A 144179-nucleotide genomic window follows, 5' to 3' on the forward strand; every position below is an offset into this window, starting at 1 on the left:
GGAGCGAGATCCTCGCAGAGGGCCGGGCGGACGCCGAAGGGAGCGTTGGTGTGACTCACGCGCGTCCCCCCTCCCGACCAACCTGCACAGGGACGGAGCGGGGCCGTTCTCTCAAGTTCGCCCTCCAGTGGCCTCCCTGCCTGTTTGCCTGTGAGGGTTAGCGCAGAAAGAAGCCAGAGGAATGTTTGGATCTGTCTGCTCCATCTCCTACCACTGGTGTTTTTATAAAAGGTTTTGCTTTGTGGCTTCATCTGGCCTGGTGGGGCTCGGGCGCAGGCATCGTACAAGGCGCGAGGAGCCCCTTTATAACCACAAAGGGGCAGCGGCGCCCGCGGCCGCTGATGCCCGGCCTCTGTCATAAAGGCCAGAGCCTCAAATGCGCATCCCCGCAGATCCGGTGACATGGCATAATAGCTAAGAGCATGCCTGGACTTTGACTCTGGCTCTGCCACGTTCTAGCTGTGTGACCGGACCAGGGCATCACAGTACCTTACTGTAGGGCTGCAGTCAGCAAATGAAAATGTGGGACCTCCAGTTAAGTTTGAATTTCAGTTAAAAGACGGACAATTTTTTTTTTTTTTTTTAGCGCATGTCCCAAATACTGTATTTCTGAAATTCGAATTTAACTGGGAATCAAATTCAAGTATAATTGTATTTTATCTGGCAACCCTGATTTAAGGTATTGTTGGAGCAGTGCATAAACAGTTCCTAAAATAGTACCTGGCATATGTAAACATGCAGTGAAGTTTATATAAAATGGCAAAGCTCCTCTAACTACATCACATCCCAACACATTAGTGTCTGTAGTCATCTGGCTGTGCTATCTGAAATGGTCACCCTTCAGAAAGCCACTCTGTGGAGCAAGTCCAGTGTACATGCCCTCTCCACTCTACTGCCATATTTTCAAAGGGCCAGATTCTCCCTGCTCCCAGTGCTCCTCAAACTCATGTGGGGATTTTGAGGTTCTTAACAGTGCTGGTGTTGTGCCCGCTGGACATAGTGTGTGTGGGGGGTGGGGGTTGAGAGATCTGAACCATTATGATGTTGGAGCTAGTGACACTCTTTCTATAGGAAGCTGTGACACAGTCTCTTCTAGAATTAGGGGCATGTTATCTTCTGTGGAGGATAAAGGTGTATGAGCTAGGAGCGAATAAGGAGGGGATGGGAAACCTGTGATGGATGATGTTAGTAAAAATTTACCAACTTGGAGAATGTATATTGAGGGGCATTGAGGTATCTGAGCCACTTAATGAGCCACTGAGCTCATTAAGGTATCTGATATATGTGAGAGAAGACTTTGTTCAGTCTGAGAAACCTAAAGGGATAAAAGAAGAAACTGAAGTGGCAGAACCTAGGATTATACATGTAAGTCTATTTTATTCTAAGTGTCATTATTCATCTCTCCTATTCTCCCTCAATCACAACATGCCCCTTCACTTCTCTCACAATAATAGCCTCCTGAATTTTACTGTATTTTTTTTTTTTTTACAAAATCTCTTGAATTTCAGTATCTCACTTTATTTTTTAAAGGTTTTCATAGGGAGAAAGAGAGGGCATTCCTCCTTGAGGCCAAGAGGGGTTAAAGTGAAATGCCTCTCACTGCAAACTTGGTGAAATGGAGTGTTAACTTAGGATTTTTTTTTTTTTTCCCTGAGAGGCTTACAGAATCTTAGCTCCCCCACCAGAGATTGAACCCTGGGCCCATGCAGTGAAAGCATCGAGTTCTAACCACTGGACCACCAGGGAATTCCCTAGCCCAGAATTTGGACAGAAGTGTCAGACATGTTCCGTTTTTTCCAGCCAGAGCTCCAAGTCTTGAATTACTAGAGAAAACTTAGGGAGTCTCTGAGATTGTGGAAACCAACCCTCATTTCTCTTCATATCAGCTTGATGTAGCAGCCCATTCTCTCTTCTCTGTATTTGCACTCTCCCTCCTTTATGGCATCCCCTTCCTGACATTTGTTGATGTTCAGTCACTAAGTCGTGTCTGACTCTTTGTGACCCCATGGACTGCAGCACACTAGATGTCCCTGTCCTTCACCAACTCCCGGAGTCTGCTCAAACTCATGTCCATTGAGTCGATGATGCCATCCAGCCATCTTATCCTCTGTTGCCCCCTTCTTCTGCCCTCAATCTTTCCCAGAATTTGGGTCTTTTCCAATGAGTCGGCTCTTCTCATAAGCTGGCCATAGTATCAGAGCTTCAGCTTCAGCATCAGTCCTTCCAATGAATATTTAGGGTTGATTGGTTTGATCTCCTTGCTGTCCAAGGGACTATCAAGATTCTTCTCCAACACCATTTAACCATGTTTAATTATTTCATTTAAAACAATCCTTTTTAAAAAACAGGGTATAGTTCTCTACAATGTTGTGTTAGTTTCTTCTGTACAAAGACGTGAATCAGCTCTATATACATATACCCCTCCCGTTGAACTTCCCTCATCCCCCACCCCCTGCCCCATCCCATCCATCCACACCTCCACAGAGCAGCGAGCTGAGCTCCCTGTGCAATACAGCAAGTTCCCACTAACTGTCTGTTTTATACATGGCAGTGTACATACACCAATCCCAATTTTCCAATTCATCCCCGGACTGCCTCATGTCCACAAAGCCATTCCCTACATCTAGGTCTCTATTCCTGCCCTGCAAATTGGTTCATCTGGACCATTTAGGGACCAATCATTTGGTCTTTGGGCTTCCCAAGTGGCCCAGTGGTAAAAGAATCCACCTGCTAACAAAGGAAATGGCAAAGTAATGTCTCTGCTTTTTAATATGCTGTCTAGGTTGATCATAACTTTCCTTCCAAGGAGCAAGCGTCTTTTAATTTCATGGCTGCAATCACCATCCACAGTGATTCTGGAGCCCAGAAAAATAAAGTCAGCCACTCTTTCCACTGTTTCCCCATCTATTTACCATGAAGTGATGGGACCGGATGCTGTGATCTTAGTTTTTTGAATGTTGAGCTTTAAGCCAACTTTTTCACTCTCCTCTTTCACTTTCATCAAGAGGCTCTTTAGTTCTTCTTCACTTTCTTTCATAAGGCTGTGTCATCTGCACATCTGAGGTTATTGATATTTCTCCCAGCAATCTTGATTCCAGCTTGTGTTTCCTCCAGCCCAGCATTTCTCATGATGTACTCTTTACTTTTCATTTACTCCTCAGCTCCTTCCAATCTGACTTCAAGAATCACTCTTCTGTGATACTGTTCTCATTAAAGATGCCAGTAGCATTTGCCAAATCCACTCTTTGGTTCATCTCATTTGATCTCTCTGTTACAGTTGATCTACCTTCATGAAACTCTCCTCCTCTGGTTTCTGGGAGAACATCCTATCTTCCTATAGTTGTTCCTTCTCAGTGTGCTTCCCCACAGTTATCTGCTTATTAAGTCCCCTCTCATGCTGCATATTCCCTTGTGGGCACACTCCTCCAGGTGTCTGGCTTCAGCTTTCCCTATGGGTTGATCATTTTCAGATTTGTTTTCAATCCAGACCTTTTTCTGATCTCCAGACCCACATATCCAGTTGTCTTCATTTAGATACTCCATAACCATCTCAACAAATCCAAAATCAAACTGATTTTCCCCATACCTGCTCTTCTTTAGTCCATCTGAATGCACCAAATTTCATTCACAGCCAACTCACAAACCCAGGAACCATTATAGATTTCTCCTTTCCTGACTCTCCCCACCAACTAATTTTCAAGATCCATAGATTCTGTGTGCATGCATGCTAAGTTCCTTCAGTTATATCTGACTCTTCGCGACCCTATAGACTAGCCTGCCGGGCTCCTCTGTCCGTGGGATTCTCCTGGCAAGAATACTGGAGTGGGTTGCCTCCAGGAGAAGCAATGCTCTCCTCCAGGGGATCTTCCTGAGCCAGGGATAGAACCTTTGTCTCTTACATCTCCTGCATTGGCAGGCAGGTTCTTTACCACTAGTGCCATCTGGGAAGCCCACAGTTTCTAACCCCTAAATATCTTATATTGCTCTCATAATTTGATTTTCCTTTCCCACTGCTCTAAATCAGATAATATATTAATAAAATTGTTTTGAAGTGTTTTTCTAACAACTACTCAAGATAAAAATGGAACTCCTGGGACTTCAGTGGTCCAGTGGTTAAGAACCCACCTGCCAATGTAGGGGACACAGATTTGATCCCTGCTCCAGGAAGATCCCACATGCAGTGGAGCAACAAAGCCTGCATGCTGCTCTGCAGCCCGTGCTCTGCAACAAGAGAAGCCACTGCAGTGAGAAGCCCGCCCACCTCAGTGAAGAGTAGCCTTCACTCACCACAACTAGAGAAAGCTTGGGTGTAGTAAGAAAGACCCAGCAGTCAAAAATGAATAAATTAAAAACTGAACTCCTTAGTTTGGCACTTACTATTGACTCCCACCTACCTAGCCACTTTTTTTTTTTTTCCCTATTGCCCTCTTGAACTTTGTGCTGTAAGAATATTTAACTTCTGGGACTTCCTTGGTGGTCCAGTGATTAAGAACCTGCCTGCCAGTGCAGGCAACATGGGTTTGATCCCTGGTCTGGGAACTAAGATCCATATGCCATGGGGCAACTAAGTCTGTGGGCCACAACTACTGAGTCCACTCGCTCTAGAGCCTGTGCTCTGCAACAAGAGAAGCCACTGCAATGAGAAGCCCACACACCACAGCTAGAGAGTAGCCCCTGCTCGCCACAACCAGAAAAAGCCTTCATGCGGCAATGAATACCCAGTGCAGCCACCCCCCCCAAATATACAATAAAATAAATTTTAAAAATTAAAAAAAAGAGTAATTCCTGTGTAGTTTTGGGCACAAATCATACTTTCAGTGTCTGTGCCATTCTCTCCTCCTGGAATGCATTATCTGCATGAGCAGCCCCCCTCATGCTCCTCTTGCGCTGAGTACCTATGTTTTCCCCCTAGAATCTTCTGTGGCATCGCATGCAGCTTCACGTGCTCCATTACAGCAATTACTGAATTTTAATCACGTAAGTTCCTTAAGGACAGTGACTGCTTTTGATCTTAGGAAAACGAGTGGATAGCAAAGTACATGTTATAAAGTAGAATGTCAACAAATAGTTGTTGACTATTTTGGAACTAGCTTTTTTTTTTTTTTTTGGCTGAGCAGTGCATGGCTTTCAGGATCTTAGTTCCTTGACCAAGGACTGAATCCAGACCATGGCAATGAAAGCGCCAAGTCCTAACCACGGGACTGCCAGGGAATTCTTTGTTTATAATTTAGATAAGCTGCAGGAAAGTATAAATACTAGAGCCAATACTCATGACCCCACAGCTCAGAATTTCACATTTGAAATTCATTAAAACTAGTTTTTTGTGTCATTATCCAGTGTCCAGATGCTTTCATCCAGATATATAATATTTTAGCATAATACAGTATTTTCAAGGTTCATCCATTTTGTAGCATGTACCAGTACTCTCCTTTTTGTGGATGAAAAAAAGAATTTAATTCACTCACCAGTGATGGACATTTAGATTGTTTATATTTTGGGGCTATTATGAATAATGCTACTGTGAACACTTCTATACAAGTTTTTAAGTGAAGATTTTTTAAAATCTCTTTTTAATTGGAGGAAAATTGCTTAACAGTTGTATTGGTTTCTGTCATATGAAAAGCAAATCAGTTGTGAAGGTATTTTAAAAAATATTTTTAGAGCACTTTCAGTTTTATAACAAAATTGAGAGGAAAGTACGGAGATTTTCCATATATTCCCTGCCTGCACATATGCATTACCTCTTCCTCAGTATCATCACTCACCAGCATGGTACATTTTTCATCAAGGATGAACCTACATTGATATAGTATAATCATCCAAGTCCATGCCTTATCACTCTTGGTGTGCATCTTACAGGTTTGGGCAAAAGTATATATATAAATATATTTGGCATCACCGACTTGATGGACATGAGTTTGAGCAAGCTTTGGGAGTTGGTAATGGACAGGGAAGCCTGGCGTGCTGCAGTCCATGGGGTCGCAAAGAGTCAGACACGACTGAGTGACTGAACTGATAATGATATATATCCATCACTTTAATATCATAGAGTATTTTTAAAAAATATTTATTTATTGGGGCTTCTCTGATAGCTCAGTTGGTAAAGAATCTGCCTGCAATGCAGGTGACCCCAGTTTGATTCCTGGGTCAAGAAGATCCACTGGAGAAAGGATAGGCTACCCACTCTAGTATTCTTGGGCTTCCCTTGTGGCTCAGCTGGTAAAGAATCCACCTGCAATGCAGGCAGACCTGGGCTCGATCCCTGGGTGGAGAAAAGGATACCCATTCCAGTATTCTAGCCTGGAGAATTCGCACAGAGTCAGATATGACTGAGCAAATTTCACTTTTCACTTTCTTTCATTTATTTACTTGGCTGCTCTGGGGCTTAGTTGTGGGATCTTTAGTTGTGGCATGTGGGATGCAGTTCCCCAATCAGGGATCGAACCTGGGCCCCCTGAATTGGGAGCTCAGAGTCTTAGCCACTGGACTACCAGGGATGTCCCATCATAGAGTGTTTTTAATGCCATAAAAATCGTCTCTGAGAGACTTCCCTGGTGGTTCAGTGCTTAAGACTCCACCTTCCAGTGTAGCAGGTATGGGTTCAATCCCTGGTCAGGGAGCTAAGATCCCACATGACTCGTGGCCAAAATGAAACAAAAAACCAGAAGAAAAATTCTCTCTGCTCTGCCTACTCATCTCCGAATTCATCCCACCCAACCCTGACAACGAACCTTTTTATTGTCTCCATTGTTTTACCTTTCCAAGAATGTCATATAGTTGGGATTATACAGTATGTCACCTTTTCAGATTGGCTTTCTGCACTTAATAATAAGCATTTAATGTTCCTCCATGTCCTCTCATGTCTTAATAGCTCACTCCTTTTTAGAACTGAATAATATTCCATTGTCTAGAGGTACTGCAATTTATTTATTCACTTATCTATCAAGGATGGCCTTCCAAGTTTTGACAATTTTGATTCCAATTTCTCCACATCCTTGCTAACACCTGTTATTTTCCATTTTTAAAAAGTATAGCCATTGTAGTGGATATTTGGTGGTATCCTGTTGTTTTGATTTGCGTTTCTTTAAAGACTCATGATGTTAAGCATCTTTTCTTGTGGATATTAGCCATTTGCATTTCTTGTTTGGGGAAATGTCATTTCAAATCCTTAGCCTATTTTTAATTTGGGTTATTTGTCTTTTTATTCAATTCTAACTGTTCTTTATATATTCTAGATATTATACCCTCACTATATAGATGACTTGCAAATATTTCCTCCCATTCTGTGGGCTGTCTTTTTATTTTTTTGATAGTGTCCTGTCCATTGAGTTGGTGATGCCATCCAACCATCTCATCCTCTGTCATCCCCTTCTCCTTCTGCCCTCAATGTTTCCCAGCATCAGGGTCTTTTCCAGTGAGTCAGCTCTTTGCATCAGATAGCCAAAATACTGGAGCTTCACCTCTAGCATCAGTCCTTCCAGTGAATATTCAGGGTCGCTTTTCTTTAGGATTGACTGGTTTGATCTCCTTGCTGTCCAAGGGAGTTTCGTGAGTCTTCTCCAACACCACAGTTCAAAAGCATCAATTCTTCAGCACTCAGCCTACTTTACGGTCCAACTCTCACATCCATACATGACTACTGGAAAAACCATAGTTTTGACTATATGGACCTTTGTCAGCAAAGTGATGTCTCTTTTTAATATGCTGTCTAGGTTGGTCATAGCTTTTCTTCCAAGGAGCAAGCCTCCCTTCCATTAGGAAGCTTGCACAAGCTCTTATCCTCATCTATCAGAGACCAAACAGAAGAAGCAAGTACTACAATCCCACAGCCTCCAGAATGAAAACCACAACCACAGAAAGCTAACCAAAATGATCACATGGATCACAATGAAGCTATAAGCTATGCAGTGCAGGGCCACCCAAGACGGACAGGTCATGGTGGAGAAGTCTGACAAAACGTGGTCCACTGGAAAAGGGAATGGCAAACCACTCCAGTATTCTTGCCTCAAGAACCCATGAACAGTTCATCTTGTAGCTTTGGATTAATATTATACTCAGTCTTTTCTTCTTGCACATCATTGTCTGAGTTGAGTTTTCTCAGACTAGTTCTTTGCAAGAGGTTCCTGGGTATGTTGAAGGAGTCAGAGCAGAGTTCCAAGTCAGCTGGTTTTCATAACATTAAAGCTTACTTCTTGGGAGTTGCCTGGTGGCCTAGTGGTTAAGATTTCAGGCTTCAATCCCTGGTCGCACATGCATGCATGCTTGTTAAGTTGCTTGTCATTTCTGGCTCTTTGAGAACCCATGGACTGTAACCCACCGGGCTCCTCTGTCTGTGGGATTCTCCAGGCAAGAATACTTGAGTGGGTTGCAGTGCCCTCCTCCAGGAGATCTTTCCAACCCTGGGATCAAACCCGAGTCTCTTATGTCTCCTGCATTGCAGGTGGATTCTTTACCACTGAACCACCAGGAAAACCCCCACAGCACAGCCAAAACAAACAAAAACAAAACCGAAACTAAGCTCCCTTCTTGTCTCCCATCATAAACATGACTTTTATAAAGGATTGAGCAGCCCTCCTTGCTCTGTTTCCCAGTTTCTTGCAGCCATAGTTACAAGTAGGAGGACGCTAATGGTGAGACCCTCACCTTTGGGAAATGCAATTTTCCTCATATTTTTTACATCTGCCTCGCTTGTCCCTCTTTATGCTCAAATGTTCCTCCATAGTTTCTATTATTATTTTTTGAATTAATCGATTATTTCTTTTTGGCTGCCCTGGATCTTCGTTTTTTCCCTCAGGCTTTTTCTAGTTGCGGTAAGAGGGGGCCACTCTTTAGTTGCAGTGGGTGGGCTTCTCATCGCAGTAGCTTCCCTTTTGCAGGGCACAGGCTGTAGGGCATGTGGGCTCAGCAGCTGTGGTGCACGGGCTTAGCTGCTCTATGGCATGTGAGATCTTCCAGGATCAGGGGTCGAACCCCTATCCCCTGTGTAGGCAGGTGGATTCTTAACCACTAGGGAAGTCCTCTTTTTTTTTCTTCATAGTTTCTTGTTTCCAGTTCCTATTTCATAATTGCCCCCAATTTCAGCTGCTTTTCTCAGTCCTTACATGTAACTTATTCTCTTCCAATTAGACTCATCTCCTAGTTTTGCTGAATGTGGAGTTTGCAAAGATCTTTTCATTCTTTTTCTTGTTCTTAGATTATTTTCAGAATAGAAGACCATGGTAATAATGATACTTTAAAGCTTCCATGCTTTTAAATATTAGATTTGTTTCTTACTAACAGCATACTGTATTCATTTTTTAAAAAATCTAATCTGAAAGTTTGTCTTTTAAAAAATTTATTTATTTTTAATTGGAGGATAGTTGCCTTACCATGTTATGTTGATTTCTGCCATATATCAAAATGAATCAATCATAGGTATACATATGTCCCCTCCCTCTTGAACTTCCCTCCCACCTTCCACTCCACCCCACCCTTCTAGATTGTCACAGAGCATGGGGTTGAGTTCCCTGTGTCCTACAGCAAAAAAAAAAAAAAAAGAAATCTGTTTTACATATGATAATGTAAAGGTTTCAATGCTACTCTCTCCATTCTTCCCACCCTCTCCTTCCCCCACTGTGTCCACAAGTCTATTCTCCTTGTCTGTGTCTCTACTGCTCCCTTACAAATAGGCTCATCAGTACCATTTCCCTAGATTCCATATATATGCATTAATATACAATATTTGTTTGAAAATTTCTCTTTTACCTAAAGAGTTTAGTCTGTACTTATTATGATAATAACATATTTAGATTTGTTTCTATCACCTTATTTCTATTTACATGACCTCTTTTTCCCTTCTTATGTTTTGTCTTGTATTTCCCCTATTGGATTGATTTATATTTCTTTTATTTCCTATCCCCTTCCCCTGGTTAAATCATACAGTCTATTTGCTTCTTTGTTTTTGGTGGTTTCCTTAGATTTTTTAATATATACCTATAACATAATATTAAATATGGCTTTCAATGTTCTGGGAATTTCATTTGAGAACAGCAGATGTCAGATAACCTATGCAGAGCATGCTAAGACCTTGTAAAGGAGATTTTTGTTACCTTTGTAGCTCATTACCCTCTCAGATGCAGATTTTAAATAATTTCTTTAGAGAGAATTATTCATATGCTCTGTGGTATTTCTCCTTCCTTCTCTTCTTTGGGAGATATGTGTCAGAGAATTATTTGGAGACTTGATGATACCCATTCAGTTATCTCCTGAATTTGGAGGTGTGTACATTCTCAACTCATGCATGGAAAAAAGATTTAAAGGTGTGTAAGCTTTCATGAAGCTGGTCATAAGCCAGCTCTGTCTGTGGAAGTATTACTCTCCAAGGTAATGGAGGAGTCTCAGTTCTGGGTCCCTAGCTCTCTTTTCTATTTATTTATCTATTTAGTTTGTCTGTGCTGGGTCTTTGTTGCTGCACACTGGCTTTCTCTAATCATGGCGAACGGGCGCTAATCTTCATTGAGGCGTACAGGCTTCTCATTGCGGTGACTTCTCTTATTGCAGAGCATGGGCTCTAGGCACACAGGCTTCAGTAGTTGCATCTTGTGGGCTTAGTTGTGGGATCGAACCTGTGTCCCCTACATTGGGCAGACTGATTCTTAACCACTGGACCACCAGCAAAGCCCCGGGTTCTTCTCTCTCATGGCCCAAGTCCTTTCTCCTCTCTTAGCCAAGGCAGTACTACCCAAATTCCCAGCCATTAGGGTCAATTTTTTTTTAATTTTTCATAATATCACAAGTTTATTAATTTTATATATTATTAAAGGAAGAACAATGTGAAAATAAAACCTAAATCAACACAAAACTCATTTTTACAATATAATCTCTATGCAATTTATCATTCATCTAACACATGATATCTCCTACACTGTCTATTTCTCAACACATGCAAAGTCAGAAATATATAACAAATCATCTAAGCACTTCCCGGTCTTATAGTAATTCATAGAGAATATAACTATGTAGTTACACTCACAAAATCTGACTTTTTGTAAGCCACGAAGAGATGTTTTTGGCCTGACCATCAGTTGTTAGGAAGCTATTATAGTGTTCCTAGCAAATAACATTTTGGTCTTACAGTAATGCATGACATGGATATTGAAAAGAGAGCTCAGGCTAAAAGCATTTCTGTGGTTAAGAAAAAAGTTAGAGATCAATTGAATACAATAGTAGTCAACTATTTTTTTCCCAACAACTAATTTTCATTTAATACTTGCTAGCCACCATTCTAAGCACTTTACATATGTTGACTTATCATTATACAGAGCGAAGTAAGCCAGAAAGATAAAGACCAATACAGTATACTAATGCATATATATGGAATTTAAAAAGATGGTAACGATAACCCTATATGCAAAACAGAAAAAGAGACACAGATGTACAGAACAGACTTTGGAACTCTGTGGGAGAAGGCGAGGGTGGGATGTTCTGTGAGAATAGCATTGAAACAAGTATACTATCAAGGGTGAAACAGATCACCAGCCCAGGTTGGATGCATGAGACAAGCGCTCAGGGCTGGTGCACTGGGAAGACCCAGAGGGATGGGATGGAGAGGGAGGTGGGAGTGGGGATTGGGATGGGGAACACATGTAAATCCATGGCTGATTCATGTCAATGTATGGCAAAAACCACTACAATATTGTAAAGTAATTAGCTTTCAACTAATAAAAATAAATGAAAAAATAAAAAATAAATAAAATAAAACAAAAAAATAAATAAATTTAAAAAAAGAAAAAGAAAAAACCTCATGTTTGCCAATATATGTTCTCCAATTAAAGACTACTGTCCCATATTTTAGACCATTATGACTTAATTAATTGTTTTATTCATTTGTTAACTTAAAGACATTTTTAAAGTGCTACATGATTTAATTCCAGGTGCTGTGAACACATCATTATAGGCAAAAGTCTGTCTTTATTGACCTTACATTCACGTGACAATAAAAAGATATATACTTCTTGCCCACCTCTCTTTAGGTTTACCAATGTGGATTCATAAAAGGATTACGTTTTTCATTTATGATAAAGTTATTATTATAAATATGTATGATGCTGCTACATGGAACACAGCAGAGTATATCAAAAGGCTAGGCGTGACCATTAGGGTCAGTTTGAGGCTCTGAAAACTACCCCTCTTCAGGACCATCACAGAAGCAGTTTGCACTTATTGCGGTGTCGTTCTCCCTAACCCTTTCTTCATTTCTGGCTCCTGGAATTGAGCTACTTGTTATTCTACCCAGAATGTCTAAGGAGTTTGTAGTGGGGGACTTTCAGCTTGTTTTACTCTGGCACCTTGTTCAGTGTCTGCCTTCTGTGTTAGACGGTAAACTCCGTGCAGGCAGGTAAACATTCTCGTTCGCTGCTTTGTCTCTAGCTCTCAGCACGGAGCCTAGCATATAACGAACACTCAGTGTATCTACGCTGAACGGATGAGTGCCTTTCACATACATGAAGCCTTCAGTTGTGATGAGGTTAGACACAGTTGTGTCTACAGAATTATGTCTTGAGAAATGAGCATGCCAATGAAGAGAGTTACAGGAGGGCTGGAAAGCTGGGCTCCTCTGTTGTTTTACCTATGCTACAACTGACTCACCTAAGCTCACCTAACAGCTTGCTTTTGCTACGTTTTTTCCTAATTGTAGATGTCATAAAAACCCCTACTTCATTCCTATCTCTTTTTAGAAATCATATTGAGGTATAATTTGCATGCACTAAAGTATACCCATTGAAGTGTATGTTTTGGTGAGTTTTGACAAAATTATATACCCCTGTGACAACTACCAAAGTCATGATATAGAACATTTCCATCACTGCAAGATGTTCCCTTTTACGCCTGCCTAGGAAAGCCCCCAAATTCTTAGCCCCAAGTAGCCACTCACCTGCTCTCTGTCCCTATAGGTTCAATGATTCCTTTCTAGAATTTCATATAATAGATGGAATCAAATAGTATATGTTCTATAATGTTTTGGGGATTCATCCATGTTGCAAGTATCAGTAGTTCACTCTGACCCTTATTTTATTTTATTTTATTTTGCTTCACTGGGTCTTCGCTGCTGCACTCAGGCTTTCTCTAGTTGAAGCAAGCAGGGGCTATTCTTCCTTGCTGTGTGCGGGCTTTTCATTGCAGCAGCTTCTCATTGCGGAGTGTGGGCTCAATAGTTACGGCGCATGGGCTTGTTGCTCCTTGGCATGTGAAATCTTCTTGGAGTATGGATGGAATCCATGTCCCGTGCATTGGCAGGCAGATTCTTATCCACTGTACCACCAGGGAAGTCCTGGCCTCTATCTTTCGAAATAAGAGCTTCTCCTGTTTCTAAAGGACTAATTTTGCTTCTCCTCTTCTCTAAGTTTCCCTGTTGCTCTTCCCTCTCTCAGTTTCCGTATTTTCCAGTCTCACATCAGACGTTGTAATTCAGTCACTTTTGCTTCCGCAGATTCAATAATCCAAGATGTCTTTTAAGTGCTGGGATATCACGAGAACGTCAACATCACCCAGACTTATTCCTAAGTGGAAGGACTTGAAACCCCTCTTAAAGGATATCCTGAAGGATAAACAGGTGAAGTGTATGAGAGATATGCGCATGGTGGGCTTGGACTAATTATCTATCCCTGCCAGGGCGGCCTGTGGCATGAGCAACATGTGAGTCACTTTGGAAGGGCCCTCTCATAGCCCTAAACAACTCCCAAGTCTAGATTAATATGATAACGTTAGTTATAATTAGAACATGCTCTGCAAAAACAAAATGAAAACCAGAAAATGGCCTTAAATGGATTAAACAAGCAGGAGGCATCTTTGTCTTACATGGTGTCAAAGAACCATGTTCCTTTTTACTCTTTTTTTTTTTAACCTCTTTAGTATTCAGCTTTCTATCATAAGGGTACAAGATAGTTGCCACACTTACAGCTCTAAATTAAAAGTAGGTGGAAGAGAGAAGGTCAGAGGGCACAGGGTTGTGCCAGCCTTGAAGCACCATGGTGCCACTCTGTTGTCATTGTTGTTCAGTTGCTAAGTCATGTCTGACTCTTTGTGACCCCATGGACTGCGTAGTACACCAGGCTTCCCTGTCCTTCACTATCTCCTGGAGTTTGCTCAAACTCGTGTCCATTGAGTCAGTGATGCTATCTTACCATCTCATCCTCTGTCGCCCCCTTCTCCTTTTGCCTTCAATCTTTCCCAGCATCAGGGTCTTTTCCAATGAGTCAGCTCTTCACATCAGGTGGCGGAAGTATTGGAGCTTCAGCATCAGTACCAATCTCCAGAATTTCTGAGTCCATGATCACCTTAATCAAGTTCCAAGTTTTATTGGGATGGAAGGAGGACGAAGAGCAAGGAATGGGGATTGACACAGAGTAGGTAACAGTAGTGCCCGGTACAGATACACTGCTTGGGCTTGAGATATCCTTTTCTTTTAGAGTTCCTCTGTAGATGAGCATTGATAGTGCTGAATGAGTGAGTGAATTATTTGTACATGAAGTCTGGAAAGGAGGAGAGGAATGGTAATTAACTAAGGAATAAAGGGTGTGTAAATGAGGTTTCCGGTTCAATGAAGAGGGAAGATCATGATTAGACACTATGATCCTCTCAACTCTGTCCCTGAATCATGCTTGAAGTTCTCCAGCTATCTGTATTCTCTCAGAACATACAAAGATCTGACAATGAGAATTTTACGGAGAACAGAGATTCTGAGTTGTGGATAATGGCTTCAGCACAGTTTGAAAGCCTCTGTGGATGTAGGCAGCAGACATGATGGGCATTTTGAATAAAGAAGTATTAATACTTGGAGTACAAAATGAAGCAGGGGAAAGGCTAACAGAGTTTTCCCAAGAGAACACACTGGTCATAGCAAACACCCTCTTCCAACAACACAAGAGTTGAATCTACCCATGGACTTCACCAGACGGTCAATACCGAAATCAGATTGATTATATTATTTGCAGCCAAAGATGGAGAAGTTGTATACAGCCAGCAAAAACAAGACCAGGAGCAGACTGTGGCTCAAATCATGAACTCCTCATTGCAAAATTCAGACTTAAATTGAAGAAAGTAGGGAAAACCACTAGATCATTCAGGTATGACCTAAATCAAATCCCTTACAATTATACAGTGGAAGTGACGAATAGATTCAAGGGATTAGATCTGATAGACAGAGTGCCTGAAGAACTAGGGACAGAGGTTCGTGACACTGTACCATCCCCAAGAAAAAGAAATGCAAAAAGGCAAAATGGTTGTCTGAGGAGGCCTTAAAAATAGCTGAGAAAAGAAGAGAAGCTAAAGGCAAAGAGAAAAGGAAAGATATACCCATCTTAATGCAGAGTTCCAAAGAATAAGGAGAGGTAAGAAAGCCTTCTTAGTGATCAATGCAAAGAAACAGAGGAAAACAATTGAATGGGAAAGGCTAGAGATCTCTTCAAGAAAATTAGAGATACCAAGGGAACATTTCATGCAAAGATGGGTTCAATAAAGGACAGAAATGGTAGGGACCTAACAGAAGCAGCAGATATTAAGAAGAGGTGGCAAGGATACACAGAAGAACTATACAAAAAAAAGATATTCACGACCCAGATAACTATGATGGTGTGATCACTCACCTAGAGCCAGACATCCTGGAATGTGAAGTCAAGCGGGCCTTAGGAAGCATCACTGTGAACAAAGTTAGTGGAGATGATGGAATTCCGGCTGAGCTATTTCAAATCCTAAAAGATGATGCTGTTAAAGTGCTGAACTCAGTATGCCAGCAAATTTGGAAAACTCAGCAGTGGCCACAGGACTGTAAAAGGTCAGTTTTCATTCCAACCCCAAAGAAAGGCAATGCCAAAGAATGTACTCATTGCACTCATTTCACACGCTAGCAAAGTAATGCTCAAAATTCTCCAAGCCAGGCTTCAACAGTACATGAACTGAAAACTTCCAGATGTTCAAGCTGGATTTAGAAAAGGCAGAGGAACCAGAGATAAATTGCCAACATCAGCTGGATTATAGAAAAAGCAAGAGAGTTCCAGAAAAATATCTACTTCTGCTTTATTGACTATGCCAAAGCCTTTGACTGTGTGGATCACAACAGACTGTGGAAAATTCTTTAAGAAATGGGAATACCAGACCACCTTCCCTACCTCCTGAGAAATCTGTATGCAGTCAAGAAGCAACAGTTAGAACTGGACATGGAACACAGACTGGTTCTAAATTGGGAAAGGAGTATGTCAAGGCTGTATACTGTCACCCTGCTTATTTAACTTATATGCAGAGTACATCATGAGAAATGCTGGGCTGGATGAAGCACAAGCTGGAATCAAGATTGCTGGGAGAAGTATCAATAATCTCAGATATGCAGATGACACCAGCCTTATGGCAGAAAGTGAAGAGGCACTAAAAGAGCCTCTTGATGAAAGTGGAAGAGGAGAGTGAAAAAGCTTGCTTAAAACTCAACACTTAAAAAACTAAGATCATGGCATCTGGTTCCATCACTTCATGGGAAATAGATGGGGAAACAGTGGAAACAGTAAGAGACTTTCTTTTCTTGGGCTCCAAAATCACTGCAGATGGTGACTGCAATCATGAAATTAAAAGATGTTTGCTCCTTGAAAGAAAAGCTGTGACCAACCTAGACAGCATATTAAAAAGCAGAGACATTACTTTGCCAAGAAAAGTCCATCTAGTCAAAGCTATGGTTTTTTCAGTAGTCATGTGTGGATGTGAGAATTGGACCATAAAGAAAGCTGAGTGCTGAAGAATTGATGCTTTTGAACTGTGGTGTTGGAGAAGACTCTTGAGAGTCCCTTGGACTGCAAGGAGATCCAACCAGTCCATCCTAAAGATCAGTCCTGGGTGTTCACTGGAAGGACTGATGTTGAAGCTGAAACTGCAATGCTTTGGCCACCTGATGCGGAGAGCTGACTCATTTGAAAAGACCCTGATACTGGGAAAGATTGAGGGCAGGAGGAGAAGGGGATGACAGAGGATGAGATGGTTGGATGGCATCACCGACTCGATGGACATGAGTTTGAGCAAGCTCCAGGAGTTGGTGATGGACAGGGAAGCCTGGCGTGCTGCAGTCCATGGGGTCGCAGAGTCGGACATGGCTGAGTGACTGAGCTGAACCGAACTGAACTGGAGTATTTTACTTGCCAGCCTAGTTGGTCATAGTGAACATTCTAATGCAGAGAGACTTGGAGAGTTAGATTCATGGAGGATTGTTCAAGAAGCAGGTATAGCATGAGTGTCTGCTGAGAAGAGGGACTTACAAAATAAACTTATTGAGCCTCAGCTTTGGTTAGTCAGAATGAGGAGTTCATATATGCTTGTTATAGGGATATCCTTATATAAATAAGGATATATATCCTAGGAAGATGCTACAGTCACTAGAAGGTAGTGTGTACTGTACTATGTAACATGTTGAAAAGAAACAAACTTCTCTCGAGAGATGCATGTGTGTGAAGTACGTGAGCACATGTGCACACACCCACTCACTCCACTGGGTCAGAATTCAGAATATTAGAGCTGACGCACAGCTAACTCTGTGTTGTCAACAACATGTTTTCCATGGATGCACATGAGAATAGTGAAGGAGATGCATGCCACAGGGTCTAGTTGTCACACACGGTGGTCATTCCACCTGTGTAAAGCATGAGTTTCCCAGAGGCTACATATCATGTCTGTGATTATGACAGGAGTGGTCCTTTGGGTGCAGGCAGGAACTTTAAAGTTTTGGTCCAACTGTGACAGGGAGAGATATTTGCCAAGGTTGAGTTCCTTCGTCATACTCATATGGGATTGTATTTCTTTTGAAGACTTCGTTTTGTATAGTCATTTGTTAGAAGGCTCAGTAGTAAAGAATCTGCCTGCCAATGCAGGAGACGTGGGAGACACAGGTTTGATCCCTGGGTCAGGAAGATCCCCTGGAGGAGGAAATGACACCCCACTTCAGTATTCTTGCCAGGAAAACCCCATGGACAGAGGAGCCAGGCGGGCTACAGTCCATGGGGTCGCAATGAGTAGGACACAACTGAGCGACTGAGCATACATGCATACATACATACATACAGTCAGGTGTGAGTTGTGTGCTTAGCATCTGTTCCACTGGACTCTTATCTTTTAAGAGCTTAGCCCGTGTCTCTTTTGCTCAGCATTATATCCCCAGTGTCTGTCACAAACATACCACCAGCCTTTCTCAAAGGTGGTACCTCATCTGACCCATAGGACACAGACAATGATTTGAGTGACTATTTTCTCAGTTCTCTTAAGGATGGTACATAACTAGTAGCATTCCAGATGCATAGGGAAGAATTAATACCCATTATATAGAATAGATATGTTGGGGTGTTGGGGCTTACTTCTTTTATGGAACTTTGGTGAGAAAGGCTGGCAGATACTTTGATGAATTAGGATGCATTCTGAGGGCTAGGGAAGAGAGGATAGCTCCCCCAATTGTGCTTTCTAGAAGTAGGGTGAATAAATGTTGGTTAGCAAAAGAACAGATTTCCACTAATCCCTCAGTAAATATTCATTAAATGAATGAGTATGTGGGGATTCAACCCTCTTAGCTCAGGTCACTCCTCTCTCTCAGGTTGATGAAAAGACAGCGGGTCATGTGAACATGCTGAGTGACTGGGCTGAGATTCTATGCCAAGAGTCTCACCATCCTGAGAGCAAACCTTTCATCTGCTTCTACTCCATTGATGACAACTATTTTGTCTCCTTAAACCGGGCAAAACTGTATTCAAAACAAATGCAGGTAAAGTTACGTCATCCTTTTTCCCCCTCATTCTTTTTTTTTTTTTTTTAATTGTATTTATTTATTTGGCTGCCCTGGGTCTTTGTTGCTGGGCTTAGCCGTTCTCCAGTTGTGATGAATGGGGGCTACTCTCTAGTTGCAGTGAGCGGCTTTCTCACTGAAGTGGCTTCTTTTGTCACGGAGCATGCACTCTAGGGCACACAGGTTTCAGCAGTCACGCTGCATAGGCCCACTAGTTGTGGCTCGTGGGCTCTATAGCACAGACTCAATATTTGTGGCACACAGGCTTAGCTGCTCCACAGCATGTGAATAGTCCCAGGCCATGGAATGAACCCATGTCCCCTACATTGGCAGGCAAATTCCTAATCTTTGGACCACCAGGGAAGTCCCCTACCTCGTTCTTAATCCACTTTACATGCACATACTTCAACTGCCCTCATCTCAGGATGCTGAGGGTGATTCTAAGCTAGCTCACTGTAATACCCATCTCTATATCCCACTCTGCCCTGGGTGCGGTGATCCTTCTTCCCCTCTAGACATCAGGCTGACAGAATTCATATTCCGCATAAAGTAGGCTAAAGGCCAAGGAAAGAGCCTTAAGCATAGTGCTTCTATCACACACCTGACTCCTAGCATCAGGAAACTCCCAAAGTCAAGCTATTCAGTCTTTTCTTAGACCCACAAGAGGGAAAAGGGATCTAAACATTCAACCTTTTTCTACCCCTCACTTAAAATTTTTATTTATTTAGCTGTGCCAGGTCTTAGTTGCAGCATGTGGGATCTTTGATCTTTGCTGTGGCATGTAGGATCTGGTTCCCTGACCAGGGATCAAATTCAGGCCCCCTGCATTGGGAGCACAGAGCCGTAGCCACTGGCCCACCAGGGAGGTCCATCTACCCCTCACATTGGGGAGCAGACTTCCTCCATGGTGAGGCTTTCATCTCTCATCCTCTTCTAGGCAGTACTCTGGATTCAGAAGAAAGCTGCAGAAAAGGAAGGAGTGATAAAAAAGATAAAGTTCCATGTGATGGCTCAAGTGCCACCCATCCAAGCAATGGTCCACACAGGTCCCTATCACATGTTAATTGCTTACTGTGATGACATGCGCCTGTGGCTCTTTGGGGATCACCATCAAGGGTTCATATCTCTGGGTATGGTCCCCTGTCGTTTCTCCATCAGCTGCCTCAGCTATGACTCAGAAACTGAGATGCTTCTCTCTGGTACCCTGGGGGCTGTGGTCACCTGGTTTATCTTGCCGAACGGCAGGGGCCTGCAAATGGCCCAAACTGTGCCTATGCCTGGTGGTGAGCTTGTTCAAGGCTTTTCCCTGAATGCCCCCCCGGGCTCCCTGCTGGCTCATTGTGAAAATAAGGTGAGAGTCTTCACCCACCAAGGTCAGGGCCAACTGGAAGAGGTGAAGAAGTTCACTCCCATCAACAGTGGCTCCACCATCACCTGCTCCTTTACTTGTTTATCTCAGGGCTACTTCTATGTTGGAAACAAGGATGGAGAAATCCATGCTTGGGGTCTAGACCGAGGTAACTTCCTCCACAGCTTCCAGGCTCATTCCTCATCAGTGATGTGTATCCAAAGCCGGTCAGAGACCTATACCTTACTAACAGCGGGCGGTGAAGGTGTAGTGAAGGAATGGAACCTTGCCTTTGGGAACTTGCTGCGGCAGCTGGATATTGATAAGAACATGCAGAGACTGCAGTTCATTGATAATAGCACCTTTTTCTGCCAGACTAACCACACTGTCTCATTGTATCACCTGCCCTACTTTTATAGCCTCTTCAATATCTGTGGTTCTGCTCCCCAGGAGGTGCGGCGGGTCTGCTGTGGCCATAACTGGACTCGGATCTTATGTGCCACTAAGGATGGTCTGTTGCGCTTCTTGTCTCCAGTAACGGGAGATCTCCTGGTTATCACCTGGCCTCTACTTATCATGGATCAGGCTGTGGCTTGGGCCTATGACTCACACAGAGAGGAGCTCTTTGTGGCAACAGATAGTTCAGAGGTGCTGGTGTTTGATGCAACACGCTCTCCTTGCACAGCCAAGTATCTTTTGTGTCCTTCAGGAAGCCTTGGGGATAGAGTCAAATGCCTGGCCTATGGGCAATACCACTTGGGTAAGGGCCTTGTAGGACTGATGTTCAGTGGGCATGACAGCGGCACTGTGAGAATCCTCTCCCACTACAGCTGTGCCCGAGCAGCAAAGATTCTTCACTCTGGGGCAGTCCTGGCATTGTCTACCCTGGAGGGTCCCCAGGAGTACTCCTTGCTCTGTTCCTATGGCATGGATAATACTGTATATCTGACAGAAGCTGTTCTGCAGGGGGACAGGGTAGTCCTGCAGCCTGTCAGCAAAATTCTCTGTGTTTGCCCCCTAAAACACGTGATACTCTTGCCAGGTTCTGTGGGTGCCATCACTGAGAACCACCACTGGCATCTCTGGAGTTATCAGGACTTTCTGACATCTCCAGGCTCAAAGCAGAGATCTGAGTTTAAAGAGACAAAATGCCTGCACCAGTGTGCCATCACTTCATTTGATGTTTGCCTTTCCCTGAAACTTTTTGTCACAGGAGACACTAACGGCTCAGTCCGGATCTGGGACTTCCATGGGAAACTCATAACCGAGTTGGACTCTGCGCTACATTTTGGCCCACTGTGCTTTGCCAATAACCGGGGTGACCTGCTTTTGACTTTTAACCAGAGTCTTTACCTGGTATCCTGCTTAAAACTGCTCCCTCCAGCCCAGCTGATTCACCTAACTCTCCTGAACAATGCAGATGACATACAAGAAGCCCCTAAACCCTTCCTGCCTAGCTTCTTCTTTTCATTCGAAAAAGTATTTGTACCCAAATTTGTCTACTTTGGTCAAGGGTCGCAGGAATTACAGGGGCTAGAGGCCCTTGTTAACAAACGGATGATTGCCTTTGACCATACTGTGCCCCATGTTGTAGAGGAAGAGAGGCCTGAGTCCTCTGTGATGCAGGAGGGACCCACATTGCATTTTTTGGAAGATAAGTATACTGATTTTCCTACTCTTACTCCCAAGCGTGATCGTCCCCCATTCGTGGTTCCTTCTCAGTTGCGACTGGCCGGCTGGGATGGGTTGAAACCCTACCAGATATTATGTCATTTCTTTGGTCAAGGGCGGCCTTGGCCCTTTCCTCCGGATGGCTACATCCCCAACTCAGTGATCCGTGCCCGTCTTTGGCCTGAGGGTACCCCCGTCTTCTTGCACTGTGATCTCTACCTATCCTACCAAGATAAGGACTGGGACATGACTGGACTCAGCAGAAGTCAGGCACTGTCACCTGTGACTTCAATAAAACAGAAAATCTCAAAGAGGAAACCAGACCAAAAACCCATGCTGGGGAAACAAACTTTCTTTGATATTCTTGTAAACTTGGCCAGTCAAAATTGGATGGGAAGAAAACTGGATGAAGGACTTATCAATACTATAATTGAGACCGTCCTCAACCTCAGAGTTTACTGTTCTATAGAGCAATACAAGACATATATCAGTATCCTGGCACAGATTTTTGCCTCCCATCAAGTGTCTCCAAGGTGGCACTCTGAGACTGCTTGTTGCCTCATGGAAGACACAACTCATTCCAATCCAGAGGTCCGGGAGACAGCCTGGGAGGGATTGGAGAAGCTAGGCTTCATGAGCCGTCTCTTTGCGATTCCCCTGGCTGTGGGATTGATGGACAGCGATAAAAATGTGCGGGCTAAGGCCTTATACCTTATGGCAAGGGTCACGGGCATCCAAACTAAGAGCCTGCTGATAGCTCTGCTGAAGAGACGAGACATTCTCAAGGAAATGCAGTAAGTCAGTAACCTTATTCCCTTCTGTTCCTTCTGGCTCCTGATCTGACTGCTTCTTTTCCTTTTCCCACAGATTTTTCTGTTCTTTTCCTCTGCCTGTGTTCTTTATTTCTATTTGCTTACCCCACACACACACACCAAACTATCCCTTACTGACTTAAAAAAAAAAAAAGCACAATGTGAGAGTCATGAGTTAAGTTTTATTTGGGCAAAATGAGAATCATAGCTCAGGCTATGACAGCATTTCAGATATTTCTGAGAAAATGCTCCAAAGAGATGGGTGGGGGGGCAGGGGGAGGTGTGATTTTGGTGAAGGGGGAGTTCATACAATCAAGCACATATTTTTGCAGGTTTCTGCTAGTCACAAGGAGCAGATATCACCATGAAGGAATCTGGTGCTTTTCTAGATATAAGGAGATGCAAGAATTGGGCTCATACATTAAAAAGAATGAAATAATGCCATCTGCAGCAATATGGATGGACCTAGCAAGTGTCATACTGAGTGAGGTAAATCAGACAGAGAAGGAGAAATATCATATGACATCCCTTATATGTGGAATCTAAAAAGAAATGATACAAATGATCTTACAAAACAGAAAGAGACTCACAGACTTAGAAAATGAACTTATGGTTGCCAGGTGGAAAGGATAGTTAGGGAGTTTGGGATGGTCATGTACACACTGCTGTATTTAAAATGGGTAACTAACAAGGACCTACTGTATTAACACATGGGACTCTGCTCAATGTTATGTGGCAGCCTGAATGGGAGGGGGTTTGGGAAAGAATGGATACATGTATATGTATGGCTGAGTCCCTTTGCTGCTCACCTGAAACTATCACAACATTGTTAATTGGCTATATCCCAATAAAAAATTAAAAGTTCAAAAAAGAAAAAAGAAGGAATTGGGCACATAAAATCAGTTCCTGAAAATATCTAACTATCTAAAGATCTGTTTTGCCAGCTTTTCCAGAGCAGACTGCCTTGTTCCTGATCTCCACCTCCTGAACACAGTTCAGGGTGTGTTGAAGGTCAACAAGCCACAGTTGCACATGACTTAATCCTTGTAGAGGCAGATGGCAAGTGTCCTTGGCAAGTAGCAATTTGTAGCTGACACCCTCTTTTTCTGTCCATTGAGTAGCCTGCTCTTCCATCATTTCCTCACTTCCTTAAGATTCTTCAAGACTCAAGTCCCCAAATCTCCCAACTAAAGAAGCATCTTGAGTCACTCTGACTACTCATTCCTTGCTGTTGTAGATTTTTACCTCTTTATCCATCTTTTACCTTGAACTACTCTGTCCTAGATGGTTACTTTAGCCCTGCTTCTTCCACTATACTTAAGCCACTACCTCCTGTTCCTCTTCTTCCTTCTCCTCCTCCTTTTCCTCTAATTTTGTTTTATTGATGGCTCAGTATAATCCTTGTTTTACCTTGACTTTTGTAGGCAAGACTTTATTGGAGAAATCTCTCTGGACCAGCTGCTGGGAATTCAAGCTACTGGTATCCAGTACCTGCTTACTCAGGTGGAACAGCGGTTAAATGAGAACCTGACCCTGTCACACAGAGAGGAGAAACCTCCTTTGGTTTTAGTTATATCAAGGGATCATGAACTTGAGGCCCCTGATGAACAAACACTCAAAATTTGGTCAGAACCTGCAAAGATCGCCAAACCAAAGCAAAGAATGACACATGTTGTTACAGCAAAGAGCAAAAATCTCAGTATGTATGGGGTGACATATAGGGTATATTTGGGGCCCACTTTAGGGCACCAAAAGGCAGGGTCAATAAGCCCAAGTTATATAAAAAGATACCAGTGGTGACAGACTTAAGTAAGGACTCTTTCACAGAAAGTAACCTTTCTGGGAAAGATCTACCCCATAACAAATGTGTTTTTATTGTTTAGTCACTAAGTTGTGTGTGACTCTTTTGTGACCCCATGGACTGTAGCCTGCCGGGCTCTTCTGTCCGTGGGATTTCCCAGGCAAGAATACTGGAGTGGGTTGCCATTTCCTTCTCCAGGAGATCTTCCCACAACAAACATCAAGGTCTCATTTCTTTGTGCTGTGCTGTCCTAACTCACTTCAGTCCTGTCCAACTCTTCGGGACCCTATGGACTGTAGCTTGCCAGGCTTCTCTGTCTATGGCATTTCCCAGGCAAGAATACTGGAGTGAGATGCCATTTCCTTCTCTGGGGGATCTTCCCACAACAAATACCAAGGTCTTATTTCTTTAGGGATATGGAAACTGGGATAAAACAGCAGGTATTTCTGGGCCATAAAGCTTTTGTTGCCTGTACTTTTTGTTACCCTTTACAGCAGTTCATTGAACTAGATGTGTCAGAGGATCTCACTCAGGACCTCTGTGTTTTTCTCAATTACTTTTCTCCCAATATCTCTGCAGTTAAAAAGGACATGAAAGTTTCCAGGAAGCAGGGAGAGACAGAATTGAGCCCTGTGTTGGTGACTTTAGAGCATGAAGATGAACGGAGAGAAGCCAAGGAATCAGATCAAATCGACATTCAGGATGTTGCCTCAGAGCCAGACCTGTCACTAAGTACTTTCAGCCCAGTCACATCCAAAGAGGATGCTGAATCAAAGGAGGTTGTGTTGGAGGCCACAGAAGTCACAGAACCCACAAAAGCCTTGGAGATCAAAAAAAGAGTGAAGGCCAGAGAGGCAGTGGAGGCCATGGGAGTTATGAAGGCCATAGATCAACAGGGCATGAGAGATTATGGAAAAGGGATCCCTAAGGTGCAGAGACAAGAAAACCTGAAAAGGCTTTGGGAAAGAGCAATGAAAAAAAGCCATGACAAAGTACGTGTGAAGTTGAAAGAGAAGAGAAAATTGAAGGTAATTCCAGAAACAACTGCAGAAGAGCCCAAGAAAGAGGTTACACAGGTTGCTGAGCAAGAAGAAGATGCAACAAAAGTATTTAGAAAGGGTGGTCGTGGGTTGTCTGGGATGCCCGGCCGCACAACCAAGTCAGAAGCCAGATCTTGGCGGGATGACATTTGCAATCTTGTGACCTCAAGGATAGCAAGTTCTGATCCACGAATGTTAAGGGATCTGAGTCAAGAGGTGGTGAACTGGGCTCAGGCAATACTTGCTCCCCAAGAGCCCAGCTGGGATCTCTTCCAGGAGATTTGTCCTCTTTTAAAGGACTCATCAGAACTGGATGACATGGAGATGGAAGAAACACCTGTTGTAACAGAAGTGGTTACAGAGGTTGTCAAGAAAGAAAAGACAGTAGGACCCGGAGAACGAGAAGAACAAAGAGCTAAAAAAATGTTAAAGAAAGGCAAGGTGTCTTCTAAAGTCAAGAAAAAGAAACTTGTTTACTTAGATGAAGACCAAGTATCAGACAAAATGAGATTCCAAAAAGTAAAGACACTAGCTATGCAAAAAGGGAAAATAACTGGGGAAGCAAGAAAATTGAGTAAGCAGGATTTGAAATTAATGCAAGGAAAAGAGAAACTGACCAAGGACAAGAAATCAATCCTTCAAAAAGAAAAAAGAGCTGAGGAGGAAGAAATATCACCCATCTCACAAAAGAAGTTAACCAAGGCAGAGCAGAAGTTAGTCCAAAGAGAAAAGAAGGGAACTGGGAAAGAAGAGGAACTACTAGGTAAAGGAAAGAGGATGAACTGGAAAGGGGGAAAGGTCACCCCGGGACAAAGAACACGGTACAAAGAAGGCAGGCAGGCCCAGGAAGAAGGGTTGCCTGTCTGGGAAGAGAGGAAGTTGCTCCATGAAGAGGAGGAGCTGATGGAGGAAGAGGAGGAGCTGATGGAGGAAGAGGAGGAGCTGATGGAGGAAGAGGAGGAGCTGATGGAGGAAGAGGAGGAGTTGAGTGAGGAAGATGGGGAGCTGAGTGAAGAAGATGAAGAGCTGAGAAAGGAATTGGAGGTGCTGGGTGAGGAAATGGAGAAGCTAATTGAGGCACTGGAGGAGCTCAATGAGGAACTGGGGGAGCTGGGTGAGGAAGAGGAGGAGCTGGCCCAGGAGAAGGAGGAAATAATCCAGCACCTAGAGAAACAAATTGAAAAAATGATGAAAAGCTATCGCAAAATAAAGAAACACATGGGGGAAATGGAGAAACATGATGAGGAAGAGGCCTGGGAAAGAGAAAAATTGGCCCAGGAAGAGGAACATTTGTCTAAAGTAGAGGAAAGACTGTCTGGGAAAAAGGGAAAACGGACATTGAAAAGACACAGCTCGGTAAAGCGAGAGATGAAATTGATCCGAGAAAAGAAGAAATCGTTCATGATAGAGAAGAAAGAGGCCCATAAAAAGAAACAAATCCAAAAAAAGGAAAAGCCAGTTGAGAAACCGGAAAAAGTAGACCAGAAGGAAAGGCAGGCTAAGGAAAAGGAGGAAGATGCCAAGGACAAACAATTAGCCAGGAAAAGACAGAAACTAAGCCAAAAAGAGGAGGAACTGTTTGGAGAAAAGGAGAAACTGTCACAACAAGAAGTTAAACAGACCCAGAAAAGGGCAAGCAAAGCGTGGGAAAAGGAGGGAGGGGCCCAGAAAGTGGAGAAAATAACCAAGAAAAAGAGACGACAGATCTCAGGGAGAAAAGTGGACCTAGGAGAGAAGGGAGAGGCTGGGGAAATGGAGAAACTGTCACTGAAAGGAGAGAAACAGGCCCAGGAAGGAAAGAGATGGGATCAGAAAAAGGAAAAATTGACTCCAAAAGTAGAGAAAGCAGCAGAGGAAAAAACCCAACTAGTCAGAGAAAAAATGAAACTGGTCTCAAAAGAGAAAAGTAGACAGAAAATTGAGAAAGTGTCCCCAAAAGAAGAGAAATGGGTCATGGAAAAAGAGAAGAAAATCAGCAAGGAAAAAAAACAATGGGCCCACAAAAAAAAACTAGCCCTACCAGAGGAGAAACAGACCCAGAAAGACAGATTACAGGGTCAGAAAGAGAGTGAGCAAAGAAAACAATGGGCCTGGAGAAAAGAGAAATTGTCCCGAGAAGAGAAGAAACAAGCTGGTGAAATGGAGAAAAAGTCCCAGCAAAGACAGGCAAGGGCTTTGGAGAAAAGACTGACTCAAAAAGACAGTATTCTGGGCAAGGAAGAGAGGCATATTGCCGAGAAAGAAAGGGCAATAGCCAGGGAAGGAACTGGTGTAACTAAGAGAAAGAAAAAAGCAACTCAAGAAGAGAAAGAAACTATTGAAGAAGAGGGGAAACTGGCCTGTGACGTTAGGGCCAAGGAGATGGGTGTTGCTAAGGAAGAAAAGAAAAGAATCCAAGAGGAGAGTATACAGGAAATGAGGAAACTGGATACAGGGGTGGGGATTAGTTCTGAAGGAAGAGAGACTAGTTCCAGAGAAGAAGATATAAGGAAGAAAGAGAGTCACTTGATGCAGATCCTGGCTAAAATAATTAGAGAAATGAGTAGAGTGCCATTGAAAGAAACAGGAATATCTGAGGAAGATCAATTGTTTTCTATGGAAATGAGTGAAACTGATGGCCAGAGGTGGGAATATTCTAAAGAACTGGAGGAAATAACCAAAGAAGAGAAGCAGCTGGTTCAGAAAGAGAGAAAACTAGAAGACGACAGATTAGCTACTGAACAGAGAATACTGACCGATGAAGAGAGCTTGGAGGAAGACCAAAGGTTATTAGAGAAGGTCCAGGAAAATATACTATTAGATAAAACCCAGGTAGATAGTATATTAAAAGAGGCCCAGCAGCAAAATCTGTTAGGAAAAAAGCAGCTGAAGAAGCTTCTAAAGATAATCAAGGAGAAGAAACCAGAAAAGACCCAGGTAAAGTGGTTATTAGAGAATATCAGAGACATACTATTCGAAGGCTTATCAGAGAGTTTGATTGAGAAGGAAGTGGAAGCTCCAACTAAGAAGAGGATAGACAAGGAGAGGTTCATTGAAGGAGAGGAGGAGGAGGAGGAGGAGGAGGAGATTCTGCCCAAGAAAGAGAAACGGAAATACCTGATGAAGAAGAAGAAAAAGAAAGTAAGCCTGAGTAAAGAGAAATTGGAGGACAGCTTGGCTGGGAAGCATAAGAAAAAGAGTTCAACCCAAATAAGGAAAAAGGAAAAGAAACTGACTCAGGAGAAAGAGAAGCTGAAGGAGAAGGAAAAAGAGGGCCCACATGAGGAAGAGATGGAGCCCCTCAGCAAAGAGGAAGGTGGGGAGCCACACATGGAGGAGGAGGAGGAGGACCTCAGTGAGGAGGAGGAGAGCCAAAGTGAGGAGGAGAGTCTGAGTGAAGAGGAAGAGAGCCTGAGTGAGGAGGAGAGTCTGAGTGAAGAGGAAGAGAGCCTGCGTGAGGAGGAGAGTCTGAGTGCAGAAGAAGAGAGCCTGAGTGAGGAGGAGAGTCTGAGTGAAGAGGAAGAAAGCCTGAGTGAGGAGGAGAGTCTGAGTGAAGAGGAAGAGAGCCTGCGTGAGGAGGAGAGTCTGAGTGCAGAAGAAGAGAGCCTGAGTGAGGAGGAAGAGGGCCTGAGTGAGAAGAAGAGTCCGAGTGAGAAGGAAGAGGAGGGCCTAGGTGAGGAGAAACATCTGAATGAAAAAGAGAAGAGTCTGAGGGAGAAGAAGAAGAGTCTGAGTCAGGAGAAGAAGCTGAGTGAGGAGGAGGGGGAGAGGCTGAGTGAGAAAGAGGAGGAGAGCCTGAGCGAGGAGGAAGAGGGCCTGAGTGAGAAGAGGCTGAGCGAGGAGGAGAAGCATCTGAGTGAGAAGAAGAGTCTGAGTGAAAAAGAGAAGAGTCTGAGTAAGAAAGAGAAGGCTCTGAGTGAGAAGGAGAAGAGTCTGAGTGAGAAAGAGGAGGAAGAAGAAAAAATGGAGAAGACAGAGAAAAAAGAGGAGGAAAAGAAGGCAAGACAGAAGGATGAGAAGAGTATGAGTAAAGAGAAGGAACAGCCGAGAAGACTTACAGAGGCAATGCTCCCAGTAAAGCAGAGAGTGTGGAAAATAGAGCTCCCTGTGAAGCCAGAGACAGCAAGTGAGGTTCTTGCTGAGAAAAGGGAGGACATAGCTAAAGAAGAAATGGCTCCTAAAAAAGACACACTGTTTTATGGACAGGTAAGTCCCACAGTTAGTGATAAGACTATGTGGCCAACAATTATGAAGAGCCCCCTCAAAACACCATTTCCTATAGCCCTGGGAAAAGAAAAGGGAATGCTCCTGAAAGTGTTAGGGCATCATTTCGATTTAGGACAGGAAAGTCAACTTCTTAAAGCACACCCCATGACAACGTCATGGGGAAGACGAGAGGATGTGCTCTTGGAGAAAGGCAAGGGCATGTTTTTACAAGTCATGGGAATGGAGACCCAGACCCCAAAAGGCCTCCACAAGCCAAAGTCTCGCTTAACTGAAATTATCAGAGAATCACAGAAACCTAAACACAGGCCCAAAGACGGCACATGGAAGTGGTTCTTAAAGTCTCAGGATTCTCAAAAGGGCAAGACTGAGGGCCAGGCCCCTGCCCCAACCCCAACCCCAGCTCCAGCCCTGTACCCATCCCTTACCTCTATGCCAGCTAAAAGGCTTGATTCCCCAGATGGGGACTGGATTAGTAATGCCTTAATAAGACTGGAAGCAGGAGAACAACTTTCAAGGGACAGTTTCCATAGACTGAGCCAACTCCTCAAGCACCTCACTTCAAAGGGATATTTGAAACAGACCCATCTGTACAGTCTTAAAGCTGTGGCTAAACGCCTCCAGCAGAACCTACAGGTAGGTCACAGAGATATATCACGACGCTATAAAGATGCTTTGAGCCCAGTATACATAAAAGCGATCCCTCCAATCAGAAGGAAAGAAATGGAGAGCTGGGGAGAGTCATTCCCTATCCATGAGCCAGTGTTACTGTCAGCTACTAACAGGACTCAGACCACACAGGATCTCAGTTGGTATCCCTTAGCTGAGTCCTATAGGAAGGAGCAGGTACAGCAGTTATCCACTGCTGTCAAGAAGTTAAAGCACCTTTATCAAACCAGAAAGGATGTTCCTACAGCCGTCTATCCCTCTGTGGATAAAGAGTCCTTGGACATCCGAGCCTTGGGGAGAAGTGAGCTCCCCACATTTCACAAGGCAAAGGCCCAGCCCATCCCTACACCAGCATTACCATCAATGACCTACAGGGTTCAAGACCCAAAGGCTCTAACTTGGCTTCTTTTAGGAAAGCCTTACAGGAGTGCACGGGCACAGCAATTATCCCATGTTCTCCAAGAGATGGGAATGCAACACTTTCATCCTGCCACAAGAGACATTTTCACAGGTGCCCATGCTTCTGTGGAAAAACAAACTCTGGCACTGATGTTTCAGAATGATCTCAGGGCTCTGAAGGGTGAAGGCAGGGCCCTCAAGCTGCCCCAGCTGGAAAAGAAGGCACAACCTGTCTCTAAAGACAAGGAAGAGCTCCCCCAATGGGAGACGTTTGTGGCCTTATACCATGTTCTGCGGATGTTGCAGAAGCGATATGCAAGAGACAGTGCTGCGTGGATGGAACAGTTCAAACGTCTCATGGACTTGTACCAGCTCAAGTCCCCCCGAATCCAGAGGCTGCTACTGGAGTTGCTGCAGAGAAAGAGACTCCAACCACAACAGACCATCTACGAAGAGGCTGCAAGGATCAAGGAGTTGGTGCCTGGTGAACGGTTACTCTGTGACCTGATGTGTGGTAGTTCTTATGCCCCTGCAGGTCCCCTTGAATTCCAGAATGTTGTACCCTTGCCTGGGCAGAACAGAGTGCATACTATCCAACCCACGGGCATTGCCCAGTATGGATTCTTAGAACTTGCCTGGAAAAGGCTACCAAAAGCCAATTCTTACCGTAGGGAGAGGCTGCCCAACATCCCTACCCCTACTCTCTGATTTGATTGACTATTAAGACTCTGGGGTCCTACTGGAAAATAAGACCCGGCCACAGGTTTTAAGCCTCCTTACCTGGTACCCACTTTAAGGTGAGGCTCGACATGGACTCCTTTTCATTAAGCTCCAGAAACCTATTAATACACACTAAATAAAATGACATTTCTCATTTGTAACAAATTTGTTGTTACTCAGTTGCTAAGTTGTGTCCGACTCTTTGAGACCCCATGGACTGCAGCACTACAGGCTTCCTTGTCCATCACTATCTCCTGGCGTTTGCTTAAACTCATGTCCACTGGGTCAATGATGCTATCTACCCATCTCATCCTCTGCTGCCTTCTCCTTCTCTTGCCTTCAATCTTTCCCAGCATCAGTGTCTTTTCCAATGAGTTGGCTCTTTGCATCAGTTGACCAAATGATTGGCGCTTCAGCTTCAGCATCAGACCTTCCAATAAATATTCAGGGTTCATTTCCTTCAGGATTGACTGGTTTATTCTCCTTGCAGTTCAAGGGACTCTCAAGAGTCTTTTCCAGTACCATAATTTGAAAGCATCAATTCTTCAGCACTCAGCCTTCTTTATGGTCCAACTCTCATATCCATACATGACTACTGGAAAAACCATAGCTTTGACCATATGGAACTTTGTCAGCAAAGTTATGTCTTTGCTTTTTAATATGGTATCTAGGTTTGTCATGGCTTTCCTTCCAAGGAGCATCTTTTAATTTCATGGCTGCAGTCACTGTCCACAATGATTTTGAAGCCCAAGAAAATAAAATCTAACAAATACTTTGGCTTATTTCTCTTCCTCCCCACACCTAGAATCCCCTAAAAGGTAGACAGGAATTAAAAAAATAACCTTTGTCCTAAGAGAAGTGAAAGGCAAAGGAGAAAAGGAGATATACCCATTTGAATGCAGAGTTCCAAAGAATAGCAAGGAGAGACAAGAAAGCCTTCCTCAGTGATCAATGCAAAGAAATAGAGGAAAACAACTGAATGGGAAAGACTAGAGATCTCTTCAAGAAAATGAGCGATACCAAGGGAACTTTTCATGTAAAGATGGGCACAATAAAGGACAGAAATGGTATGGACCTAACAGAAGCAGGAGATATTAAGAAGAGGTGGCAAGAATACACAGAAGAACTATACAAAAAAGATCTTCATGACACAATCAAAATGGTGTGATCACTCACCTAGAGCCAGACACCCTGGAATGTGAAGTCAAGTGGGCCTTAGGAAGCATCATTATGAACAAAGCTATTGGAGGTGATGGAATTTCAGCTGAGCTATTTCAAATCCTAAACAATGATGCTGTTAAAGTGCTGTACTCAATATGCCAGCAAATTTGGAAAACTCAGCAGTGGCCACAGGACTGTAAAAGGTCAGTTTTCACTCCAATCCCAAAGAAAGGCAATGCCAAAGAATACTCAAACTACCACACAATTGCACTCATCTCACATGCTAGCAAAGGAATGCTTAAAATTCTCCAAGCCAGGCTTCAACAGTATGTGAACCATGAACTTCCAGATGTTCAAGCTGGATTTAGAAACGGCAGAAGAACCAGAGGTCAAGTTGCCAACATCCGCTGGATCATCGAAAAAGCAAGTTCCAGAAAAACATCTACTTCTGCTTTATTGACTATGCCAAAGCCTTTGACTGTGTGGATCACAACAAACTGTGGAAAATTCTTTAAGAAATGGGAATACCAGACTACCTTCCCTGCCTCCTGAGAAATCTGTATTCAGGTCAAGAAGCAACAGTTAGAACTGGACATGGAACAGACTGGTTCCAAATCAGGAAAGGAGTATGTCAAGGCTGTATATTGTCACCCTGCTTATTTAACTTATATGCAGAGTACATCATGAGAAATGCTGGGATGGATGAAGCACAAGCTGGAATCAAGATTGCTGGGAGAAGTATCAATAACCTCAGATATGCAGATGACACTACCCTTATGGCAGAAAGTGAAGAACTAAAGAGCCTCTTGATTAAAATGAAAGAGGAGAGTGAAAAGTCAGCTTAAAACTCAACATTCAGAAAACTAAGATCATGGCATCTGGTCCCATCACTTCATGGCAAACAGATGGGGAAACAGTGGGAACAGTGAGAGACTTTCTTTTCTTGGGTTCCAAAATCACCGCAGATGGTGACTGCAATCATGAAATTAAAAGATGTTTGCTCTTTGAAAGAAAAGCTATGACCAACCTAGACAGCATATTAAAAAGCAGAGACAGTACTTTGTCAAGAAGTCTGTCTAGTCAAAGCTATAGTTTTTCCAGTAGTCATGTATAGATGTGAGGATTGGACTATAAAGAAAGCTGGGCACCAAAGAATTGATGCTTTTGAACTGTGGTGTTGGAGAAGACTCTTGAGAATCCCTTGGACTGCAAAATCCAACCAGTCCATCCTGAAGGAAATTAGTCCTGAATATTCATTGGAAGGACTGACGCTGAAACTTGAACTCCAAACTGATGCGAAGAACTAACTCATTTGAAAAGACCCTGATGCTAGGAAAGATTGAAGGCAGGAGAAGGGGACAACAGAGGATGAGATGATTGGATGGCATCACTGACTCAATGGACATGAGTTTGAATAAACTCCAGGAGTTGGTGATGGACAGGGAGGCCTGGTGTGCTGCAGTCCATGGGGTCGCAAAGAGTCGGAACACAACTGAGCAACTGAACTGAAGAGGCACAAGTTCTCCATTCAGTGGGCTACATCCCTTGGAGGTCAGGGGCCAGTGTTTGATCACTTTTCGACAGGAAAGCCTGTCCTTCACTCAAATTCTTTGGTTGTAATTTCCTTTCCTCAAGAGATCTTGGAGGGAGTGTTTGGTACAGGTGGACTTTTGTTTATTTAGTGTTAATATGAGAGGAAGGAAAGAAGACCCACAATTTTGTATAAATGTTGTTTTTAAAAGATTTATTTATGGTTGTGCTGGGTCTTCACTGCTGCATGTGGGTTTTCTCAAGTTGCAGCAAGTGGGGGCTACTCTCTAGTTTTGATATGTGGGCTTCTCTTTCTGTGGAGCACAGATTTTAGGCACGCTGGTTTCAGTATTTGCAGCAGGAGGACTCAGTAGTTGTGGCTTAGTTGCTCCACGGCATGTGGGATCTTCCCAGAACAGGCATGGAACCTGTGTCTCCTGCATTGGCAGGCAGATTCTTTACCACTGAGCCACCAGGGAAGCCTAAACTTTGTTTTTGACTTAAGTTCTTCAACATTTCTGATTCAGTGTTCTCATGTACATCACAGGGATAAAGAGTGAAATAATGGCTGTTTATCAATTTGAATTCAGAAGAATTCTAGCCCTTGCTTTGCCATTTATTAGTTCTTTAATCTTAGTTTTTGGTTTTCTCAAAGTAAAATGGTGACAATAATGTCCACCTAAGTGAAATGCTTGATTCAGTTCCTGGAATTCAGTCCTTTTCCTCTAATGGATAGCTATTTTTAATGAGATATAGTGTGGGGATAAAAATGTAGGTTCTAGATTCAAACCAGGATTTGAATCCCTGCCTTTCAATTTAACATGTAATCTCAAGCCAATGATTTCACTTCTCTAATCCTCAGTTTTATCATGTGCAAAAATGGGGCTCATTATGAGGTTAGAACGAGATCCTGCCTATGCCCATTTTAGCATACTGGGAGCACAGGAGAGGAACTGTAGGCTAGACGAGGGGTCTGGAACCTCAAGAGAGATTGAAGGTACCTTGGGAAAAGGGACAGAGCTCAAGGAGAGGGCGAGCAAGAGCAAAGGAGATGCCAGAGCATGACGATGCTTAGAGGCTCAGTAGAAGCTCTTGGGTGTAAGAATTATCAGAGTCTTCTGGGAGATGACAGATTCTAAGCAAAAGCTTGGAAGCCCAGGCGATCCGAAGCTTGGGAGCTTTGGGAAGAGACCCTGCAGCAGATTGCAGATATCATGGGAGAGGTCTGGGAGTCCAAGATTTCTGGATATTGATTTTGCATCTTTTAACTTTACTGAATTCATTTATCAATTCTAACAGGTTTTTCTGGGGGGTGGTGAACTATATAATGCCTTACCATCTACAAAGAGGCACAGTTTTACTTCTCTTCCAACTTCTCACATTTTTATTACTTTTTCCTGCTTAATTGCTCTGGCTAAGACTCCCAGTACTCTGTTTAATCAAAGTGGTGGGAGTAGGCATCCTTGTCTTGTTCTTGATCTTAACAGGGAAAGCTTTCAGTCTCTCACCACTGAGTACAATGTTAGCTGTAGGTTTCTCATATATATCCTTTATCATGTTGAGCTATGCCTCATCTATACTCACATTGCTTTTATCATAAATAGATATTTGTCAAATGCTTTTCTTTTGCATCTACTGAGATGATCACATTTTTATTTTTCATGATGCTAATGTGGTGTATCACATCAATTGATTTGTGGATGTTGAACCATCCTATTGTTCCTGGAATAAATCTCACTTGATCATGGTGTATACTTTGAATATATTATATTCAGTTTGCTAACACTGTGTTGAGGATTTTTACATATATGACCATCAAGGATACTGACCTGTAATTTTCTTTTCTTGTAGTGTCTTTGTCTGGTTTTGGTATCAAGGCAACATTGGCTTCATAAAATGAGTGTGGAAGTGTTCTCTCTTTTTCTATTTTTGAAGAATTTGGGAAGGATTGGTGTTACTTCCTCTTTAAATGTTTGGTAGAGGAACTAAAGAGCCTATTGATAAAGGTAAAAGAGGAGAGTGAAAAAGCTGGTTTAAACTCAGCACTCAAAAAACTAAGATCATGGCATCTGGTTCCATCACTTCATGGCAATGGGGAAACAATGAAAATAGTGACAGACTTTATTTTCTCAGGCTCCAAAATCACTGCAGACAGTGACTGCAGCCATGGAATTAAAAGACACTTGCTTCTTGGAAGAAAAGTTATAACCAACCTAGACAGCATATTACAAAGCAGAGACATTTTGCTGACAAAGGTCTGTCTAGCCAAAGACATGGTTTTTCTAGTAGTCAAGTATGTATGTGAGCTGCTGCTGCTGCTAAGTCATTTCAGTTGTGTCAGACTCTGTGTGACCCCATAGATGGCAGCCCACCAGGCTCCTCTGTCCCTGGATTCTCCAGGTAAGAATACTCGAGTGGGTTGCCGTTTCCTTTTCCAATGCATGCATGCATGCTAAGTCTCTTCAGTCGTGTCTGATTCTGTGCAACCCTGTGGACAGCAGCCCACCAGGCTCCTCTGTCCATGGGATTCTCTAGGCAAGAATACTGGAGTGGGCTGCCATTTCCTTCTCCAACGTATGTGACAGCTGGACCATAAAGAAGGCTGAGTGCTGAAGAATTGATGCTTTCGAATTGTGGTACTGTAGAAGATCCTTGAGAGTGCCTTGGACTGCAGGATCAAACCAGTCAATCCTAAAGGAAATCAATCCTGAATATTCATTGGAAGGACTGATGCTGAAGCTGAAGCTCCAATCGTTTGGCCACCTGATGCGAAGGGCTGATTCACTGGAAAAGACCCTGATGCTGGGAAAGACTGAGGGCAGGAGGAGAAAGGGGTGACAGAGGATGACAGTTGGATGGCATCATCGACTCGATGAACATGAGTTTGAGCAAAATCCAAGACAGGAAAGCCTGGCATGCTACAGTTCATGGGGTCGCAGAGTTGGACTCGACTGAATGACTTAACAGCAATACATGTATTATATACTATGTATATAGTAACTTGGAGAAGTACCATGCTGACCTATTGCAGGCTTATTTTATTACAGAACTCAAATTATTCTGTCCTGTATTATATTTAATTCTAAAACCTAAGCATGGAGATGGTGAAGAACAGGGAAGTCTGGCGTGCTGCAGTCCATGAGGTCGCAAAGAGTCAAACTATGGAGTGACTAAACAACAACAAAGCATGTATGCGACAATGATGTTAACCATCAGATGGTGAATAGGATAGTGGATTCCCCAACTGCAACAAGTGGTTAGAGAAGTACAGGTTATAAGGGACAATCACACTGACATCACAGATGGTGGGCTGACAATGCATAATTTGTAATTTCCATGAATCATTCTTATCTGACAAATAACAATTCTTCTATGTGACTGAATACCAACTATGCAAAAATACACAATATTTTATCAAAACCAATATGATTTGCTGCTGGCACTTCTTTGACACTGCCAGAAAAAAAAAGTGGAAGGTATTTCAAATGACTAATTTCTGACATTTATCTGGTTGGAAGTGTTTGAAAGTAGGTATCCTGATTTTAAAAATGGTCAGGTAGGTGTGTTGAGGGGGTGGGAGAGAGGTTCCTTTTAGTATTAATATTAGAAAAACAAATGAATTGAGATCACAGATCAGGAAACTTGTTCTTAAAGGTCAAGAGTAAATATTTTAGGCTTACGGGGCATACATTTTCTGTTACAGCTTTAGATAATATGTAAGTGAATGAATATGGCTGTGTTACAATAAAACCTTAGAAAACAGGTGGCTGGCTCACAGGGCAATCATTTGCTAACCTCTAACATTAGCAAGTACCAGACTGGAGACATAAACACCCTACCATGTGTAAAACAGATAGCTTAGTGGAAATCTGCAGTACAGCACAGGGAAACTCAGCTCAGTAATCCGTGATGACCTAGACAGGTGTGACGGTGGGGGGTGAAAGAGAGGTCCAAGAGGGAGGGGATACACGTATACACATAGCGGATTCACTTTGTTGTATAGCAGAACCACAACACTGCAAAGGAATTATCCTCTAATTATAAATAAATAAAAAGTGTTAGATCAATTGCTTCATATTGGATTAAATCATTCAAGATTTAAAGTCAAACAAGAATAGTTAAGTTTTGAATATTCTAGATAAATGATTTTTAATTACATAATTCTTTTGGTAGATTCTGTTTTAGTTGGCGGGTAATATATTTGGATTTTCTATGCTCAATTTCATAAGGAAACTTCATTTAGCTTTTGACTTTTAGGGCCTATTATTCTAATAGACTTGTTATAATTATGTAATCCATACAGTAATGAGCTAGAAAGACTGTTAGAAATCATTTCCTTCTTTAAGTCTTACCTGACTATGTGCCATAGTGCTGCCTTTTAAAAAAGAGTTGTTTTCCTTTGATTTTTTCTTCTTCCATATTTATGGCTAAATCCCCTTTCTTACTAACAATGCTATAATGTAACATTTATAATTTTTCTTGACCAGATTCACCAACGTTTATTTGATGTTAACATTTTTAATAGAAAAATTTTTAAGTTAAAAAACCGTTTCAAGATTACTGTTACATTTCTAAATTATTAAACTATATTTTCAGATGTATTCATTACTTTTCACAGAAAAAACCCAAACTTTAGAGTATCATTTTGTAATAATTTTAGTTGTATTGACTGCTTCCTATAAAGTTTCCAGACTGCTCAGGGGTAAACAACCTGCCTGCCAATGCAAGATACTTGATCCCTGGGTAGAGAAGATCCCCTGGAGAAGGAAAAGGCAACCTGCTCCAGTATTCTTACTTGGGAAATCCCATGGACAGAGAAGCCTGGTGGGCTATAGTTCATGAGGTCGCAAGAGTCAGACACGACTTAGCAACTAAACACACACACACACACCACACCCTTACTGAATAAATACTATGTTTGAGATAGCTTTCCATGTTTCTTATACTCCAATAACAGCACTATAATGTAGGTACTATTATGATCACTTACAAAAGACTCCCACAGGGATAGATATCTTGCACGCAGGCTCTAAAAATCAAATGGCAATCAGGATGGTTTTTTTTCAGATTTGTTAAGTCAACAAGGATTTTCTTTGGCATTAGTTTTTTTCCAATGTAACAAGAACTGACTAGGGCTATAGAGCTTTTATAAACAGAGCATACAAAACAAGGGCATTTCTACATTCTCTGAATTTTTCTCCATTATAAATATTCTGGTAATCCATAAATAGAGAGATGCTAGTAAAGGCCTTCTGAGTTACAAAAACATAAACTGTAAATTTCTGAATTTGAACATTTGGGTCATAACTAAAATATCTGAAACATTATTTACATTCTGAGGGCTTCTCACCAGTATAAATTATTTAATGCCTTAAGAACTGAACCGTATCTAAAAGCTTTCCCATGTTCTTTTCATTCAAAATTTTTCTCAGTGTTATAAATACAGTGACTTACTATACATTCTCTACTGCATATATATGCTTTTCCACAGTCCTTACATTCGTAACATTTCTCTCCAGTATGAATTTTTTGATACACTTTAAGGCCTGAACTAAGCCTAAAGGATTTTCCACATTTGTTACATTCTAAAGGTCTCTCACCACTGTGAAAGTATTCACTGAGGTCGAGTAAGTCATTCATACACACTAAAGGCTTCCCACATGCTTTACATTCATAGGGTTTCTCTCCAGTATGAAATCTACTTTGTATAATTAGTTGATGTCCACTACTCACACTCTTTACATTGATGGGGTTCTCACCAGTGTGATGAGAACATCTGTGATGCATTCTAAGGCTTTCAACATGACTAAAGGCCTTTCAACATTTTTCACACTGATGTGGTTTCTCTAAAGTATGAATTCTCTTATGCCTAACAAGGTTTGAGGGGTGATTAAAGGCCTTCCCACATTCTTTACGTTCATAGGGTTTCTCACCAGTATGAATTATGTGATGCATTCTTAGCCTTCCACCATTAATAAAGGCCTTCCCACATTCTTCACATTTACAGGGTTTCTCACCAGTATGAATTCTCTCACATTGAATAAGTGCTGAAGCATGACTAAAGGCCTGCCCACATTCATGACATTCATAGCGTTTTATACTGATATGCATTTGCTGAAGTGGAATGAGTTGATAGCCATGACTAAATGTCATCCCACATTCCTTACACTCATAGGGCTTCTCCCCAGAATGAATTCGCTCATGTTGAACAAGATGTGAGGCCTGACTAAAGGCCTTTCCACATTCCTTACATTTGTAGGGTTTCTCCCCAGTATGAATTCTATGATGCTCCCTAAGACCTATACTAAGACTAAAGGTCATCCCACATTCATGGCGTTCATAGGGTTTTTCACCACTATGAATTAGCTGATGTTGCAGAAAGTTGGATGAACAACTAAAGGCCTTTCCACACTGCTTACATTCATAGGGTTTCTCACCAGTATGAATTCTCTGATGTATTATAAGGTCTGTGTGTCAACTACAGGCCTTACCACATTTGTCACATTCATAGGGCTTCTCACCAGTATGAATTTTCTGATGCACAGTAAGAGATGAAGGTTTTTAATAAATATGTACATTTTCATAGCTCATGATTTCATATCTTGAATTCAAATCTAAAAGAGAAAAACATTTTATTTTCCTTGACAAAGAACAGTGAATATTCTATACTACATTCTTTTAAATTAAAAATATCACTCAGAGTGAATTACTTTAGATAACTCTAAAATCAGCTATATATTGTGTAATATTAATGACAGTTTCCATAACTCATTTATCATACTTTACTAGAGTGATTTAATATACTCTTCCTTATATCAGTTTCCATCAAAGACTTACAGAGGTGTTACTGGCCGAAACTGTGAAAACAGCAGCATAAAAATGATTGTGATGGAATGTAACAATATGATAAAGGGCAATCAAATTTTTCTGGTGGCTAAGACTCTGGACTCCTAACACAGGAGGCATGGGTTTGATCGTTGGTCAGGGAACTAGATCCCACATGGTACAACTCATACCCAGTGCATCCAAATAAATAAATAAATACATAGTAAAAATAAGCAAATAAAAATAAAAAGCAATGAGTCCACAATGATACAACAGACAATAAATTTTAAAAAATTTTTCACATTAAATAACTCCTCAACTGAATATGTTCTAGTACCACCATCGTGATGAAAACCCTTTCAAGATCATCTCCCTCTCTGAACCTCTATGACTGATATCAACTAAAAATGCTTGACAGAATAAAAAAATCAAGCACTTGAGGTCTGTAAATTAAACAGAAAAGGGTTGTGGAGGGAAGTAAAAACCTTAAAAAATGACCTACACTAGACTGAGTTTCTTGCCACTTTCTCTATCACTCATAGCTTTACACTATAGGTTGGCCTCAAGTATACTGGGGCAAAACTGAGTTACAAAAAACCCCCAACATATTTCCTACTACAAGAATCACAGTAAGGAATACTACCAAAGAGGAAAGTGAGGGAGGAATCCTAGAAAGGAAACACTGAGAGAAGTTCCCTAATTTGTGAAGGAAACACGTACAAATCTTAGCCTAAACATGATTCGTGTATGCATGAAAAGGACACAAACCAGTATAGCTAAGCCCAGAACCAGAGAATTATACTACTGCCCCCAAACAGCAAGACATAACATGTAGCCTAAATTTTATTGCTTCAATTACTTGCTAAAATAAAAATATCAACATGTAAACATTTCAACATAACACAGCACTCACAATGTCAAAAAAACAACTTAAAAATTATTAATTGTAAAAAGAACAAAAAAAAATGTGATCCCCTCTCAAGGTAAAAGATAAACCACAGATGCTGAGACAACACAGAGAAAAAGAAACCACATAAAGGAAAACATTAAAACTATAGAACTGAAATAAGTAACTTCTAAAATGCTGGGGAGAATGGATACATGTATATGTATGGCTCAGTCCCTTTGCTCAGCCTGGGCAAAACTACCACAACGTTGTTGAAACTACCACAACATTGTTAGTTGGCTATACCTCAATACCAAATAAAAAGTTTAAAGTCTGAGGGGAAAAAAATGCTGGAGGGCTTATAGCAGAATGGAAATGATAGAGGAAAAAGCAAACGTCACAGATGTATAAAAGTTATTGTGGTAACATATGTAAAGATGCAAATAGAATCTGAAAAGGAAAGGAGACAGAGTGAGGCAAAAAACTGATTGAAAAAAATGACTACAGGAAGTTATTTACACTGATAGAATCTTTAGGAATGAAAGATGGCAACATGAAAGCTAAATATCTAGGTAAATATATTAAGATCATTTATTCCCCTATTAAGTTATTTCAGATGTATCTGACTGGAAAGCAAAGCTTTTAACAGTCTAGTGGTGTTTTCAATATATGTAAATGTGATAAACATGACAATTATAACATAAAGGGAAAGGTTAAGTATAAACATATTGAAGCTACAAGTTTTTTCATTTTATAAGAAATGCTACAATATTTGAAAAAATAGACTGTGAAAGCTTAGGTATATTTTATACTGTAACCCCTATAACATACACTAAAACAAATATTCAAAGAGAAATAGTCAAAATGCCAAGAGAAAAATGAAAATGAATATTAAAGAAATATTTCAATACTCCAGTACAAAGCAGGAAATGGAAACAGAAGACCTAAAACAAAGGAAGACAGGGCATTAGGAAGAGTGAACTATAAAGATGCAGCCCCTCATTCTCCCCAAGAGATACTGAATCAACAGGATTACATGTACAAAAATATCTTTACTCTAAAAACTAGTTAAGGGGCTCTAGCACGCAGATAAATACATAAACAAAAGAAAAGACAGCCAAGAAGTTTGCTTGTTTAGAGTCTGCTTGCCCGAGTCCGTCTTGCCACCCAGTAAAATGAGGTGTGATGAAGAATATGTGCTGTGCTCAGTCGTTCAGTTGTGTCCTACTTTCTGTGACCCTATGGATGGCATCCCGCCAGGCTCCTCTGTCCTTGGGATTTTCCAGGCAAGAATACTGGAGTGGGTTGCCATTTCCTCCTTCAAGGAATCTTCCCAATCCAGGAATTGAACCTGAGTCTGTTGCATCTCCTGCATTAGCAGCTGGATGCTTTACCAACTGAGCCACCTGGGAAGCCCACCTACTCCTAATTTCTGGCTCCTTCCTCAGGACAGGAAAAAAGTGGAACTTGTGTCCAACATTCTGACTTCTCTGGGGGCTACCCAAGGGACTGGTTTTTGTCTCATCTGGCTTGGTTTGCCAACGGGAATGGTGGCATAGTTTGTACATCACATTGGAGGCCACTGAAAACACAGTTGAGTATTGCAGCATGTTAGGGTAGCAAAGAATATACATTTCCACAGGCAGGCACCAGGAGAAGCAATAGATTAAGGGTTAGAGGAATACAGGAGAAACTAAAAGACCCTCAGAAGAAACAGCAAATTAACATGTCAGAAGCAGCCATTTATACTAAAATAAAAGCATACACACAACCCCAAAGAAGATACATCCCAAGAAAAGGTGGTTGATAGGTTCCAGGGCCCCTGGTTGGGCTTACTGGTGAAGGTAGTAAGGCAGTCTGTAAAGACTGCAAGAAGTGGCTGTTTCCACAAAGCCAAAATCTCAGTGAAAAATCACAAGGGATACAGAGAAACAGGGAAATCAAAGGACCAATACAAAGTGCCAGAAACCAACTCTAAAGAAAAGCAGATATATGAAGTTCCTGAAAAAGAATTTTAAAATTATGGTTTAAAGAATCTTCCCTGGTGCCTCAGTGGTAAAGAATCTGCCTGCCAATGCAAGAGACGCCAGTTCAATCCCTGGGTCAGGAAGTTGCCCTAGAGAAGGAAATGGCAACCCACTCCAGTATTCTTGCCTGGAGAATCCCATGGACAGAGAAGCCTGGCAGGCTACAGTCCACAGGGTCGCAAAGAGTCAGACACAACTAAGCAACTGAGCAACAGAATTTGGGATAGTGTTGCCATCTTAACAGTATTAAGTGTTCTGAATTTTCTGATATGCTATAAGAGCTGAAAGAACAACATAAATCAGAATTAGAAAAACTCAGAAATGAAGTGATAGAGCTCAGGAACATAGTAGAGATAAAAGAAAAAATAATTTCAGAATATTAACCTAGAAAGAAATAAGAAAAACTCCAATATATTAATATTAGGACAAAAATTTTTAATAAAAAATTTCAAATATATAAAAAGTATATGAGAAAATAAACAAATTTATATTTATTTTATCTAGACTTCTAAGTTTCATAAATAAGGTTTTTGAAATAATGTATTAAAATATATAAATATATTAAAAATTTAATCAGACCATGGCTCTTAAATAATCTTATAAAACAATTTTAATTCTTCTTAATAACACCTTAAATTACCTGAACTCCCATAATATACTGACTTCATGTTTTGTTAGTTAACCCTCAATAACTTTATTCCAATCGCCACATACTCCTTAACACACAACTTTCATGTTCACCCTCAGGCCTTTGTATGTATTATTTATTCTTCTTGTAATGGACTTCCTCATATATTCAAACGCTTTGGGCCCTTACCCTCCATGTCTCAGCTCAAATATCACTTCCTCAGAAAAGGGTTCCTGACCATTTTACCTCATTATCTAAATTTGCCTTATCCTTGGCAGTCTCCTTCAAACTATGTTTCACTATGTGATGCTATTTATCTACTTATTTGTTTACATTTATTTTATGTCTTCCCTAATATAATACAAACTCCATTTATTAACCAGATATAGTAATAAATACATTTTTAGTTAATGAAGCCATATTACAAATCTAAGTGCCCCATATTACAAATCTAAGAGGTTCTGGAAAACATTTGAGTCCAAAATACATAATAAAAGATGCATAAGGGGACTTCCCTGCTGGTCCAGTGGCTAAGACTCCATGCTCCCAACACAAGGGACTCAGGTTCAATCCCTGGTCTGGACTCCACATGCCATAACTAAAAGTTCACATGCCTCAACTAAAGATTCCACATACCACAACTAAGACCTGGTGCAGCCAAATAAATAAATAAATAAGAGGTGCATGAAGAAGGACAGTGCCCATCACTGAACTGGGAGGAAAATGTAAGAAGAATAACAAAAGGAGTGGTTAATGAAGTAAAGATAAAATTCACTGGGTAGTTCATGCAGAGCATTTATTTCCACTTTAGAGCAAAGGTATTTTCTCCAACGTGAACGAAGCTTTCCAAGCCAATATTTCAAGTGTGTGTCTCCTTGACAACTGGGCTTTTATTTACATGGATGTGGGCCCATAATTTGACTTGCTCATACTTACCTGTACACCATCTTCTTGTTTCTTCTCCCACAACCATCCATGGCTCTTTTCCTTGCTCCAATAATGAAATTACATCTGGCTTAGAAATGGAATGTCCTGCTTACAAAGAAAAAAATGGCACACGATGTAGAAGAAAGCATCGCTCAGTTAAAAGGTCAAAATAATATTGAATAAGATTTTCTAGAAGAGAAGGTAAAGAAATGAAATACAAGAAATCAGGAGGGGTCAGTTTAAGATATATATGTATATGAATACATACATATAGACTCATATATTCTCTTTTTATTGAACGCATGTATTAATACCTTAGTTGAAAATACAGATCCTGGAACCTTAGTTCACTTCCTGCTTTTGCACCTTCCAGTTGTGTCTGACCTAGGGAAAGTCACTTAAACCCGTTGTGCCTCAGTGCTCACTTATAAAATGGGAATGATAAGGAGGAAAAAACAAGTTGATATATATATGTATATAAAATGCTTAGAGCCTTGCCTAAGCTTATCGATATTGTTGTTTTACAAAGAGTACACAAGAAGACCTATCTGCAGGATATTAAATACATTTAAAATGCAATGTTCATTGATTATAACTTTCAACAGCAAAATAGAATAAATTTCTCCAAAACATAATGCATGTTCTTCAGTTTTCAATGAATTCCATTTATTTAACCCACTGCTATAAAAATTGTAGGGGCTCTTTTAGAGCAAGTAGAGCAATTTAGCACCCCGTGTCTAGCTGATCTCTCCGCAAGAGGATCAGATAACAAAATGGAATATCTATAGAAATTCTGAGCACAAATAAATAGGAAATCTGGATTCTTTGACAATGATATATAACAGATCCCAGAGATTTCTAAACTACACCCTATTCATAAAGGAAGAGAGGCAACTGTAATTAAGAACAGAGGAGGTATGAATGTAACTGAAGGAGAGGGAGGATAAGGATATTTAATGCAGATGTGATTTCCAACCTGACGAAGCTAAAACCACTTCCTTGGTAAAAAAGAACAACAAAGTGTTAACTAGTTTCCTAAAGGCAGCCCTGAAAATTACAGTGGGAAAAAATACATATCTTAAAGAGCAGATTCTAAATTATTTTAAATCACTTGAGGCTGAAAAACATACCCAGTGAGACCAAGTTATCATAGTTCTCCATCATCACATCCTGGTACAAGTTCTTCTGAACAGGGTTGAGACATTCCCACTCCTGCTGGGAGAAGTGTATGGCCACATCCCTGAATGTTGATGTCTGAAACAGCAAACCTATGTATTATTGGGGAGATGAAAGGAATATTTTGAGTACAGGAGAGAAGATAAGGATTGTACTGTAGGAAGAGAGTAATATGGCAAGTACATGGGCTAAAAATCTATAATATATGAAGGGACTGAAGCAGAATATATAGGTATTTTTGAAGAAGCTTGCTGAAATAGACAAAATTTCCTGGCTTGTTCTTAAGTATCTGAACCATTTGACAACAGATAAAATAGTGACACTTGGTTATTAAATAGTGAACATGAGGATAATGCCTGATTGGTATCTGTCACGTAAATTCTCAGTAAACATGAGCTGTCAAGGAAAATTTTTGCTTTTTAAAGAAGCGAAAATTTAATCAGTTATTTTTTAATGCAGTATAAAGTCCCAATTTTAGCAAATACAGTTTATATAAAACAGAATTTCCTCAATTATTAAATGCTTCACTATGTCAGATCTTATAGTTTTAAAAAAAATAAATCCACCTAATTTTTGGCACATGACATTATATTTTATGTATACATCAGATTTAAGTGAACAACACTTAGGAGGCACAGCATTTGTAAGGTCTTCTCCAATCCTATGATTCTGTATTCACTTACTACTTATGATGATACATTTTCTTTTTACTGCCATCTAACGTCTATCACTGAACACTTGGCTTGTGTTGAGTGATTACTTAGGTTACCAATGATCATCTTCTGGTATTTATGCCCTGTTATGCACTCTCCTTCACATGTGTATGAGCTGAATTGAGTGACTTGTTTTTAATAAACACAATATGATTAAAGTGGTGAAATGTTACTTGTGATGGCAGACTGCAGACTAAGACTGTCATGCTGTTTGCCTCTTTTGATGTCTCACTTGCTCAACCAGGGGTGGCCTCCAATCCTCCCATGAGTAACTGGATCTTGGAACCATCTGAGTGAGCTTAGAAGAGGATATACCCAATACTGGCCTTAAGATGACTGCAACTCTACCCAACAACTTAATAGCCTTGCAAGGGACCTAGTGTAAAGAGATCTAGAGCCAAGCTAAGCTATATCCAGATTTTCTGAACCTGTGAAATCATGAGATAAATGTTTACTGCTTTAAGCTACTAAGTTTCAGAGTAATATGTTATGTAACAGTAGATAACTAATAGGTAGAGTTAAAGAATATTGAGGAAGGATGTTGAAATATGTCACCCAAATTTAGTATGTTCCATTCAACAACACAATAGTCTTGATATTTACCTTTCAGGGATTTCCTGCCAAGATCCATGACCTCCAAGTTTGCAAATCTCAATCATGTATATACACTAATTCACATAAACTATGAGATAATACTATTCACTGAGATTTAAGTCATTCAATACCAAATTTCTGTCTTATCTACCTGGAATCTTACATCTGGAAAATTTCAAAGTCTTCTCCTGGGCAGTCAAATACAACCACTGTCTCCATGTCAACCAAAATCCAGACCTGACTCATATAACAAATCTTTAACGGACTTATCTCCTTCACTCCTTCAACACTGCTCTTGGTAGAAGAATGGGCATGTAAGACATGTTGGATAATTTCTTATTAATAACATGAACACTAGTTTTTTGTGGTTTTTTTTGCATTAAGAACACTTCATGTTAAAGTATGAATGGCATTTACAATAAAACATGAAAAGATTTATACGTATCTACAAAAGTTTTTGCTACAATAAATGCTATTTCTTTTAAACAAGACAGAAAGGTAAGGGATGTCATGCTCAATCTATACATTCTCTTTGCAGCATTAGTCTGGAAGACTTTGACCTTTAAATTAGACAATCATAGATGTGAATTTCCTGGTCGTTTCTCTAACAGACACAATTTTTGAGCCATTTCCATTGTATTTTACTCCCCAAACTTGATCCTGGTGATCAAAGAAGGTGTGAACACAAGTCCTCATTCCATCATCCCAAACTTTTACACTTTTGTCAGATCAACTGGAAACCAAGTGTGTGTCACCAGGACAAAATGCAACATTCAGCACCCAGGATGCACACTCAATGTGCCAGCCAAGTTGGCATGTTGTACGTCACATATCTTGGCGGAGCCATCATCCGAAGCAGTTACAAGGATCTGTGAATCCAGGAAAAAGTCAAGGAGCGAATGGGCATATTATGGCCTTCTAGCATATGCAGAAGTTTCCCAGTTGTGATATCAAAAATACTGATGATTCCATTTATGGCTCTACTGGCCAGAAACTTCCCATCAGGACAATACGCAATACTAAGAATGAATTTTCCTCTTGTGTCCAAAGAATACTCCTTTTTCCCACTTTCCACATCAAAAATGCTCACTTTCCCCACATGAATTCCTTGGCTAGATACTGGGAATCGGGAGAAAAGGCCAAAGTCCATGCATCCACAGGTCCTGCATCTACAGACTTTATGTTTGCTCTTTTCCAACTGCCAAAGAATATGAGCATCAAGAGAATGGGTTGCAGCAATGGGTAGGGTGTGGTTGAAGTCCACAGACAACACACTCAGTTGATGGCTCTCCAGATTCCGCTGTAGGTCCAGCTTCTTATCACACCATTTCCAGACCTTCACTTGGTCATCCAGGGATCCTATGACCACTGTGTCAGAGTCTTCTTTGTTTGACCCTCAGGCAACTGACCAGATGGCAACATCATGGGTGTGCTCTTGTCTGAAGAGAACACTGTACTGGTTGGCCATTTCCTTAACCAAGGAGAAAGGGTTAGAGGCCAGACAGCTTACCTCACCGCCCAGCTGCACTGCCCTGCAGCTCATCTGACACCAGCTTTGCGGGACAGCAACACCAACACTAGTTAGTTTAGACTGAAGCACATTGAGAGGATGCTCAGTAATTATGTATCACATTTCACTAGAACAAAAGCTGGGAGGCAGGTTATCTGAGGAACATCTTTGGGTAGTAAGCTTTAGAAAAATTAATGGAAATACTCATATGATCTAAAAAAATACACATATTCCAAGAATGAGAGAAACATCAACTTACACGAGCCATGGTTTTAGACCTGCAAGACTGGATCAGTCCTCAAGGTTCCTCTAACAGAAAAGCAGATGTCCAGAAAGCCAGAGCTGGGAGAAGAGAAGACCTTGAGAGCAGTTTGGTGTTCCCAACAGAACATAAGTTAATAACATTATAATCTTCCACTCCAGGTTCCAAACTATTTACCATCACACATGATTTGGGTAGATTAGGATTCTAGATAAACCTATTTCCTCTGCCAAATCCCAGGGGTCTAGGAGGAACAAAGTCATAGAACAGAGGCATTTCTGCCAGACCCAGATATGTCAGCAGGAAGTTTTCTGGCACTGTATCATTTTGGTAAGGGAGATGCAGACCTACGTACGAGTGGGCAATGCAGTCTTGCTCAGAGCAGATCCTCTTCCTTCTAGTCCCACTTTCTAAGACTACCATCCTAATAAGGACCTCTTTTGTGGCTTTGTAATTATATGAAGTTGGTTAAGACGTTGAAGAGAGAAAGTCAGTGTTCAGGACTTTGAGTCTAGCAAAGCTTACTAGTTAAATATATGACAAACCATCACTGTACTATAAATCAAAGTAGATACCAAATGTGAAGTTGGGAAAATATTTAAGGATATGGGAAATATTCCAGATACACTGTCAACAAAACAATCAGATTGACCAATATATGTATTTCTGAACAATATCTAAATATATCAAGCAACATAGAGAAGCAGAGTCAGAGAAACAGACCACTGAAATTACTAGATAATAAAAGTCTGGAAGGTTATGTGACCATCTAACAGCAGTGCTTATTCTTTAAATCTGATCTTGATTTTTCTTTTTAAAGTTTATTCAATAATTATTTTAACAATTACCACTTTGGCCGTGTGATGTGAAGAGCCTACTCATTGGAAAAGACTTGGATGCTGGGGAAGATTAAGGGCAGAAGAAGAGGGCAAGAGAGGATGAGAGGGTTGGATGGCATCATCGACTCAATGGACATGAGTCTGAGCAAACTATGGGAGATAGTGAAGGAAAGGGAAGCCTGGCATGCTGCAGTTCATGGGGTCACAAAGAGTCGGAAACGACCTAGTGACTAAACAACAAGAAACTTGAAATAAATGTGTATTATTTTTCAAAAAATTGTTAACAGGAAGATGTTGTCCAAAAAGAAGGAGAATTCAAGAAAATTCTTTGTTATCTAAATTTAGATTGTTTTACTGAGCGGCTTATCTTTTGTCTGTTTCTTTGGATCCCAATATCTACATTCACTCTACCATTTTTTCTCAGGTATGATGGAGTTCTGTCTAGACAAAATAGAGAGCAGTCTTTGTGTAATCTCTTGTATGAAATGATGATTTCAGTATAGCTTTATTTCAGGTTTTCTTGACAGAAAGGTTTACCTGGTTTCTAAACTTGTCAACTAAGCCAAGATGTCTCCCAGACAGCTGCTGAATTATGATATCCTACTAGGTTCACTTTGTGCCCAACAAAATTAGAAGGAAACTGTAAAGTACAAAAGTCACAGCAAAAAAAATCCATTTATTATCACTGATATTTCATAGAATCTGTGTGTTTTGCTCAGGTCCTAACTATTGCTACAGACAGACATTCCTGTGAATTCACAAGGTAGGTCACCTTAGTCTCTCATTTCACACCACCTTACTCCTGTTCAGATTTGACCTCGTTTGAGATAATAAGCATTTTAAAGGAGGCAACTATGCCTTTCTAGTGATTGTATTACCCATGTCTTACAACTTCTAGGTCTAGAATATTGTAGGCACTTAATAGCATGTGTACAAGTATGTTCATCAGAGAATAATTTTTGATAGGCAAAAATTAAAAATAACTATCTCTCAGGCAACAGGTTAAAAATATGACAGCTTGCAATATGGTGACCCATTCAGTTCAGTTCAGTTCAGTCGCTCAGTCGTGTCCGACTCTTTGCAACCCCATGAACCATAGCACGCCAGGCCTCCCTGTCCATCACCAACTCCCGGAGTCCACCCAAACCCATGTCCATTGAGTCGGTGATGCCGTCCAACCATCTCATCCTCTGTTGTCCCCTTCTCCTCCTGCCCTCAATCTTTCCCAGGGTCTTTTCAAATGAGTCAGCTCTTCGCATCAGGTGGCCAAAGTACTGGAGTTTCAGCTTCAACATAAGTCCTTTCAATGAACACCCAGGACTGATCTCCTTTAGTATGGACTGGTCCAACCCCCTTGCAGTCCAAGGGACTCTTAAGAGTCTTCTCCAAACCACAGTTCATCTGCATATCTGAGGTTATTGATATTTCTCCCAGCAATCTTGATTCCAGCTTGTGCTTCCTCCAGCCCAGCGTTTCTCATGATGTACTCTGATGTAAGTTAAATACACAGCCTTGACATACTCCTTTTCCTATTTGGAACGAGTCTGTTGTTCCATGTCCAGTTCTAACTGTTGCGTTCTGACCTGCATACAGGTTTCTCAAGAGGCAGGTCAGGTGGTCTGGCATTCCCATCTCTTTCAGAATTTTCCACAGGTTATTGTGATCCACACAGTCAAAGGCTTTGGCATAGTCAATAAAGCAGAAATAGATGTTTTTCTGGAACTCTCTTGCTTTTTCTATGATCCAGCGGATGTTGGCAATTTGATCTCTGGTTCCTCCGCCTTTTCTAAATCCAGCTTGAACATCTGGAAGTTCACAGTTCACATATTGCTAAAGCCTGGCTTGGAGAATTTTAAGCATAACTTTACTAGAGTGTGAGATGAGTGCAATTGTGCGGCAGTTTGAGCACTCTTTGGCATTGCCTTTCTTAAGGTTTCCTTAATAATTAATCCATATGAAATGACGGAAAACAATACTGACTCAGTGAAAACCAAGGCAGGTTTCAAAAGTATGCAGTCAAATGTTCTACCACTGAGCTATACCCACAGTGTACTTAAAAAAAAAAAAAACACAAACAAACAAAAAGTAGATTTGTTGTATACTATCAAAGCTAGGCTGGTATTAATTCAAACTAGGCTGTCGTAAATTTAAGATGCTCACTATAATCCTCAAGATAACCATTAAGAAAACAACTAAAAAATAGAGAAAAAGAATCAAACAGGACACCACAATCAATTAAACACAAAAAGAAGGCAGGAATGGAGGGATCAAGGAACAAAAAAGGCAAGACACACAGAAAACAAATGGCAAAATGGTACAAGTTTCTCCTAATCAGTAAATACTTCAAATTTAAATGGATTAAACTGTTCACTTAAAAGAGACTGGCATAATGGATTAAAAAAAGAAAAAAAGGCATGCATAATGTATAAGATGATATACTGTTGAAATGAAGACACAAGCTATGTTGTTGGACTTTCAGGAATTGAAAACCAACTTTAAGCTGTGAGAGTTAAAAATATCTCAGTGCCTATGTTAACTATAACATCAGCAAAGAAAGGGATAAGAATACCACCTACAAAAGAGGGCTGTTTTGAAGACTAAGTGTTGCAGGAAGGGGGATCCTTTTGCAAGGATTATCCCCTATTTTAAAAAATGAATGCCACATGTAATTTTAAATTTTCTTGGGTATCATTATCTACAACGATGAAGAAGATAATTTTTTAAAATATTTATTTGTATTCAGCAGGTCTTAGTTGCAGCATGTGGGATCTAGTTTCCCAACCAGGGATGTAAAGGGGGTTGGGGGGCTCCTGCACTGGGAGCTAGGAGTCTTAGCCACTGAACTATCAAGGAAGTCCCATATGAAAATGATTTAACATTAGATCATGGCCATTTTTCCTTATCATGACTAACTTTACAAACAGAAATTTTATTATCTACATAATATCGTCTCATGGATGTCATGGGAATTTCTTAATCATTCTCATTATCTTGACCACTAATTTTGTACAAAACTGTCCCAAGATATAATAAATTTTTATTCTAGATAAAAACCCAGGTCTAAATCTTTTGAATTGTGTACACCTTTGAAAAATGGAAATTACAAATATATATAGCGATTATCTATAAAAAATGTGGGGGGTTGTGATTCCCTCTACACCCATAAATTCAATCAAAAGAACTTTGGTTAAGAACTAGACAGCTGAATTCTGGCTCAGTCGCTTAACTTTCAAACACAAGTCATAATTAACCTCACATTTTTCTTGTTTCTTAGCTACAGAAACCTGCAGGGAAATAATCAGAGTCACCACATGTTAGATATTTATTATTTATTACAATACACCCTCTGTGGCCCCATCCGTTGTGAGCTCATACAGAAAACCAAAATTAAATAAGAGGGTGCTCACAGTAGGTTCATGCCTTCACAGCTCAAGAAACGTTGTCATCCTCAAATGTACCAGTGAACCCAGAAACAACTGTCACAGGAAGGAACCCCATTCTTAGAGTCTATCCATTCCTTCCTAGAATCGTGACTCGGGGACAATCCCTAATCTAAAATTCGCATCCTAAAAGCCAGTCTGTACCTTCTTACCAAAAACCTTCATCGAGGGCTTAGTATCTGGTTTCCCACTTGGGAGTGATTTCTCTGTGGCAGTTGTCGGTGCTGACAGGAGCGCAGAGGAAGCAGCAGGGAGCTCAGAACCACGGGTCACTGAGATAGTGACCACTAGGCTACCGCAATTCACGCTCACATAAAGGACATGCACCGTTGATCCCCGTCAGGCAAGGATAACCAAGCACCTCGTCCGGTCTCGAAATGGCACCCACCGCCATGGAACTCCCCCGCGGCCCTTCGCACGGAGCAAGGCCTCTCACAACCACGCACCCGTCCTGACTTTCTCTCAGGACTGCAACCACCCTCCCCGCTGCTCAAGCGCCCACAGGACCGAGGGGGCTGGGGGATTCCCACGACGGCGCTCGGGGCGCCCACGCTTTAAGCGCCTCCCAAAATTCCTCTCTCACCTTCACTCACCGTCTTCCTCGGGCTCGGGCTACCTGTGCACAGTCATTTCTGCGGCGACCCATGCCGGATTCTTCCTTGGAAGGGTGCCACTCGCGCGCAGCGCGCAACAAGGGACACGGAAAAAAATACCTGAGGTTGAAGACACCTCGTCGACTGTGGGAGCTACGGTCTGGCCTAGGATGTCCCAAAGCTAAGCCGCCGCTCCCAGCCCGCCGGGAGAATTCTGAGACCGCCGGACTGCGCGTGCGCACCGCTTATCTCTGCCCGCGGATCTCGGTCCGACCTGAGGCCGAGGCTAAGCTGAGTGGTTCCCAGGGTTAGGAGGAGGCGACCCCCGTGGCGTGGCACCGCACCGGAGAATTCTGAAGAGGCGACTGCAGAGATCATATTTTATGAGGGCTCAGGACTATGTGTGAGGGTCCACCCTGTTGAGTCAGTGATGGGATGCCCAAGGTCATGGAGCGCCTGACAGGTGAGCACCCGAACTTGGGTTCATAATCTACCCATGCTGTACGTTTGTGTATGTATTTGCGTGTGTATGCATGTCGGGGTGTACATATCTTTCCTAAAATTCCAGTTACACCTGAAATGTTACAGATGCTTAGTATATTTCCATCTTATTTTGTTTTTTATCATGTATTTCATTTTTGGCAGCTTCAGGTCTTCTTCATTGCCTCGCACCTTCATTGTTGCCCACGAGGCTTTCTCTAGTTGCTGTGCTTCTGCTTCTCATTGTGGTAGCTTCTCTTGTCGCTGGTGGGTTCTAGGGCACCCTGGCTTCAGCAGTTGTGGTGCAGGGCCTTAGTTTCCCTATGGCATGTGGTATCTTCCCCAACCAGGGATCGAACCCGTGTTTCTGCAGTGGCAGGTGGATTCTCAACCACTGAACCACCAGGGAAGTCCCTGTATTTCCATTTTAGAACTGAAGCTTCTGAGATCAAAACAGATACAAATTACACTATTTAGTGGCAAAGCCATGTTTCCAGGTCTTATTGGATAAAGTGAGACTACCTTTTAGTGTACTCTCATTGTAGACAAGGAGAGAGTGACTTTGGGTCCTTTTTAAGATCACTGACTTCAGGAATTGCTGTCTACAGTAATTCTCTTTTCGGGAAGGGGCATACATCATCATGTCATGTTAAACATCAGGAGAATTAGATCGCATCAAAATCACATTCAGTTAGTTGATTTATTTATTTCTTCCTTGAGAGCCAGATAATCTAAGACTCAGGGGCCCCAGTAATATCTGGAATTGGAAAAAAGTACCCAGGACTAAAAGGGGATATTGGGTAAGTTTCATAACATTTTCTATCTTAAGTGCAAGAGAGGAGATGATATAGAACGAGAGGACAGATATAGAAGCATTAAGTTGATTTGAAGTTATTTTCCCAACACAAGCTTCTACCACGTCTCAAGCATAGAAATTCCTGATACTTCTAAATAATTTTTGAAAACCTGTTATTTTTGAGGAGCCAGAATCAGAAATGTGGAACTGTAGATTTTTAGGCAGTTTGCTGAGGAAAACTCTTTCTCCAGACCTCCAAAAGAGTTCAGTAAGGTTCAAAGGTGCAAGGAAACTCAATTTTCTTGTGAATGTGTCCACATCTATTAGAAATATAGTTTTCTTTGATCAAAAAGTTGGATTGGGGATTTCCCAGGTGGTGGTCGAGTGGTTAAGACTCCTCACTCCTACAGCAGTGGTGGGGTAGGGGGTGGGGGTGAGGGAGAGGGGGTGGGGTGCACGGGTTGGATCCCTGGTCTGGGGAACTAGGATTCTGTATGCAAGCACAGTGCCCCCCTGCCCCCCTGCAAAAAAAAAAAAAAACAGAAAAAGTTGGATTGGATCTTCTGGAAAATTTTAAGTGAGAAGTAAGGTAAACAGTGATTCATGTCAGAAAAAAACAAAGCAAAACTAAGAAACAAAAAATATACTAAATTACACCGGTGTCATTTCCCTGGGTGTGCTGAGTTCTCTAATCTGAAGTGCAGAGCTCATGCTGAGACCTCACATACCATCTCCTTCTGTATGCCTATTACATCTTCTAGAGTTTTGTGTGTGTGTAGTTGCTCAGTCATGTCCGACTCTTTGTGACCCTGTGGACAGTAGCCCACCAGGCTCCTCTGTCCATGGGATTCTCCAGGCAAGAATACTGGACTGGGTTGCCATTTCCTTCTCCAGGGTATCTTCCTGACATTACCAAAAATATGGAAAAACTAAAACATAATTATTTCTGACGAGTTCACCTAAAATCTTCTATTGCATTTATCCCTATTATTAGTTACAAAAATATTATCATCCCAAGTTAATATTTCTTGCTGATAAATTTTGAGACGTATTATGGCTTTACTTTCAGTAATGTACATTCAATGTATTATACTTCATATTGATGACTCTAAAGACATGTCTATATTAATTAAACCAACACATTTAAACATGTTTTCACTCATAAAATAAAAAAAAAAATTAGTCCTGGGTCATGTGATCCTTTCAAACTTTAGGTTAGCTTCTGTTGTATTTAGAAATGTTTGATTTGTAAGTGATTACTTTTCTTTCAGTTCAGTTCAGTCACTCTATTGTGTCCAACTCTTTGCGACCCCGTGGACTGCAGCATGCCAAGCTTTCCTGTCCATCACCAACTCCAGGAGCTTGATCAAACTCACGTCCTTCAAGTCAGTGATGCCATCCAACCATCTCATCCTCTGTCATCCCCTTCTCCTCCTGCCTTCAATCTTTTCCAGCATCAGGGTCTTTTCCAATGAATAAATAGAGCTCATTTACAAGTTAATTTTTGCATAAAGATAGAATCAGATATCTCATAGTTTCATTTTAAAACCCAGTCATGAATCAATTATTTCAATATAAAACTTATTAGCTTATAAATAACAATTGGAATAAATTGAGTTTACTCACATGAGTTTAAAAAGGCCTCTTTTCCCTTTTTTTCTTACAGTTTCAGGTTCTATTAATTGAGCCAAGGCCAGTCTCAGGCAATGTGGGTTGGGTTTGTATTTCAAAACTCTTTTCTGATTAAAAAAATATTCCTTTAATAAGAATAAATGCAGTCTCACACTTAACTACTAAATTGGGGTGGATGTTATTAGCACTATAAGAAATAGCAGGCATAAGAAACAAATTTTCTTAATAGTATAATATAATAATATTAGTATTAAGATTCTTTAATTTGAGGACATGTAACATCTTCACATCAGTAAAACCAGCTAACTTCCATTAATATAGTGGGATAAAATACTACTAGGTGTTTTATAGAGTATCTTGCTTCACAATACTCATATGTAGTAGGTGATATTCTACATTTATCAATGAAAAAACAAGGCATTAAGATGTCATAAACACTATGAACTCAGTTTCATATTTATAAATCTGACAAGAGACCCTATGGTCTAAATTTCAACAAGATACCATCTCCAAATTATGTATGCTTATTTTAAACCTACTCACTAATTCTTCAGCAATTAATCCAGACTAAAATCATTATGACTAACAATAGTATATTTGTCTTTATATAGCAGAACCAAATTAATTAATCTGTTGCCTATTGTTAGAATTTTGTTTTTAATGTTTGGTTATCCAAAACACATGTTGAATGTCCTTTCATGTCATAAATTTCTACAGATATTTCCTTAACTTGACTGCTAGAAGTAGAATTTGGGACAAAACCACCAGACCTTTACTAATTACCTACAGCATGCCAGATCCTGCAATCAAAGTATTTGAGGTGATAGACTAAAATGACATAGTTTTTAAAGTGTCTTATTATGTAGTAAGATAACCTCTCAACAGGAATAAATGTATTAAGGATTAGGGGCTGCTAACAAGACATGACCTGGAAATTTGATATAGTGATGTAATTCTGATTACAGTTACCATAATCAGATCATAATTAAATTAAGCCTAACTGATAAGATTGGGGTGAAGGGAAGGAATTTATGCTGTAAGTTATACCTTACATTTTTTATTCTAATGATGTTGGATGCAAAGTGAAAGTAACGGGCTAATTTAGCAGATATCTGGAGTGTATCATGACTAACACAGAAATATTTCTGTAAAGATCTGTAAAAGGATGTAGAAGTGAGTCCAGCATCAGTATTTATTAGGCTCTACTCAAGGATATCCCCATTTTATAGACAGAAATCCACATGCATGAACATAATGGTTTTAATAAAAGAACTTTTTTTTTTTGGAGGATAGCTTTCTCTTAAAACATAAAAACTGTTCACATACCTATATATTTCAAGTAAGGCATGGCCACTGAACCAAAAACTATGATATATTTAAACAAAAGAACCTCCAGCAAGATCAAAGCAAAAAGATAAGAATTGTTAATATACAGGTGTATAACATTCTAGAATTTTTCTGTTAAGTCTAATGGTCTGTAATTATATATTGAAATATGCATGGCAACCCACTCCAGTATTCTTGCCTGGAAAAGTCCATGGACAGAGGAGTCTGGCGGGCTGAAGTCCATGGGATTACATGACTGAGCATGTGTGCACAAGGGTGGAGGGAAATGGGTTGGTAGCAATAAAGTGGTAGAACTAAAAAAAAAAAAAGAAAAGAAAGAAATATGCAGATACTTTACAGATAGTATCATATCCTACATATGGCTTTGTAACCTGACTTTTCTGACAGTATTTCTCAAACATTTTCTGTGTCCTCAATATTCTCCTTTATCATTTATTACATGGATATTTTACAATATATGAAAGGCAGCAGGTTATCTAAATCAGAATGATGAAAATGAGCTGAGCATACAATAGAGGGCTAACTCAGAAGACCCATGTGTTCAAGTACTACATTCCAAAGAAAGGCCTGTGTTAAGAGGAGATAACCTGAGTCCTTAAAACTCAACATTCAGAAAACTAAGATCAAGGCATCTAGTCCTATTACTTTGTGGCAAATAGATGGGGAAACAGTGGAAACAGAGACTTTATTTTTGGGGGCTCCAAAATCACTGCAGATGGTGACTGCAGCCATAAAATTAAAAGATGCTTGCTCCCTGGAAGAAAAGCTATGACCAACCTAGACAGCATATTAAAAAGCAGAGACATTACTTTGCCAAGAAAGGTCCATCTAGTCAAAGCTATGGTTTTTCCAGTAGTCATGTATGGATGTGAGAGTTGGACTATAAAGAAAACTGAGCACCAAAGAATTATTGCTTTTGAACCGTGGTGTTGGAGAAGACTCTTGAGAGTCCCTTGGACCACAGGGAGATCCAACAAGTCCATCCTAAAGGAAATTAGTCCTGAATATTGATTGGAAGGACTGATGCTGAAGCTGAAACTCCAATACTCTGCCCACCTGATGTGAAGAACTGACTCATTGGAAAAGACCCTGATGCTGGGAAAGATTGCAGGCAGGAGGGGAAGGGAATGACAGAGGATGAGATGGTTGGATGCCATCACCGACTCGAAGGACAAGAGTTTGAGCAAGCTCTGGGAGTTGGTGATGGACAGGGAAGCCTGGTGTGCTGCAGTCCCGGCAGGCGCAAAGAGTCGGACACGACTGAGTGATTGACCTGACGGAACCTGAGTCCTTAGAGTATCTGCCCTGATAAGCTATATTGGTTTCAAAGTGAAAGTGTTAGTCACTCAGTCATGTCTGACTCTTTGTGACCCCATGGACTGTAGCCCACCAGGCCCTCTGTCCATACAGTTCTCTAGGCAAGAATACTGGAGTGGGTTGCCATTCCCTTCTCCAAGAGATCTTTCCGACCTTTCTGATCTTTTCCCAAGGATTGAATCTGGGTTTCCTGCACTGCAGGCAGATTCTTTACCATCTGAGCCACTGGAGAAGCCCTGATAGTTAATGCTAACAATGCAAATCATGCTGAAAACTGTTTTTGTATGACCAAAGTCCTCAGCAAGACTTGACCATTTGACCTTTATGGGCCTGGAGTTGGAACAGTTACATTCAGTTGTGTGGGCACTACAAGACCACTATGCGCACACGCGCGTGCGCACACACACACATACACACACACACACACATCACGGTAAAAACTGTGAACACAAGGTTCAGATGGGCTTCCCTATTTGGCACCATGAACATGTTGTCATGTATCATTGCTATGAGGATTAAGCATATCCCTCTGTAATTCTAATGAGAGAGGATGCCTGGAATCTTGTGCCTAGTACCTCCTGAACATTACCCATATGAATGTTCCCTTTGCTGATTTAATCTGTAGCAGTCACTATAATAAACCTTAATCCTATCTTTTGAATGCCCACGAGTCCTTGTGGGGAATTTTGCAGCCTGAGTGTCTTAGCGACCCCTGCTTCCCCATGGAAGCTTTGGTTGAAGATTACAGTTCATAACCAAACCTAAAATGTATTTCCAGATATATTCCTTGTATTCCATGGGGGAGGGGATATTTGAAAGAATACTATTTTGATTATTAATCAGGACATATAAATGAGCTTATAAACATCAAAGGGGAGGTGATAAAACAGTATCACACAAATTAACTGTAAAATTGATCTCTAAAATGGTGGTATGTAGTGTAGTGTGCAGCACATTAACCAAGTGACAACATTTAGCATTCGTTAACACTGGAAAAACCCAACATTGTATGCTTTCTAATGTATACAATGTCACCTAGTAATACTTTGGCAAGAAGTATTCTTGCCAAAAATGATCAATTAGAACCCAGTAAAACATCTTGGTGCAACTTCAAATTTATGGAACTATGAGTAGTTGGATAAACTAAAATAAGGCAAAATAACTCACGAGGGTGAGCACCTTTTCATGTTTTGGGGTCACCTGGATCTACCTTTTGTCAAGTGCAGTTCACACCTTTTCCTCATTTTCGTATTGATTTGGAACTCTTTATTCTGGATAGGAAGCCTTCATCAGATACATGCACTGCAAATATCTTTCCCCACTCTGTGGGTGTGCCACCCTCTTGCACATTATTTATAGTGCCTTTTGACAAATACAAGTTCTTAAGTTCAATGTGATCAAATTATCAATTTTTCCCTCAGTGGCATTGTTTTTTATATTCTCTTTAAGAAATTAATAAATCAACTATATACCAATATAAAAAAAACTTTATCACTACTTGAGGAAAAATTTACTACCTACTCCCAGTATCATAATCTATTTTTTCCCATACAGCTTTATTGTTTATCTCAGATTTAGTCCTTCAAGTCATATGAATGAGGGGGTATGTTTATGAGGGTGAGAAAAGTGTAATGTAGGCATCAAAATTTTTCTCCATACACATATTCAATTCACCCAGCAATACTTATAAGAAAGATTCTTTTCCCCAACTGACAACAAAGTGTTAACTCTGTCTTACATGTGTGAGCCTGTTTCTGTACTCTACAGTTCCACTGGTCTATCTGTCTATCCTTGACCAAAGCCTCAGGGGAAATTCCAAGGCCACAATGGATAGTGAGAGTTGATGCCTGCTAGTACACGTCCTCCAGTTTGGTTGTTGCTCTTATTCCTCCCCGTTCTTGAAATTTGTCTTACTTATTCTTCCTCCTTTGCAACTCGAAGTATATTTTAGAATCAGCTTGTCCATTATACACACACAGAGCCTGATGGTATTTTGGGGGGAGTACTATGCAATAAATATACAACGCAGATTGTAGAGAACTGAAATTATTTCAACAATTTCCCAATCTACAAAGTATATGTTCTTTAATTTCTTTAGGTATTACTTCATCTCAATATAGTTCCTAATTTTCTGTGTAGAAGTTTTGCATGTCTTTTGTTAATTTATTACTAGGCATTTGACTTTAATACTTTATAAACTGTAATTAAAAACAACATTTTAAAGTATTTGTTGTTGGTACATATAAACAATTTAAAAACATTGACATCACAGCCAGTAACCTTATTAATTTCATACATTCCCTCTAAGCTACCTGAAATCCTTTTAGATACCCTTTGTACACATAATGACAATTTTAGTTTTTCCTTTCCAACCTTTAAGTCTTTTCTACTTGCCTTTTGCAATGGCCAAGCTCTCCAATACAATATTGAGTAGTGGTGGTGACCACGGATATCTTGTCTTGCTTTAAGTCTCAGGGGAAAGTTTTCAATATTTCAACATTAAGAAAAAAGTTTTCTGGTAAAACTCTTTAATATATAAGATCCCTTGTACTCTGAGGACATGATCTGAACAATCCTAATTTTTAAAAATGCATTGAAATTTATGGCTCAACCAAAAATTATGATCAACTTTTATATACTGTTCCATATGCATGGGAAAATAGGTGTGTATTCAGTCATTATTGGGTATAGTATTCTATATATGTGAAATTCATTCATTATGTTACTCAGATATTCATTGACTCTTTTGTCTACTTATTCTCTCTCTATGTGTATATTAAGAGAGGTGGATTAAAGTCCTCCACTATAATTGCCAATTTTTCTATTTCTTCTCTTTGTTGTCATTTTTTACTTCATATATTTTAAGCTATGTTAATAGGTTTACACAAAATTTTAAATTGCTGCATGTTTCTGATGAGTACACCTTTTTATTCCTCTTTATCTCTGGTTATCTTTATTTTCTTAATTAGCTTTGAGTTAGTGCTTGCATAGCTTGTAGTAAAGGGTTAATACCTCAGCCTTGGTTTGCCCAAATCCTGCACATTCTAAGAAGGGATTGATTTTGAGCAGTTTCTGGGAATAACTGGAATATCCCTTGGAATATCTTGCCTAAAAAGTTTTTTGTATGCCTGAGACCTCGTTTTATCAGTTTGACCAGTGTTATGAACCAGTGTTATGTGCCTCCCCAAAATTGATCTATTGAAACCCTAACCCCCAGGACCTTAAAATGTGACTGTTTTTGGAGATAGGGTTTAAAAGAAGTAATTAAAATACAGCTATTTGGGTGGGCACTAATCCACTCTTATTAATACTAATGTTACTACAAGATTAGGACATACAAAGAGACAACAGAGATGCGCAGACACAGACAAAAGGTCACATGAGCTCACAGTGAGAAGGCAGTCATCTGCAAGCGAAGGAGAGAGGCCTCAGAAGAAACCAAACTTGATGACATCTTGTCTCCAGAACCATGAGAAGATAAATTAAAGCTATCCAGTCTGTGAATTTTTGTTGTTGTATTTTTAAAAAATACATATATCATAAATTTACCATCTTAACCATTTTTAAATATACATTTCAGTGACATTGTATATAGTCAAAACTACCATTGAACCCTATAACTTCATTTTTTAACACTAAAACTTTATACATATCAATCATAATCAATAATTCCCCACTCTCCCCAGGCACTGACAACCACCATTACAAGTTCAATGATTTTTGACCAAGTACTTCACGTAAGTGGAATCATTCAATATTTGCCTCTTGTGACAATTTACTTCATTCACCAAAATATCCTCACAGTTCATCTTTGTTAGGCATATTACTAAATTTCCTTCTTTTAAAAGGCTGAGGAATATTCCATTATATATATATACCACATTTAACTTATGGACTCTTGGATTTCCTCCATGTTAGAGCTAATGTGAACAATGCTGCTATCAACAGTATATAACTAGCTCTTAAAGACCCTGACCTCAATTATACCTACAGCTGGATCATACATACTTCTCTTTTTAACCTTTTGAGGAAACTACATACACTTCCTACAATGGTTGTACCATTTTACATTCCCACCAGTAGTGCAGATAGGTTCCACTTTCTCTATATCCTTTCCAACACTGTTCTTTTTCTGTTTTTCTTTTTTTTTTTTTTCCCCAATAGTAGTGATCTTAATAGATGTCAGGTGGCACCTCACGGTAGTTTTGATTTGTATTTCCTTAATGATTAGTGATGTTAAGAGTATTTCCATGTGCTTATTCTCCATTCATATATCTTCTTTGGAGTGATGTCTATTTAAGTTTTTTACCCATTTTTTTTTTGGTTTTTTTTTTTTTACTGCTGTTGAGTTTTAGAAGTTTCTCTACATTCTGGATATAATTGCTTACCAAATTTGCAAATATTTTCCCTCATTCTGTGGACTGCCTTTCACTCTGTGGATAGTGCCTGTTTTTTCTTTCTTCCTTCAGGTGACAATGATCTACACATTCTCATCTAATGAAGAAGATACATAGTTATAGAAAAGTAATTTCCAAAAATAACCTATTGAAAATGATACTCTGTTAGTTTCAATGATATTGTTTGAATGGACACTGTCTTTTGATACAATTTTTTTTAATTTCATCAAGTCCAATTCTTTTGCTGTGTCTTTGATGTCATATCCAAGAAAACATTGCCAAATCCAATGTCATGAAAGTTTTGTCCTGTTTTATTCTAAAAGTTCTGTTTTAAGTCTTGTGTTTAGCTCCTCAGTCTATTTTGAGATAGTTGTTGTACAAGACATTAGGTAAGGGTCCAGCTTCATTCTTTTCAGTGTAGACATCCAGTTTTCCCAGCTATATTTGTTGGAAAAAGTATTTTCCTCATTGAATGGTCCTGGTAGCCTTGTCAAAATCACTTGACTATATATGTAAGGGTTCACTTGTGGGCTCTCTATTCTATTCCACTTGTGGATATGTCTGTCTTTATGCAGATACCACACTGTTTTGATTACTGAAGTTTCATAGTAAGTTTTGAAATCAGGAAATGTGAGTCCTCTAGATTTGTTCTTTTCAAGATTGTTTTGGCGACTAGAGATCCTTTTGAGATTCCATTTGAATTTCAGTGTGGGGTTTTGTATTTCTGTAAAAAGCATCATTGGGGTTTTGACTGGGATTGCTTTGAATTTGTAGATTGCTTTGGGTAGCACTGGCATTTTAATAACAGTGTCTTCTAATCTATGAACATGGGATGTTTCTCCATTTATTTACGTCTTCTATAATTTCTTATTTTGTAGCTTTCATTGTATTTTTACTTCCTTGGTTAATTTCACTATTTCATCCTTTTTGATGCTATTATAAATGGACTTGTTTTTGAAATTTCCTTTTAATTTTGTTTTTTGTTAATGTACAGAAATGCAACTGATTTTTACATGTTGACTTTGCATCCTGAAACTTTGCTGAGTTCATTTATCAAATCTAACAGATTTCTTTTGTAGTCTTTTAAGGGTTTTCTACATATAACATCATGTCACCGAATAACAGAGATCATTTTACTTTTTCCTCTCCAATTTGGATGCGTTTGTTTTTCTTGCATAATGATCTGCAGAGACTTTTCAGTGCTGTGTTGAATAGAAGTGGTACAAGCAGACATGCTTGTCTTGTTTCTTGATGTTAGATAAAAATCTTGTCTTTTATCAAGTATTATGCTTCCTATTGGTCTTTCATATAGCTTTATTTTATTTTCATTTATTTTTATTAGTTGGAAGCTAATTACTTTACAATATTGTAGTGGGTTTTTGTCATACATTGACATGAATCAGCCATGGATTTACATGTATTCCCCATCCCGATCCCCCCTCCCACCTCCCTCTCCACCCGATTCCTCTGGGTCTTCCCAGTGCACCAGGCCCAAGCACTTGTCTCATGCACCCAACCTGGGCTGGTGATCTGTTTCACCATAGATAATATACATGTTTCGATGCTGTTCTCTCCATATAGCTTTTATTATGTGGAGATAATTTCATATATACCTATTGTTACAATGGAGATGATTTCCTTCTATTCCTATTTTGTTGAGTGTTTTTATTATAAAGGGGTGTTGAATTTTGTCAAATGCTTTTTCTATATCGGTTGACATGATCATGTTTTTTCCTTCATTTTGCTGATGTGCCATATTACATTGGTGAACTTTCATATGATGAACCATGCTTGCATTCTAGGAATAAATCCATTTGGTGATTGTGTACAATCCTTTTAATATGCTGCAGAATTCTGTTTGCCAGTACTTTGATCATAAGAGACATTGCTCTGTAGTTTTCTTTACTGTAGTGGTTTTTTAGTAGTTTTGTTAACAGGGTTGCACTGGTCTCACAGTATCAGTTAGGAAGTATTCCCTCCTCTTCAATTTTTTTGAAAAGTTTGAGAAAGACTGGTATTAGTTCTTGTTTAAATTCACCAGTGAAGCCACCAGGCATAGGACTTTTCTTTATTGGGAGGTTTTTATTTTTCTTTTTTCCTTTTTTGGCCATGCTGCATGGCTTGCTGGATCTTAATTCCACAACCAGGGAACTGGAGGCACTTATCTGCTTTGCAACGTTGGCCAAAGAGCTTGGTCACTCAGTGAATAATAACAAAAGGGGAATGCCATAAAAGACTTGTTAACATAAAGTACAATATAAATTCTCTGGAGGTGAACAGTATTTGGGTCATAACTGAAAAACTTCAAATGTTGCTAGAATTCCAAGGAGTTCCTAAATATTTGATGCCTTATAAGAACTGAACCATATAAAATCCTTCTCACATTCTCTTCATTACAAGTTGTATAATTCCACTGTCTACTACACATATATCCCACAAAGTCTCTCTCCAGTGTGAATTCTGTGATGTACCTTAAGCATTGAACTAAGCCTAAAGGACTTCCCACATTTGTGGCATTCAAAGGGTTTTTCACCAGTATGAATACTCTGGTGTACTTTAAGGCTTGAACTGAGCCTAAAGCACTTCCCACATTTGTTACATTCAAAAGGTCTCTCACCACTGTGAATACTCTGATGTCGAGTAAGTCGTCCATACACACTAAAGGCCTTCCCACATGCCTCACATTCATACGGTTTCTCACCAGTATGAAATCTATGGTGTATAGTAAGTTGATGGCTACTCCTAAAAGCCTTCCCACACTCCTTACATTCATAGGGTTTCTTACCAGTATGAATTCTCTCATGTCTAACAAGATGTGAAGCATGACTAAAGGCCTTCCCACAGTCTTTACACTCATAGGGCTTTTCACCAGTATGAATCCTGTCATGTTGTATGAGGTTTGAGGCTTGACTAAAGGCCTTCCCACATTCCTTACATTCATACGGTTTCTCACCAGTATGAATTCTCTGATGTATTTTAAGTGTTCCAACATCACTGAAGGCCTTCCCACATTCCTTACATTCATAGGATTTCTCACCAGTATGAACTCTGGCATGTTGAGCAAGGTTGGAAGCACGACTAAAAGCCTTCCCACACTGTTCACATTCATAGGGTTTCTCACCAGTATGAATTCTCTTATGTACTTTAAAGTCTGTAAGACGACTAAAAGCCTTCCCACATTCCTTACATTCATATGGTTTCTCACCAGTGTGAATTACTTGATGTACTTTTAAATCTGTAGGACGACTAAAGGCCTTCCCACATTCCTTACATTCATACGGTTTCTCACCGGTATGAATTACTTGATGTACTTTTAGGTCTGTAAGACGACTAAAGGCCTTCCCACATTCCTTACATTCATATGGTTTCTCTCCATTACCAATTCTGTGATGTAGAGTAAGAGATGAACGTTTTTTATAAATGTATGCTTTTCCATTGCTGGTTATTTCATATCTTGAGTCCAAATCTAAAACAAATAAGAAAAAAGTTCCTTTGACCACAAAACATTTTATAGAATTAAGAGAAAAACTGAAAATTTCACCCAGTAGAGATGGTTTAAAGAACTCTAAAATAGTTATAAAACTTGAAAATTTAAAAGGAGGGCTCAGAAAAAGTAAGTTTATGCAGTACAGTGCTGGTAAATGTTTAACAACCAGCTCTACAAAGACACACACAGACACATCCAGCCCTGATTTATAGTGTTTGCCAATGTCTATGGTGTAAACAGTCCCACCACAGGCAATTTCAAGCTATCAGTGTAATGTAACTGAAACTAGACTTAGGATGATATGCAAAATCTTGTCCCTAGAGAGCCAGTATCAGCCATCTCTAAATACCATTTCTATCTAAAATATAAATATGTACATATATAAAATTTCAAAAGGCAATTATTTATACCTGATCAGTCTTTAATTACAATTCCTCTAAAAATATTCATTTCCACCACTGTGACTCTTTACCTCTGTGCATAGCCACATGTGCTTTTATTTATTCTTCATAATAAATTAAGATACTGAGGGTCTTTGCTTAGTTACTCCTCCCCTGACACTTTATTATTTATCATCCTTATAGATGTTCAATCTCATTCATTCCTTCATAGCTTTTCTCAGGTCCTCTCTAGCTTTCCTTTCTAACCAAGGCCAACCATTCTGATCAAGGCTTTACCCTGATGGTAAAGTATCTGCCTACCAATGCAGGAGACATGGATTCGATCCCTTGTTTGGGAAGATCTTCTGGAGACTGAAATAGCAACCCATTCCAGTATTCTTGCCTGGGAAATCCCAGGGACAGAAGAGCCTGGCAGGCTACTGTCCATGGGGTCATAAGAGTTGGATACAACTTAGCGACTAAACATCACATCATCATCATCAACCATTCTGGTCATCCCCAGAAAAGTTTGTCAATCAGTTCTCTGATATATACCAGGTATACCTACAAGTCATGTAGTATTTTGAACATTTAGGGACTTTGGGCAAAAGAGGGAACTTGAATTATACAAAAGAGTCTAGAAGAGCACCAATAATTATATGAAAAACAATTAGCAGTTGGGGGCTGAATGATAAAGTCTCTGTGAAGTATCTTGATCAAAATACAAAGTGTTTAATGAGGAGGCTATGAGTTGAGGGCAAAAAATATCTTCTTGTAACTAGTGTATGGTGTGGTATGTGTATAAAAAATTGAAAGAATATTAACAACATGCTTCAAAATTGATAACAATGGAAATTAATAAATACTAGAAACCAAAAGAGCTTTCATGTGGAAATGAAAATGCTTTCTCCAAAAAGGCTAGATCACGACAGGAAGGAAAAACTAAAATAAAAGAATTCTATTAAGTGGACCACACAGAAAACAAGCCCATATCTGAATCTTGGGCATTGTATCACCAGGCAGAGAACTCAAAACCTAAAATAATTATCTCTACAAAAAAGTGATTTGAGACTCAAAGCCTAATATGTAAAAAATAAACAACAAACAACAAAGTAGAGGAGGGCAGTAAAATAAAGATAAAAGTAGAACATAATGAGTTAGAAAACAGTAGCATTAACAAATAAAGAGCTGGTGTTTTTAAAAAATCATTATAAGAAGTGTTACATAAATCAATTAAAAAAGACAATTAAAAACAAATAATAATAAGAGGAAAACAAGAACCACCAGAGGAATTAAAAGAAACAGGAATTTATTTAAACTGTAAGGTATAATTTGTATGAATCATACTACATGACTACTTTTGAAAGTATGGATTACTTTCTAAGAAAATTTATCAAAACTGACCACAGAAGAGAAAGCCTAAACCAATCAGATGCTACAGAAGAAATAGAAAAAAAGCTGCCAGGAAAAAAAGGAGTAATAAACATATTTTAACACCTGTACTGTAATTTCTCAATATCTAGATCTAAAAAAATGGATACAGCATAGCTGGACAAAGGGAAAATTTAGACTCTTATGCCAAAAAGAGAGGAAGAATTCAAAGGCTTAGAAAGTTTAACCTGGCCAAAAAATAAAAAAAAAATAGTGGCATAAAAATGACTGTGACAGGTAAAAACCATGAGATAAAAAGCAATGAATCAGCAGTGATACAAGAGATAAAAATTGTTGAGATAAAAATTGTTTCTCATCATTAAATAACTCTAATCGAAGAAGTTCTAGTACCAGTATGGCAGCATGAAGTTCCTATGGCCTGCCCCCTTTCTCACTGACTTCAACAATTAACACTTGACAAAACATTAAAAATTAACTACATAAAGGCTGTAAATAAATGATGAGGGCTTTGGAAAGGAGTTAGACTTTACAAAGCAGCTGAGACTGAGCTGAGTTTCTTGCTTAAGTCATTTTCATGTCCATGTTTCAAGGGCAGGTCCCAGTTATTGTGGGGTAAGCATGGGCTACAAAAATTCCAACAGAAACTCCACAATATTTCTGGCTATAAGAACAATGAATGAAAGGGAGCACTGACAAACTAGAAAGCAAGGGGGGAACGCTGGGACAAAAATAGCCAGAAAAGGAGATTTCTTAATTTGGTATCTGGGTATGTGAAAGTGAAAGGCGCTCAGTCATGTCCAACTTGTTGAGACCCCAAGGACTATACAGTCCATGGAATTCTCCAGGCCAGAATACTGGAGTGGGTAGCCTTTTCCTTCTCCAGGGGATCTTCCCAACCCAGGGATCGAACCCGGGTCTCCTGCACTGCAGGCGGATTCTTTACCACCTGAGCTATCAGGGAAGCCTGTTTGGGTATGGATCAGTACAACATTCACCCTTACCAACAATGACATGTGCATGAGTATATAAATCAGTGTGGCAACACTATACCTACAAAACAATTTGAAAACCTCCCCACAAAGAAAATTACAAGCACAAGTGATTTCACTGGTGAATTGTTTCAAATACTTAGTGAAGAAGTACTACCAATTCTAAACAAACTCTTTCAGAAAATTGAGGAGTGAATCACTCTATGCAGCTGGTTATTCTGATACCAAACAGGAGAAAAACATCATAAGAAGTGAAAATTACACAGTATAAAATCTTGTAAATATATTTGTGTGCATGCTTAGCTGATCAGTCATGTCCAACTCTGTGACCCTATGGACTGTAGCCTGCCAGGCTCCTCTGTCCATGGAATTACCCAGCAAGAATAATGGAGTGGGTTGCCATTTCCTTCCCCAGGGAATCTTCCTGACCCAGGGATTGAACCTGCTTGGCAGGTCCTGCTTGGCAGGTGGATTATCACTGAACCATCTGGGAAGGCTTTGTAAACATATATGCAAAATACTGAACACTATCTTAACAGAATTGATCAACATATAAAAAAGATAATACATTATGCCTGTCTTAGTCCATTTGGGCTACTGTAACAAAAAATACCCTGGGTAGCTCATAAACACAGAAATTTATTTCTCACAGTTCCAAAGGCTGAGAAGTCCAAGATCAAGGGACCAGTATGATCATATTCTGGGAAAGGCCTTCTTCCTAGTTCATAGCCAGTACCCTCTCAATGCATTCTCATACAGTGTAAGGGGTTAGGAATCTGTGTGGAAATTCTTAATAAGAACACTAATTCTACTCATGAGGGCTCTACCTTCATGCCCTAAGCAAATTCCAAGGGCTTTTCCTCCAAATGCCATTATCTTTTGGGGTTAGGATTTCAATACGTGCATACTGGGGTATAGAAACATTCAGACCATATCAATGATCAATCTCAGGAATACAAGACTGGTTTAATATTTGAAAATTCCATCAATATAATTAACTAGAAAACCCATATGGATTATGTCTAAAAAAATTTTTTTAAAGCATTTAATAAAAGTCATATCTGTCCCTCATAAAAACTCACAGCAGGGACTTTCTTGGTGATCCAATGGTTAAGAATTCGACTTCCAATGCAGGGGGTGTGGGTTCAACCCCTGGTTGGGAAGCTAAGATCCCACATGTTTTGCAGGCAAAAAACGGTAACATAAACAACAGAAACAATATTGTAACAAATTCAATAAAGACTTCAAAAAAAATAGTTCACATTAAAGAAAATCTAAAAAAAAAATTACAGCAAACGAGAAAAAAAGAACTTATCCTAATAAAGATCATCTGCCAAAAACCCACAGCTAACATCATATCCAATGGTGAGAGAATTATGCCTACCACATATGATCAGGAACAATAAAAAGTTATGGTCTCAGCACTTCTATTCAACATTGGACTAGAAGTTCCAGGCAGTGCAGCAAGTCAAGAAAATAAATAAAGGCATGCAGGAAAAAAGCTAAGAAACAAAAATGTCACTCATCAAGATTACTTAATCACACATGTAGAAAGTCAAATGTAATCTACAAAACAGCTACTAGAAGATAATAACTCAGTTTAGCAAGGCTGAAGCATATACAATCAACATGTACAATAAATATGAGAGAACACTCAGGAATTCAAATTTTAAAAACTTTAAAGTAGTACCAAAAACAGGATATCATGAGGGATATATCTCAAAAAATATGTGTAAGACCTGTACACTATAAACTACAAAACACTGCTGAGAAATATGAATAAATAAATAAATGGAGAGATATATCATGTTCATGGGATGTAAAACTTGGTATTATTAAGATGTCAATAATTATTGCTGAATTGATTTATAGATTTAATGTAATTTCATTAAAAAGTCCTAGCAGACATTTTTGTTGTCTATGATGAAACTGACAAGCTGATCCTAAAATTTATAAGGAAATCTAGAATAAATTTTGAAAAGACTGTAATAAAAGAACTAAATAAAGAAATATAAAAAAAAAAAAGAACTAAATAACACTACTTAATTATAAGACTTATGAAGATATGTAATCAGCAAGACACATCAAATTGACATATAACCAATGGAACAGATTATCAGAAATAGATCAATACATATGTGAAAATTTTACTTTCATCATTTCAAAGGCAATAGTGAATAAAGAAATGATGCAGGAACAACTGGGATACCCATATGCCAAAAAGGAAAAAGAAAAAGAGAATGCAGACTTTCATAAATAAAAATGAAATAAAAAACGGATCACAGACCTGAACATTAAACAAAAATGTGCAACTTCTAGAAGAAAACAGGAAAAAAATGTGTGACCTTGGGCTAGGCAAAGAATTCTTCAGCTCAGTTCAATTCAGTTCAGTCACTCAGTCGTGTCCGACTCTGTGATCCCATGGACTGCAGCATGCCAGGCCTCCTCATCCATCACCAACTCCTGGAGTTTACTCAAACTCATGTCCATTGAGTCGGTGATGCCATCCAACCATCTCATCCTCTGTTGTCCCCTTTTCCTCCCACCTTCAATCTTTCCCAGCTTCAGGGTCTTTTCAAATGAGTCAGTTCTTCACATCAGGTGGCCAGTGTATCAGAGTTTCAGCTTCAGTATCAGTCCTTCCAATGAATATTCAGGACCAATTTCCTTTAGGATGGACTGGCTGGAATACCAGACCACCTGACCTGCCTCCTGAGAAATCTATATGCAGGTCTAGAAGCAACAGTTAGAATTGAACATGGAACAACAGACTGGTTCCAAATCGGGAAAGAAGTACGTCAAGGCTGTATATTGTCTCCCTGCTTACTTAACTTATATGCAGAGTACATCATGAGAAATGCTGGACTGGATGAAGCACAAACTGGAATCAAGACTGCCGGGGGAAATAACAATAACCTCAGATATGCAGATGACACCACACTTATGGCAGAAAGTAAAGAAGAACTAAAGAGCCTCTTGATGAAAGTGAAAGAGGAGAGTGAAAAGTTGGCCTAAAACTCATGGCAAATAGATTCGGAAACAGTGGAAACAGTGACAGACTTTATTTTTGGGGGCTCCAAAATCACTGCAGATAGTGACTGCATCCATGAAATTAAAAGACGCTTGCTCCTTGGAAGAAAAGTTATGGTCAACCTAGACAGCATATTAAAAAGCAGAGACATTACTTTGCCAACAAAGGTCAGTCTAGTCAAAGCTATGGTTTTTCCAGTAGTCATGTATGGATGTGAGAGTTGGACTATAAAGAAAGCCTGAGTGCCAAAGAATTGATGCTTTTGAACTGTGGTGTTGACGAAGACTCTTAAGAGTCCCTTGGACAGCAAGGAGAATTCTTAGATACACCAAAAGTCATGATTCATAAAGAATAAATAGGTAAACTCAATTTTGTGAAAGTTAAAAACTTCTGTTCTCTAAAACATACTGCTACAAGAATGAAAAGAAAAATCACAATGAAAAAGAATATTAAAAACATTATATTTTAATGTAGAATATGAAAAGTAACTTACAAGTTCAATAAGAAAACAGAGAAAAGATTTTAAAAGATACTGTACCAAAGAAACAGTAAATAAGATACTCAATATCATTAGCCATTACAGAGAATCAGATTTAAGCCACAACAAAATGCCACTATATACTTATTTGAAAGGCCAAAATTGAAAAGACTGATCATACCAATTGTTCATAAGATATGGAGGATCCACCCTTCTCTTAGAGCTGGTGGAGATGTGAAATGGTATAAAAACTCTACAAAAGTTTCTTACAAATTTAAATATATAATTTTATTTATCTAAATTTAAAATCTTGGACTTCCTTGGTGGTCCAGTGGTTAAGAATCCACCTGCCAATGCAGGGGACGCAGGTACAATCCCTGATCAAGGAAGATTCCACATGCCACCAGGCAACTAAGCCTGTGAGCCACAACTACTGAAACCCACACCCTAGAGCCCATGCTCTGCAACAAGAGAAGCCACCACAGTGAGAAGCCACGCACTGCAACTAGAGAGAGCCCTTGAGCCTCAGCAAGGACCCAGCATGGCCAAAAATAAATAAATAAATTTGAATTTTAAATCTTACACATTTAATCATACACATCCCATATAATCTAGGCATTCAACTGCTCGGTATTTAGCCTAAAGAAATGAAAGCATATGTCCATTCAAAAACTTGTAAACAAATGTCTACAGCATCTTAACTTGTTATTGCTAAAAACCAAAAATGTCCATCAACAAATAATGAAGAAACAAACTACGGTATAATCAAATACTGGTATAGTACTGAGCAATAAACAGTAAAATACAAATAGCAACATGATGAACTTCAACATAATTACACTGACTAAAGGAAGATGGAAAACTTCACACTATCATGTTTATGTAAAACTACAGAAAATGCAATCAACTCAATTGTGATAGAAAGTAGAAAGTAGATCAGTGCTTACCTAGGGAAGTTGAAAGGAGACAGAGGAGGAAGGATTACGAGGAGACACAAGAAATGTCAAGTTTTGAAAAAAATTTTTAATAGACTCAGATAAAGCATTTGACAAAATTGAATGCCCATTCATAGAAAAAACAAACAACAACAAAAAAGAAAGCAGCAAACTAGGAACAAAATAAAACTACCTCAATTCAACAAAGGTCACAAATGAAAAAATCTACCTCAAGATTCTCACTTTCTATGCCAACATGAAGAACACAACAGAGGCCAGAAACAGACACACACACATATAACCCAATGGGGTGCCAAAGCAATCCAAAGGGGAAAGGAAATTCCTTTTTTAAAAAATGGTGCTAGAATAACTGTATCCATAGGAAAACCGGTAGTCCTGAACCCTACTCACACTGTAGTAATAAATTAACTCAAAATGAATACAGAACTAAATGTAAAAGCAAAACTTAAAAAAGGTCAAGAAAAAGTAGGGAAAAAACTTTGCCACCTTGGGGTAGGCAAAGATTTCTTTTATAGTATACAAAAAAAAAATCATAAAAGAGGAATTTGATAAATTGGAATATATAAAAATTTTTAAACTCCTTCTAAGATATTAATAAAATAGGTAAGAGAAATTGTGGGGAAAATGTTTTTAATGTTCCAAAACAACTTCCTTCTGTTGCAAAATAAAGAACAGTTACCCCTCAAGTGTAAGAAAATAATGATTTCAAATGGGTAAAGATTTGAACAAATACTCCTAAAAATATGAATGATCAGTAAATGAAAGAAACTCAAGATCATTAGTCATCATGGAAATGCAAATTAAAACCACTAAGATACTACTACATACCAACTGTAGTATCTAGAATTTAAGTGACTGACAAGATCAAGTGTTGAAAAGGATATGGAAAAAAAAAAAAAAGAAAAGGATATGGAGTAAGTGGAATGGAGCAATGTAAACTTTCTAAGATTGTTAAACATGCAGTTTCTGGGCTTCCTTGGTGGCTCAGTCGGTAAAGAATCCACCTGCAATGCAGGAGACTCAGGTTTGATCCCTGGGTCAGGAAGATCCCCTGGAGGATCTGGTAACCCACTCCAGTAATCTTGGCTCAGAAATGCCATGGACAGAGGATCCTGGTGAGCTACAGTTCACGGGGTCACAAAGAGTTGGACTTGACTGCAGCAACTTAGCACACATCACCAGAAGGAAACTTTCCAACTAATGTTTCAAGGATATGTTTACCAAGTGCATACCACCTGGGCTATCACTTACACAGATGTCTTCTGCCTGCCTGGCTCTTACCTGTACACCAACTTCTTGTTTCTTCTCTCACAACTAGCCAGGGCTCTTTTCCTTGCTCCAGTAAGGTAATTACATTTGGCTTAGAAATGGAATGGCCTGCTTTAAAGAAAAAAGAATGCCACAGGATGGAGAAATAAATTGCAACTAGCCAAGATTAAAATTATAATTATGATTATAAAAGATTTCATAATGATATTGACTATTTTAGAGAAGAATGAGAGAATTAAAGAACAGAGATCAGTTGGTAAGGTAAAGTTTTTGTTTTGCTGTGTTTAAAATTCAAACTCATATGTCTTCTAACTCTAGAGATCAAGCATAATGTGGTTAAAAAGATACTCTGAAGCCTGGAATCAATTCCTGCCTTTGGCATAACCTTGAACAATTCATTTAAACCCACTGCACTTCAGTATTCTCCTTTATAAAATGGGGATAATAGTACTGTTGTGGGAATTAAATCAGTTAATACTCAAGTTATTTTAATAAGTTAAACCACATAATGTACCTAGAATAACGATTACTACACAGTAATCAAAATGTTAACTATTAATTTTATTCTTATGCTCTAGTATCACTAGAGGACACAAGAAAAGACAGCTATAAGATACTCATTCCATTTTGAATGTAATTTTCACCAATCACAACTTTCAGCCACAAATCAGATGAAGACTTTTGTTTTAGGAAATGAACTGCTTTTGGTACAATTTTAAATAAATTCCAATTATCCAACCCATTATCATACAAACTGTGGAGGCTCTGAGAGCAATTCAGGGCCCTGTGATAAGCTAATATCCCTAAAACTGTTTCAAATCATAAAATGAAGTATTAGAGCAGTTTGGAACACAAATGAACAAAAAACTTGGATCCTTTGACCATGTTGTACAATATATGCCACAAATTTCTAATTTAGCTGCTTGGTCATTATGGAAGAGATGCAAATACAAAAAGAGAACACATGGAGATATAAGTATGATTGAAGGATAGGGAAGATTAAGGTATTTAATGGTGCTGCCATTTCTAACCTGACAAAGCTTAGCAACTTTTTGGGAAAGAGGGAAAACAAATTTAGTTAGTTTCTTGAAAGGCAGCCCTGTAAATCACAGTGGAAAAAATACATAGCCTATAGAGCAGATTCTAAATTAACCTAAATTATTTGAGGCTGATGAACGTACCCAGTGAGACCAAGTTACCATAGTTCTCCATCATCACATCCCGGTACAAAGTCTTCTGAACAGGATCCAGGCATTCCCACTCCTGCTGAGAGAATCCTATGGCCACATCACTGAATGTCAATGATCCCTGAAACCATAAATACATGTGTCACTGAAGAAACTGTAGAAGCAGAGGAATTGATGGACTTTTCTGCAGGAAAAGAGAAAATGAAAGCATGATTACTAGATTGTCAGTCTTGACAATCTAGAATGTGGAAGGAAACCGAAGCACAATGTATATGTATTTTTTAAGAAGCCTGCTGACACAGGGCGAATGTCTTCCATACTCTGGATACTTCTAAATATCTGAACCATTTGGAAATGGACAAAATAATAATGTTTCCCTCCTAAATTAAAAAGCCTACACAAGAATAATGTTCAAATAGTATCTGCCTCAAAAATTCTCAATAAATATTTCTTCAAATTTTAGAAAACTGGGTTGCATAAAATTAAGACTTCCTTCAAGCATTGTTGTTCAGTCGCCCAGTCATGTCTGACTCTTTGTGACTGCATGGACTGCAGCATGCCAGGCTTCTCTGTCCTTCACCATCTCCCGGAGTTTGCTCAAACTCATGTCCATCGAGTCGGTGATGCCATCCAACCATCTCATCCTCTGTCACCCCCTTCTCCTTCTGCCTTCAATCTTTCCCAGCAGGAGTCTTTTCCAAAGAGTCAGCTCTTCACATCAGGTAGCCAAAGTATTGGAGCTTCAGCTTCAGCATCAGTCCTTCCAATCAATATTCAGGACTAATTTCCTTTAGGATGGACTTGTTGGATCTCCTTGCAGTACAAGGGACTCTCAAGAATCTTCACCAGCACCACAGTTTGAAGGTTATCAATTCTTTGTCACTTAGCCTTTTTTGTTGTCCAGCTCTCACATCCACACATGACTACTGGGGAAATCATAGCTTTGATTAGCTGGACATTTGTCAGCAAAGTAATGTCTCTGCTTTTTAATATGCTGTGTAGGATTGTCATTGCTTTTCTTCCAAAGAGCAAATGTCTTTTAATTTCATGACTGTTGTCTCCATCTACAGTGATTTTGCAGCCCACGAAAATAAAGTCTGTCACTGCTTGCATTGGTCCTCCACCTATTTGCCATGAAGTGATGGCATTATATGCCATAATCTTTTTTTTTTTGAATGTTGCATTTTAAGCCAGCTTTTTCACTCTCCTCTTTTCCCCTTCATCAAGAGGCTCTTTATTTCTTCTTCACTTTCTGTCGTAAGGGCGGTGTCATCTGCATATCTGAAGTTACTGGTATTTCTCCTGGCAATCTTGATTCCGTCTTGTGCTTCACCTAGCCTGGCATTTCGCATGATGTACTCTGCATATAAGTTAAGTAAGCAGGGTGACAATATACAGTCTTGTCATACTCCTTTCCCAATTTTGAACCAGTCCATTGTTCCATGTCTGGTTCTAACTGTTGCTTCTTGACCTGCATACAGGTTTTGCAGGAGGCAGGTAAGGTGGTCTGGTATTTCCATCTCTTTAAGAATTTTGCACAGTTTATTGTGATCTATACAAAATCTTTAGTGTAGTCAATGAAGAAGATGTAGATGTTTTTCTAGATTCTCTAGCTTTTTCTATGATCCAACAGATGGCAATTTGATCTTTGGTTCCTCTGCATTTTCTAAATCCAGCTTGTATATCTGGAAGCTCTCGGTTCACATATCGTTGAAGCCTAGCTTGGAGGATTTTGAGCATTACTTTGCTAGCATGTGAAACGAGTGCAATTTTGCGGTAGTTTGAACATTCTTTGGCATTGCCCTTCTTTGGGATTGGAATGAAAATTGACCTTTTCCAGTCCTATGGCCACTGCTGAGTTTTCCAGATTTGCTGGCATATTGACTGCAGCACTTTAATAGCATCATCTTTCAGGATTTGAAATAAGCAATAAGTACTTCATTATGTTAGATATTGCCATAAGCATTTTTGCTTTGTTCAATAAATCCATGTATTATTTTGGTATATGACATTGTATTTTATAAGTAAATCAGATTTAATCATTTACACAATTAGATACACAACATTTGGAAAGTTTCCCACAATTCTAAGGTCCTGTTTTCACCAACTACATATATTGATATGCATTGTTGTTGTCATCTACCATTTCTCACTGAACGTGTTCCTTATTCTGAGTGTGGCAGGTAACTTTATTGATTACCAATAATCTCCATTTCCTGGAATTTTTGTCCTCATGTAATCCTCTCCCTTTGAATGTGAGCTGAACTGAGAGAATTATTTCTGATAGAACAGAATATAGAACAGTGATGGAATGTCATGTTTGACGTTAGCTTATAAAAAGCTATGATTTCCACATTGCTTATTCTCTCTTGCAGTCTCACTTGCTCACTCCGTGGAAGCCAGCTACCATGTTGTGAGCTGCTCTAAGGAGAGGCCCACATAACAATAAACCAAGAACAGCTGCCAGGCAACAGCTACTGAGGAAGTGAGGCCCTCAATCCAATAGCCATCTTGTTGCATCAAGTCAACAACCACTTCAGTGAGCTTGGATGCAGATCCACTCAGAGTTGGTCTTTAAAATGACTGCAAACCTGACCAACACGTTGATAACCCTGTAAGAGACCCAGAGCAGAAGAGTCAAGCTAAGCCACATCTCAATAGCTGACTGACTGAAACTGTGAGATAAATGTTTGCTGCTTTAAGATACAGAGTAATTAATTAAATTAATTAATTTCAGAGGAATTAATTATGCAGTAAAAGATAACTCATTTGATGTAAATGATACTGAAGAAGGCTGGTCAATATACAGATGTTACACAAATGTAGCATGTCTCATTCAACAACAAAATAGCCTTAGTATTTATGTCTCATGGCTTTCCTAGCAAATCCATGATTGCCATGTTAAAAGCCCCGATCATAACCTAATCCACAGAAAGCAAGAATTTCATACCACATTAAGATTCAGGTCATTCAATGAAAAATTCCACCTCATCTACCTGGAAATCTCACATCTGTGGAAAACATCAAAGTCTTACCATGGATAGTTAAATAGAACCACTATCTCTATCTCCTAAAGGAAATCAGTCCTGACTATTCATTGGAAGGAGTGATGCTGAAGCTGAAACTCCAATACTTTGGCCACCTGATGCAAAGAACTGACTCATTGGAAAAGACTCATGCTGGGAAAGATTGAAGGCAGGAGGAGAAGGGGCGACAGAGGATGAGATGGCTGGATGGCATCACCGACTCAATGGACATGAGTTTGAGTAAACTCCAGGAGTTGGTGATGGACAGGGAGGCCTGGTGTGCTGCAGTCCATGGGGTCGCAAAGAGTCGGACTCAAGTGAGTGACTAAACTGAACTGCCTCTACTTCAAGCTAGAAATCTGACCTGCACAGCATAAATCTTTACTTCAAAGAACTTTAAGCCCCATTATTCCATCACTGCCCTTAATTGAAAAATGGGCACTTAAAATATACTGAATAATCTGGGAAATAATGATATGAACACTAGTTTCGAATGGGCCAAACAGAGACAGTGCTAGGTAATCTGACCTCATATTTCTCTGGAACAATAGTTAGGAAACAGGTTATTTATTTATTTAGGAAACAGGTTATTTGCACAAACTTTCTCTTAGGAAACTTCAGGAAAATTAATGAAAATGCTTACATGACCTAAAAAACACACATATATTTCAATGAGAAGAGAAACATTAACTTACATGGGCCATGGTTTTAGACCTGTAAGAGCTGATCAGTCCTCTGGGCTTCTCTATCAGAAAAGCCAAGTCCAAAAAACACAGACCTGGGAGAAGAGAAAGACTTTCAGATGTGCTTTAGGGTTTCCACACTGGGCTTCAGTTAATATCACCATTTATGCTCTTCCATTCCAGATTCCTAATCACTTCCCATCACACCCAACTTGGATAAGTTAGGATTCTGGACAAATGCATTCCTCACTCATTTCCCAGAGGCTTCAGCTGCAGAGTCACTTCTGCATTGAAACCCAGACCCAGATACTTCAGTAGAAAATTTTATGACCAATGTACCATTGTGATCAGATTGATATGAATCTGAGATTGGGCAGCTGTGTCTTGCTCTGAGCAGATCTTCCTCTTTCCATTGCGAACTTCAAGACAGAAAAGAGGTTATGTAATCCAAATTAAAACCTCTTTGTGGCCTTGAAAGTGGTTGCAGTTGATCAAAATATTAGAGATGGACAAGAAATGTTCAGCATTCTAAGTCCAGCAAACCTTATTAGTTAAATATATGACAGACCAACAGTATACTAGAATACAAAGTAGTCATTAAATGTTAAATTGGGAAGAATATTTAACGAAGTGGAAAATGTTTCATTTACATCCATAGAAAAGTCAAGTTTAATGTATTTCTATTTATAAAATATAGCAGCATATTAATCAATACAGAGAAAAGAATGACAATCATAAAACAGAAGATAGAAATGTCTAGAAATTTGTATGTCTACATACTAAGAGCTCTTATATTTTTGGTTATGTTTTGCATTGTTTTTTTTTTTGTGGGGATGTCTTTAGAAATGAATCACTGTGTATTCAATTGTTTTTAGTCCATACATGAAACAATCAAATAAGACTACTGAAGACATAAAATACACCTTTGCCGTGATCAGAATTTGACATAAGCAATCCCTATCTTTTTGCTTAGATCTTGTTTCTTTTAAAAGGTTACCTCATAATCATTGTAACAATTTACATAGGAATTTGAAAGATTTTTTTAACTTAAGGTGAAGACTTCCCAAAAGTTCTTTCTTCTTTAAATTCACATTATTTTACTAAATGGCTTTTGTTTCCTTTGGATCCTAATATCTCATTTTATACTTTTTTCTAAGTTATGTGGGAATTTTGGCTACAAAAAACTTGGGAACAGTCCCTGAGTAATCTCTTTTGTGAAGTGCTGACAGTCTCAATGCATCTTTATTTCAGATCTTTTTGACAGAAGAATTTTTGTTTCTGAACCAGTCAGTTTTGTCATGATACCCTCCAGAAAGCTACTGAATTATTTTACCTATAATTTTGCTATACATCTCATACTAGAATGACATCTACAAGATATAAAGGTTATAGTAAAAATATCCACTTATATTGCCATACAGATCCCATGTGCTCAGTATTACTTGTTTATATTCTTACTGTCACTACAGTCACCCAGATGTCTCCTTTAGGCAGGTCACTTAACTCTCACCAGTGGCCTTTATCAGTTACTACCTTATAATTATCCCTATTCAGATTGTTTTTTAATTTTTAAAAATTTATTTATTTATTTGTTTTTGTCTGTGCTGAGTCTTTGCTGTGGCACTGGCTTTTCTCTAGTTGCAGGCTATTCTCTAGTTGCGGTGTGCAGGCTTCTCATTGCAATGGTTTCTCTTGTTGTGGAGCATGGGCTTCAGTAGCTGTGGCTTGCGAGGCCCTAGAGCACAGGCTCAGTAGTTGTGGCACACCAGCTTAGTTGCTCCAAGGCATGTGGGAATCTTCCTGGACCAGGGATTGAACCTATGTCTTCTGCATTGCCAGGTGGATTCTTAACCACTGAATCACCAGGAAAGCCCTATTCCTATTCAGGTTTTAAATTCCTTCACAGATTATAAGTGCTCTGAAGGAAGCAATTATGTCTTTAGTAATTACACTACCTCAAATATTCTACTTTCCAGGTCTGGCATATTTTAAACAATTAAAAGAAGTATGATTTTTTTTACTACAAAATACCACTTTTCAAAAAATTTTAAAGGAAATAACTATATAAATTTATAAAGTTTATACACAAGGATGTTCATCAGAGAATAATTTTTGATGGTCCACAATTAAAAACATTAAAATCTCACTGCAAGCAAAAAGGTTAAATATATTATAGTCTGCTATATTGTGACATATATGCCATGCAATTCTTAATAAGGATGATATTAAACCATATAACTAATGGAAAACAATATTTAAAGAATTGCTCAGTGAAGAAGGCATGCATAATTTAGGAGGTGGCATCCCACTGAAATTAAGAAAAACATTTCAATGCTGATTTCCTCATCAGCAAAGTAAGGATAAAAAAAATCATATATAACTATTTTGAAGACTAGGCAAAATAATCCATATACATACTAAACTGTACATCATGATGACTAATGTAAATTTTCTATCATTACTGAAGAAGAAAATCATTCCATATTCCTTAATATTTCATTATAAAAACAAGTTAATTCTGATGCTTCCTGGTTTTATTATATTAAAACTTGTGCTTCTTGAGCTTCCTCTTTCTTATAATTCTAATATTTAATAAAATTTTAGGAGCTACATTTGAGAAAATAGATTTCTGCTTTATAAAATCATTATTTTAAAAAAGAGAGATTATTAGACAAGAAAAGAGAAACTATGCGTTTCCTCAGTCTGCAGCAGCCACAGAGAGTAAGAAAAACTTTTCAGAATCATAAACCAGTTCAAAGAATAGTATGATAAAATTGAGAATACAACTGGAGAATCAATTTTATTCTTCACATATTTACATAAATATTTATAAACATTATCTTTATTTTCTAGCATAACAACTATGTTTGTAAATATTGCTTGTACTTGCAAGACACCTGGAAATTAGAGATTAATGTTATTTTTTCAGAAAGTACGCTAAAACTTCTAAGTTATTAACTCTGAAAAGATGTCTCCCTTAGTAATATGGTGCCCTGGTAATTGTTTCAAATAACATTTGTAATAAATAAAAGGCATAACTGTTTGTAATGCTTTTCACACAAGATTCTCTGCCCTTCCCTCTTCTCCTTACATATACAGGGTATAAAGAAATCTATTACTGGATTAGATTAGATTTTTTGAACTATGAGTTGGACTCATTTGTCTCCTTTACTTGATCAATTTTATTCTGCCAAAACAAAGCCACACAAAATAGAATAAAAAATATATATATATACACACCAAAATGTTAAAGTGATTATCTCTAGGGAGATTATGGAATATCCTTGCTTTCTTCTCAATAAGTTCCTTAAGGAAGTGAACACAGGCTTATTTTTTGGCAGTAAACCTGTATTAATTCCATTATCATAAATAAAATATAAAGATATCTCAAAGTATTAAAATATTTATAGACATGACTTTGGAAAGAGGCTGTATTTTCCTCATTAAAAAGATTTGTTAATTCAGACCTATGATGAAAAACTCAACATGATTAAAATACCACTTAAGTATATTCACTTCCTGAATACCCTTTAGCTGTATTGCACTGATGATAATTAGAGACATTTCACCATAAACACTCTAACATCAACGCAAAGGGAAACTGCCTTCACAAATTAATGTGAACATGTATACCAAGTAGATAGAAAAGTTCTGGGTACATAGAAAATGCTCAGTAAATGTAGCTGAACACTTTCATTCTTCTCTGAAAAACCAATTATCATTTTGTCTACAATCCTTGCAAAAGTTTTTACAAAATTCTCTTTTTAAAATGAACTGCTAAAAAAAAAATAAAATGAGCTGCTGCTTTCAAATTTTCTTGACTACTGTTTTATAACTACAGTATATTAAGATTGCTCAACATTAGATCATAGCCATTCTTTTCCTGTAATGACTAATTCTTATGAACAGGAATTTTATTATCTATATAATATTTTAACTCGTGGATGTCCTGTGATTTTCTTAACCATTCCATTTGTATAATCATTAATTTTGTGAAAAATCATCCAAAAGTATAAAAATCTTTCATTGCAGATCAGTTACCCAAGTCTAATCTGTTAAGGTTATGCACACCTTTGAAAAATGCATTTTTACAAATATATGCGGTAATTCTAGACAATTACAAAGAGTTTGTGGTCCCTTGTAAGCCCCCAAACACAAAGGACCCCTGGATCAGAACACTGGAAAATCAGCTCCACCTAGCCCTTTGATATAGGAGAAGGCAATGGCACCCCACTCCAGTACTCTTGCCTGCAAAATCCCATGGATGGAGGAGCCTGGTGGGCTGCAGTCCATGGGGTCGCGAAGAGTCGGACACGACTCAGTGTCTTCACTTTCACTTTTCACTTTCATGCATTGGAGAAGGAAATGGCAACCCACTCCATTGTTCTCGCCTGGAGAATCCCAGGGATGGCGGAGCCTGGTGGGCTGCCGTCTATGGGGTCACATAGAGTCGGACACGACTGAAGTGACTTAGCAGCAGTAGCAGCAGCAGCCCTTTGATATAGAAGCACTCATCACATTAACTTCATATTTTCGTCATTGATTTATAGAAATCTGAAGGGTGAATGACACCACAATAAAGACAATGTTAAGCATTTATTGTCTTCCATCCTTTAAAGCTACTAAATCCGCCGTGATCTCATACATAAAACCAAAATTAAGCAGGACTGTGGAATCTGTATCAAGGCTCATAGCAGGTTTCTGCCGTCTGAGCTCAAGAAATGCTTTCATACTCAAATGTATAAATAAACCCCAGAGAACTTCCAGGAAGGGTAATCCGAGGAAGGATAGGGGTAGGAACCTGTCTCAGGGGCAATTCTTTTTTTAATAACAGCCTTTTGACAGCTGGACATTATTTAATTATTAATACAACTTTTGGCAGGCACACAGTGTGCTGGAGGCTATTTAAAGTTCTGGACGGCAGGAGAAATGGGGGAATTTACAATTTTGGGTGGGCAGCGACCAGGACAGACTCTCAGGCCCCTTGCTACAAAGTGGCCTCTCAGAACCCTGGCCTCAGGGACAATTCTAGATTTTAAAATTCCGATCTCAGCAGCCGGTATGTACTTTATTGCTGGAAGGTGTCTTGCAGGACTCAAAAACAGATTTCCCAACAGCGCCCACATTCTTTGGGAGACATACATGTTTGAGAGAAGCCTGGAAGCAGCGGCGGGGACAAAGAGCTCTGTGTAATCCACGTTCACAGAAAGAACACTCACTCGGTGTCTCCGTCACACAAAACGAACGCGCACCTCTCAGTCTCACAATCGCACTCACCCTAAAAGAGAGAGAAAACCCAGCGCCCCCTCAACCCCGCTGCTCAAGCGCCCACAGCCCCGAGGGGACGGGCGGACACGCGCGGCGGCGCTCGGGCGGTCCACGCTTTGAGCGCCTCCCGCAACCCCACTCCCACCGCCACTCACCGTCCCTAGCGGGCTCTGGCTAAGTCTGCACAGTCGTCTCCGCGGCAACCCACGCTGGATTCCTCCTCAGACGGTGCCACTCACGCGCAGTTTGCAACATGGGATACGGGAAAAGAACCAGGGGCCAAAGTCACCTGGTCGATTGTGCGACGTGAGGCTCCACGTCGTAAAACTTAAAAGTAGCCGCCGGGTGGGGCCGGGAGACTTCTGGGAGTGACCGCCGGACTACGCCTGCGCAGCTCAAACTTCTCAAAGACGGGGGCGGGACGTGAGGTAGGGGGCGTGTCCAGCGGGTCCAGGGGCCGGGAGGAGGCGTGTCCGAATGGGACCAGATCAGAGAACTGGGAGCAGTGGACTGAGGGGCTCTTCTTTTCCCAGGCTTCAAGCCTGCTTATGAGAGTTCTGCACAATTAAGTCAGTAATATGACCCTGAGGGCCAGGAGTGGAAGATCTGGAAGGTGGGTTCATAATCCAAACAAACTCTCCCTTCCCTACAAGGCTCTTTCCACTCAAAATGCCACAGATAGTAAGTAATTCCTGTCGTTTTTACAGCTGAAGTCTCCGAGGTTACAAAGGGTGTATTATACTATATTGTGTAATATAGTGTAATTAGCAAAGCCGTGTTTCCAGGTGAGAAAAGCTGGATAAAGAGTGTGTGTGTGTGTGTGTGTGTGTGTGTGTGTGTGTGTTTGCTCAGTCGACTGACTCTTTGCGACTCCATGGACTTGTAGCCTGCCAGGCTCCTCTGTCCGCGGAATTCTCCAGGAAAGAATAATGGAGTGGGTTGCCATTTCCTCCTCCAGGGAATCTCCCTGACCCAGGGATAGAATTCTTGAATCGACTGCATTGGCAGGCAGATTCTTTACCACTGAGTCACCTGGGAAGCCCAGATAAAGTGAGACTTTGCTATAATATATATAACATTTTCCCACTGTAGAAAAAGGCAGAATGAATTTTGGTCCCTTTTTCTAGACTACTGATTGCAGGAGTTCTCTGAAAACTAGAACAAAAAGAAAAGCAATACCTTATTTACATTTTACAATACTATGTCCACCTGAAATTGTTGTTAAGGGGTTGTTTTCATCCCTCTCTACTCTATCATGAACTGATGGGTTTGACTGCATTTTAAGAGCCCACAAGTTGAGAAACATCTTTTAATTCCTAATGCCTGGTCATGACATCTCATTGAAAAACATTTTGCTTCTTTGTTGTTTGGACAGTGAAGATAAATCAGGCTCAGAATCTAAGAGGAAAATTCTTCTGGGCTATCAGAAGAATCAAAGTTGCATTCATATAAATTTAGATAAATGAGTAAGACCGGCAAGTGGGAAATGTAAAGTTCTCATCAAAGGATACCTATATGTCAGTTATCATCATTACAACATATTTTAAATATACAAACCATGAATAGATTAACATTTAAAAGGATATAAAATTTAACTAAAATGTGATCAACCTCTTTTGCAATATATTTCAGACATACAGTGGCTAATATTAGCATGCACAGCATTTTGGTTTTAGCTTTTAACCTTACAGATTTTTTCCTCTTCTCATAAAAATAATTTATCTTGACATCTTTTAAAATTGTATTGAAGTATAGTTGATATATAATGTTAATTTCTGCGGTACAGCAAAGTGACTCAGTTATACATAGATATAATTTTTCATATTCTTTTCCATTATGGTTTATAACAGGATATTGAATGTAGTTCCCTGTGCTATACAGTAGGACATTGTTGTTTCAGATGTTATTTTAAAATAAAATATAGGTATTTACATATACACACACATGAATACAAAATGATATGTAATTTCAAATACTATGTGTGCTATATGCATATGAAAGTATATATTTTTCTTCACACAAATGTGTTTCCATAGCAGTACACAAGAAGTGTTTTCATTTTAACAACTGCAAAGTAGGCCACAGTATGTGTAACTGAACCCTTTTCTAAGAAATGAAACTCTACAAATAAATATTATAAATTTTCCTATGCTTTCTTATAATGCTCAGTTAATATCCCTCCATAAACTTCAGTTTTGCACATATATATATAAGGCTTATATGTGAGTTAACTTCAAAAGTAGACTTGCTTTTTGCAGGTTAACTTGTGTTACTGACAAACTTCTCATTGTGATTATACCATTTTACATTCTCACAGCAGTACGAGAATGTGTTTCTGCTACCATTTTCCCATTTTAATTCAGTTTTTTTTTCCTCGCCTCACCCCCTTTAACTTGCAGTTCTTTTATTCTAATGCTCGACTTGCACCCAACCTGAAGAAGTAATCCAAAAACATCCTTTTCTATTTGATTCCAAGCTTAATGAGGGCTCCTAACCTATGATAACTACATTAATTTTAGCCTATCTGTCTTACAAATAGGGCAAAAGTATAATATTAGTTTGTAGACTCAGCAAAATAAAATTTCAGTCACAGACATGTAAGTTGACAACATGATCTAGCATTCCTATTTGAAGGTTAGTTGAGCTTCAGAAAAATCTTTTGAGACTTTTCTGGTGGTCCAGTGGTTAAGAATGTACCTTGCAATGCAGGGGACATAGATTCAATCCCTAGTCGGGGAACTAGGATCCCACGTGTCAGAGCAACTAACCTGCAGAGCCTCAACTACTGAACCTGCATGTGCCACAACCTGAAGGCCCATGAGCCACAACTAAGGAGCCCACACTACAAAGAAGGATCCCACATGATGCAATGAAGATCCCATGTGCCACAACTAAGGCCCAACGCAGCCAAATTTAAAAAAAATTTTTTCTCAGTGTAGATGCTGACAACTCATGGAATAGCAGTAAAAATGAGTAGGCAGCTTTTTTCTCAGCTAGCAGCAATGGAGGAGTCCTGCCTCAGAGTTCTGGAGATATCTGAATACACACCTAGATACCAGACAGGTGAGACTGACCATAGTCTATGAGTCGAGTATCCTCAAGTCCTAGGGGAGATGGACACGACAGGTCACAGGGTGGTGTCACTCAGGAGCACAGTAAAACAACAGGAGTGGTGGAAGACAGGAGTTCTGCTAACAAGATGTTAGTAGATGAGGTGCTTGCTCCCTGGTTGCTGTGGAAGGATGTGATTGGCTTCTTTGATTAACTTTGTGACTGACAGGGAGATACACCCCAACAGGCTGAAGGCCAGGAAGGGTACAGATGGTTTGGCAGATATGGGAACTAACCAGCTGAAAGCCTTTCCCACTGGGTGGTAGGCATATCTGGTGAGAAGAGGGGAACTCATGGTTAGACTGTTGAGCCCTGTGAGGTTCAACGATGTTAAGATACCACATGAACGTTTTAGGCCTTACACTACAAGAGAAGGGAGAAAGCACGTGAAATATTTGCCCTCTTGTGATTTTATTACAAAAATTTTGGTAAAATTATCTAAGATATTTTGGGGAAAAAACATAAAGGAGAATCAAATCCTGCATAATACAGTTCTTATATTAAAACGAGTATGAACATTTCAAAATGTTTGTTACAAGGATTCTTGGATGTACATTTTATTTTTTTGATATACATTTTAATGTCCTACTACTCAGTATATAATATCTTCTGCCTTTGGCACTAAGTATCATAATAAAACAATTTCCACAGTATATTTTAAAAACTTTTATTTTCTATTAGAATATAGTTTATTTATAATCTACAATATATTTTTTTTAAAAACCCTTATACAACTTAACAGAAAAGCAAACAACCCAATTTAAAAATGAGGAGAGGCTCTGAATAGACATTTTTCCAAAGCAGACAAACAAATGGCCAACAAGTACAGGAAAAGATGCTCGACATCGCTAACCATCAGGGAGATACAAATCAAAATTACAATAAAATATCACCTCATACCTGTAAGAATGGTTATTACCAAAAAAAAAAAAAAAACAACAAGAAATAACAAATATTGGCAAGAACGTGGAGAAAAGGGAGCCCTTATGTACTGCTGGTGTATGTGTGTGTTAGTTGCTCAGTAGTGTCCGACTCTTTGCAACCCCATGGACTGTAGCCCGCTAGGCTCCTTTGTCCGTGAGACTGTCCAGGTAAGAACACTGGACTGGGTAGCCATCCCCTTCTCCAGGGGATCTTGCCAACCCAGGGATCGAACCCGGGTCTCCCGCACTGCAGGCAGATTCTTTACCATCTGAGAGCCACCAGGGAAGCAATACACTGCTGGAGAGATGTCAACTAGTTCAGATATTATGAAAAACAGTATGGAGATTTCTCAGAAAATTAAAACTAGAAACTACCATCTAACCCAACAGTTCCACTTCTTGGTATTTACCCAAAGGAACCAAAATCACTATTTTGAAAATATATCTACACTCCAGTGTTCAATGCAGCATTTTTTAGAGACATGGAAACAAGACATCATCAAGAGATTTTTTTTTAAGGTGGCAGGTATACAATTGAATATTATCCAATAATAAAAAGAAGGAAATCCTGCCATTTGTGACAACATGGATGGATGAGGGCATTATACTAAGTGAAGTCAGACAGAGAAAGACATATACTCATATGGTATGACCTCATTTATATGTTGACTCTGGAAAAAAAAAATCAAAAACCAAAAGATGGAACGGAAGTCACAGATACAGAAGAAACATCAGAAGAAACTAATGACTGCCAGAGGCAGTGGCTGAAACGTGTGAAGAAGGCCAAAAGCCACAAATTTCCAACTATAAAGTAAATAACTCATGGGGATGTAATATACAGAATGGTGATTATAATTCATATTACTTGATTTGAAAGTTGCTAAGAGAGATTTTTTTTTTAACCAGTCATCTTTAATTGGGTGTTAATTCTCCATGAGGCTATGCAAGGATTCAGGGGTGCCTGGCAAAGGTGATGGTCAGGAATGCAGAATGTGCCCTCTTCAGTGGTACTCGCTTGGCTGCTCTTGTTCTGAAGTTAGAAAGGCAAAATGGTCAATTTCTTCAAAAGTATGGTGAAAACACAGGATGACGGGGAGGGCAGCAGGCTAAGATCACATGAAATCATCCTGAGAATTCCTTTCAGGAGATGACCCACAACCTGTTTGAGGAATTAGGAGCTAATCTGCCACCTAGGGAGCCTCTTCCTTCCCTGAAGGAACACTCACTCAGAAAAACAGCACCCAAGAGCCCATCCTTCATTGCTCTGGGTGCCAGACTGGCAAGGGGCTGGATGCAGCCAGAAACGGTCCATGAAACCCAGTCAGTGACCACCACTGACACAGGTCCTGACCAGGTGTCTCCTATCAGACACACTCCCCTCAAGTCTCAGAAACAGCCATGCTTTTCCAGAGACTACAGATACTGGATTGTAGCACTCAACCTATTTCCTTATTCACAATGGCTGCTAGGAAGATACGGAGGAGGCAATGGCACCCCATTCCAGTACTCTTGCCTGGAAAATCCCATGGACTGAGGAGCCTGGTAGACTGTAGCCCATGGGGTCGCTAAGAGTCAGACACGACTGAGCGACTTCACTTTCACTTTTCACTTTCATGCATTGGAGAAGGAAATGGCAACCCACTCCAGTGTTCTTGCCTGGAGAATCCCAGGGACGGGGGAGCCTGGTGGGCTGCCATCTATGGGGTCGCACAGAGTCGGACACAACTGAAGCAACTTAGCCGCAGCAGCAGCTAGGAAGATAAAGCCAAGTTTTCTACCAGCCTTTGCCTGCGGTAACTTAGAGAAAGCTGCCTAAGTATTTACCAAGTATTTTTTACTAAGTATTTACCCCAGCCTCATCTCATTTTCCTGTCTTTGCCACAGTTTTCTCACTTATGGGCTATATTCTGATAAGTCCTTTCAATTCTTCAGCTGTCGGTAGAATGATGGACTTCTTAATTTGACAGAAAACCAATACCACCCTGTCACAGGAAACCCCACCAAAGGCAAAACAACGCAAGAGACTTACTAAGTTCCTTGTAAGAACAGCAAGAGTTGGTCAGGATGTAAGCCGCCAGCACCATAGAAAGCCCAGCGACACTCCCTTTCTTCATGTTTAACTTGTTATAATACTGGCAATAACCTGCAAACAGGAGAGGAAGTCACTTCTCTGAGGGCACATTCTACGCATTCTAATATGAGAGGACAACGCTGAGGAAAGGCCTCAGGGCAGGAGGAAATAGGACACAAAAAACTGTCATAGAGTGGCCAAAATTATTTAAAAAAAAACAAAAAACACAGAAGGAAGAGGGCCCCTGAGGAGGCTGGCGACCATGCAGGCCCCCAAAGGATGAGGACATGGGTTCCACGGGATTGATCTGACTAGCCATGCACTTTAAAATGCACAGGTCTGAAGGACACCCCATATCAAATATCCATCTCAGTTGTTTTCTCTGACAGGGAGAGGAGCATCATAGATTGATGTTCCCTATGTTTCAAACTCATTTTCCTCAAGTCTTCAGACATTTCTTTAATGATGGAGGCAGTGGTACTGATTCCCAGCAATACAAAAACATTTCCTTGTCCAAAATGCCCCAGAGCCCGCCTTGGATAGGACCCATCAAACATGGAAATTCAGGAGATAACAATTTCGCCCTGTCCGTCTCCACATAACTTACTAGTCTAAGAAAGCTTTTACTGGCCAAACTCATTCAGGGCAAAAAGAGACCTGAAGACCCAGAGACTTGCTTTTATTTACACATAAGGTTCTGACCTCTTTGAAACGCTCCAGCAATGCCTTTAGGGATGAAATCTTGCATTAGTATCCAGTTTGGCAGCTCCCTTAATTTGACATTCAGGAGTTTCTTTTTCTTCAGGAGTAAAACTGACGCCATCTTGGAGTCCTGGCAGTCTGTTCCTAAGAGGGAGATCTTAAAAGTTCTCATTACAAGAAAACAAAAAATTATTAATTATGAACAATGATCCATGTTAACTAGACTTATGGTGTTGATTGTTTCACACTGTATAAAAGAAATGAATCATTATGCTGTACACTTGAAACTGATAAAATGGTATATGTTAATTCTATCTCAATTATAAAAAAAAAGAAAATAAACAAATGGATTAAAAATGGGCACAACACCTGGAAACCTTGCCAAAGATATACAGATGGCAAATAAGCACGTTTACCATAATATGTCGTTTGTTGTTGTTTAGTAGTTAAGTCATATCCAATTCTTTTGTGTCCTCATGGACTATGTAGCCTGCCAGGCTCCCCCGTCCATAGGATTTTCCAGGCAAGAATACTGGAGTGGGTTGCCATTTTCTCCTCCAGGGGACCTTCCCGACCCAGGGATCAAACCCACATCTCCTGCATTGGCAGGCGGATTCTTTACCACTGAGCCACCAGGAACACCCATCATATGTCATTGAAAAAAGAAAGTGAAGTTGCTCAGTCGTGTCCGACTCTTTGCAACCCCATGGACTAATGTAGCCCACTAGGCTCCTCCGTCCATGGGATTCTCCAGGCAAGAATACTGGAGTGGGTTGCCATTTCCTTCTCCAGGGGGTCTTCCTGACCCAGAGATTGAACCCAGGTCTCCCGCATTGCAGGCAGATGCTTTAACCTCTGAGCCACCAGGTAGGGAATTACAAATTAAAATATGGAAATACCACTACACACTTACTACAATGGTCAAATTCCAAAATACTGAAAACATCAAAAGCTGGTGAGGAAGTGGAGCACCAGGAACTCTCATTCTATGCTAATGGGAATAGAAAATGCTACAACTATTTTGGAATACAGTTTGAGGTTTCTTACAAAACTAAACATATTCTTCACATACAGTCCAGCAATTGTACTCCTTTGTATTTACTCAAAGTAGTTGAAAACACACAAAAATGTGCACATGAATACATGCTTTAATCCTAACTGCCTGAACTTGGAAGCAACCAAGATGTCCTTCAATAGGTGAATGGTAAATATACTGTAAAACATCCAGATAATGCAATATTATACAGCACTAAGTAGAAATGGGGCTTCCCAGGTGGTGCTGATGGTAAAGAACCCACCTGCCAATGCAGGAGACATAAAAGATGTGGGTCTGATCCCTGGGTTGGAAAGATCCCCGGAGAAGGGCATGGCAACCCACTCCAGTATTCTTGCCTGGAGAATCTCATGGAGAGGGGAGCCTGGCAGGCTACATTCCATGGGTTCGCAAAGACTTGGACACAACTGAAGCGACTTAGCACAGACAAGTAGAAATGATCTGTCACATCATAAAAAGACACGTAGGAACCTTAAAGGCATATTGCTAAATCAAAGAATCCAAGTGTTAAAAGCCATGTACTGTAACGATTCCAACTGGGAGGCATTCTGGAAAAGGAAAAACCATGGACACAATAAAAAAATTAGTGGTTGCCAAGGGAGACAGATAAGTAGGGGAAGCACAAAGGATTTTGAAGGCAGTGAATATCCTCTGTATATTATATTTGTGTATCTACACACACACACACACACATTAAACTTTGGTATTATATGTATACCTTTATTCAGATCAACAGAATGTGCAATACCAACAGTGAACCCTAGGGTAAGCTATGGACTTAAGGTGATTATGATGTGTCAGTTTAGGTTCATCCTTGGTAAAATATGTACCATTCTATTGAAGGATGCTGATAATGGGGCAAGCTATGCATGTGTGGGGCAGTGAGTATATGGGAAATCTCTGTACCTCCCTCTCAAATTTGTTCTAAAACTTAAACTGCTTTAAAAAATAAAGTTATACAAAATAAAAAAGAATAATCAATGTGGTTTGTTTCCATTTTTGGAACTTACCAAAAGAATGGTGTAGGTATCCTGGTTACTATCTTCAGCTTCACTAGATGTTGCTGTATCTCCCCCAATGTAAATAGACTATTCACAGTCCACAAATGTATCATAATTCAAAAACATCACTTTCTTTTAACAGTTAAGGACATCCCTGGTGGCTCAGATGGTAAATAATCTGCCTGCCATGCAGGAGACTGGCTTTGATCTCTGGGTTGGGAAGATTCCCTGGAGAAGGGAATGGCTATCCACTCCAGTATTTTAAAAATATCACTTAATTTTAAGTTAATACTGTCAAATTTTAAAATGAGCCTTCTGGTGTGTGTGTGATGATGACTGAGTATTAATTTGCCCAGGTTCTCCTTTTACTTTTTTTTCCCCCTAATTGTGCCCCATGTTAGGATTTGTGACTATAGCAAGGGTAGGAGGCTGCCTCTCAAAATTCAACAACTTAGTATTTCAAGCACACAGGCCACCAGTATGGTCACGGCTCGGATCTACTTCTCAAGACCTCACAACCTAACCATCTTGATTCCATTTGAGATATGCTCTTTCCTCAATATGAGTGGACAATCTAAACTTATTGTGAGGGAGCACCAAGTCCTCACTCTCCCTAATCATGGAAATCAGGTAGTTCCAACTTATGGCTGCTACTGCATCCTCATTACATTATAAAACTGAAACAGAGAGTTCGAGTTTGTTTTCTTTTTTGTTCAAAGTGACTAAGTATAGTGGATATTTCCTGGTCTGTTGCTAAGCCCAGGAGTTTCTTCATTAATGGGAGGAACTGAAGGACAACTTCAATAATTCATCCTTTTATTACCATCACATACATGGAATTCATTAAAGATGCTAATGAGGAGACTGGGTGACATTAAAACTATAGAGAATGTAGGCACTGTATCAACTGAAAAGAAAGAAGCTACAGAAGGTAATTATGAAAGCTTCTTCCAGCATTCATCGGGTTTCTCACAACATGAGTATTCTGATGTTTTTGAGGCTTGCAATGCATGTAAAAGCCTTCTTGCATTCGTAATCTTCAAAGGGTTTCTTACAACTATGAGTAGTTTGATGCCTGATGAATCTTCCATGCAGACCAAAGGTCTTCCCACATTCCTTACATTCATAAGGTCTCTCATCACTGTGAACTCCATAAAGTACAGTAAGTTGATAGCTGTAACTAAAAGCTTTGCAACATTTTTGACACACAAAAGGTGTTTTCACCAGTATGAATTCTCTCACATATAACAAGGTATGAGGCAGTGTGAAAGGCCTTCCCATATTCCTTACATTATCAGGGTTTCTCACCAGTATGAATCCTCTGTGAAGGGTTGAACTGACACTAAAGGAATTACCATACATGTTACATTTATAAGATTTCTCACCAGTATGAATACTATGATGTTGATTAAGTCTCTCACACCTTCTAAAGACCTTCCCACATTTCTTCCATTCATAGAGTCTTCTTACTAGTATGAATTCTCAGGTGTGGTTAAAAGTTTGAAATGTAATGGTACCTCATTGTGGTTTTGATTTGCACTGTTGGTGGGAATGCAAACTAGTACAGACACTATGGAGAACAGTGTGGAGATTCCTTAAAAAACTGGAAATAGAACTGCCATATGACCCAGCAATCCCACTGCTGGGCATACACGCCGAGGAAACCAGATCTGAAAGAGACACGTGCACCCCAATGTCCATCACAGCACTGTTTATAATAGCTAGGACATGGAAGCAACCTAGATGGCCGTCAGCAGATGAATGGATAAGGAAGCTGTGGTACATATACACCATGGAATATAACTCAGCCGTTAAAAAGAATTCATTTGAATCAGTTCTAATGAGATGGATGAAACTGGAGCCCATTATACAGAGTGAAGTAAGCCAGAAAGATAAAGAACATTACAGCATACTAACACATATATATGGAATTTAGAAAGATGGTAATGATAACCCTATATGCAAAACAGAAAAAGAGACACAGATGTACAGAACAGACTTTGGGACTCTGTGGGAGAAGGCGAGGGTGGGATGTTTCGAGAGAACAGCATGTATATTATCTATAGTGAAACAGATCACCAGCCCAGGTGGGATGCATGAGACAAGTGCTCGGGCCTGGTGCACTGGGAAGACCCAGAGGAATCGGGTGGAGAGGGAGGTGGGAGGGGGGATCGGGATGGGGAGTACATGTAACTCCATGGCTGATTCATGTCAATGTATGACAAAACCCACTGCAATGTTGTGAAGTAATTAGCCTCCAACTAATAAAAATAAATGAAAAAAAAAAGTTTGAAATGTACATAAAAGAGTTCCCACATTTGACACATTCAAAGGGTTTTGCACCACTGCGAATTCTATGATGCAATCTGAGTTGAAGCATCACTAAAAGCCTTACCACATTCCTTACATATACAGGATTTCTCACCAGTATGAACTCTTCCATGTTGAGCAAGGTTTGAGGCACAACAAAAAGCCTTCCCACATTCTTCATAGGGTTTCTCACCACCATGAATGATCTGATGCAGAAAAAGAGATGAATGTTTCCCAGATACAAATATTTTTCTATCACTGATTATTTTATAACTTGAATCCAAATCTAAAATAAATGAAAAAACAAAAATATTATCATTCCATGGTAAGAAAAATGTAATGTTCTACAGTATAATTAATAGAAATTTTAAAATCTGCCCCAGTAAAGATGGGTGAGAGAACAGTTGTAAAATTTGAAATACTGAAAGGACAGCTCAAAAAACAATGATTTTATGGAGTGAAGTGCTGGTTAAACAACCAGCTCTACACAGACACCTCTATTTTGTAGTGTTTACAGTGTTAATACTCCTACCATGGCCAATATAATTCAGTGAACACAGAGTTAGGAAGAGATGTGTATAGCTGGCCCTGGCATGACATTACTGCTTAGCCCTAACACATCACTCCCACATTAAATGTAGGTATATACAAATGTATAATAAGAAAAGATGAATATCTATGCCTGGTAACATTCTGTATCTGATATTCTGCAGTTATGATGCCCTAAAAGTCACAAATGTCTCCCTCACTGTAGTTCATTCCCTCTTATGCACAGCCATGTCTTCTTTTCAGATGATACTGAGCTGTTATTTACTTAACTCCTCTTGAGATTTCACATCCATTTTATCCATTTTATTCCTTCCTATCTTTGTAAAGGTCTGGTCCAGCTTTCCCTTTTAACCCAGGCCAACCATTCTTCTCATCCCCAGAAGAGACGTCAATGAGTTTTCAGACATGCACCAGGTATAAACACCACTTTAATAGAATGCTGACTCTTTGAAGCAAAACAGGTGGACCTGAATTATATAAAGTTGTCAATAGCAAAAATAGCAAGAACTACAAGAAAAAGAACTGGAACAAGGGGACTGCAGGATAATAATCTATATTTTATACAAAGCGATAGTTTGAACAAAATCACAAGTGCCAAATTACATGACTCAAAGCAAAAAGTATCATCTTGTAACTACAGTCTGTTTTGTGTACAAAACTGAAATAATCTATACAACACTTCCAGAATACAGGAACAAAAGATATTAATAACATAAAAAAAACTATGAGCCCTTCCATGTAGAAATGGAAATGTCCTCTACATAATAAACACTAGGACAATATGGAAATTAAAAAACTGAAATGGAAAAATTCTACCAGGACTTCCCTGGTGGTCCAGAGGTTAAGAATCTGCCTGCCACTGCAGAGTTTGATCCCTGATCTGGTAAGATTCCACATGCCTCAGGGCAAGCAAGCCCGCGTGCCACAACTACTGAGCTTGTGCTCTGGAGCCCATGTTCTGCAACAAGAGAAACCTGCAATGAGAAGCCCAAGCACTGCAACTAGAAGAAAGTCCATGGGCAGCAACGAAGACACAGCATAGCCAAAAATAAATAAAAATTTTAAAAAATCCTATCAAGTCACAATAGAAAAAAATAACTGCTTTTCATAATCATGGACATTCATTACAAACACTGAGGGAATTCAGAGACTTAAGTATTTATTTCAATAAAAATGAAAGAAAAATTGGAAAAGTTCCCTGGTGACTTAGTGGTTAGGTTTCAATCCTTGGCTGGGGAACTGGGATCCTGTAAGTCATGCAGTGTGGCAAAAAACAGAAAAAGAAAAGGAGAGAGGAAGGGAGGAAGGAAAGAAGGAAGAAAAATATTTTAGAATCAACAAATAATGTAGGATCCAATATTTAGGAAATAAATAGTAAACTATTGGAAACTTAAAAACAGATTGTGATGAATTGGGAAACAAAACAGCATTAACTAATAAACTGAAGAGCTGGTATTTAGAAATATCATAAAGTAAAATATTGAAGGTGTTAGTCACTCAGTTGTGGCCAACTCTTTGTGACCCCTTGGACTGTGGCCTACCAGGTTCCTCTGTCCATGGCATGCTCTAGGCAAGAATACTGGAGTGGGTAGCCATTCCCTTCTCCAGGAGATCTTCCTGACCCAGGGATCGAACTTGGGTCTGCTGTACTGCAGGCAGATTCTTTACTGTCTGAGCCACCACAGAAGCCCAAACCAATCAAAAATTATAAAAAGAAATAATGAAAATTAAAAGAGGAAAATCAAAAACATAAAGGAATTTATTTAAATTTCAAGAAGAATTTCCTGGCAGTTCAGTGGCTAGGACTTGGTTCTTTCACTGCTGAGGGCCTGGGTTCAATCCCTGATCAGGGAACTAAGATTCCCCACAAGTCACACAGTGCTGCCAAAAAACAAAACAAACAAACCCCCCCCCCAAAGAAAGCAAACAAATAAAATAAATTACAAGAGTACTACATAATGGTATAACTGAATGCTAATGAATAGACATATTCATCACGATTGATCAGAGAAGAGAAAGCTAAATGGATTTCTTGCCTATATTGTAATGACTGAATATACAGTGCCAAAGGATGAGTATAGGATAGCTGGACAAAGGCACAATTCAAGAAGGGCACTGGAAGAGCAAGCTTAGAAATCTTAAGCCAAAAAAGAGGGAAGCATTCAAAGGTTTATAGTGATGTGACTGGACAAAACTATGAAAATAGTACCATTAAAACGTTTAGGATTTGAAGATAGAAACACAAATTAAAGATAAATACTAAGGGATTTACTCAGGCCACTAGTTAAGTAAATTATCGTGGGAGCTGGTTAAACACTCTCTGTGAGACTGTTACTTAGGGTGGTGCACAGTTGGGCAAGAAGCTTGGATGTGAAGTGAGGGGAGCAAGGACCTTTAAACAAGAATTTTAGAAAATCAGTTGGAAGCCATGAAGATAGACTAGAACTTGAACTAACATCACATGTTCTCCAAGACTCCAGCTTTGACAGTGGGGGAATTCTGCAGAGGCTGGCACCTTTCTTCATGGAGCTAGAGACTTGATATGTCCCAAGATGTATAGCAGCTGCAAGAGGAGGTCTAGCAAAGACAGGAGAAACTAGATTCAGCTTTCGACTCAAGGCAACATAGTTAGCCAGTTGTTGAGTGAAAAAATGTATGACTGTAAGACAATGTCCTGGCCTGCATTCATTTCAAACATAAGAATATGGTTTCTGCTTCATTTTTATCTTGCCAATCTTTAGTGGTCTGGCTTAACTCAGAATTCTACAGAAAAAGGAAAACAGAAATATTTCATGTCGGTTATGTTAACATGAGAAAACCCTACCAAGAGAGCAGCCAGAAGTACCTTGTTACAATGTAAAGGCAACTCCCCAAGGTTTACAGAGGATGGAAGAGCAAAAGCAACACTGTTCAGGAATTAAACAAAAACTATGACAACTATAGCATAAAAGTTATGTAAAAGAATGGAACTGGACTATTATAAGTGAAAGTGAAGTTGCTCAGTCATGTTTGACTCTTTGTGACCTCCTGGACTGTAGTCTGCCAGGCTCCTCCATCCGTGGGATTTTCCAGGCAAGAGTACTGGAGTGGGTTGCCATTTCCTTCTCCAGGGGCTCTTCCCGACCCAGGCATTGAACCTGGGTCTCCTGCATTGCGGGCAGACGCTTTACCATCTGAGCCACCAGGAAAGCTTCTATTATAAGGGCCTTACATATACTATGTAATACTGTCTGAAGGTAGTCTGTGATAGGTTAAGGATGCCTATTGTAAGGACTAGAACAAACATTACCCAAAGGCACATTTTCAGTAAATAAACAGTGGAGATAAAATGAAATATTAGAATATATTTAGAATATATTTATTAGATATATATTAGAATATATTTAGAAATATTAGAATATTTTAATATTCTAATGAGATTTAAATATTTTAAAAATTTTTAAACATTAAAAAAAATAAATGTTAAATATAAAAAAATATTAAAATGAGCCAAAACAAGTAGAGGAAACAAAGAACAATAGCAAGATGTAAATTTCAACTCAACTACATCTATATCACTGGATATAAATGTGCTAAATACTCCAATAAAAAGATCCAGATTGTTAAAACCAACAAAACCAACCAATAACCAAGAAAACAAAACAAAAACTGAAGACTGGGTTAGTGCTATTTTAATTATAAAGATGTTAACATATAAAAGTTAAAAAGTGGTAAAAGATATTTCTCTACACAATAACATGATGTAGAAGATAGAATGGCTGGACAAGTATCAAATTATGGGAAATGATCACTTAAGATGCTGAAAAGAAAATAAAGAAATATGAAAACTTTATATCCTTCAGTCTAATTCATTGGCAGTTATTCATAACTTTCCCTGATAATTCCTTTTTATTTCCTAAGGTGGGAAGAACTGTACCGTTTCATTCCAGATATTAGTGACTTGGATCTTTTCTTTTTACTGGTCACTCAATCCAAAGTTTGTCATTTTTTTTTTAATCTTTCAAAGAATAAACTTTCAGGCTAAGTTTCTGTATTTTTAATGTATTTATTCTGTGTTTCATTATTCTCCCTTCTTATCATTATTTCTTTTCTCCAACATACTTTGTGTTTATTTTACCCTTCTTTTCCTTGTTTATAGGTAGGTTAAGAAATATTAGAGACTTCCTTCTTCTTTTTTTTTTTTATTAATTTGCTTTTCGCTGTGCTGAGTCTTCATTGCTGCGTGGGCTTTTCTCTAGTTGCAGCAGGCGATACTCCCCAGCTACTGTGTGCTGGCTTAGTTGCCCCGCAGCATATGGGATTTTCCCAGACCAGGGATTGAACTGGCAACCCCTGCATTGCAGGGCAAACTTCCAACCACTGGACCACCAGGGAAGCCCCTCCTTCTTCTTTCATATAGGCATTTATAGCTTCAAATTCTCTCTTAACATCACTGCAGTTCGGTGCATCCCATAAATTTTGATATGTTGCATGTTCATTATCACTTGTCACAAAGAACTAATTTTCTTTTCATTTCTTCTCTGACCCATTGCTTTTTTAAGGGTTGTGTTGTTTAACTTCCACATACAGTTAAATTTCCCAAAAATCCTTCCAAAGGTTATGCATTTTTCATTTGACCCAACTGTGGTCAAAAAACATGTTCTACAATCGAAGAGAATGTTCCCTGTGTACAAAATGTGCATTCTGATGTTTTGGGGAGAAGTATTCCACAGAATTGTGTTAGGCCTACTCGGTTTATAATACTGTTCAAGTATTCTTTCTCCATAGTGATTTTCTATCCAGTTGTTCCATTGGTTATTTTTTAACGCTATTGATTTACTGAATTTCTGGCTGTGTCGGATTAATTGCGGCACAAAGAAACTTCATTACAGCATTTGTGCCTCTCCCTAGTGGTGGCTTAGCTGCCCCTCAGCATGTGGGAATCTTACTGCCCTAACCAGGGATCAAACCTGCATCCCCTGCATTGGCAGGCAGATTCGTAACCAATGGACCACCAGAAGTTCCTTCATTCATTATTAAAACCAGTTTACTGTTGTCTCCATCAATTATAGTTCAATTTTCTATACTTTTACTGTTTGATTCCATCACTTTTTTTCCTTCATACATTTTGGGACTTGTTTCTCAGGTAACATACATTTATAATGGTTATATTCTCTTGGAGGGGTTGGCCCTTTTATGATAAAATGTCCTTCTTCTTTCTCCCTATTACCAAGTTTTGCCTTAAACTCTATTTTCTTTAGTGTTTGTGTAATATATATAATCCGACTCTTTCATTTTAAAGTTTATCTTGTCTGAAATTAGTAGAACCACTTCTGCATTCTTTGTACTATTTGAATATTCTGATTGTTTGCATCATTTAATTTTACTTATTTGGGCCTTTGACTATAAAATATTTTTGTGGTGAATAGCATATACTAAGAAGTTTTCTCTTTAAAATCCATTCTGCCACATTTTGTGTTTAATTGGAGTGTTCACTTCATTTTCATTTAATTAAATTACCGATAGAATATACATCTGATTTGCTCCTGATTCTTTTCTACATATCTTATGTCTTTTTATTTCTCTATTTCTCCATTATTGGTTTCTTTTCTCTTTCATAGATATTTTCTAGAAACCAGTTAAATTCTCATACTTTTTCCTTCCCCAGTTTTAAAATTTAAGTTATTTTCTTATGTTTCCCCTTGTGATTATAATTAATTATTAACAATTTAAATTAGATTTATTACAACTGAATTACAATAGTATACAAATGCTGCACTCCCATATAGCTCCATTCCTTCTCCAGAGCCAAGATAACTGAAACACTTAAATAAAAGAGACAGCTTTAAAACCACAAATCTGGAAACTAAAATGAAAGTCTTGGTCCTAAATCATGACTCTTTGCTCATGCTTGAGAAAAACAAATGAATGACAAAAAGGCCTAAGGTCAAATCCCACACAAGAATGCAGAAGAGAAAACAGACTAAATGACGATCATATAGACAACAGAAATACAACTCAAATAAGTGCCATCAAACCAGACTAACACTATGCTATTTGATAATGAGGTACAAGAAAGGAAGTACTTAGAAACATAAAACAACATGAAGAGAAATAGCAAAGCTCACAAACAACAGAGCTCAAGAATAAAGTAGAAATTAAAGAGAAAATGATTTTAGAATACCAAAATAGAAAGAAAGAGGATAAACTCAACCTGCTACGTTAAGACAACATTAAAACAAAAGGAAATAAAAGTAAGAGATGAAAGTGAATAGCTCATCACATTCTATTTATTTAACCTGGATTTCTATATAAATCTTAACATTAATACAAAGGTTGAAATCTCTTTTAAAAGGTAATGATATAAAAACTTATGTGAGAACATGACCCCTAATCACTTTTAGAAAACAATCCTAATTTCTTCATAATGAAACTCAAAATCTCATAGGACCTGATTCTTCTTAACACACTGACCTAGTAGTATCTTGTTAGTCACACCTCACTAATTCAGCTACATTTCTACCAGCTTCTATTACTTTGTTTTCATGTATATTTTACATCATCCTTTCTATATTACAATGTCCATGATTAGAGGAACATTATCTGTTGATTCAGTATTACTTAGTTAACTGTGCTAAGCATAGCGCCAGGCTCAGAGTACTCAAATACCTGCTAGATATAGAATGATGTACTTTTAGGCAACAGAGCCACATATACAACTCTACATACGAAAGAGGATCTGCAAAGTAACTGAATCCAAAATAGACGTAAAAGGTTGACTCTGTGGAAGGATGGCAACTCTCACTAAATTGGGGACAAAAATAGGAGTATAAAATGGCAAGTGGTTAATGAGGTGAACATATATCTCACTAGATATTTTATGCCAAAATATCCTCGCTACATCACAAGCTTTTTCTCCACTTACATATGAAAGAGGATCTGCAAAGTAACTGAATCCAAAATAGAGGTAAAGGGGTGACTCTGTGGAAGGATGGTAACTCTCACTAAATTGGGGGCAAAACTGGGAGTATAAAATGGCAAGTGGTTAATGAAGTGAACATAAAGCTCACTAGATATTTCATGCAAGATATCCTCTCTACATCACAAGCTTTTTCTCCACTAAGAAGTTAGCTTTTCCAAATGATGTTTCAGAGATGTGTTCAATGAGTGTTGATCACCTGGGCAATCACTTATACGGGTGGTTTCCCCCGCCTGGCTTGCTCATCATACTTACCTGTATTCCAGCTTCTTGCTTCTTTTCTCACAACCATCCAGGGGTTTCTTCCTTCCTCCAATAACTCAATTATGTCTGGCTTAGAAATGGAATGGCCTGCTTACAAAGAAAAGAAATGTGACAGAATATAGACACAAACTTTAAAAGTCAAAATGAAAATTAAAATTGTAATAAACAAAAGGCAGAAATCATACTGAATATGATTTTTGAGAAGAGTCAGAGAATTAAAGAATAAGAGATCAGTTAGGGAGGGCAAAAGTTTTTGTTTTGTTGTTTATTAAAAATTTAAACTCCTTTGTCCTCTTAACTTTTGAGAGTAAGCATAATATAGTGGAAGACACGGAATCTAGAGCCTGGCATCAATTCCTGTGTATGACACTTTCCAACCATATACGACCTTGTATATGTCATTGAAGCTGAATGTTTCTCATTACAGAAGCTCTTTACATGAGAGCAGTTCAGACCACTTTATCAAGCTAGTGTCCCAATAACTGAATCATATAACATAACTGAGGACCACAGCAATTCTGAGCAGAAATGAATAAGAAACCTGGATCCTTTCACAATGATTACATAATCAAAGGAAGAAAAGTCTAAGGTAGCCCCTTGGTCCTTAAGGAAGAGAGGAAAATACAAGGAGAACCAAAGGGAGTTGTGAAGGTCACTGATGGATAGAGAAGATGAAAGTGTTTTAACAGAGTTGCCACTTCCAGTGTGATAAAGGTCAAACCACTTTTGGGGGGTGGGGAGAGGGAAAACAAATTTAATCAGTTTCTTAAAAGGCAGTCCTAAAAATCACAGTGGAAAAAACATATAACCCACAGAGTAGATTCTAACTGAGGCTAATAAACATACCCAGTGAGACCAAGTTACTATGGTTCTCCATCATCACATCGCGATACAATTTCTTCTAAAGTGAGTTGAGAAATTCCCACTCATGCGGAAAGAACTCTATGACCACATCCCTGAATGTTACTGGTCCCTGGAATGGCAAACCTATGGATTACTCTGGAAAATCCAGAAAAATATATGGAAAACAGAAGTAGATAAAATGAAACCATGCATTACAACAATAAAGTAATTTGGTGAGAAATGTGGATGTCAAATCTTACCATAAACATTATCGTGTGCTTCAAATAAGCAAATAGATTTTATCATAAGACATATTTTATGGATCTATATTATAGATCTTATAATATAGATTCTATTAGGCATAAACATTTATATGTTAGTTTACACAATATTTGTAAGGCCTTCCCCAATACTAGGATTCTGTGTTTACCTACTCCTTACAATATTCTTTTTCACTGTCATCTACCATGTCTCATCGAACATTTTTCATATTCTGAGTGTGGAAGATAACCTCAAGGATGGTAATCAGTGACTTCAACATCCTGGCATTTATGCCCTGCATAATCCCCTACCTTTGAGGATGGCATAAACCTACTGACATACTTATTTCTAACAAACAGAATTAGCAAAAGTGAACAAATGACACTTCCAATATCAGAATATAAAAGACTGTACTTTCCAAACTGTTCTCCTTCTCTTGATTTCCCACTTGCTCTGTAGTGAGGTACTCTAAGCAGAAGTCCACATGACAATAAATCTAGAGCAGTCTCCAGCTAAAGACTATTGAGGAAGGAAGGCTCCCAGATCAACAGCCTAAAGGGAATTAGATCCTATCAACAACCATCCAAGTAAGCTTGGAAGCAGATCCACTCCATTTAAGCCCTACAGTGACCACATCTCATGGACAGACCAATAGAACAATTGTCTCTGTCTCACCAGAGGACACAACAGACATGAAATGCATAAACCTTGACTTCAAGTAACTTGTCTGCTTTCCCATCCTTTGGTGTCTTTAATAAAAGAATAGGCACATGGGAGATGTGGAGTAATCTGGCCAATAATGACAATGAACAGTAATTAGCTCAGAGTGGGCCATGGAGGGAGGAAGCTGGGTAATGTGGCACACACTTTATGGGAAGAAAAGAACTAAGATGTAGGCTAATGAAGTTTCCTCCTTGGGTAGGAAACTTCACAAAAATTAAGGACAGTACTTACATGATGTGAAAAACACACACAAATTTCAACTGTGAAAGAACATCAACATACCTGGGCCATGGTTTTAGACCTGCAAGAGCTGATCGGTCCTCAGGGTTCCTTTATCAGAAAAACAGAGTCCAGAAAACCACACCTGGAAAAGAGAAAGACCTTGAGACCAGCTGTGCTTTAGTGCTGTGTTTCCCCACTGGATTTAAGTTATTATTATCATTATGTCCTTCATTCCAAGTTCCAAACTGCTATCCATCATAGTTATTTAGGGAAGTTAGGATTCTGGACAAATCCATTTCATCCCCCAATTCCCAGAGTCCGCAGCTGCACAAAGGCATAGACCAGAGGCATTTCTGTACTGAAGCCAGACCCAGACACTTCAGCATGAAGTTTTCTGGCCAACGTATCATTTTGTTCAGGTGAATATGCACCTAAGATTGAGCAACTCATCTGTTGTGAGAAGATATTCCTTCTTCCATATTTAACATTTTAACTTTAAGACTAAAAAGAGGTCATATCATCCCAAACAGAACCTCTTTAGTGGCTTAGAAATTGGTTAGTTTGTCAAGATATTGGAAATGGACAAGAATGTTCCACATTTTGAATGTAGCAAAGCTCACTCACTAAATATATGACACACCATTATTATACTAGAAAACAAAGTAGTCATTAATATTACCTTGTGAAGAATATTGAAGGACATGGAAAATATTCCAGATACAATGTCAATAGAAAACCCTGGTTGGCCAATATTTCTTTTCTATAAAACACATGAATATATTAATAATACATGGAAAGACTAGCAGAGAGGTAGTCATAAAACTAAGATACTGCATACCTCATGGCATGGCAAAAAAAAAAAAAAAAGGAAGTTTTTAAGAAAAACTTTAGGAACCCCTTAAAAGAATGATTTCCAGACAACCTAAACTAAAAATATAAAATGTCTCACAGTAGGCAAAAGGTTCAATGTGTTACTGTTACTCGAAAACTGGGTTCACTTCTTGGTAGATGTCAAACCAATAGACACAACTAAGCCAAACCACCGGAGAAGGATTTATTACTTGCAGCAAGTAAAGAGAACACTGAGGATCTTTCCCAAGTGAAGTGAAGTCACTCAGTCATGTCCGACTCTTTGAGACCCCATGGACTGTAGCCTACCAGGCTCCTCCGTCCATGGGATTTTCCAAGCAAGAATACTGGAATGGGTTGCCATTTCCTTCTCCAGGAGATCTTCCTGACCCAGGGATTGAACCCAGGTCTCCCGCATTGTAGGCAAACGCTTTACCTTCTGAGGCACCGGGGAAGTCCATTGGATCTTTCCCAAAGGGTACCCCAAACAGCAAAAGTAGGGATGTTTTAAGCTAAGGGTACATGCCTATTCATGAGCGAGCTTGAGCAGAGAATTTAGCATAGGATTCAGACAAAGGTCTACAGAGTTCAAGTTTTAGTTGAAGTCACTAGAGGTAAACATCATCATCTCATTCTCCAGCTGGATGGGGCCTTAGTTTTTTGCTAGTTCAGGCTTCCCTGGTGGTTCATTCCCTGGGTCCAGAAGATCCCCAGGAAAAGGAAATGACAACCCACTCCAGTATTCTTGCCTGGAGAATTTCATAGACAGAGGAGCCTGGCGGGCTAGAGTCCATGGGGTCGCAAAGAGTCCATGATCAACCAACTAACACACACTTTAGTTCTTTGCAGATGTATTGTTCTGTATACTCCTAGAGGAATGGCATGCTGCCCCAAGGCTGCACTGTGTTTTTCTTCACTGCTTTTCCCTTGTATATGCATTCTCTCCCTTCACTGATTACCCACTGTTTGAATCTGCCCTTTGGAACTCTGGGAAGGTCAAGGATCCTGAATGAAGCCTGTTTCCTACAAATAAGAAAATGGGACACAGAAACAATTTGGACCCCACAGGTACTGCTTGGAACACCCCACAGGGTACACTCTCAGTTTCATTATGGCTGGCTACACGGTAACATAACCCAGGGATTGACTCTCCTGCATTGGCAGGCGGGTTCCTTACCACTGCATCATCTGGGAATCCCTGGCAACAAGAGAAGCCACCACAAGGTGAAACCTGCCCATGCAACGAAGAGAAGCCCCTGCTCATCACAACTGTGCCAAGCCAATAAATAAATAAATAAATAATTTTTAAAAAAAGAAAGCCCTTCCCTCTACTACTTGCAAGCACTGATATAAAGAAATCCAAATTGGGCCATAATTGGGTCAGATTACATCTTCAAAATTAGAGTTGGAGTCTCTGTCCTTTATTTGATCAATTCAGTTCTACAGCAACAAAACCACCTGGAAATGTACATAGATGAAAACAGCAAACATATATCAAAAGTTTGAAAGTCTGTATTTCTGGGCAGTGGGGTACTGCATTATGCCAACTCTGTTCTCCATGAGTTCCTTAGATAATGAAATTTTTGGAAACAATCCTGCCTTAATTCCATTGTCATAACAAGAACATAAAAATATTTCAACATATTAAAATATTCAAAAGTGTCATCACTGGAAAAGGATACATTTTCTTCATTAGAAAAAATTCTGTAACTATAACCATGGCATGAAAACTCAGTGTGATTAAAGCATTTACTGTTTGTGAACATTTTTTAGCTGTGCAGCATCTGTATAATTAGACACATTTCACTATGCAATTGTTAATGGAAAGGGAAATTTCTTTGCAGATTTAATGAAAATAGATATTCAGAAGATACTCAGTAACTGGGGCCACATGCCTTTGATCTTTCCATGAATAATCAATTAAATTATCTCTTGGGATATGATTTTTGCAAAAGGTTCCACAAAGTTCTATCTTTTCAAATGGGATGGATATATAATTGAAAAATTTCTGGAGAACTATTATCTTTAAGTATGCATACGGTTTAACATTAGATAACACCATTTTTCCTTGTATTGACTAATTCTCTACAAAGGTAAATTTTATTATCTGCCTAATACTTAATCCTAGATGTCTCATGATATTCTTAACCACTTACATAATCTTGGCCAATAATTTTCTGCAAAACCATTACGAGGTACAACAACTTTTCATTTCAGATCCAAAGCCCATGTTAAATAATTTGGGTTATGTACACCCATGGCGGCTTCCCCGTTAGCTCTGCAGATAAAGGATCCACCTGCAAGAGACACAAGATACACAGATTCAATTCCTGGGTCAGGAAGATCACCTGGAGGCGGAAATGGCAACCCACTCCAGCATTCTTGCCTGAAGAATCTCCTCCAAGACAGAGGAGCCCGGTGGGCTACAGTCCAAAGGGTCGCAAAGAGCTGGACACGACTGAGCCATTAAGCACACACAGGAGGAACCTGAGAGAAAGGCAAATTTACCAAATACATACTGCCATGCTCTATACAATTTCAAAAGGTGTGTGTTGCACCTTAATCCTATAAAAAACAGACCCAAAAAAGCTGCTAGTTAACAACTCCTGTCTTGGAATACTTGAATTCTGGCTCACCTTCTTAATTTGCAAGCACACATCACAACTGAGTTCATATTTCTGTTCCTTTGGATCTGCAGAATCCTAAAGAGGAATGACCGTGAATCGTCATATATGGAGAGTTTACGCTTCCCACTCCAAGGTTACACGCTCCGTGATCTCTTATAAAATAAAATCCGAATGATTTACGGTGGCTGGAATCTCTTACGTTTGCTCACTGCACATTCTAGAGGTCAGAGTTCAGGATTTCTTAAACACTTCCATGAACCCCTAGAGAACTCCCAGGGGCACTCCTTCAGGAAGGAATCCCCTTATTAGAGTCTATCGCGCTCATCTCAAGGGCAAGTTCTGATTTAACTTCCTACCCTAACAGCGACTCTCTTTTTTCCTGAAAACCTTCATCCAGGCTCAGAATTTGACCTCCCTCTTGTAGCCACTTCTTCGTGGTAGCCGCACGTGGCTGTGAGGGGGGCGAAGGAAGCCAACAGTGAGCCTAGAGCCACCGGTCACGCACACACTCAAGACAGAACCACAGCAACCCACGCTCACGTAAAAAACGTGCATCTTATGTCCCCAACACGCAAGGATATCCGCGCACCTCTTCCGGTCTCGAAAAATCGTCCACCGCCGTCAACAACCCCTGGTCCCCCAACGCGGCCCTTTGCACCAAGCATGGCCTCTCACAACCATTCACCCTTTCCGACTTCCTCTCAGGGCTGCAACCACCCTCCCCGCAGCTCAAAGGCCCACAGCCCAGAGGAGAGGGGAGGACTCGCGCAGCGGCGCTCGGCGTCCACACTTTGAACGCCTCCCCTGACCCCACTCTCACCGCCACTCACTGTCCCTCGTAGGCTCGGGCTCCCTTTTCACAGTCGTTTCCATGGCGACCTACTGGTTTCTCGCTTGAATGGATGCCATTCACAAGGCTTCAAGGAGCAAGGAAAGAACCCGAGGTGGAAGTCACCTGCTTCATCGCTGGAGGTGCCAGTTCAAAGCGGCCGCCCAACCCAGCCCCAGACACTTCTGGGCGTGACGCCCGGACTGCGCGTGCGCAGCCCAAGTCCCGGAATGGCTGGAGGCCACAAGGGATGGGGTGGGTGCTCTCAAGGTCTGCCCGGAGGTGGTGAGTGCGATTGTTATCGCACTGATTGCAGTAGTAAATTACGGTAAGGCGACTGCGAGGCTGTTGTTTTCCGAGTTCTCAGGCTTCCCTGATAGCTCAGTTGGTAAAGAATCTGCCTGCAGTGCAGGAAACCAGGATTGGATTCTGGGTCGGGGAGATCCGCTGGAGAAGGGATAGGCCACTCACTCCAGTATTCTGGCCTAGAGATTTCCATGGACTGTATAGTCCACAGGGTGGCAAAGAGTCACACACGACTGAGTGACTTTCACTTTAACTTTCAGGCCTTCATGTGAGGGGTCTGCCTTGTTCAATCAGTAATGTGACACCAAGCGTCATTGAGTGCAAGCTCCTGAAGATGGGTTCATGATCCAGTCAAATTGTGTGTGTGTGTGTGTGTATGTGTGTGTGTGTTATGGGTGTGCGGGTGAACATATATTATTGTTGCTGGAAGGGAGAGCCCTTCCAGGGCCCAAGAGTGGGCTCTTGTGTAACACTCGGAAATGAATTGTCCTAGGTGACACACGTGCTGCAAAGCAAGAGACTATATTGGGAAGAGGGGCCCCAGGCATAGAGCTGGAGTGGAGGTGGTGTTCAGTCGCTAAGTTCTGTCTGAGCTTTGAGACCCCCGTGGACTGCAGCACACCAGGCGTCCCTGTCCGTCACCATCTGCCAGAGTTTGCTCAAACTCATGTCCTTTGAGTCGGTGATGCCATCCAACCATCTTATCCTCTGTCATCCCCTTCTCCTCCTACCGTCAATCTTTCTGAGCATCAGTGTCTTTTCCAATGAGTCAGCTCTTGGCATCAGGTAGCCAAAGTATTGGAGCTTCACCTTCAGCATCAGTCCTTCCAATGAGCTGGAGAGTAAGAGAACCCAAGAGGACTGCTCTGCTGTGTAGCTCCCAGTCTTGGGTTTTATGGTAATGTGGTTAGTTTCCGGATTGTCTCTGGCTAGTCATTCTGACTTGGTCTTTCCTAATGGCACAGGCATTGGTCAGTCAAATGGATTCCAGCCAGAAGGATTCTGGAAGGTTGGTAGGACATATGGACTGGCAGCTCCTCTCTCCTTGTGATCTTTCCTGAATAATTCTGCTTGGTGGTAGCTTGTTATTTCTGTTACTTCCTGCTGAGAGTGGGCATAATCCTGTCTCGTAGAGTAGAAGCCTTTCTCTACCTGATCTAAATCGAAGTATTCTTGAGAGGGTTGTGAGGCAAGCAGAAGTAACGCCATGGTAGGCAGCTTAGATTAGGAGTAGGCCTTCCTACTTCTGGGTGGTAAGATTATCAGGCCACCTGGATACAACGAATTAGCTTTCGCTTAACACTGACCACTGTTTGCCAATTAGGAAATTAGGAACAGGGCGGAAACCCCCAGGAAAGTCCTGCGCGCGAAAGTTTTGACCAATGAAATTGCTTTGCAAACTTGTAACCAATCCGCTTAAACCAACTACCAAGGGCATGTGCTCACCCTATAAATTTGTGTAACAGCTTGGGCTCGGGGCTCTCTGACCCTGCACCACTGCGTTGGCTGTGGCAGAGGCCCTGGCTCGAGTCAGTAATAAACTTCCCTTTTTGCGAGTTGCATTGTCTTGGAAGCCTTCTCTATTCCCGCTCGGGGATTCGGACATCAAGGGTAACAGGCAGGAAGGCCAGGGGTCTCCAAATGGAGGAAATAGGCTGCAAGTATCAGACATTTTTATCTCTCTTAAGCGGCAGGAGGAAACAAACTAGTGATATTTTTTTCCTTCTCTATACAAATTTCAAAGAAGATTTCTCTTAAAATACTGTGTTGCCATGACACCTGGTTTCACCTGAAGCTAACTATTTTCAAACCTTGAGTTAACCAATACATTTTTCTTATGGAAATTTTTGTCTTAAGCTATGTTAATGTACTATGCATTTACCCCAGACTCTGTCTTCGAGTAGGTTCTGCCTAATGGCTCGGAACCTACTTGACAAACCAGTATGTTATACTCAAGATATTGTTCCCCTAATCTATGTAAATGAAACTGTTTGTATGGTAATCTGCCCTTCTACAAGATTCAAGTCAATCATTTTATGGCCTGGGATGAATCATCTGGTGCCAAGATTATCCCAAAATGCATCTTATGGATGAGGGGCCTGGTGCTGTTCTGAGTTTTAAGACATTCCTTTCTTTTCATTAACAGACTGCTAGTGACTATATAACATCCAGCTGAAGACTAGGAGGGGGTACTCTTTCTGCCCCCTTCTGATGCCTATGTCAGAAGCTTATATACTTTAATAGTTTATTAAAGTATAAACTTTAATAGTTTATTAAAGTATAAACTTTAATAGTTTATTAAAGTATATATACTTTATACTTTATATCACCTTTATACTTTAATAAACTATTACACAAATCTCTGAGAGATCCAGCCTCGTCTCTGACCCCGGATTGAATTCGTCTCCTCCGGAGGCCAAGAATCCCAGCGTCTTATCGTTCAGCAACAACCTTTCATTCTGTGCCTGAAACCAGGGAAACCGGCACTCACCCTCGTAGTAACAACAGTTTAACCTGAAACTGTTGGACACTATTGGAGATAAACTCATGTATTGTAATCGAGAATCAGACTATTTAAAATATGGGCCAAAAAAAAAATATATGGGCAAATTCACATAAGATGAGGATTCTTATTTGTCTATGCCTGCAACATTCACACCATGAGACTTGTTGGATATTTTAATTTAATAAACAACCTTCTTTAATATCTACTCCTGAGCAACACCACTAACATTTATTATCTTTTGTCATTTTTAAAGGTCAGAATTTTGGAAACAGGTGTGCATGCATGGGCATGTGCTCAGTCACTCAGCAGTGTCCAACTCTTTGTGACCGCCAGCCTATATCCCACCAGGCTCCTCTGTCTATGGGATTTTCCAGGCAAGAATACTGGTGTAGTCTGCCATTTCCTACACCAGGGGGTCTTTCCAACCCAGGGACCAAACCCACATCTCCTGTATCTCTGGCATTGGCAGGCAGATTCTTCACCACTGCGCCACCTGGGAAGCCCTTGGGAATAGGTGGCTGGGTGATTCTGGGCAATTCCCATGAGGTTGCAGTTTTCTTAAGTCTCAACTGGAGCTGGATGTTCCTCTTTATATGATACTGGTATGTTCATTTTCTCCCCATTAATCTCTCTGCTGCTTGTGTACCCTTCATATTGCAGCTAGCATTGTTCCAAAATAAATAGTCCCCATAAGAGACTCAAGGAAAGAAAGAGATGTGAAAGTTATGTATATGGTCTATGCGTGTCACTTAGGTCAGATCAGCATGTAAGATCTTAGTTCCCTAACCAGGGATCAAACCCTCACCCCCATGTTGGAAGTGGAGCCTTAACTACTGAACCACCAGGGAAGTCCCCATTATTGAGAGTGATGTGTGACACTTAAAATTTTATTGCTCTTAGCTATAAATTCATTTGTAGTCAGACTTTTCTATGAAGATACATCTTTGCCCTCTAAATCTTATGCCCATCCTCACATACTTTTGTGGCAGAGTACCTCAGCTCCTGAATCATTCACAGCTTCTCCAGTGCCTGGCTCTAGCAGTAGCCAGTAACAGCCGATTGCCCTAGTAGCCTTCCTTGAGTAGTTTTGTAGTTAATATCTCTGGTGAGACAATAGCTTTCCCAAGCACCTCAGAAGGCAGATTTCCAGTAAGTTTCATCAGCCTGGCATAGTGGCAATGTCTTTTCAGTGAGCTAATGGCCATGTCCTCTCCAACAACATCTGGGTCTCTGTTGTGGAAGGTGGATCTTCCTTGGGTTCTCAGTCTCAACTCTCGGTTTGTGAGATTTAATGCTCTTGTATCTGCTAAAGTTTGCTTTACTTACCTGCTCACTACTATAATCCCCTGTAATTGTTAATACTTACTTAAACTAAACATTTCCTGATCAAATTGTTGTGTGGTGTCTCCCTCCTGATTGGACTCAAATTGATAATGGCAAATTGAAGAATCCAGATGTTTCGTTCTACTTCTTTCAATTCTACTAGTCTTCATTTATTTTGTTGCTCATTGTCAATGTTTACAATTGTTAAATATTTATATACTTTCATCATTGTAAACTGTTCCCCTTAGTCTCTTGCGACTTCTTTTTCTTTTGTATCACAGACTATTCTGCCTGACATGGTTAGAAACTCCAGCTATCATGCTATTATTTGCATGGTATGCTTCCCTGTTATTTTACTTCAAACTATCCACATACCTGAATCTAAAGTGTGTCTCTCGTAAATAGCATACAGCTGAATATTGTTTTATTTAGAAAATGACAGTCTCTGCTTTTGGTCAGAGTTTTTAATACATTTCAAATTAATGTAAATTTTTATACTGTTAAATTTACATTGCCCATTTGTTTCTTGTGTCTTTTTGTATCTTCTTTACAGCTTTTTAATATTTTTTCTAGTGTAATATTTTAGTTTTATAGATTTCTTAATATATTGAATTATTTTCTCAGTGGTTGCTCTAGAGAAGACAGTATTCATCTTAATGTAGAATTATTCAGATTAATATCAATTTACATCCAAAATATAGAAACTATGCTTCAATATAGCTCCATTCCTTCCCTTCCTGTTATGCAATTATCATATACATCACATCTTTTTATAAGTTCAACGTACAGTTTTATAGTTGTCTTGTGAAATTATTTTTTGAGTCAGTTAAGAGAAAAAAACAACACATATTCAAAGTCATCCAACTGCAAACTGTCCTCCATTGTTCTGAAGGGAAGAGAGCTGTTAATCCAATTGTGGTTCCCTTGTACATAATGAACTGTTCTTCTTTCAAGATTTCCTACTTGTCTTTGGCTTTCAGTAGCTTGATTGTGTGAGTTTAAATGTTAATTTCTTTTTGTTTATCTTGCTTGGTGTTTGTTGAGCTCCTTTGACTTGTAGATTTTTTTCCCCATCATATTCAGGAAATGTTGGGCCATTATTTGTTCAAAGAACTTTTTCTGCCCCTTTCTCCACTTTCCTTCAAAGTAGCTATTAGACTTTGGGTATTGTGTATTCTTGGTATGCTTTATTATTGTCCAAGTTTCTGACATTGTTTTTCTTTTTTCTTTAATGTTTCTGTTTTTCAGATAATCTCCAGTGATCTATCATCAGGTTCACAGATTCATCATTCTGTCAGATCCATCTGTTCATGAGCTTCTCTTGGGAACTTTTCATTTCAGATATTAAACTCTTCCAAGCTAGAAATTCTATTAAGTTCTTTTTGAAAAATAATTTTTATCTCTGTATTGACATTCTCTATTTGATGACTGTCATCATTTCTTTTATTTCTTTAATTATGGTTCCATTTAGTTCATTGAGCATATTTATAATAGCTGCTTTTAAGACTTTTTCAACTAAGTCCAACATCTTTTCCCCCTCAGAGACAGTTTCTACTAACATTTTTCCTATTTCTGGGTCACATTTTCCATTTCTTTGTATTTCTCATTTTTTTATATATGTTTTAGTAGTCTGAATTCTGATCCTCTCGTCTCCCAGGAATTGATGTTCTTGCTTTTGTTTCAGTTCAGTTCAGTTGCTCAGTCATGTCCAACTCTTTGTGACCCCAAGGACTGCAGCACGGCAGGCCTCCCTGCCCATCAACGACTCCCAGAGTTTACCCAAACTATGTCCATTGAGTCGGTGATGCCATCCAAACATCTCATCCTCTGTCATCCCCTTCTCCTCCCACCTTCAATCTTTCTCAGCATCAGGGTCTTTTCCAGGGTCAGTTCTTCGCATCAGGTGGCCAAAGTATCGGAGTTTCAGCTTCAGCATCAGTCCTTACAGTGAATTTTCAGGACTAATTTCCTTTCGGATGGACTGGTTGGATCTCCTTGCAGTCCAAGGGACTCTCCCTGGGAGCTGACTGTGGCTCAGATCATGAACTTCTTATTGCCAAATTCAGACTTAACTTGAAGAAAGTGGGGAAAACCACTAGACCATTCAGGTATGACCTAAATCAAATCCCTTATGACTATACAGTGGAAGTGAGAAATAGATTTAAGGGACTAGATCTGATAGACAGACTGCCTGATGAACTATGGATGGAAGTTCATGACATTGTACGGGAGACAGGGATCAAGACCATCCCCAAGAAAAAGAAATGCAAAAAAGCAAAATGGCTGTCTGAGGAGGCCTTACAAATAGCTGTGAAAAGAAGAGAAGCGAAAAGCAAAGGAGAAAAGGAAAGATATACCCATTTGAATGCAGAGTTCCAAAGAATAGCAAGGAGAGATAAGAAAGCCTTCCTCAGTGATCAATGCAAAGCAATAGAGGAAAACAATTGAATGGGAAAGACTAGAGATGTCTTCAAGAAAATTAGAGATTCCAAGGCGACATTTCATGCAAAGATGGACTCAATAAAGGACAGAAATGGTATGGACCTAACAGAAGCAGAAGATATTAAGAAGAGGTGGCAAGAATACATAGAAGAACTGTACAAAAAGATCTTCACGATCCAGATAATCACGATAGTGTGATCACTCACACTCACCTAGAGCCAGACATCCTGGAATATGAAGTCAAGTGGGGCTTAGGAAGCATCACTACAAACAAAGCTAGTGGAGGTGATGGAATTCCAGTTGAGCTATTTCAAATCCTAAAAGATGATGCTGTTAAAGTGCTGCACTCAATATGCCAGGAAATTTAGAAAACTGAGCAGTGGCCACAGGACTAGAAAAGGTCAGTTTTCATTCCAATCCCAAAGAAAGAAAACGCCAAAGAATGCTCAAACTACCACACAGCTGCACTCATCTCACACGCTAGTAAAGTAATGCTCAAAATTTTCCAAGCCAGGCTTCAGCAATATGTGAACTGTGAACTCCCAGATGTTGAAGCTGGTTTTAGAAAAGGCAGAGGAACCAGAGATCAAATTGCCAACATCCATTGGATCATCAAAAAAGCAAGAGAGTTCCAGAAAAACTTCTATTTCTGCTTTATTGACTCTGCCAAAGCCTTTGACTGTGTGGATCACAATAAACTGTGGAAAATTCTGAAAGAGATGGGAATACCAGACCACCTGACCTGTCCTGTGAGAAACCTGTATGCAGGTCAGGAAGCAACAGTTAGAACTGGACATGGAACAACAGACTGGTTCCAAATAGGAAAAGGAGTACACGTCAAGGCTGTATACCGTCACCCTGCTTATTTAACTTATATGCAGAGTACATCATGAGAAACGCTGGGCTGGATGAAGCAGCCCAGCTGCTGGAATCAAGCTGGAATCAAGATTGCCGGGAGAAATATCAATAACTTCAGATATGCAGATGACACCACCCTTATGGCAGAAAGTGAAGAAAAACTAAAGAGCATCTTGGTGAAAGTGAAAGAAGAGAGTGAAAAAGTTGGCTTAAAGTTCAACATTCAGAAAACTAAGATCATGGCATCCGATCCCATCACTTCATGGCAAATAGATGGGGAAACAGTGGAAACAGTGTCAGACTTTATTTTTCTGGGCTCCAAAATCACTGCAGATGGTGACTGCAATCATGAAATTAAAAGACACTTACTCCTTGGAAGAAAAGTTATGACCAACCTAGACAACATATTAAAAGTCAGAGACATCACTTTGCCAACAAAGGTCTGTCTAATCAAGGATATGGTTTTTCCAGTGGTCATGTATGAATGTGAGAGTTGGACTATAAAGAAAGCTGAGTACCGAAGAATTGATGCTTTTGAACTGTGGTGTTGGAGAAGACTCTTGAGATTCCCTTGGACTGCAAGGAGATCCAACCAGTCCATCCTAAAGGAGATCAGTCTTTGGTGTTCATTGGTAGGACTGATTTTGAAGCTACAACTCCAATACTTTGGCCACCTGATGCGAAGAACTGACCCTGGAAAAGACCCTGATGCTGAGAAAGATTGAAGGTGGGAGGAGAAGGGGATGACAGAGGATGAGATGTTTGGATGGCATCACTGACTCAATGGACATTGGTTTGGTAGGACTCCGGGAGTTGGTGATGGACAGGGAGGCCTGGAGTGCTGCAGTTCGTGGGGTCGCAGAGAGTCGGACACGAATGAGCGACTGGACTGAACTGAGACAAGAACAAATCCATCTGGTAAACAAACTGAAGTTATTGAAGAAAGAAGAGAGATTTTATTACTTCATACCTTTGAACAACCTCTTGATAGCACTTACGGCAATGACAGATCCCCAAAGGTATCCATTTTTTTCCTCCCAGTGCCAGAAGTGGGAAAGAAAACACTTGTAGATACTCTAATGTATATTTGTGTGATTCACTGAATAAATTTCAGTTTTTTAAAAATTTATTGCAGTATAATTGATATAAAATATGATGTTACAGGTGTACAATACAGTGATTCAGGAATTTTTAAGGTTATAATCTACTTATTATAAAATATTGGAAATATTCCCTTTGTTGTATTAATTCAATGTGTCCTTGTAGCTTGTTTTATTTTTTTAAGATTTTTTTTTTTAAGTTGACTGTATTGGGTCTTAGTTTCCGCTTGCAGGCTCAGTAGTTGCAGCACGCAGGCTTCTCCTCTAGTGGCTCACATGTCCGGAACTTTAAAAAGTAGGGATCATGAGGAGAGAAAGAGGTTTGGATTTTCTAAGAAAAAGCAGGGCTCTTCCTGGAACCGTGGTCCCATCTTGTTTGTTTTTTTAAAAATCCTTCCATATGGTCAGGTGTTTCCCGTTAGGCAAATGGAGTCCAATGAGCACAGAATGAGGCTCAGGTTCACTAGAGGCCAAGAGGGTGATTTAAACCATTCCACTCTGATATTCATTTTTTTGTCTGGTTCTCTCCTTTTGAGGTTTGGTTCTGCCACTGAAGCCTGCACAGTTGGCTTCCACTGGGGAAGGGCAGGGGTATGGGTCTGGGGCAACCACCTAGGGAACAGTAGGGAGGGTGAACCAGCCTTTCTTTCCTTTGGTTCCTGACAGCCCAGATTTCTAGATCTCTGCTGCTTGTTTGCAGTAGGGCAGGCCCAGGTGGCAAGATGCAGATAGATACTCTTCCTCCCCTCATGATTCCTATCTTTAAAGTTCCTGCCTTGTGAGCCCTTAGAGGAGAAGCCTGCGTGCTGCAACTACTGAGCCTGCACTCCACAACTAGAGATCCTGCATAAGGAAACTAAGACCCAACACAGTCAACTTAAAAAAAGAAAAAGTCCACATTAAAAAAAATCTTAAAAAAAGAAAGCTACAATGCTATATTGTATTATTAATACAGCACAGGGAATATAGCCAATATTTTATAATAAGTGAATTATAACCTTAAAAATTCATGAATCAGTGTATTGTACACCTGTAACATATAACATTTTACATCAGTTATACTGTATCTGTGCCACCAAACCTGGTTCCTGGTTTGGGTTATGTGGAAATTGCATCTAATGGGAGAGAGGGACAGAGTGGAAAGGTGGTGAGGCAGGTTGTGATGAAAGATACCTGAGTCCCAGCTCCATGCAATGGTCCTGTTAATCCTTTGCATTGAAAACATATATAAATCCGCTTTAATCTCTAACAAGGAAAATAGTCCTCAAGAGTTTTCTGAAAGATTGTCTCTTGGGTTATAATCCTCAGGTTGGCTCAAGTACAATTCTCTATTTGTTTCTTAGACTTTTAATTAAGTTTTCATTGACAAAATATACTGAAAGCAGTCAGAAGAAATCAGTAGAGAAAAAAGTGAAAATTGACGAAATAAGAAAATCGGTAGCGAAAAGAAAAAAATTGACATAAGAGAAAAACTCCCAGTGCGAAAGCAAAATCTTATGATTTAGAAAGAGTAAGAGAGGCTTTTCCATAAACAGAGCCAGTGGATGAATTTAGTCTCCATTTTTCCTCTACAAAAAGAGAGATTAAAGTGAGTATATTTAGTTTAGAAAGACAAAAAGTATTAACATGTGAGAACGAAAGAAAATGAAAATGATAACAAGTGAGAACTGTTGGAGAACTCTGGTTTCTAAGGGCCTATAGAGTGAGATATCTATTTGTGAGACAATTAACTGTATAAGGCCTCTGAACACTCAGGTATGAAATTTGATGACCCTGGGGAGATACAGAACTGGAAACAGGAGAGTGGTTGAAAATTTGTGCACAATTAGTTGCTCTCTCTCTTTACTTTTTTCTCTAACCAAATATTATACACTAATGGGAGGTTTGATCTCTGCATAAATTGACCTGGAGAGGATGTATACCTGCACGAAGAAAGATAAGACTGAGGCACAGACCCCAATGTTCATCGCAGCACTGTTTATAATAGCCAGGACATGGAAGCAACCTAGATGCCCATCAGCAGATGAATGGATAAGGAAGCTATGGTACATATACACAATGGAATATTACTCAGCCATTAAAAAGAATTCATTTGAATTAGTTCTAATGAGATGGATGAAACTGGAGCCCATTATACAGAGTGAAGTAAGCCAGAAAGATAAAGACCAATACAGTATACTAACGCATATATATGGAATTTAAAAAGATGGTAATGATAACCCAATATGCAAAACAGAAAAAGAGACACAGATGTACAGAACAGACTTTGGGACTCTGTGGGAGAAGGCGAGGGTGGGATGTTCTGAGAGAATAGCATTGAAACAAGTATACTATCAAGGGTGAAACAGATCACCAGCCCAGGTTGGATGCATGAGACAAGTGCTCAGGGCTGGTGCACTGGGAAGACCCAGAGGGATGGGATGGAGAAGGAGGCGGGAGGAGGGGATTGGAATGGGGAACACATGTAAATCCATGGCTGATTCATGTCAATGTATGGCAAAAACCACTACAATATTGTAAGGTAATTAGCCTCCAACTAATAAAAATAAATGGAAAAAAAAAAAGACTGAGGCACAGACAGATGGAGTGAAAAACCATACCCAGGACTTTGGGCCTCTAAGGATCTTCCCCATCCTGGCCCCAGACACCAGCACTCAGGAGACTGGAGCTGTCCTCTGCTCTAAACTAAAAAGCAGAGAACAGAGCTCTGGCAGCAGTCTCTTGGCAAAAAGGTTGGCTCTAAAGTCTACCAGTTGAGAAGTTTTACCTCACAGAATCACTACACATTTCAGGAAAGTATTCAATGCAAAAGGGAGAGAACAATTCAAACAAATTTTTTTAAAGTTTGGTTTGGACATAGACAAAAAAGACAAAGAAAGACATAGACAAGAAAACTTTAAACAAATCTAATTACTCTCTGAGAGATCAGATATTATGTTGCATCTATAAGTAAGAATAGAAAGCAGTGAAGAAGAAGTTAGACACAATTCATGAAAAAGATTTCTATCAAATACAAATTCCAGGAAGAGAGCCAAAAAACCTAGAGAAGACTATAAATAACAAACATATAAGAAACATCTGCAGAACTAGATCCTACAAACTGAAAGTGCTCACCTCTCCTTGGCATAAAAGTGTTAAAAAAATCCACAGCATAAATCATGAAAATTTAATACATTGGAAATATAAAAAGCAGTAAGTATTAGGAGATGAGCAGGAAGGAGGCATAAGATAATATACACAGAGACAGAAAATAATTGGCATTAGACTTGACAACAGGAACGACCAGGAAACTTTGAGGTGATGTTTCCAAATTCTGAATACTGGCAAAGTGTGTAGAATAAAGCCATTTTCAAACATGAAAGACTTAAATATTCATCTCTAAAACATGCATATTTTTTCTTTTTTCTCCTTTTGGCCACATGGCAACAGGGATTGAAACCTGAGCCCTCAGAAGCACAGTCTTAACCACTGCAGCATTAGAGGATTCCTTCTAACACATGTGTCTTAAGGAAGCTGTTGGAAAAGGAACTTGAGCAAAAATGAAATGTTAGCAAAAACTAACTTAATTCTAGGAAACAGGAATCCAGTTCAGGAAGACAATGAAAGTAAGTTTCACAGTAAGTGTACAGTCTAGTTAGAGCCACAGAATGAAAGCCTGAGAGATACCAACTGGATATTTGAAAAACTTAAAAATAGAAACCAATGGACACTTAACACATGCATTGGAACATCTCTAAAACTAGCAACAGATACATAGAAAGCTAATTAAGTCCTTTAAAAAAAAATATTTATTTGGCCACACCAGGCCTTAGTTTCAACATGTGGGATGTAGTTCCTTGAGCAGGGATCAAACCCAGGCCCCCTGCATTGGGAGCATGGAGTCTTTAGCCACTGGGCTACCAGGGAAGTCCCTAATGAAGTCCTTAATAGACAAAAATGTATCTAAAACTACACTTGGTTTTGAATTTTAAAAAATGTACATAATTATATTGACATAACCAATAACTGAGATTTAACCATATTTGAAGATGATCAAAAGGAAACATTTTTTTTTCTTTAAATGAAGTATTATTACACTGCACATTTTTATTGCTAATATGGACAAAAAATATTGCTTGCCATTTCAGTAAACAACAAATACTGCCCATCATCAAACCATCTGCCATTGCAATCACCCCTGAAAGTGAGCCCTTAGGATAATTCAGGATGGAGAAAAATAGAATACTGGCCCTAGCAGTTAAAATGCATATCAAAGGAATAATTTCAATGCACCCAGACTCTTGCATCTTTCTATACATAGAAAAGCACTAAAATCATTAACTTGAGATGTCTGGTTTTTGTGATGTGCAGAAATATTTTGATGTTTGACTATATGTTTTGTTTTTTTTTCCCCCAGCAAAAACTCATACATCCTGGCTCCTCCCTTCCCTCTTTGGGACAATTCCTCAGAGCTATCTGAGAGGCTGTATCCCAGGTTATCATTGTTGTTTAATCGCTCAGTCATGTCTGACTCTTTGAGACCCCACAGACTACAGCCCACTAGGCTCCTCTCTCCATGGGATTTCCTAGATAAGAATACTGGAGTGGGTTGCCATTTCCTTCTCTAGGGGATCTTCCTGACCCAGGGATTGAACCCGAGTCTCTAGTATCTCCTGTATTGACAGGTGGATTCTTTACTACTGAGCCACCAGAGAAGCCCCATCCTAGGCTATATTCCTCAATAATAAAATTCTCAACATTTTGTTGATACATTTTTTGGTGGGGAGGGGCTTCCCTGATAGCTCTGTTGGTAAAGAATCCGCCTGCAATGCAGGAGACCCTGGTTCAATTCCTGGGTCAGGAAGATCCACTGGAGAAGGGATAGGCTACTCACTCCAGTATCCTTGGGCTTCCCTTGTGGCTCAGCTGGTAAAGAATCTGCCTGCAATGCAGGAGACCTGGGTTCAATCCTTGGGTTAGGAAGATCCCCAGGAGAAGAGAAAGGCTACCCACTCCAGTATTCTGGCCTGAAGAATTCCATGGACTGTATCTTCCATGGGGTCACAAAGAGGCGCACACAACTGAGCAACTTTCACTTCACTTCACTTTATTTTTTTTAGTTGAAACTAAAAGATATTTTTAACTACTAAAATGAGACTGATCTTTTAAAAATGTTCAAAGAAACTTATTATCCAATGAAGACACTGAGTTTATCCAAGATTTCATCTAGGAGCAGGGGAAAAGACCCTCATCCACAGAGGAATACTACAAGTGCAATTATGGGAGAAAATAAAGTTCCTCTCTCTTTTGTTTTACAAAGTCCTATTAATTTCAACTTTCTGATTACACTGCCCACAAAAATAATGAATAAACAATCTATAATAGAAATAAAAAAGAATTTTGTTTGAGCCACACTGAAAACAATATCTTGGAAGACAGCTTCACAGATAACTTGGAGAAACTGCTCTAGAGAAGCATGGTTTTCAGCACAGTCTTATATCTTGTCAGCACAAAGGACACCAAACATGTCAGGGATACACTCCTTCAAGGTTCAACAAAACAAAACAGATGAGCATGTTCACAGCGCGTGAGTAAGACCTTGGCACCAAGGAAGGGAGTCTTATCGAAGGAGCTGGTACACTGGCATCTCAGGAAGAGAGGCATTTAATCTTTATCTTTAAAATGGACATTCTTTACTTCTGGTCTTTGAATCTTTTCCCTTAATAACTGAAGCAGATGTGCAGTGTACATTTGATAGGTCACAGACAGCCTGTTTTAGTTAGCATAGAATTTGAGTTAAATCATGTATAAGCCAGAATGACTTCCCCATACCCCAATATGTGAAAATCTCTTTCAATATACTCCTACAATTCTGTCTCAGAAATAATGATAACCTTGCCTCTCCCTTTCCAGTGTTGCTTGTGCCTGTAATTATTCATCCAACAAGTACAGCTCCACATTCCTGAGGGCACACACTTTAGACACTGATCATCAAAAACCTAACATCTAGTAACACAAAGACCCACAACACACTTCTCATAGAAAGCAAGAGCCAGAAGTGTTGGCTTATCAAAACCATCCCCAAAATATAATAGGGCTACAAGAGAAGAAAAATCTTACCTCTAGCCATCTTAGGTTCGCACACAGGTCTCTTTCACAAAAAAAGATTAACAGGACAAAAACAATTTATTAACTTGTGTGTACCTGTCATATGGGAAAACTTTAACAAGAGCAATTCAAAGTGTGGCTTAGAACTCCATATTATGTGGTATCTTCAACAAAGAACATAAATTTATTGAGAAATGACAGGATAAAGAAAAGCAGTCTTGAGCTTCCATGAGTGGCAAACTGGGAGGAAACTAATGGAGTAAAATTTATTTGCACATTTCCTCTGGTGCAGTCTATGGGCTAAAAGTCTAGAGTTGTCTCCTGTAAAGGAGAATTTGTATCCTGCCTTTAGGCAGAAATGGGTGAGGGTGGAGCGAGTTTTCCCTGCATTTGATGGTTCTAAATTGCCCTCAACTCAAAACTTTTTTTTATATCAAAAAAGGCACACGTTGGAGTGACATACTATGGTTTACCTTCAAGGCACAGTCTTCACAGATACACATAATCTCAGGCACTTCACAAGACAGTACAGGAGCAAATTTTGCCACCCAAAATATGTCTCTTTGATGGAGAAGGAAATGGCAACCCACTCCAGTATTCTTGCCTGGAGAATCCCATGGATGGAGGAGCCTGGTGGGCTACAGTCCACGGGGTCCCAAAGAGTCAGATACGACTGAGCGACTTCACTTTCACTTTCACTTTCAACCCTCAGCTGAGAAGACTTTCAGCTCTTGTGTTTGCTATTGATTGTTTTCTTGAGTTCTCAAAGACCGGTGACCATATTTTTTTTTTAAGTTGCCTGTTTTCTAATTGCATCACTTTACACACTGTTGTCTAATAATATGTGGTATTTAGAATGCCTTCTTAATTATTTTGAACAGCCATTGCCTGTATTTCCTTAGCCTTGGTTTTCTTACATGAACTCATCTGACAGGGAAATGCAGTTTTTTTGTTTGCCCTCTCTGCATACTGGACCATCTGAGTCAGTGTTCTAACTAATCCCTGATGGTCTCTGAGCTACTGTTCTACCAGACTCAGTAGTTATGTGCTTCAGGAATTTTTTGGTAGAATTGGTCCTATTAGGAGACTCTTGGTGTCACCTTTGTTATTTTAAAAGCTGGTCCCTTCACTGAGGCTCTTAATTTTTTGAAAACTTGATTCTATTTCAGCTGAAAATTGGCAAGGCTATTTAAAAAATTGAGGGAAGCCATTTAAGAAATTGAAAAGTAATCGCAAACAACATTGGGTAGTTGTGACTTTCAGTTCTGTATCAGTTGAATTTTTGTGCTCTTTTCCCTGTGTACGTGGTGGTTCTATTTTTCTCCAATAAAACTTTTTATTTAAAAAAAAAAGTCTCTTTGGCATGAGGGTTAATTTAGATTGATTATATTTAAGAAAAAGAAGACTCAGGAAGTTTTTCTTTTTACATCTCCCTGCAGGGGGTGCAGAAGATGTTGGTTTGATCCCTGGGTCAGGAAGATCCCCTGGAGTAGGAATTGGCAACCCACTCCAGTATTCTTGCCTGAAAAATTCCATGAACAGAGGAGCCAGGCAGGAGTCACAAAGAGTCGGATGCCACTGAGTATGCATGCACGAGTTTAGATAAAGGGCTGTTTTCAGAATAGAGCAATCTAGAGATCTGCAAAGAACACAAATTAAGTGAGGTGGGGAAACTCTTGGCAGGGCCTGGAGATGGGTCCACTACCTGTTCCATTGTCTCTGAGTAGCTCAGCAAACATTTGCTTACCAAACGTTTGCTTTTCCATCTCTGGCTGAACTGTCTTCCTCCTCTTTGAATTCCCAAACCACAACTCCCAATATCCTCTTTTGCCTTTAGCTATTTTGGCAAGTAACTCAGTTTTCCTGGATCTCTCCCAAGTATACATGTTATTAAAGTTTCGTCTGATTTTATTCTGCTAACCTGTCTCATGTCAACTTAATTCTTAGATTGTAAGCAGATAGGGTAGTGGGTCACTGGAGAAAGAGAACCAGGAATGCTTTTCCTGACATATATGCGTGTATGTACTAAATTGCTTCAGTTGTGTCCAACTCTTTTTGACCCTATAGACTGTAGCCCACCAGCCTCCTCTGTCCTTGGGATTCTCCAGGAAAGAATTCAGAGAAGCCATTTTGGTCCAGCCTTTTTTTTGACTGTGTCAGGGCTTAGTCGTGACACCTGGGATTTTGTTGGGGCATGCCTCTCTCTAGTTGTGGGATGGGGGCTCCAGAATGTGCAGGCCCAGTAGTTGCAGCACATGGTTTTAGATGCTCTGTGGCATATGGCACATAAGTTTCCTGACCAGGGATGGAACTTATGTCCCCTGCGTTGGAAGGTGGATTCTCAACCACTGGACCACCAGGGAAGTCCCAGCCTAAGCCATTTTGTGATCTCCTTGCCATTAAACAGACTCAGTAATAAATGATCTTAAGGCAACAAAGGAACGTAGGAACAGAGAAAAGGCAGTCAAACAATAGTGCAGTCATAAAACAAAGCCCTATTTCCTCTTCAAGGGATATACAGAGTAACATATCTCTGAGTTCTACAGAAACTAAGGCCCCACCACCTAAGGAGGAGGACAGAAAGAGACTTAAGTCAACTAAAGCTAGGATTCTAGAATTATCCCAGTTCAACGCTGAATTCTCCTCTGCTCAAGCCCCTTCATGAATATGCATGTGCCCTTAACTTAAAACTTCCCCAATTTCTCTATTTGAGGAGACACTGCTTTGGGAAAGATCCCAGTGTTTTCCTTAAATGCTGCAGGTAATAATTCCTCCTTCTCCCAGTCTTTGGCCTAGTTGTGTCTTTTGGCTCAACACCAAAAGAGGGAAACCCAGTTTTCAAGTAACAAGAGACAGAAGAACTTGGAAGCTTAAGAGGAAAAATTCCCTCCTCTTCAACACTACCAGACACTCCTAAACCTGGTTTCACAGTGCAGCATAATAGCACGCGACCTGTTGTCAAATGCAGGTTCGTGCCCAACCCATAGTGAAGCCAAACAAATCAAGAGATTGGAACAGAGAATGGTTTACTGCAGGGTCAAGCAAGTAGCAGTTTCCCTGGCAGCTCAGCTGGTAAAGAATCTGCCTGCAATGCAGGAGACTCTGGTTTGATCCCTGGGTCAGGAAGATCACCTGGAGAAGGGAAAGACTACCCACTCCAGTATTCTGGCCTAGAGAATTCCATGAACTGTATAGTCTCCATGGGGTTGCAGAGTTGGACATGACTGAGTGACTTTCACTTTTCAAGCAAGTAGAACAGGTGGCTCGTCCTCCAAAGCCCCAAACTCCCTAATGGTTTTCCAGGAGTTTTCAAAGGCAAAATTTGGGGTGAAGGCTATGGAGTGTGTGACCTTTTTCTGATTGGTTAGTGGTGAGATTACAGGGCAGGGCTCCCGGACTTTGGTACCCAGCCTCAAGTTGCCATCCTCCACCGGGGTGTGGGCCTTAGTTCCAGCAGAACTCAGATACAGTGCTATGTATATTCCTCGAGGAAAAACTAGAACTTCCACTGCTGCACTGTTTGTACTGATCACTGTTGCTTGATCCCCTCTCTTCTGTTTCTACATTTCCCCACTTTTCTGATTAGCAACTGTTTGAATCTGCCTTTTGGAACTCTGGGAAGATGCAGGAGGCTAAAACCAAACAGCTTTTGTATCAAGGAGGGCCGCAGGGGGTCCTGCTTGGTTTCCTTTCTCCCTGAGTCCGTTTCACTCCAGCATCCACGGAGTGGCACACATCCCATGAAACTTAATGCATGAAAACACAACTCCATCCACGATCACAAGGCAGGCACAGAGGGCACCACACCACTGTTAGTCTTTTGGCAAATGTCACAGAGACACGCTTGGGGCACTGGATATAGCAATCAGGGTCACCTTTAAAAATCTAAAGATCTGGACACCCTAGACCAACTGGGAATACTGGCTCCAATCTCTTCGTACCCCTCCTCCCCCAGCCCTCAATGTGCGTGGCCCCAAGAGCCTCCTCAGCTGCATTAAGACTCCCCGGTTGGAACACCTTCACCTCCACGAGGGACAGAGACAGAATCTTTCAGGAGCTTGAGCGCTGGGCTCTCGCGCCAGGGGCGGAGCTCCGGGTCTGAGCCCTTTGCGGAGCCGAGAACCGAGAACCGAGTGAGAAAAGCTGGAATATAGTTTCTCTGATTTTTGGACTGCAGTTCCAACAGGGGAGCAGGTGTGGATTCTGCTCGAGGGCACCAGTCACTCACAAGATCACGTTTACAGGCGAGGAGTTGGCCTACGAGGGAACCCTGCTCTTCTTCCAGACCCCGCGGGCATCGTGCCCCAGCAGTCTTCCCCGAGCGCTTCTTGAGGAGCCGGGGGACTGCCCCCCAACACCCACCCACCCCATTCGCGCCTGCGCACTCGGGACCGAGAAGGCACTCTCCGGAATTCCGGCGCCGCGGTCTGGAGCGCTGGGCGGTCCCCGGAGTCTGGCGCAGCCCTAGGGCGGTAAGGCAGGCTCGGTGGTAGCCGCTGCTCTTCTGAAGGAAACAAGCGCGAGACCGGGCAGGTTCTGCGGACCAGATCGAGGTTGGATTTGGGGGCCTCAGGCCGGAGTGAGGGCTTTGCAGTTCTGAGACTGGGCGGCGCGGGGTTAAGCTCGTGCGGCGGTAATTGGGCGCCGCCCCGGCCTGTTCCCGGCGGTCCTGCCCGTCGCCTTCCTCGCCCAGACCACCGAGGCCTGGCCGTAGAGGAAAGGCCTGAGAGGGAAACGGGAGGTGGAACCTCTGAATGAAAGTCCCCTGCAAGGCGCGGTGGTCGCCCGAGCGTGGGTAGCTGCGGTGTCTGAATTACAGCCGACCCAGAGCGGCGGACCTTCTCCGGTCTTTATCTGCCCATTGTGTTTGCAGGTGGTGGGTAGCGACGGTCAAGGGGGCGTGGACGGTGGGTGTTGACCGAGTCCAGAAACGCCTGCGATGTAATCAACCGGGTTTGCTTCCCGAGCCCTTTCAGTCTCCAGAGGCCTATGAAGTGAAGCAAATCGCCGCTGCATCTCTAAAAGCCACGTTCTTTGTGAGTTTCTGCTGCTTCTTTGTTTGCGTGAAATGCACTTGATTTTTGGGACACGAGATTGTTAAAATTTCCTTCTCTTGAAATGTCCTGCATAAGAATAATCTACTTACTGATTTTGACTTTAGGATTTACCTATGTCCTGGCAGGGGACCCAGTTTATAGATTCCCCTTTCTGTTGCCCACATAGTGCAATTCTTCAGTTAGTTATGCTCAGTCAGACTCTTCAGGACCTCATGGACTGCAGCCTGCCAGGCTCCTCTGTCCTTGGAATTTTCCAGGCAAGAATACTGGAGTGGGTTGCCATTTCCTACACCAGGGGATCTTGCCGACCCAGGGATCGAACTTGTGTCTTTTGCCTTTAGCAGGCAGGTTCTTCACCACTGAGCCACCTTAGTTAACCATGTGCTATAAATCCAGTTGCTCTGTGAGCCCAGTTTCTAATGATGGAAGTAGTCCTTTGGAAGTTACCGTTTATGTTTTCTTTTCGACTGTGATTTGTTAAGTAGTGTTGGGTTTCAGTTCAGTTCCGTCACTCAGTCCTGTCTGACTCTTTGCGACCCCATGGACTGCAGCAGGCCAGGCCTCCCTGTCCATCACCAACTCCCAGAGTTTACTTAAACTCATGTGCATTGAATCAGTGATGCCATCCAACCATCTCATCCTCTGTCATCCCCTTCTCCTGCCTTCAATCTTTCCCAGCATCAGGGTCTTTTCAAATGAGTCAGCTCTTCGAATCAGGTGGCCAAAGTATTGGAGTTTCAGCTTCAATCTCAGTCTTTCCAGTGAACACCCAGGACTGATCTCCTTTAGGATGGACTGGTTGGATCTCCTTGCAATGCAGGGGACTCTCAAGAGTCTTCTCCAGCACTACAGTTCAGAATCATCAATTCTTCGGTACTCAGCTTTCTTTATAGTCCAACTCTCACATCCATACATGACCACTGGAAAAACCATAGCCTTGACTAGATGGACCTTTGTTGGCAAAGTAATGTCTCTGCTTTTTCTTTTTTTTTGTCTCTGCTTTTTAATATGCTGTCTAGGTTGGTCATAACTTCTCTTCCAAGGAGTAACTGTTTTTTAATTTCATGGCTATTGGGTTGTGTTGAGTTTAGACATCTCTAATTATTCCACAGTAGGAGTGGGGATTCTTTTTCCCAAAGAGAATCCATGAGTTGAACTTTTTGGTACCAGCCTGATGTGGTTAGAGTTTGGTAGCATGAGTTTTATTTATTTTGGACAAATGAAAAATTGTTTAATGTGTACAGCATAATGTTTTGATATATGTAAACATCGTGGAACAGAATACCACACCGACTAATTAACTATTACCTCTCAAGGTTAACTATTTTGTGTATGTGACAAGAGTACTTAAGATATACTCTTGGTAAACTTCCAGTATGTAATACATTATTATTATCTATAGTAACCATGTTGTGCTTGAGGTCTTCAGAGCTTATTATCTTATAAGTGAAATTTTGTAGCATGAGTGTTTTGGGTATGTCTTGGGGCGATCCCCTGGGGAAGGGAATGGCTACCCACTCCAGTATTCTTGCCTGGAGAATGGACAGAGGAACCTGGTGGAATACAGTCCGTGGGTGGAAAAAAATCAGACAGGACTGAGCGACTAACACTTTCACTTTTTAGGAATAGAGGAACAGAGATGTATGCGGTGGTTAAGAATTTTGAACCTAGATTAAGAGGATTTTAATCCTGACCATCACTTAAATCTAAGTGAGTTTGGGCAGTCGAAGGAAAACTGTGTTGTAGTTTCTTCATATGTAAAATCGGAATTATTATATGCCTCACAGGGTTGTTTTGAAGGTTACCTGAATTAATATCTGTTGAAGCTCTTAAAACATTACCTAGCATAGTAGAATACTGCTTAATTATATTAGCGGTTACTGTTAGTGATGATTTTTAATCATTCCCTATCAACTTTCTTTATTCCCAAGAATAATGAAAATGTGAAGTTACTTATGATGAATGCAAGCAGAAAAATCAACAGCAAATGGACCAGAATAGGGATTCTTAACATGAAGTCTTTGGGTTCTGTTTATGGGTTTTCAGGACAAGGAAAAAAATCAAAGATATATACAGAGAAATATCATAAATATTTTTCAGTGGTTAATTTGGGAGGGGAATCTGCTTACTTGTAATTTCATGATATCAGAATTGTATAAGACCCAACAAAATTGATTTTCACTGGTCTAGCATCAAAGTCTGGAATAAATAGGAATAATTTTGAGGATAATCTTAAAAAACTAGTATCTAACAATATGGAAATGTTAAGTGATTCACACTCCATCTATGATGGAATGTTATGGGATGATAAAGATTATAAAGTCATAATAAGAAACCATATAAAATGTAATATTGGGAAGTATTTATTGTTCTGAATAAAAATTTTTAAGAAATTGTTGTTACCTATGTATCTTGAACACTGAGGTAAGGAATAATAAGATCTTTTGCAAGGATTTAGTAATTGGTTATTCAGGAGGAGTCAACTCAAATGACTGAGCATTTGCTATGAAATAAGCATTTTTTTCTGCCTGCTGTGCATACTATCTCTTGATTTTTGGAAATGTTGTGAATCAGCATTGTGATCCTTCACAGAAGGGTTTCTGGGTGTTAATAAAATACAGTATTCAAGAACTGGTAAGAATTCTTTTTTCAGTGACATTGATTTCCCTGTTGTTACCACTTATGCAGGCCTATGTAATCACAGTTTTCTTAATGACTACCCGTCTACCCAAATCATTAAAAAATTATTTTTAATGGGAATAGCTTTTTAAAAATTTCAGATAATGTATTTCATGCAAGCTTGTGAAATATTTAGTAACTAAGGAAACTTAAAGAAGAAAATAAAAATTATAGTCCTCAACAGGGCTTCCCAGTGGTAAAGAATCCATCTGCAATTCAGGAGACTTGCAGGAGACGCAGGTTCCATCCCTGGGTTGGGAAGATCCCCTGGAGGAGGAAATGGCAACCCACTCCTGTATTTTTGCCTGGAAAAATCCCATGGACAGAAGAGCCTGGTACACTATAGTCAATAGGGTCATAAAGAATTGGATTTGACTAAGCATACACACACATATTCCCAACATCCAGAAATAATCACTATTCATATTTAGAGCATATGTTCCCAAAAATAACAAGCATTTGTGGTTTTGTATATAGTTTTATTTCTGAATAGGATAACATTAATTGAAAATTTAAAGGAAAGCAAGACCTCTAGTTCTTCATTTAAGATAGGAATTCAGGGGTCTTCCCTGGGGGCTCAGTGGTAAGGAGTCTGCCTACCAATGCAGGAGACATTGGTTCAATCCCTGATCCAGGAAGATCTCACATGCTGTGGAGCAACTTACCCCATATACAACTATTAAGCCTGTGCTCTAGAGTTGGGGAGCCACAACTACTGAGCCCACATGCCACAACTACTGAAGCCCGTGTGCCCTAGAGCCTGTGCTCTGCAACAAGAGAGTAGCCCCTGCTTGTAGCAATGATGACCCAGCACAACCAAAAATAAATAAAATTATAAAAAAAAAGAAATTCATTATTTTTTAAAAAAGAGGAAAAAAATTAATAAAAAAGAGGAATTCAGTATTCTCATGGATTTTGTAACATTTTTATGGATTTTATATATTTTTTAAACTGATTTTTTTTTTCTTTCAATGTGTCTTGGATATTTTCCATTCCTTAAGTTTTCTAAAACTCAGCATTTAATGATTACTTTATTATTCTGTTTGTGGATGTTTTATCAGGTATTTAAGAAATAAGTTATTGGGGAGTGATGTTCAAAACTGCCTACACAATTCCTTCAGCAGGCTTTCTAGGTCCTATTACTTAACCAGCTTTTCACTTCAAAGTCATGTGGGATTTCAGAGGTAGGAACATTGAGGAATATGGCATTGACTTCTGCCAACTCGGGATACAAGTGATAACAAAGTATTTGGCTTTATTTCTTAGAGTATGAAATGGACAGTTCTGTTATTTTATGCCAGAAGCTTCATCCTCCTGATCCTTCATTTGAATGAGAGTTTGAGAAATAAATTAATGATAATTACCTAGAAAATGAATCTTACAAAAAACAAAATCATTTTAAACTCAGAGAAGAAAGGCAAAATAATCTGATTATACTATATAGTTCAGTTGGTAATGGCATTTAAATAGTCATAGTCATAGAAACTGAATATGTGTACCCTTTAATAGAACAAAACCACACTGGGAAAAAAAAAAATATTGGAAGGATAGGGAGATGCAATTATGCACACATGAAGTGGGAGATGGGTGGATAAAAGCTGAAGTAGTAATATTAGCATGTGATTTGAATATATGGTATTTATATAACAAAAGAAATAGCTAAAAGAGGTGAAAATTGTTGCCTCTAGATTTGGAAGATAGGGGAAAGGGTATCAGCGATGGAATTGTTGGGGCTTTTTGTGATATCTCTTGTAGAGCTGTTTTAAATTTATGTCCAAGTACAAGTGATACAAATTAAAGTTTTCTTTTTTTTACAGATTAAAAATTTCTTGATTAAAAAATTGAGAGACTCCTGGGAAGAACAAAATAAAGATCACGTGGGATACCATCCAGCAGAGGTAACACAATAAAATCTTATTCCAAGTCTATTTTGACTTTTTTGGTCTCATTATAATCATTTTCCATGTATCATTTCATTCTTTTTACACCATACCACAAGTGTCCATTTCTCCAGTCTTAGTGATAAGTATTATCAGTTTTTAAAATCTGCTAATCCAGTTCCTTTAAATGCAGCTCCTTAGTTACTATTGAGTTTTAACTAGTGGGTTATTTCATTATCCATACTCAGGTTTTACAAATTCACTTTTCCCCAGCCTGGGTACCAAGAGAATAGGATCGGTAAATGAGATCATGTAGACAATATTGATGATTCCTAATAGAAGGTGGTGAACAGTGAGCTCTGAGGATTCTGGGAAAGATAGTTCAGCCTTGAGGAAGAGATCCCAGTGGGCAAGTACAGTTTTGCCATTATAAAGGTTTCTAGGCATGGTCTGTGCCAGTGGTTCTCAAATTGTGGCATTTGGACCAGCAGCATCAGTATCAACATGGAAATGTTTTCAAAATGCAATTTCTCAAGCCCAACCCCGGCTCCAGTAAATGCCAAACTTGAGGAACAGGGCCCTGCAAACTGTATTTTAATAAGCCTTTCAGGTGATTCTGATGCATACAAAATTTGATTACTAAACCTGCCCATTATGATCACCTGGGGAAAGTTTAAAAATTTTGATTCCCGAGTCACAACTCTCTGCTAATTGAATCAGAATGCTTGGGGCATGGGAGTCAGGCATCAGTATATTTTAAAGGTCTGCTAATGGGCTTCCATGGTGGTCCAGTGGCTAAGACTGTGTTGCCAATGTAGGGGGCCTGAGTTCAATCCCTGACCAGGGAACTATAATAGAAGATCCCACATGCTGCAACTAAGAGTTTGCATGCTATAACTAAAGAATCCTGCATGCTTGCAATGAAGATCAAAGATCCCAGCTGCTACAGCTAAGACCTGGTGCAGTCAAATAAACAAAATGTTTAAAAAAAAAAATACACTTAAGTTCTCTTAAAAAAAAAAAAAAACCATTTGCTGGTGATTCCAATGTGTGGCATAGTTTGGAAAATTCTTCTCTATAATATTTTCTGTCTTCATGGTTGGGTAGGCAAGACAGATTCCTGAGTCTGAGAAGGATATTCTGGTTTAGATGGTGTAGCCACTTATTAGCTGGGAAAACGGGGAATGAGGGGAGATGGATCTCTGCTCAGGACAGGTCTGGGCAGCCTACTCTTGAGTCCAGATCAGCCTCACTGAGGTGGAGGACTGCCCGGAATCTCTCCTGCCAAAACAGCTGGAAATGACCTTCTCTTCTGGAGAGTCTTCTCCATGTCTATCCTTGTGCAGTGATTTTCCTGTTGTTTTGGGGAGGGCATGTATTTGTCTAAATTAGCTCTTACCTTTCATAACTTGTCTGTGTGTTGGGAGTTGTGATGGAGGGGTGTTGCATGTAGGAATGGAGAAGTCATGTGAGTTTTTAAAATTTGGGGGCTCTGGGATTTTGTTCTTATGGCTTCATACTCTTCCTCCAGTTTTTGGCTTCTGTCTGTGGACTCTGCTTCTTCAGTAAATGACCCTTGAGAAAAACTAATCATTTTCTTGCAACTCTGAAATCATGGCTCATGTAAGTTGGTATTTTTCTCTATTTGGAATGCTGTGATTTTTTTTCAGGTTATGTGAACATTCTCATTAGTTCTCCTAAAACTTCCAAACAGATCCCTGTCCAAACAGCTTCCTAGATGTTCCCATTCTAGTGAAGGATGGAGCCAGACAGCCTGGCCCTTCCTGTGTGCCCCTCTCTTGTCCATCCATGTCCATGTGTGAATTGACCAAATTATTCAGTCTCCTGTGTGTTCAGTCTTTGTCTAGAGCAGCGATAAAGCAGAAATGAAGTCCCTTGAGGGAGACAACTGATATGAGAAACTCAGGATTGGAGAACACTTTAGAGCTGCAGTGTCCAATATTAAAAATACAAAATTAGTGCCTTCTTAGCGCAGTAGGCCTCATGTCAGTCTCATAAAAAGTGTAGGATAATATGCAAGGCACATAATCTTAAACATTTTAGTGTCACATTTTAAAAAGTAAAAACAAAATGCACAAGTAATTTTAGTGTTTTATTTAACCAAATATAGCAAAATATTATCATTTCAAAGTGTAACCAAAATAAGAATTATTGAGATATGTTGCTTTCTTTTTTTTTCATAAAGTCTTCAATATCTGGTGTGTATTTTATAGCACATCTAAATTTTTACTAGCTACAGTTCAAATGCTCAGTAACCACATGTGTCTAAGATAGCAAGTGAGACATTGCAGCTTTAGAAATTTTGTATAACCTAAATTGTAAATATAACTTAGCATATTTAAAAGTGATGGGGAGGGACGTGTGAGGGGGGTGCAGGATGGGGAACACATGTAAATCCATGGCTGATTCATGTCAGTGTATGGCAAAAACCACTACAATATTGTAAAGTAATTAGCCTTCAACTAATAAAAATAAATGAAAAAAAAGAAAAGAAAAAAAACAAAAATAAATAAATAAACATCTGTTACAGGAAAAAACAAAACAAAAAAAAGAAATATCTATGGAGAAGGAAACGGCAACCCACTCCAGTATTCTTGCCTGGAAAAGTCCATGGACAGAGGAGCCTGGCGGGCTGCAGTCCATGGGATTACATGACTGAGCATGTGTGCCCGAGGGTGGAGGGAGACGGGTTGGTAGCAATAAAGTGGTAGAACTAAAAAGAAAAAGAAATATCTAAATATAATCATTAAGGCCAACATATCTATAAAATGGACTATTTTGTAGTAAGCTTAAAATATTCAATAAAGGGTTTGTTATGATAAGGGAAAATGCTAATGATACATATAGTGATGAAATTGGATCTCTGTTTTAAAAAGTAGAGTTTGCATAAAACTAAAGAATTTTTTCCAGACCCAACTTTATTTTCTCGATATATACCCAGAAGTGGGATTACTGGATCATATGGTAGCTCTATTTTTAGTTTTTTAAGGAACTTCTATTCTCTTCTCCATAGTGGCTGCACCAATTTACATTTCCACCAACAGGGTAGGAAGATTCCCTTTTCTCCACACCCTCTCCACATTTATTACTTGTAGACTTTGGGTGATAACCATTGTCACTGATGTGAAGCAATACCATGTGATTTTGATTTGCATTTCTCTGATAATCAGTGATGTTGAGCATCTTTTCATGTGTCTCCTGGCCATGTGAATGTCTTCTTTGGAAAAATGTCTTTTTAGGTCTTCTGCCCATTTTTTTGATTTTTTTTTTTTTGGTATTGAGTTGTATGAGTTCTTGGTATTTTTAGCATATTGACCCCTTGTTGGTCACATCATTTGCAAATATTTTCTCCCATTCAGTAGGCTGTCTTTTCATTTTGTTTTCTTTTGTGCCCATCAGTAGAAGATTGATGGTTTCCTTTACTGTGCAAAAGCTTTCAAGTTTGATTAGGTCCCATTTGTTTATTTTTGCTTTTATTTCTTTTGCTGTGGGAGACTGATCTAAGAAAATATTGCTACAATTTAGTGAAACTCTGATTGACTACTTGTGCATATCTGGAAGTAAAACTAAGTATACCACAGTATATAGGTAGCTTTGTGTATAGCAGTAATAGGCAAACTGCAGCTTGTGAGTCAGAGTCAACCCAGGTCCTGTTTTTGCACAAGCTATGAGTTAATTACTTTCTGAAAGAATTATTTTAAAAAAGAAGGGAAAGGGAAGGATACACAGAGACAATATGTGGCATATGGCCCTATACAGAAGTAAATAATTTTACAAATCATGGGTTTGTCATTTCAGGATTTGGTGATGTTCAGAGATGTGACTGTGGACTTTTCTCAGGAAGAGTGGGAATGCCTGAACTCAAATCAGAGGAATTTATACAGAGATGTGATATTAGAGAATTATAGCAACTTGGTGTCACTGGGTAAGTTATCTGTGTCAGATAATGTAGAAATTCACATGACTGAATTTCAGGGCTGACTGTCTAAAAACTAGTCGACTGTCTGTTTTGTAGTTTGAGAATAGGTGCCTTCAGCTGTTAAACTATTAAATAGCACCGTTAGCTTCCCCCATAAATCACTGACCTTTACATTTTCCTTTGCCTTTTCTATTATATAATTGCTTCTCTTTAATGACAGTTGGATATAAATTCTTAGACACTCAGAGCAAAACCATTTTCAAAGAAGTCTGTTTTCATATTGTGGTGGATGGTCTATTATCTATTAACTTAACCTGCAGTGTGAGTAGGAAGACAGAGGTGTCTGCTCTATATACCTATTGAAAAAATTGATACAGTGTATGATACTGGGTTAAATCAATCGTTTGTTGAAATTCAAGTGGACACATTCAATTTACTACAACAAACATATTATCTTTTTAATTGATTTAAACATTAACTTTTATGATTAAAAGTTTAAAATACATGAACTTTGCATTTGACATTGGATGAATATATTGGCGAGAAACAAATTATTTTCCTCCTAGCAAAATATTTAAATAAAAGCAAAAATAGCACCTAATGAACATGCATAGTGCTTAGTATGTACTAGGCACTCATCCAGGCACTTGGTTTATTAAGTGACACCTCACAGAAATCTTATGGGTATACATTGCTGCCTCTGCTAAGTCACTTCAGTCGTGTCCGACTCTGTGCGACCCCATAGACGACAGCCCACCAGGCTCCTCTGTCCCTGGGATTCTCTAGGCAAGAATACTGGAGTGGGTTGCCATTTGCTTCTCCAATGCATGCATGCATGCTAAGTCACTTCAGTTGTGTCCGACTCTGTGCGACCCTATGGACAGCAGCCCACCAGGCTCCTCTGTCCACAGGATTCTCTAGGCAAGAATACTGGAGTGGGTTGCCATTTCCTTCTCCAGGGTATACATTATTATTTCATATATTTTAATATATTATTTAATATATTATTATTTACTTATGAGTATATATTATTGTTTTTCCAACTGAAAAAACTCAGCCTGTAAGTGACTCAGGTGACAGAGGCAGGATTTGAAGCCAGTGCTCTCAACGATCACTTCTAGAGACAAAGCCTGTATGAACTGGCGATTATAATAAGACAGTATTCCTCTCTCTCTGTTCTTGTGATCCTCAAGTAACTCTAATATGAATGTTTTTCTGTCCAATTACTCTTCTTTGTTCTGAAGCCTTGGTCAGTTTTATACTTTTCTTTATTATGTTCTATTGTGGTTTTTTTCCAAGGAGGATGTTCCATTTCTAAGCCAGATGTAATTACTCTGTTAGAGCAAGGGAAGGAACCCTGGATGGTTGTGAGGGATGAGAAAAGAAGATGGAGACTAGGTGAGTAAGTGCTTGTCGGGGAGGGTCAGCTACTGGCACAGCATATCCCTGCAGGTTGGGAAGAAACACACTCCTTAGATGTTGATTACGAAGGAGAGACGTGACACCTGAGAAGAAAACTTAGATCTCAGCATGGACAGCCAAAGAAATTTCATCTCTACTTCCACTTATCTCTTCTTTCTCCACTGTCCTGTTTCCTTCTCATTTCAATGGGGGAAAGCTTTCTTCCCCAGTGACCACCATTTTACTTGTATTTTGCATCTAATTTCTACTTAGCTCATCTTTTGTATTTTGCCTCTTAGGTATATATTTCTTCATTGCCTTCTTTTCATGGCGTTTACATTGTAGAAGGGAAATTGTATGGTAAACAAATGGATTAGTATCATGAAGTGATTAAATATTGTTAAGAAGAGTAAGGAGGTAAGAATATGGGGAATCATGATGGGTTAATGGGGTAATTTAGATAGGGCAGTCAGGGAAGAGAAACCAGTTGGCAGAGGTTCTTCAACCTGTAAAAGATGGAATCATTTAAGCATCTATATACATAACTGAAATGTATTACAACCACATAAAATATAGTTAATTCTGTAAATTCTTTTTCCCCCAAGATTTATTTATTTATTTATTGGTTGTGCTGGGTCTTCATTGCTGCATGCAGGTTTTCTTTAGTTGCAGTGAGTGGGAACTTCTCTTCATTGTGGTGCATGGGCTTCTCATTGACCTGGCTTCTCTTGTTGCAGAGCACAGACTCTAAGCAAGCAGGCTTTAGTAGTTGTGGCGTGTGGGCTCAGTAGTTGTGGCTTATGGGCTCTAGTGTACAGGCTGAGTGATTGTGGCACACAGGCTTAGTTGCTCTGTGGCGTGTGGGATCTTCTGAAACCAGGGATCAAACTCATGTCTCCTGCATTCGCAGGCAGATTCTTTACCCAGCTGAGCCACTGGGGAAGCCCATGTTTTTCTTAAAGTATTCGGTGAATAAATGAAGGATTATAGACTTAGAATATTACCAGCTTAGAACCTGTAGTGAGCTATTGGATCTAGACACTGAACATCACTGCTGATAACATCACAGAAATAGAGACAGTCAGATTGTATTTCTTCAAATGAAAGAATACAGTATCACCTATGAAGTGGGCCTAAGTCTGATGGAGCTTCTAAATTAGCCAACCACTAATTTATTGGAGGAAGATAGAGAAATATGTTCTACTACATCTTGGGAATACAGTCAGAATATGAGAAATGCTATAGGGTCAAAGTGAAGAGGAACTAAAGAGCCTCTTGATGAAGGTAAAAGAGGAGAGTGAAAAAACTGGCTTAAAACTCAAAATTCAGGAAAACTAAGATCCAGTCCCATCATGTCATGACAAATAGATGGGGAAACAAGGGAAACAGTGACAGACTTTATTTTCTTGAGCTCCCAAATCACTGCTGATTGTAACTGCAGCCATGAAATTAAAAGATACTTGCTCCTTGGAAGGAAAGCTATGACCAACCTAGACAGCCTGTTAGAAAACAGACATTACTTTGCCAACAAAGGTCTGTCTAGTCAAAGTTACGGTTTTTCCAGTAGTCATGGATGGATGTGAGAGTTGGACTTTAAAGAAAGCTGAGTGCCGAAGAATTGATGCTTTTGAACTGTGGTGCTGGGGAAGACTCTTCAGAGTCCCTTGGACAGCAGGGAGATCCAACCAGTCAGTCCTAAAGGAAATCAACCCTGAATATTCATTGGAAGGGCTGATGCTGAAGCTGAAGCTCCAGTACTTTGACCACCCGAGGCAAAGAACCAGCTCATTGGAAAAGACCCTGATGCTGGGAAAGACTGAAGGCAGGAGGAGAAGGAGGCAGAAGAGCATGAGATGGCTGGATGGCATCACTGACTCAATGGACATGAGTTTGAGCAAACTCTGGGAGATGGTGAAGGACAGGGAAGCCAGGTGTGCTATAGTTCATGGGGTCACAAAGAGTTGGACACAGTTTAGCAACTGAACAACAACAATGACAAAGAGTTACTGTTCAGTTTTTCAGGTTTGGGTAATGGTATTACAATTATTTTTTAAATCCTTTTAGAGATAAATCCTAAAGTGATTACAAAATATATTATGGGACTTGCTTCAGACAATCTGAGGAGAGTGGATAAGGGTCTGCATAGGTCAGTATTGGGCTTGGTTGATGTTGTTAAGGCTGGTCCATAGATAACTTGTACATTTAATATTACTCTTCTACATTTGTGTATGTTAGAAGTACTCTGTAATAAAATTTTGGTTTCTTTTAAAGTTAATGGGAGATAAAAGGAAAAGAAAGTGAGACAGTGGTGAAAATAAATGTATGTAACACTTAAGAGGAATTTTGCCATAAAAGCAGACACATGGGGTACAGGGAAAGTATCTTAAGATGTGAGGTATTAGGACTTGTATATAGTCTGAAGAGAATGATTTCAAAGAGGAAAACTGATGGCATCAAGAGAGAGGGTGATTTTTGTAAGCAGTGACTTTCAGTAAATGAGTAGAAGTAGGAGCCAATTTATGAAGGAAAACCAATGCATATGATAAGAATATGAACTTAAGTGGTTGGATAACGTGGTAAAGGGGAGAATAACATTTTTCTTTCCATTGCTTCTGATTCTTTGATGAAAT

General features: G+C 39.8%; 4 protein-coding genes, 2 long non-coding RNA genes and 1 pseudogene across 12 annotated transcripts in view; 3 read left to right on the forward strand and 4 right to left on the reverse strand.

Moving 5' to 3' along the window:
- The first annotated feature begins 11779 nt into the window (after positions 1 to 11779).
- LOC122421381 (WD repeat-containing protein 87-like) lies at positions 11780 to 24598 on the forward strand. Its single transcript, XM_043437258.1, has 4 exons — positions 11780 to 13591; positions 18596 to 18763; positions 19722 to 22597; positions 24040 to 24598. Exons 1-4 carry the CDS (start codon positions 13484 to 13486, stop codon positions 24413 to 24415), a joined length of 3528 nt encoding a protein of 1175 aa, XP_043293193.1. The 5' UTR covers positions 11780 to 13483; the 3' UTR covers positions 24416 to 24598.
- Positions 24599 to 29806: 5208 nt separating this feature from the next.
- LOC122421284 (WD repeat-containing protein 87-like) lies at positions 29807 to 31435 on the forward strand. The gene has a single exon (XM_043437150.1). The coding sequence runs from the start codon at positions 29807 to 29809 to the stop codon at positions 31433 to 31435; it is 1629 nt and encodes a 542-aa protein (XP_043293085.1).
- Positions 31436 to 37079: 5644 nt separating this feature from the next.
- Positions 37080 to 56265, reverse strand: LOC122421480. Of its 4 annotated transcripts, none has more exons than XR_006263490.1 (4): positions 54549 to 56265; positions 46562 to 46699; positions 45441 to 45536; positions 37080 to 40752 (listed from the first exon to the last, which is right to left on the reverse strand). It is a non-coding gene; the product is annotated as an uncharacterized LOC122421480 (long non-coding RNA). The 4 variants fall into 4 exon arrangements; XR_006263491.1 differs by lacking the exon at positions 37080 to 40752 and adding an exon at positions 40761 to 42793; XR_006263489.1 differs by lacking the exon at positions 37080 to 40752 and having other exon boundaries at positions 44403 to 45536; positions 54559 to 56265.
- LOC122421453 lies at positions 48342 to 49416 on the reverse strand (annotated as a pseudogene).
- Positions 56266 to 65998: 9733 nt separating the features above from the next.
- Positions 65999 to 87046, reverse strand: LOC122421421 (zinc finger protein 607-like). 2 transcript variants are annotated; one of them, XM_043437432.1, is made up of 5 exons: positions 86829 to 87046; positions 81418 to 81500; positions 77691 to 77817; positions 76522 to 76617; positions 65999 to 67993 (listed from the first exon to the last, which is right to left on the reverse strand). In XM_043437432.1, exons 2-5 carry the CDS (start codon positions 81424 to 81426, stop codon positions 66948 to 66950), a joined length of 1278 nt encoding a protein of 425 aa, XP_043293367.1. In that variant the 5' UTR covers positions 81427 to 81500; positions 86829 to 87046; the 3' UTR covers positions 65999 to 66947. The 2 variants fall into 2 exon arrangements, with proteins under 2 accessions (XP_043293367.1, XP_043293366.1); XM_043437431.1 differs by having other exon boundaries at positions 76522 to 76620.
- A 10941-nt stretch (positions 87047 to 97987) lies between these two features.
- LOC122421485 lies at positions 97988 to 112140 on the reverse strand. Its single transcript, XR_006263500.1, has 5 exons — positions 111962 to 112140; positions 110671 to 110811; positions 107726 to 107807; positions 105608 to 105703; positions 97988 to 98051 (listed from the first exon to the last, which is right to left on the reverse strand). It is a non-coding gene; the product is annotated as an uncharacterized LOC122421485 (long non-coding RNA).
- Positions 112141 to 130986: 18846 nt separating this feature from the next.
- The window catches only part of LOC122421411 (zinc finger protein 30 homolog), a 21829-nt gene continuing 8636 nt past the window's right edge, over positions 130987 to 144179 (forward strand). The window contains exons 1-6 of one of the 3 annotated variants that reach the window (XM_043437390.1): positions 130987 to 131145; positions 131466 to 131628; positions 136146 to 136226; positions 137740 to 137831; positions 140028 to 140154; positions 141448 to 141546. In XM_043437390.1, coding sequence (XP_043293325.1) covers positions 137823 to 137831; positions 140028 to 140154; positions 141448 to 141546 — 235 coding nt within the window. In that variant the 5' untranslated portion in view covers positions 130987 to 131145; positions 131466 to 131628; positions 136146 to 136226; positions 137740 to 137822. Of the gene's footprint in view, positions 131146 to 131465; positions 131629 to 136145; positions 136227 to 137739; positions 137832 to 139994; positions 140155 to 141447; positions 141547 to 144179 lie in introns of those variants that run through there. The other 2 variants (XM_043437391.1, XM_043437389.1) reach the window with 2 other exon arrangements.

Source organism: Cervus canadensis, chromosome 18 (genome assembly GCF_019320065.1).
Source record: "Cervus canadensis isolate Bull #8, Minnesota chromosome 18, ASM1932006v1, whole genome shotgun sequence".
NCBI lineage: Eukaryota > Metazoa > Chordata > Mammalia > Artiodactyla > Cervidae > Cervus > Cervus canadensis.

Excerpts from the sequence above, each read along its gene's own strand:
- LOC122421284 (XM_043437150.1), top strand. The coding sequence starts at position 29,807 with ATGACAACGTCATGGGGAAGACGAGAGGATGTGCTCTTGGAGAAAGGC.
- LOC122421381 (XM_043437258.1), top strand. The coding sequence starts at position 13,484 with ATGTCTTTTAAGTGCTGGGATATCACGAGAACGTCAACATCACCCAGA. Across the intron at positions 13,592-18,595 it reads ATATCCTGAAGGATAAACAG|GTTGATGAAAAGACAGCGGG; the intron begins GTGAAGTGTATG and ends CCTCTCTCTCAG. Across the intron at positions 18,764-19,721 it reads TGTATTCAAAACAAATGCAG|GCAGTACTCTGGATTCAGAA; the intron begins GTAAAGTTACGT and ends ATCCTCTTCTAG.
- LOC122421421 (XM_043437431.1), bottom strand. Across the intron at positions 76,621-77,690 it reads TGGTAACTTGGTCTCACTGG|CAGGCCATTCCATTTCTAAG; the intron begins GTACGTTCATCA and ends TTTTCTTTAAAG. Across the intron at positions 67,994-76,521 it reads AACAAGAAGTTGGTGTACAG|ATTTGGACTCAAGATATGAA; the intron begins GTAAGAGCCAGG and ends TATTTGTTTTAG.